Source organism: Pteronotus mesoamericanus, unplaced genomic scaffold (assembly GCF_021234165.1).
Source record: "Pteronotus mesoamericanus isolate MK-2021 breed Mesoamerican mustached bat unplaced genomic scaffold, CSHL_Meso_final contig_130, whole genome shotgun sequence".
In the NCBI taxonomy this organism is placed as follows: Eukaryota; Metazoa; Chordata; class Mammalia; order Chiroptera; family Mormoopidae; genus Pteronotus; species Pteronotus mesoamericanus.
The window spans coordinates 27,828,588-27,972,766 of record NW_026555060.1 but is presented as its reverse complement, the minus strand read 5'-3'; the positions used below and the strand labels follow the sequence as shown (position 1 = coordinate 27,972,766).

Here is a 144,179-nt window from a genome sequence, read left to right as displayed (position 1 = left end):
AGCAATAGACGGAAAGTTCCTCAGCCTGATATGTGGTATGGAAGACAATTCCACAGCTGTCACACTCAATACTTTTTATCTAAGATAAGAAACAAGACAAGGATGTTTTCTTCACTTCTATTCAACATTTTTCTGGACTTCTAGCCAGGTAAAGTAGACAAGAATATAATATAAAGGCATCCACATTGGAAAAAGATAAGTAAAACTCTCTCTACTTATAAATGGTGTGATATTATATTTAGAAAATCCTAAGAAACCCACTACCAAAATGAGTTCAAAAGTCTCTAAGGTGAAGTTCAATATAAAATATATTTTCATTTCCATGCACTAGCATTGCACAACCCCCAAATGAATTTAAGACAATTCCATTTATAATGGCATAACTAAAGTACAAGACATATATCAAAAATTACAAAACCTTGCATAACCTTGTATAAAGCAATTAGGCTTAAGAAAAAACATTTCATGTTCATGGATAGGTAGATACTATTGAGGTTTTTTTAAAATATTTTTTATTGACAAATGACTCACACTTATCAAGTTCAAAATATAATAAAGAAATCTTAGTACTGACATAATAAAAAGCAGATAAGTAGCATAGATATCATATTCCAAAAATAAACTTTAAATTTATGGCCAATTAATTTTTGACAAGTATGTCAAGATAATTAAGTGGGAACAAAGCAGTCTTTTATTATTATTACTATTTTTTTATCCTCACCCAAAGATATATATATATATATATATTTTTTTTTTTAAGAGGGAAAAGAAGGTGGGGGTGGGAGGAGAGAGAGAAAGATATTGATGTGAGAGAGAAACATCACTCAGTTGTCTTCTCATATACACATCAACTGGGATCAAACCCTCATCTTGGGTATATGACCTGACTGGGAATCGAACACTTTAGGTCCATGGAATGATGCTCCAATCAACCAAGCCGCACCCTGACAGGGTGACAAAGCAGTCTTTTGAACAAATGGCATTGTAATAACTAGCTATCATACACAAAGAATGAGATTGGACTCCTCTCTCATACCATATATAAAAATTAACTCAAAAGAAGACATAGAAATAATTAGAAGAGTTAAAACTCTAAAACCCTTAAAAGAAAATATGACAGTAAATATTTTTTTTGTTGATAAATGGTATTTTCTTAGCTATGACACCAAACGCTCAATTTTTTAAATAAAGGATACATTGGACTTCATAAAAATTAGAGAATTCTATATTTCAAAAGACACGATTAAGGAAGTGAAAATACAATCCACTGAATAGGATAAAAATATTTGCTAATTACATATCAGCTAAGAGACTCATATACAGATGATTTATATAAAGATGACTTATAACAATAATAAAAAGACAACTCATTATAAAATGACCAATGGATCTAAATACACTTTTCTTTAAAGAAGATAACAGATTGTGAATAAGCACATGAAACGACATTCAATATTATTGATCATCTGAGAAATCAAAACTGCAATGAGAGACTACTTCATATCCACTAGGGTGGCTAAAATAAAGAAGACAGGCAATGCTAAAAGTTGACAGTGTGGCAGTTCCTCAAAATGCTAAGCATAGAGTTACCATTTTTGCCATGTATAATGTACTCCTGTGTATAATTTTCACCTACATGTTTGGCCAATACTTTCAGGGGGAAAAAATTTCATTTTAATTTTTTCATTCAATTATTTATTTATTTATATTTAAAAACAAAATCGATTATCATATTCCAAGGTATTATTTTGCATACAGCTATTGGTATTACTTTCTAGAGTTACAGTTTTAATGCATGAGCATAAATAAAAAAAACATTTATATGGATATGGAATTAGTACTATTCATGTCTAATGTACATCCTTATTTTTTGCTCAAAAATCTGGGCAAAATAGTGTGCATTATACATGGCAAAATACAGTGCCTTATAAACAAGGAATTCCATTCCCAAGAGAAATCAATGAAAATATATGTCCACATAATCAGTTATATATGAATGCTCACAACAGAATTATTTATAATAACCAAAAAGTAGAAGCAATAGCATGTCCATCAACTGATGAATGCTAAACAAAATGTGGTATTATTCAGCAATACAAATCAATGAAGTATTGATACATATTTCTACATGGGCCTACCATGAAAACACATTATGTTAAGTGAAAGAAGCCAATCACAAAAGAACACATGTAAGATTCCATTTATAAGTAATGTCCAGAATGGACAAATTCATAGATAGGAACTAGATCAATGGCTTCCAGGGTCTAAGGGGAAGGGAAAATAGGGAGTGGCAGCTAATATATGTAGGATTTCTTTGGGGATAATAAAATATGTTAATATTAGATGGGGGGAGGATTTAACAACTCTGTGAATATACAAAATATACTCAGTTGTACAATTTTAAATAGTGAGTTTTAGGGTATGAAAATATGCTTCAATGCATGTGTTATAAAAATTATCAAGAGAGATTAACTTATATAAAAATGTCACAAGTAGTAATTATTGCTAATAATTTGGGTATTTATTATTTTATACCAAGTTCTTTATTAAATATCATTTCATTTAATTATTGAAATGTCTTACAAACACAAGACTAGGAGGTATGCTCATTGTTATGTGCTGAATTGTGTCTTTTGCCAAACCCTTCTGTAGAAGACTTAATACCTTAAATGTTACTGTATTTGGAGATAGGATCTTTATAAAAAGTAATTATGTTAAAATGATTAGGGTGAACCTTAATCCAATATGAAGGATGTTATAAGAAAAATAAATTTGCACACAGACATGTACAAATGGAAGGCTGTGTGAAGACATAAGGAGGAGCTAGCCATCCACAAACCAGGGAGGGAGGCCTCAGAAAGAACGAAGACTACCAACACCTTGATCTCAGATTTCTGCGTTCCAGAAGGTGAGACAATCATTTCTGTTGTTTAAGCTGCCTAGTTTGTGGGACTTTGTTATAGCAGTCCTAACAAACTAATACACTTAGTTAACATAACTAAGAAGTGAGTTATGAAAGGCCATCCATTTTTTACAGGATATCCTTTTACAATGGCACAATTTAGAGCTAGTGTTGACTGGGAAAATTATACAAAGCTTCCATACATTATGGAGACAAGAGATCTTGGGTGATTTACTGTCTGAAGCTATGGGGTGCCTCAATTCAGAATTTCTTTCCCTCTTATTTATTTTGCTCTAAGGTGTAATTGTGACATGAGCTAACAATAGCCTTAGGAGTTTACAAGTATGGCATTAAGATTCATAGCAAGATAGTAAATACCTGTTTACGAGCAAAGAAGCTCAAACTTAAAGACAGGAAATATCAATAAACAACTTCTATGGCTATAAATGCTCAAGGGAAAAATTATTAATTTTATATAGTTTTAAAATCTTCAAACATAATGAATTTTACCACATACTGAGAATCTCCAAAATTGTCAAGTGGCAAGTTAGGAAACATTGAACCTGTTATGACTGAGAGACTAAGTGTATTATTTGTCTGAGAAATAGGTGAAGGCAAGATGTTCAAGCAAATGTCAGATTTAATTATATGTGCAGAAAGAAAAATTTTTGTAACTTATGGGTGATGCTTGTGACCTGTATGTATAGAAATTCTGTAGTAGAAAATTCTCAAGTGTTATCCTGCCAAAGCCAACCTTATAACCTGCTCAAAATATTTGCTCTGATCTTCTGTAATAAAAACATGAATCTTGAGGTTGGGTTAGCAACAAAAAGTGACCTTTTCTTATATATCTGCAAATTATTGAATTTTAGAAAATGTATTTGAAAATACATAAGAAATATACAGGGTCTGGAATATATAACACCCCTTTTATTACAAAATCATAAGCATGTAATTCTGTAACAATATCACACTCAAGCACACCATATGACATTTTAGGTTAAATGTTCAAATTAAAACTATTACACCCATATTATCACCCTACCAATTACACTCAAGCAGGCCTTACTTCTGCTGGACACTGTATATAATATATTAATATTTAATATATAATGTATGCTATAGATAATTATATATGCAAATATAATTACATATATTAGCATATATGCGTTGTTTTAATAATTCTTATATTTAATATAACTTATTTAATTCCCATCAATAGTCTCAAAAATAGTCTGAGACAAATAGTATTATTAACCTCTTTTATAAATGGGAGAAATTGAGACATAAATAGTAAGTGAATTGCCTACTAAGTGGCATAGACTAAATTCAAACTTGGTCATTCTGATTCCAATGCATGTATTTTTTAAAACTCCAACTATGTCATTTTCCACTTAAAAATGTACAACCTAAGAAGATTCCAACAATGAAAGTATACTTGTATCTACAATCACTGGTATAAGGGCACATCATTGTGAAAAGGACTAGATTAGTCCTCACTACATGATTTTGGTTATTCTACTCTGCATCTCATGTTCTTCCCTGATGTGAATATTGGTGCGCAGCCCACGTGGTGTTTGAAGGAAAATATTGTAGCTCGGTCTGTGCCATAAGGCATAGACTCATCACAAGTGAGTTTCTTTCTCCTCCCCTCCCTCTAAACTCTAACTTTGTCAGTAGGAGTTTGCATGTAGGAGAGTTTTCTTCAGGATGAATTTTAGGAAAATCTTTTAAAATCAAAGATTTCCACTTGATTCTGTTTAAAAATAAGATTCTGGTTAGGTGGTGGATGAGATCTATTAAAGAACTATACTGTGCAGTATAGTAGACATCCATTAAGATGAATTGTTTTAATTGTGAAAGTTATGATGTTATGGGACACATGCTAATTACACATTGTACTCTGAAGACAGTAAGTAAACGATTTCATTTACAGCAATAAACAATTATCATTTTGTCATTATTATAAAAGTTAAATAAAAACAGAAACATATGATATTAAATATGGAAATATGTAGAAATCATGTGTAATGTAAACAAATTGTTTACAGAAAATTGGAATTAAAGAATGCACCATTATAGAAAAAGAAGATCTGCAACCAGTGTAAGCAAGGTCAGTTCTGACGAATTCATAAGTCCACTCTGAAGACCAGCCCTCTTGTAGAAAAAATGCATCTCTGTTCATACCAACAATAGTCATGATCATATAATGGATTTGTCCCTATGGAAGTGTCATTGTATTGAAATCTCTCTGAAAGAGTAAGGAATAAATCTACATCAACCTTGTTTTTTAAAGCTGCATTCCTAGAAAACAAAGATCACCTTTCAAAAATAGTGTTCTTTTTGTTTATTTGTATAAGCACATGACCACATAGGTAAAAGTATTACTGGTCTTATGATGTAAGTTAAGATACCCCAATACTCAGCTCAGCTGTTATGTTTGTAAGAATAATGTATCATGTTGCTATGTTTTTCTGGAATACCTCCATTCTCCTACCCCATCCAATACCTCTTTGCCTGATTCATTTAATATCTTATTTTGGCATTAGGTTTTATGTATATTTTAAATGAGAACTTTCATCAGCCAACTCCAGATTAAAAAAAGACATAAGAATATAATACATTGGATATTTTTCCTTAAAATCACAGAAATAAAATCCTTTGGTAGATTTAAAAAAACTGCTTTTTGTTTGACACTGGACAAATCATTTCATATATTACAGCGCAGTTTTTTAAACAACCTTCAGGAAAGACTTTAAAAGGTACCTAAAGGTTTTTATTTTTTATGAACCATACCATACTGGGGTTAATAAAGTTATATTTGATGGGAACAGAAAGAAATGAGCTCTGCTGCAAAACACTGTAACAACCGCCCAGATTCCCATAACACTAACGGTATCAGAAATAAGTGGAAGGTGGCTGCTTTTCTTTGCTTTTAGTGTTAAGGAAAATGGGGCTTATGTTGCAGTAGGAAAGAGAGCTTCGTAATATTTTGCAAGATGTGGGTGATAAGTAAGGAGGAGCTTCAGATGGGCCAATGGTCCACTAGGGCTTCAGCTGGAAAGAACCTTAGGCGACCAGTTATTATTATTATTTTAGTTATTTTTTCTAACGCCCAGGTCACATTTCAGGATTCAGAGTACTTTTTTAAATCTGGTTAGAGAATTGCTAGCATAGACATGCATTTATAGAAAAATAACATTTTTGAGGAGCTTACTGTTTCTTTAGTTTAAAAATTGCAGAAACTAGTACAAGGGTGAAATAACAGAATTATGCTCATAAAGTGATCAAATGGTCTTATTTCTAAAGCAAGTATAATCAAGGCATAGAGATAGCCAGTTTTGTTGACATCTCGGCTTTTTTTGGCTTTTAGTTTCAACGACTTTGATCATTCTAATATACATTAGAATGTGGCTGTGAAATAACAGTGATCTTGTTTTTGTTTTTTTTTCTTCCCTTCTGAGTCACCATTTGGTAAAAGTCCTAATGAACCTTGATTTATGAGGGAAAACTAGAAAAAATTAGATTCCTGGCTAATTTCTTCACTGGGTACTTCATAAAGACTACTTCTTTCTAAATCAGTGACTGGTAAAACCCGGCTGCTTTAAAAACAAAACAAAACAAAACAAAACAAAACAACCTTATAATATGCATGGTGTCCAGAGGAGTGAACCAATTCAAAAGTGTACTTTCCAGATTCAAAATTCCTTCATGGGAAAGGAACGTCTAAAGAAGAAAACAAAGAAATTGAGGTCTTAAATCACTGTCCAAAGAACCAAGAACAGGTAATCCTATGCTATTAACATGTTTTCTTTCTCCTCCACAAGGCTATAAAATCTTTAAAAACAAAGACATAACTTACTGTGTTTTCTGCATCAAATTTATTGTGGAGCTTAAGACCCAGTAAACTCTGAGATAATTTCGAATCAATATATCAGTAATCTATGAGACTTGTGAATTCAGTAAAATGGACCGAAAGCCCAATGTTAATCCAATCTGACGTCTCTTTCTCGCTTTGTCTGTCTGGATTTCATTCATTTACTTCCAAGAATAACAAAACAGCCACACTGGTCTCCAGTTCATGATCTGGCAATCCAAAAGAGTTCACATTAAATCAGGCCAAGCAATTGGCCTGAGCATGACATATATAATGATATTCAAAGCACAGTACTGCTGCATTCTACTGAAAGAATCAATAAAGCCTGATAATAATATAGATATTATTAACATATTCTATTCAGAATATGTTTATGTATAATCATTGAAGGGGTTTTAAAATATTTTTAATATATTAACTCTCAGAATGCTAAAGGCCAAGGGGTTTCAGTGTTTTGTCATATAGTTCATTCTTATTCAATCACCAACAAAGGAAAATCTAATGGCAGATAGAGTCTTCTCTTTCCTCTGGGCATAATGTTGAATGCAGCCTTGCCTGTTTTTTTAAAATGTTTTTTTAAATAGTTGTTATTAACTAGAAACTAGTTTGAATAAACCCAAAAGTTTTAGCCAAATAAACAACACTGACTAGGAGGTAATGCAAAATGTGTTTAAGAATCTTGAGAAACACCTTGCTGAGTTACCTCATATTTGTCTTCATAAATGATCATTGGACACACACACATATGGGAACAGATTGCCATAAAATCTTGTCAAAGTCAAGGCAAAGTAACATTTACCATGCCGAATAGACTCCTTTGATCAGTTCCAACTGCCCTGCAGTATCTGGAAAATTGTTACTTAATATAGGGAACCTGCCAAACAAATAATTTTAACCAAAATTTAGAGTAACAGAAAATGTTACCTGTTAGAAAAATGATTTTAAGGTTATTGAAATACTCTAAATTTGAATAAGTATGTGATCTTTATGCATATATAATCCATGAATTTAAAAATGATTGTAGTATCATATTGACAAGTAATTCAGAGGAAACACTTTCAGCTTGTGCTACCACTAGTTAGTCCCAGAAACAAAGCCTTAAAGTGAATTAACACAATGCAGATAATATTTACACATAGGAATAAGCGTATCATGGTTTGGTGGGGTGGTGTTTTCCTTATCAAGGAACCAGATTTATGAACTAGTGAGTCATCAAAGAAAAAAAATACAAGTGTAAACTCCATAATATTCATGGTTGCAATATTATTTCCCAAAGCTATAAAAATGTGTATGCATACAGACATCTTTGCATTCATATTATATTTTAGCAATGAGCAAATTAATGTGCTAAAGATAGTCAATTGTTAAATAGTTTGTTTCCAAAGAATTTGGAAATAATAAAATTATTCTCTTAAAAAATATATACAGGTTTGCTTAATCTGGTGCCTTCATTTTCTTTCTAATAATTTCCCTTGTGGTCTTTCAGAATCCTTCCATTAACATGGAGCAGCACTTTGAAAGCACTGCCTGGAGTTCTTCACTTTTGCTTTCAGATGGCAGGATTATGTATCAATAAGCTGCTGAGCAATTGAATAAAGTCTCCAAGAGCTAAAATGGAAGACTAAATGTAGCAATATGGATCAACCATAAAGGTAAAATTCAATGTTGCAAAAGATAGAAACTGCCTGTAAGAGACAAGGGCTGTATGGATTTGAGGGGAGGCCCATTTAGGAATATTGCTTAACCTGTGAGTTCTCTCAGCTCTGTATTTTCGCTCTATGGTGACTATGTTGCATTCTTGCCTATGGGAAAAATCTAAGCAATTTATGAAACATTTTAAAGTAAGAGGCAACCTAGAGGTTATTTAGTTTAACCTTTCTTTGATGCAGTCATGTCCCCAGTAGTGGGAATGCTTAAATGTTTATTTTAATAGCAGGACATTTCCTTCAAAAAGCATTCTACTTATAAACTCTATGCTAAATAGAAAAAGTTGAACTGCTCTGTCTGGAGCAGGGGAAGCAACCAAAATGTTCCTCTTTCCCACAAGCTCCTCTGCAGAGGTGCAGCCCTCCCTGGTCCGGCAGAGCACAATTTGAATGCCACCGCTGCCTGACACCCTGGAATGGTGCCATGAAACTTTGTTCAACACCTGCAGTGACAGTAAACTCACTATGTACTGAGGCCGCCCACACTGATTAGGGGAAATCCATAGCCTTTGTGTTGCTTATCATATGTCAAAATATGTCTTTAATTTTCCACTTGCGTTGCCCTCCATGGCTACTTATACCACTTGTATAGACCTTTCCTGGGACAAGCTTTTAAAACATCTGAGAGATGTATTATAACTAATGTAAAGATTTTGCAACAACTTTCAAGAAATACTGATGTCCCTAAATATATATCTATTTCCTTAACACATGCCCGGTGTGTGGGCCTTGTATGCGTTGTCCCACAACTACAAATGACTGGTACTGTTATTATTAAGGGTTTAGAGGGCCAAGTATGTTTCCCAAGCTTATCTGCCCAGTGGGTGGGAAAGCTGTAATTTAAATCATATGTTATGCTTTATAAATCAACTTTATTAAAATTTTGCATTTTTGCCCTATAGTAAATTTTGTCAAAGTTTTCATATGCACCTGAAAGAATGTGTATTCTGTTATTGTTTTTTGTATACCATTCTATGATAACTCATTATTTTCAAAGGACCTATTTTCTACATTACTGGTCTGCTTCTTCTATCCCTGTTTTAGAGAAATGTATTAAAGTCTCTCATTATGGTTACAGGTTTGCTCATCATTTTTCCTTTTAACTTGGTCAGTTTTTCATTGTGTTTAAAGGTATGTTTAATTGTACTGGGGGGCAGGGGTTGGAGGTTGTGTTTGTTAAAATTTTGTACTTAAGAAAGTATCCCTTAAAATATTATAGGATATTATGTTGAATGTTCAAGTGCTTCTCCTGAATCTATGCAGATGAATACATACTTTATTTTAAAATAATAAATAACGTTTAAAGAAGAGGAGACTTCAACTTGTATCTCACAATAACAAGAAACAAATCAGTAATGTATAAAACAGATCCATTGAAAATAATGAGAATAATGAGTCAGCTTGATAGATCAATCTTTTTTTAACATTTTAAAAATTTTATTTATTTTTAGGGAGGGTAAGGAAGGGAGAAAGAGAGGGAGAGAAACTTCTGCATGTGAGAGATACATTGATCTGTTGCGTCTTGCACACCCCCAACTGGGGAACTGCCCAGCAACTCAGGTACATGCCCTGACTGGAAATCGAACCAGCGACCTTTCAGTTCACAAGACAGCATTCAATCCACTGAACCACACCAGCCAGGGTAGATCAATGTATCTTTGAGTGTACTAATGTTCAATCACATTTGACTTTAGAATTGATACATTCAGAATTGGTAGCTACTGTTTTATTTTGGATATACTTTTCCAATATCTGATAATGCTTGGTTACCAGAGTCTAAAAATAGTGTTTCCATTGCAGAAACATAAATTTCCCAACAATCTTAAAGAGAGAAAACAAATATGCCTATCAGAAAGCCTGTTCTTGATATTATCAAATGTTTCCTGATTGATGAGGATGTATGAATTTAGGTAAAAAGTAGCATAAAAGTAAAATATAATTAAGAGGATGCATATGGTTGCTCTAATCTCATTGCTGGGTAAATGTGGCTGACATAATCTTAATACTGACCTTTCAATACATAAAGAACTGTAAGAGGAAAAGGGGATAAAAGGGCCAACAGATGATAATGGCATATTCCTCAGACTTGTGGATTCTTTCTCTAGTAAGAAGAGGGAAGAGGACAATATTCTTGTCTAGAGTATTTTGAGACCACAAAACCTTGGGTTATGAGTTTCTTAGGTTTTAGAGCAATAGAAATGCTATTAAGTTGACATCTTCATGCTCCAGTGACTAAGAATATACCAGCATTTCCATTACAAACTCATCTCTTATGAGGGAAATGCTCTGATTCATGGGATAAATGACATATATTTGCCTCAAACCTGAACAACAAATCCCAGAATGCTTAAAAATAAGATAAACTTTCTCTTTTGTTCTTACATCACTTTGGAGGTCTTTGAAACAACCACAAAGGGCATTTTAGTTTCTCTTCTGCTTTCTTGTGAATTTCTTTAATGTAATTTAAATGGAGATCACTGGCATTATAATTAAATTCTTTTATCACACTTTCTGAAGTCCTGAATACAATAGATTATTAAATAGTATGAGATTTTATATTCATCAGGAAGAAGAAAACCTACATAACTTTTGTTTTCTATGAGGAGTTAGGTGGATGCTCTATAATATAGGGGGCTTTTGTTTACAAAACTAAGAAAATCTTTGTTTAAACAAAAATAATTAGCTCATATAATTAGAAGTCCAAAAGTGCAGGAGTAGAAGATCTTAGGGACTGGTGAAATTGATAGGGGAACTCAAGAGTTAAAGATTTTAACTTCAGTTCTAGGTGATAGACTTAAGTGATTAATGCCGTAGAAAGCTATCATTCCAGGAACTGGAATACATGACCTATAAGTGACTCTAGACAAGCAAGTCAACCTTTTTGCCTCATGGGGTCTGAAAACAAGGGAGATGGTATCATAACCAATGTGTTCCAGGAAGGGAACACCATGTAATGCAGATAAAGAATTGTTGATCAACAGATAAAAAAAAAAATACAGGAAAATCACTACAGACTGTGACTCTAATCAGATTAACCTTTTTTCCAAATCCCTTACCTACCCTTTCTTCTCCTAATAAAAAGGTCAGTTTCAGATGAGATGTTACGATGGTTTTTGAGGGTACATAACCCACCATCTTCTCAGCTCGTCGGCATCTGAATAAAGCACTTATAAAGATTCAATCCTTATCTCTTCTTCTTGGTTCTGGTAGTGACAGGCAGCACAAACTCCTATTTTTCCAGTTTCATTTTCTGGAGGCTCTGGCGGGACACCTTTGGGGACTCTACAGTAAGTCTGGGTATTTGGTGGTATGTCCCTTTGACTGCCTGGATCGGCGGGTACAGGAGTGTAGATTTGGAGACTCCTTAGCAGCTGCCAAGTGATTTCATTTGGGGACTCTCCTTCTCCAATTCTCAACACTCTCCGTCACCTTCACTTTCAATTGAGTCACTGTGCTTTCTGGATTGAGACTGCAGTCCTAGGTTAATTAAGGTGCTTTTTCACAGAGCTCAGTCTGGGAGAATTGCAAACCTGGATTAAAGTTAGAATGATTGTCATGAATTAAAGCTCTTTCTGGTTTGTATGACATTACAGACCTCTGTCTGGTAGGATAGGGGAAGCCTCTATTCCAGGAAAAATTCCTTTTTGAAGCAAGTTCCTTCCTGTTTATGTGATATTGCAGAGTTCTGTCTGGTAAAATGAAGGGGGCAGGGTGCTCCATTCCAGGAAGCAGCTCTTTGGGCTGAATTCCTTCTGTTTGGTGTGATATTACAGACTTCGGCCTGGTAGAATGAGAGGTGGGGGCTTTGGTCATGGAAATAGCCCTTTGGCGAGAATTCTGTTTGATTGAGTGACCTATGCTTATGAACCAAAGAAAATGTTTTGTTTTGTTTTTTATTGTAATACTTCTTGGCTTGTGTATAATTTGGACTCAGGAGAATGCTGGCCACTGAACAGGTGTTTAAAGTACCGTACTATACTGCAGTTGGAGTTGTTTTGTCAAAGATCAGTGAAATGGGACAAAAGACAATACCTATGCGTGGGATTTTTTGACTTTACGTAATAAAGATGCAGAATTAAAAGGAAATAGATTAATGATCCTAATAACAGGGAAGTTAGCTGTTACAGATGGCAGGAGCTCAGAGAGAGGACAAGGAATGTCAGGATGGTTGCTGTGAGCGCGGTCAGGGCTCCATGGCCCGTCCAGCCCTGGGGAATCTTCCCCCTTACTCATCTGGGGGAGCTAAATGAGGTGAGCCTGAACTGTTCTCTCCGTCCTGAACACATCGGGAAACCAAACTGGGTGGAGGACAAGCCCCTACCAGGGCAGGGCAATCATATTGCAAGGGAAAATGAGTGCCCCAAGGGAGGGAAAAGGAGGTCAGTCTGAGAACTCACACTAACAGTGGGAGGTCAAATTGTAGGCCTTTTTCATGCTACCAGAGCAACATATCGCATGGTCAATTAACCTCCAACTGAACTGTAAATGGATTTTCTAGAAGCCCTGAAAGCCATTTTTCTTAAAGCCATTAGAATGTGTTTGGGAGACAGAGTTTTTCTCTAATGAGAAGGAATTTGTTGTCAAAACTCCATACCCAAATCACTTTCTTTCCAAAATAACGACAGCTCCACCTACAAGTCCTTTCAGAGCATGCCCAGAAGTTCCTTATAAAACCATGGGGAAAAGGAGGAAAGTAACCCTTGCCAGGAGAAATTGAGAATCAGGTAAATCCTATTGTGTGGGCTGCTGGACAGTTAGAGGGGGTAAGTGAGCCTCCCCTGTTAAAGTTAACCTCAAACCAGGGTGGAGGCAGACCCCAAATAAGAGGCATTCCCTTGTGAAGGGAGATCCTAGAAGAAATATGCCCAATAATTCAGAAATTTCAGGAATACGGACTTATTCAGCCCTGCTGTCCCCCATACAATACCAGATTTAAGAGCCATAAATGACATTGTGCGGAACAGTATACCCAGGGGCCGCCTCCAGTATTCAGTGTCAGACTTAAAAGATGCTCTATTTTACATTCTGGTTGACCAAGACTCTCAACTGTTGTTTTCTTTTGAATAGAAGAGCTAGGAATCTTGGGTCAAAACTCACTACTGCTGGACAGTCTTACCACAAGGGTTCAAGGAACAGCCCCCCACCATGATTTTTAGGGAGACCCTGATCCAGGACTTAAAAGACCTAAAAGCAGAAGAAGGAGCTCTGTTACAATATGTAAATGCACCATTTAACTGTTACTATAGCTACCTTGAACCATTTAGAATCTCATAGCTATAAAGTAGCACAGAAGGCCAGATTTGCCAAAAACAGTAAAGTTTCTTGGGTTCCTGCTTGAACCTGGCAAAAAGAGTCTTATTGTGCTCATCAAAGAAATTAGATCACACTGTCCAGGGGTGGCCAGCCTGACTGAGACTTGTAGCAGCCATCTGTGAGCTCTTACAGTAAGCTGAAAAGTTTTCCTTGGGATAGCCTATCCCCATTTATACACCCCACCAAGTGTTGAGCTTGCTAAAACAAAAAGGAAATTTGTGGATCACTGCTGGAAGAATGGGCAGATACCAAGCAATTATAAACTGTAATTAAGTTAAATCCTGCTTCCTTTTTGCCAGAGCCTGACTTGGCCATGCTATTGCATGACTATGTTAAAATAATTGATGAAGTTTATTCTAGCAGAATAGATTTAAAAGAGAGTAAATGTGTATCTAGAAGGAAAGAGGAATTCAACCTCCAATAAAAAGGAAATTAAGCATGCAACAGAAATTTTAAATTATTAGAGGCTGTTCAGGTAACTTTACAAGTGGTAGTTTTACACAACCCTGGGCATCAGAAAGAAGACACACTGAAGTGGCTAAAAAAACATGTGGCTCATCAGGCAGCTAAAGGAATGTTTATAATGCTTTTGGTACCTGTTCTAGACTCGTCACAATTCAATCCTAAATATTCAACTGCAGACTTAGAGAAAGATAAGAGCTGGTGTTTTGAACTACCCCTATTAAACTATGGGTCATAGGTCCTGGAATTTCTAAAGCCATGTGTGCCAGAACAATCCCAAGGCAGATCTCCATCAGAAAAAAGAAGGGAAACAATTCCAAGGGCAGGGCCTGTTTGAGGACTGGAAAATAGAATTTACACAGATGCCAAGGGTCCAAGAATGAAAATATTTGTTAGTCTTCATTGATATCTTTTCAGGATGGGTAGAGGCCTATTCCACTAGAATGCAGAAATCCTCAGAGGAAATGAAAGCCATACTGAAGGAAATAATCCTCTTTTGCCAACCCAGCAGCATCCCGAACCATATTTGACGCGCTTCTCTTTCAGAAATTGCACAGAAAGTTAGTAAAATTTTAGGAATCAAGTGGAGGTCGCACATGGCATGGAGACCTCAGGCTTCTGGGAAAGTAGAAAAGAAGAATCACAGACTGAAAACAGGTGTAGCCAAACTGTGTCAAGAAACTCACCTCTATTGGGATCAAGTTTTACCTATGGCCCTGCTCAGGATAATGGTGTGTCCTTGAAATGGGATTCAATTGAGTCCTTATAAAATTGTGAACAGGTGACCATTTCAGGCTATGATTAGATTAGGAGATATGTATGCAGATGAAGTGAAGGTAAAGAACTATGTACAACATTTAAGTCACACCTTAGCTCTAATCAATAACCTCAGCTGTTTTAGACACGTGTCCCCTACATTCCTTTGAGCCTGAAGGTAAGGGGTTACTCAAGACTTGGAAGACAGGGTCCCCAGAAAGCTAACTGGAAGAAACATGGACTGGAACTAGGTTGAACAAACTTTCATGTCATGTCTTGAAGGTGTTTATCTTCCCCTGGGAGGATAATCAGGGTTCTCTGGTAATTCTAAAGGACAAGGAAATGTTTTCTTTGAAAATCAACAATGTAGCCTCAGCTGGAAAATATGCAACTTTTGTCAACTGTACAGTTTTAGATGAATTGCAACACCACCTTTAGTCACATCAAATTGCCCGCCGGATGGTTTATAATATGTGGAAGGAGTCTTTATTCCACAACACAGTGATTTTAAATAATCTTACCTTCTTTTATGTTGTTTTAGTTTGTATTTCTTGAATTAAACTCATCTTATAGATATAAGATAATTAAAAACTAACAAGTGGGAATGATGGGGAACTTAAAGAGTTAAAGATTTTAGCTTCAGTCCTAATTGATAAGCTTAAGTGATTAGTGCATGTAGAAAGCTATTATTCCAACATGACACCAGGAATTTAACATTTGTGCCCCAGGGGGTCTGCAAGCACTGAATATGGTATCTGAGCCACTGTATTCCAGGGAGGGAACACCCTGTGATGAAGATAAAAAATTGTTGATCAACAAGTAAACAAGTACTGGGAAAATCACTGCTGGACTGCAACTCTTATCTGATTAATCTTTTTACCAACCTCTTACCTACCCATTTGTCTCCTTATAAAAAGGTTGGCTTGAGATGAGATGTTAAGGTGGTTTTTGAGGATATATAACCCACTGTCTTCTCAGTTTGCCAGTATCTGCCTAGTGCCCATGAAGAGTCAATCCTTGTCTCTACTTACTGATTCTGGTAGTGACAGGGAGCACGAACATTGACTTTTCTGGTTTCAGAATCAGCAGCTCATGCCATTGAAACTCATACCTTCTTTGTCTTTCCTTTTTTCTTTCTCAGAATGTATTCAATATGAGGCATTTGCCCAAGCCAGGTATATTCATAAGGCTGGAGCCTCATAAAATATGTTTAATCTAATATCAAAACTGTCCTTTCCTTATATAAGAAAAGAAACTCTTTAACTTCCAGTTAGAAAATTACTCAGGATATATTTTTATATGCCTGACTTGAGTTTCATGCCTATAGTTGGACCAATAACTATTTCCTGGATAAATAAATCTCATTGTCGGCAGCCTCAACAGGACCTATTTGACTAAAGTGGGAAGTTCACAGTGTTCAATGGGTAGGTGTGTTGTCACCCAAAGAATGGGTTAGGGTTGCCAGGAAGACCAACACCTTGCATGTGCTATATTCTATATATAATCTCATACACCTATTTAAACCTTTCAGTGGTGTAACTATGGAATCATGACAGGTGTGAGCCTTTCAATGAATTTTTCTTTTAGGAAGTACATAGGATAGGAAAGGAGAATAAGTATAAGCAAATGAATATGTTAACCATGTAAAATATTTCTAAAATATGTTGTGTATTTACAAAATGTGAATTTTCAAAAGCTTATTTTTAGTATTATAATAAGTTGACTTAACTTCCAAAAATAACATATTATGACTTTGTGCCTTCCCTATCATATTGTCTTAACTCTCCCTATTGATCATGACCGTCATATTGAATTCCATAGCCATTATTTCTTTGTTTTCTGTTTTAAATAGTTTCATATATTTATAAACATTCTTTAAAAATGTTTTCTTAATTAGCAATTTTAACATTATATAAGTTGCATTTGTTTATATAAAATATTTTAGGTTCTTCAGTTTTCTTTTAATATTACATTGGTAAGATCTACCTGTTTTTGTTTTCATTATAGTATATGTTAGTATCCTCCAGTGAATAAATCTAATCTCTATTTTATAGATCTTGATCGTTTACTTTCTTTTCTTGCAAATGACCCATGGAAAATATTTGCTCATTTTTTTCTTGAGTATATGAAGCAGGCAAAATTAAGTGGTCATAATATATATGAATGCTCAACTAAATTTTTAGAAAAAGAAAAGAAAGCTGTCAATGGATCAAAGAATGTCATGATCCAAATATTAAGATTATTACTATTATATTCACCCAAGTTCCAGAATTTTCTGATTAAACAAATACTTTCACATCCCTTTCTAAAATAAAGCTCCTGTTTACTTTGTTTATTTGTTTACTTTTTCAGTCCTCCCCAAGGATTTTTTTAAGTTGATAGTAGAGAGAGAGGAAGGGAGAAAGAGAAAGAGAAAAACATCAATGTGAGAGAGAAACATAGATTGGTTGTCTCCTGGATGTGCCCCAATCAAGGATTAAACTTGAAACCTAGGTATGGGCCCTGGCTGAGAGTTGAACCTGTAATTTTTGCTGTACCGGACAATGCTTCTACGAACTGAGCCACTCAGCCAGGGCTAAGTTCATTTTTAATGCCAAAAAATAGTTACTTGCTTAGTGAAAAAATTAGTGTGATGAAAAGATCAAAATTTTTTGTCAACTGAAGCTGATTTTTTTATTGTCTCCATTTCCGCCCCCCCACTTTCCCACGCCCCACCCACCCTCACCTCCCACCCTCAATCCTGCCCCACTTCGGCTTTGTCCGTCGGTCCTTTATACATAGAACTGATGTCTTTAAATCTCACCTTCACCCTCTCTAAAGAGCTTCTTTACTGCTGTTCACACAGTAGCTTTATCTGTAAAATGGAGATAAAAAATTGGGTTGAGTAAGAAAAAACCAGAGCCACTACAATGTTTATGGAAATAAAACAGTTTAATGGAGGGATTAGGGAATATAAAAACAAGAAAATTTGGAGGAGTGAAGGTTTAGATAAGAAGGTTGTAGCCACAGAACCAGAGAAATAGCCCTGAAGGAGTGCATTAGTCTGATGTACTGACCAGAGGAAAAAGTCAAAACTCCCAAATAAATCTGAGATTCCACAGTATCTGGCCCCAACAACTGTGAAGAGGAAGCTCACAGAAATCTGAGGAAAGGCAAAACCTTTCTGTCACAATTGCAAAACAGGAGTTCCTGAAGAGATTTGATAAGCCAGAGCTTATGGAGATGTCTGCAGAAAGGCTACCTTTGCCCACCACTGCTTCCTGAGAATAAAGGACTATCCTCCTCTCTGCTTTCCAAGTCTCTCATTTTCTTCTCTTTAGAACACTCAAAGCCAGAATGCTCCAGAGAAAAGGGTTTTGGGAAAAACATAGTTTTTGGCTTCTCTTCTATAATGCTAATGGTACCTTATGTGTAGAAGGCAGTGCTGATAAATAACATTCCATGGTTTATATATGTATCACATGAAGCTAAAGAAATTAATAAAATAGTGTACAGGAAGTACTTAGAATAATGATTGGCTCAAAGAACACATGCAACCGTTACTTTACAAACAATGTGATCCAGTTCAGTTATTTTACATCTTCGTATGACTTTTCCCTCTTTCTTTGTCTCAATGTAGAAATACAGGTAATGGGAAATTTTTTTGACAGTTAACTCATGGGCATGTTCATCATTTTAGTTTTAATTGGTACCCAGTACTGTGCCTGGGTATAGCAGGAATTTGACAATCTAGTTGCTTCCCCTCATTTGCCCAGTAACTATTTTCTTTAATTATGTATAGGCCTGAGCCCCTGCACTGGGCAGGTTGGGTATGAAAACTACATAAAAAACATTTATTACCATCAAAGAAATTACAATGCAGAAAGATTTTTTTTTTCTAAAGGAGTTGTGCCTGCTTTGTGCTCAGCACCCTTGTGACCAAAGCCAGCACAGGTGGCCCACAAAACCTAAGTTAGACTACTTTACTATTATGAAGAGTAACATGTACCCAGAAACCTCAGTCTTACAATGAATCCTTATTTTACAAAGGAACAAAAAAAAAAAAAAAATGCCTGAGGAAGCATGTACCATGGACTTTCAAAGTTCCAATTCTGATGCCAAAATGCTGAGTAACAATTCCAGGTTTGACACTTATTAGGCATGCAACCAAGGGTAATATATTTAGTCTTACTCCACCTCTGCAACCTGGCGAGGTTAACAGCAACCACTTCATAGTATTACGGCACACATTAAATTAGTATATTTTAAATATACTTAAAAGGGTCCCTGGCACATAAAATTGACTAATAATTTTCTACTGTGGTAATTATTTTCAGAATGCACGGATGTTACAGAATAACACCCTTGCCATAGTATGCGTAGTCGATGCCATATAACAATTATGTTCAAAAGGGGCGATACATTTTAGATGGTGTTAATAGTCATTTATTCTGTCCAAGAGTCCTGAATATAAAGCAAAGAGAAGGAGTTGGACACAGACAGTTCAGTAGGATAATAAATAAAAGTAGAAGAAAATGGTAATGGAGACAAATAGATGAATAGCTGAGTGGATAGAGTAAAAGTATGCACTATTCAGGGGTGAGAGAATTGGCAAGATGAACAGGTTTTCAGAGCTTCTCTTGTATAACTAATCTTGCCACTGATTGTTGAATGATAATGACTTCCGTTATCAATGAGGTCTGACTGCATTATTCATGAGATAATTTCCAGTTTTTCTTTGTTTTCTTATCTATATGGGAATTTCCAATTACTTATGATTAATTCAGTGTTTTTGTTTTTGTGTCTACATAAATATATACAATGATATTTAAAAGAAACCCACATTATTCAGTGTACAATGGGATAATGTAAGAACAGAGCAGGTACATAGGTATAGTTATAAATGCAGGTATATTTCATTCTTCTTTTTCTGCCAGTCTCTCCACATCACCACTACTCCCCACCCCAACAAGTTCAACCGACATGGATTCAGGACTATTCCAAGTATATTATCTGTGTACATTCAATGTGTTTGGAAATGAATGCTATTTCTAAATCGACCAATATTTTGATGGGACAAGAAAAGGGAAGGAGAGATTTAGAGAAAATGAAGATATTTAACTTAACATTCCCAGGATTACTGTGACATTAATTCAGTTAAGAATAATGACTGTTGAGCCATTATTATTCATTTTATTCTCATTTTCTTGGGCTCACCACCCTTCAAATCTTAATTATTATTATAAAATATTACAATTATAATATACAGTTATAAGCTTTAATTATATAAACTTAAAATTAACCAGTTCTTCAATATTTGCATCTATTTTGGAAAATGGTGATGGAAGTGAGAAACTTGAATATCAGACTGAAACTAGCTCTGAAAAGGACCAAAAAAGTCTGTCATCTTAAACAAAGTTCTTGAAAAATCAATCAAAGATTTCACTAAGAAGTAAACAAATAAGACACCCACCAGCACACAATGTACAATTAATTAAGGTAATATTATTTACAGTTTAAAGTGTTTAGTAGCCTTTAGACAATAATTTACTCCCACAATTCCTATATTAGTTTTAATATGCAACCTAACCATTCAAGATATATGATGATTTGCGTAATTGCAGAGCTATGTTCAAATTATATGTAAGAATTTTCTTAGGTTCTCAGAATTGTAAATTCCTTTCTAATTGGCCAGTTAACGTATTTTTCTTCCTTTTTGTGATTTTAAACAACAAATGTAATGGAGACTTATTTGCTTATATTCTAGTAGGTCAATTCTTCTTACATATCTAAGAAAAATCTTTTTTTAAAGCAATATAAGTAAAATAAAATGTCAATATTACTCTGTGATACAGAAGAATTACTGGTACTTATATAGAAGAAAATTATAGTTTGTATTACTACCTTTGGTATCATGGGTTATGTTTCTTGTTTAGTGGTTAATTGTTTTTGTTTGCCATTCTGATGATAATTTATTAGTAACAACAAATAGATTTTGTTTATAATTACACCTAAGAGAAGTGCTTTTTTTTACTGAGGTAGCATACAAAGCACAAATTTGCCATTTTAATTTTTAATATATACAGTTCAGTCGCATTAAGTGCATTCACTTCATTGTGCTGTGATCACCACCACTACCATCCACCACCATCCGTCTCCAAAACTTTCTTATCCCCTCAAACTGAAACTCTGTATTCATTAAACAAAAGTTACACATTCTATCCTTCTCCGTTCCTTGGGAACCACCGATCTACTTTCTATCTTTAAGAATTTGACTACACTAGCCATCTCATGTAAGTGGAATAATATGATAATGAATACTTTTGTTTCTAGATTGTTTCCCTTAGCATAATGTCATCAGTATGCATCCATATTGTAGCATGCAACAGGATTTCATTTCTTTTTAAGACTAAATAATATTCCATTGGATTTATATACCACATGTTGTTTGTCTGTTCATTCATCACTGAACAGTTAGGTTGTTTCTGCCTTTTGGCTATTGTGAATAATGCTGCTATGAACATTGGTTAGGAAATACCTGAGTCCCTGCTTTTACTTTTTTGTATTTTCCTAATACTTCCATAAAGATTTGGAAGGCTGAGCATCTTTTTATGTGTTTACTGGCCATGTGTCTACTTACTTTGGAGAAATGTCTATTCAAGCCTAAAGTGGTATTTTTTTAATAAATTGTATTTATAACCATTGATTTTGAACCAATTGAACATATTTTTAATAGACATTGAAATGGTGATCATTTTTTTTTAAGTTTAAATTAATGAAACTATCCAAAAAGTTAAATATTTATAGGTTCATAGAAATTATACTTGTTATTTTTATTTAAAATGGCATCTGGAATAAAATATTATGAGACTAAAATGATTTTCAGAAACATTTAATGGTATATGGTATAATCACGTTATACCAATAGGTGAGAGAGCTCCAAATTTGCTTGGAGTTTAAATGGCATTATCCAACTTTTGTGGGGGAAAAAAGACATTCACAAAACAATTATACTCCTAAGTACCCATAAATTTAAACCAAATAACAAATATATTATGAATTATTTATAAATAATGAATAATGACAATATTAGGTATTAAAATTGTGTGATACAAATAAAATTTAGGTAGAGGATAACGTGTAGCTTTAAACACATTACTTTCTTAAAATGAAAATGTATGTGTTTTAGTTGTATGTTTCCTTTATCAACTGCTAAATTACAAAGTACCTAAAATTTCATGTTTTAGAAGTGTTATAGCTTTATCTTAGTTTGGCTGAAGAGAATATTGCACCTACCTTTCAACAGAAAGTGGCAGGTTACCTGAATAATCAATGCTATTTCTAAATCAATGATTTTTTCTGAATCAATGTTTTTTTTAATCACTGAGCTGAAGTCCTAAGGCAACAAAATAACATATATTATGTATCATTTTCATATACATAAACATGGCACCTTCAACAAAACACCAATGCAAGCACTTGCTTACTTGGGGTAGATACTAGACCTGATATAAACATGTAAGAAGAAATCAGCTAAAATTTGAAAATTAACAATGAATTGCTAAAGGCTGAGAATAGGCCAGCTTGAGTGAAGCCCCACATAGTTGGGGAATTTGAACACACAGATTTTTCTCCACAAACCTCAACAGACATTCAGGACTAGTAGAGAGCCGACATGCCGATGGGAGGCAAACAGCAGCAACTGCAAGAAAAGTGCAAAGACCTACTCATATCCGTATCCTCAATCTCCCTTACAGAACAAAAGGTTTAAGTCATTTGGAAAAGAGCAGCAATCTCTTGCAGCTAGGGAAAGCGAATTAAAGCCAATCAATCAGTCCAATAAACAACAACCCTAACACTGGAAACAGGGAAAGAAAACATCATAAGCTCAGACCACTAAAGATACTTCCTACTGACAGGGAGAGAATCAGAGAGAAGACTATACTCCCAAAACCGAGGGACAAATCACTAACTGAAGACTGAGGTAGAACCATTAAAAAAGAGAGAGAGACTACATTTATCCCACCAACGTACTATCAAGCATTGAGTAAAAATTAAGAATCTGCTGCAGACAGACAGGTAAGAAGATGGATAGAGATCTTCTCTGAAGTACAGGCACAAGGACAAGACCTAAGGTGAACATAGAACATATACTGAGTAAAACTGTCTAGCACAGGAGTACCCCTAATCACAAGACAATGCCAGAGGAAATGAAGCCTATGGTGTACTAAGGGCCACCATAACAACAAAACCCAAATTTAGCTCAATACTTGACCAAATTGATTAAACAGCCCAACTAAAGTTCTAACAAAAACTGAAGTATGCTCAATCCCAGAAATATTTTATGTAATTTAGTGTCTATTAAAGACAATATGTACAGTTTCAGCAAAAAAATAAAAAAACATAATAAACCACAATAAAGCAAGGGAAAAAAATGTGCTCAAGAGAAAGGCAGTCAGGGGAACCTGGCTTAGAGGTGACTTGAGTGTTGAAACTATCACAGAAGAATCTTAAAAATAGCTATGGCTCATAGATACGTAGAACAAATTCATGGTCACCAGATGTGAGAGAGGTTGGGGGAATGCGTAGAAAAGTTAAAAGAGATTAAGAAGTACAAATTACCAGTTATAAAAATAGTCACAAGGCTGTAAGTTACAGCTTAAGGAATATAGTTAATAATATTATAATAACCATGTTTGTTGTCAGATGGGTGCTAGGCTTACTGGGGAGATCACTTTGTAAGGTGTATAAATGTCTAAACACTATGTTGTACACCTAAAACTAATATAATATTGTATATCAGCTATAATTAAAATAAAATTTAAATTGTTAAAAATTAATAAAAATTGCTATGATTAAAATGAGAGATGTTCTTATTTAAAAGGATATACAGGTGCACAGATGGGGAAATTTCAGCAGAGAGATAGAAACATATGAAAGAATCAAATGAAAATGCTAAAATGAAAAATATAGTAATCAAAGTAAAATATGTGATTGGTAGGCTCATTAGTAGATTTAGAACAACTGAGAATAATTAGTAATTTAAAATTAGGTCAATAGAAATTATCTACGTCAAAAAACTAAGAATAAAAAAGGTAATTTTTTTAAATTAAAGAATAGAGTAAGAAGAAAAGATGTGAATGATATCAAAATGTCTATCATGTTTATATTTGAAATCCCAGAGGAGAGATAAAAGAGCACAAGAAATATCTGAAAACATAGTATCTAATAATTTCCCCAAATTAATGAAAGATGATATACTACATGTCCACAACTCAGAAAATATTAGGTGGAATAAATAAAACACAAACACATCAAAACATCCTATTTAAATTGCTTAACATTAAAGATAAACAATATATCCTAAAACCAGACCAAAAATATACACAGTACATGCATAGGAATAAAGAGAAGAGTTGGGCAAACGTATCACCCAAAACTATGCAAGACAATGGAGTAACATTTTTAAAGCATTGAAAGATAAAACTCTAGAAATGTATATGAACAGATTGATATTCAGTAAAATAATTTTTAAAAATCCTGTGAAGATTTTAGAAAATCTCTCTCTCAGTAACTTCCTTCAGTCAGTTTACTCTAGCCCCTTCAGTATCACTGACATCTGACAAATCTCTAACTCTACGAAATTGTTAGACTGGGTCCTCCTGGCACTGCAGCTCCAGAATTGCCCCCAGGCGAAAAGCCTTCTGCTACTGGGGTGTACCTCATTTGTTTTCTTTTTCTAAAGGATAACGATCCTTTATAGCCTCCAATGTCTGAAAACAGTTGTTTTCTATTTTTCTTTCTAGGTTTCTACTTACATACAGCAGGAGGGTAATTTTTTTCTTTTTCATTGAATTTGTTGGGGTGACACTGATTAACAAAATCATACAGGTTTTAGGTTCATGGTTCCACAACACATCATTTACACACTGCGTCATGTGTTCACCACCCAGTCAAGTCTCCTTCCGTCAGCATTTCACCCCGCTATATCCTCCTTTATTTACCTCTCCTCATTTTTCCCTCCATGGGTAAAGCAGCATCACCATGCTGCTGTCTGCACCCATGAGTTTTTTTCTCATTTTTTCTTATTTTTGCTCAGTCCCTCCCCCTCCCTCATTAGCCCACAACCCTATCTTTGAATCTGTATTCTTGTGATTTACTTATTCATGGCAGCAGGCACTGACTTCTTATTCTTTTCCATTTTAGCTACATTATCTAAATTGTCATAAGTCTTAATTCAATTTAAAGTTTTAAAAATCATTTTTTTTACTTATATCTCATTGTGTTCCTAATATCATATATGAGTAGTAGGGCTGAAAACAGGCAGCTTAATTGCAAGTGTGTATAAGGAACCCTTAGATCCAATTTCTCTTACTCCCCTCCAAGGAGTTAAGAAACCATGTTTTTTCCGCATAGGCTAGGAATGCTGGGTTATTAGTCTAAAGTATTCGGATGAGAAAGAATATGACAGCATCAATGTGTTTTCATTGATCTGTGAATGCTTTAATCTTTTCTCACATTCCTGTCCTGCCCACCTTATCCCATGAAGAATACATTAGCCTCAGTCATGCTATAATCAGAGTTGTCATCACAGAAAAATTAATGACAGTTAATTAGGATTTAGGAATTTATGGAACACAATTACACTGTCCGTCTTGATAGTCATCCACATGGTGAGTTTTTATCAATTTATGTTCCACAATATTTGAAGACTATAACAATGCAGTTAGATTTTTGATGATATAAAATCCTGCAATGGGAAATAATATGTTAGAGAGACTTTGGTTCTATACCAGTTTATATTCATTTATTTATTTCTTTGTCATTTGGTTTCTTCATAAGTTACTAGTCTGTGCAAGTGACATTATACTTGTATACTCATCTGAAATATTATGATAACAATTCTGTCAGTTCAATATATTTATTTATTATAGATATTTATTAGGAAAACACCTACTATAACATTTGGCCTATAATAAGCCCATAAATCATTGGCTTTATTAACACAAGCTCTATCATACTGTGAGTGGAAAGTTTTTATAATCTTCATACAATTCATTCTTGGCATTATAGGTATTCTTTTTAAAGAAGAATGGTGATCAGACTCACATACCTTCAAAATGAACAGAATCCAAGAACTACTAGGTTAGCTAGCGTATGTAGTTGAAGTGCAAGACTGTATTTGTGGCATGTAGTTTGGCATGCTCTGCCCAATTTCGATTTAAACAACTCAGGTGAAGAGGCTCCCCATAGAGACTTGTCCACTTTTTTCATATCTTGTTACTACATAATTGTTCCTAAGATTCTACCTAGATTTCCCTTTGCTGAGTTTTGTCTCATCACTCCTCATTAAAACAACACAACACAAGGCATAATAAGAAACAGAAGGCTGCTTGATAGTTACTCATTTTAATTTTAGACATTCCACATTGTCACAGATTTCATTTTTATTTAGAACAACTACTTAAAACACAATGTCAGCTATTTCACTGAGTGAAAATATAAGGTTCCCAGTGGTTAGCTGACCCTAATTTAATTTTTCTATCCTTTAATAAAACGAAGAGATTGGCTGAATTATAACTCAGGATGTCTGCAAATCTTTTAAATGCTTAACTCGGATGCAGAAGCATTGATTTTCTTAGATCTGATAATTTACTAAAATGTGCTTCTTTGCGATTTGGCAGAGAATATAGTTTAATTTTATAACCATTTTGTGTGATCTACATCAGTCATGCTATTCAGATTTATTTTATTGTGCCAAGCATTTAGAAGGTGAAGGTCATTGTTGTCTCTGTAGAATACAAAGCTCTTGATTCATGGCTTAGAAACATTGCGATTTTATTTGTTGCAATCTATTGTTTGTTGCCTTTAGCCTATTCACAATAGTACCATTAGTTCACATTGAGGTTGGCATCTTGAATGATGTTTCTTATCAATGGACCAAACTACTGTTTGACTGTCACATGAATTCATTGGTAATTACCTAAGTGCTTTAAAAATATTTGCAACAAACGGTGTTGGGAAAAATGGACAGATATACCCCCAAAATAAATAAACTGGACTATCAGGGTACACCATATACAAGAATAAACTAAAAATGAATTAAAGACTTAAATGTTAGTTTGGAAACCTTAAAAATTCTAGAAGAAAACCTAAGCAGTAAAATCTCAGACATTTCTCAAAGCAATTTTTTTTCTAATATATTGCTTCATGGTTTATATCACCTCAGGAAAGGGAAACAAAATAAAAAATAAAAAAAATGGAACTATATCAAACTAAAAAGTTTTCGCACAGCAAAAGAGACCATCAATAAAATGAAGAGACAAATGATTGAATGGGAGAACATATTCTTCAATGATACATTGATAAAGGGTTAATATCTAAAATTTATAAGGAACTTACAAAACTCAACACCAAAAATAATCCAATTTAAAAAATGGGCAAAGGACCTGAATAACCACTTCTCCCAAGAGGACATACAGATGGCCAATGAACATATGAAAAGGTGCTCAACATCAGTAATCATTGGAGAAATTCCAGATAAAAATTAAAATTACAATGAGACATCATCTCACACCTGTGAGATGTCAGAATGGCTATCATCAATAAATCAAGAGTTGTTGATGAGGATGTGGAGGAAAGGGAATCCTTGTGCACTGTTGGTGGGAATGCATGTTGGTGCAGCCAATGTGAAAAGCAGTGTGAAGTTATCTCAAAAAATCAAAAATGGAACTGCCTTATCACCCAGTGATTCCACTTCTGGGAATATATCTTGAAATCTGAAATACTACTTTGAAAGAATATATGCACCCTTATGTTTATTGAAACATTTCTTGTAACAGCAAAGATTTGGAAGCTGCCCAAGTGCCCTTCAGTGCATGCATGGATAAAAAAGCAGTGGTACATTTACACAGTGGAATAGTTCTCTCTCTCTCTCTCTCACACATACACACACACACACACACACATACACGTACACATACACGCACACATGTGCACACACAGACATCTTACCTTACATTTTGCAACAGCATGGGTGGGCTTGGAGAGTGTTATGCTAAGGGAAATAAGCTAGTGAAAGAAAGACAAGTACTTTTACACTTAGATGTGGAATTTAATGAACAAAATAAGTTAATAAACAAAATAAAAAAAGATTCATAGGTACAGAGAGCAGACTGATAGCTGTCAGAGGGTGAGGAGAATTGAGGGATTGGGTGGAAAAGGTGAAAGGATCAAGCAAAGAAAAAAAACTCATAAACACAGACAGTGTAGTGATTACCACAGGAAAAGGGGGGTGGAAGGAAGAGAAGTTAAAAGGGGGATAAATCACCATCATGGAAGGAGGCTTGGCTTGAGGTGGTGAACACACAATACAATATACAGATGATGTGTTACAGAGTTGTACATCCAAAACATATACTTTCATTAGCAAATGTCACCTCAATAAATTCAATAAAAATTAAACAGAAAACAAATTGAAAATATCTGCATATACATAATTTGATTTTTGTCTCTCCTTACAAGGGGAATGGGGCTTATAGTAAGAGAAGAAGAAAGAAAAGGGAAGGGAAAAAAAAGAAAGGGAAGGGAAGAAAAGGTTTGTACTGCCTGTGCCTTTCATTAACAATTCAATCTTTTCTTTATATAATGACTCCCATTAGAGCAATAAAACAATTTACACCTTTAAGGTTTTTGTAACACTTCTCTTCCACAGCAGAACTCCTACAGTTAATTGTCATGTGCTTTAAGAACAACAAACTTTCTCTGTTACATAGGAGGCCATATAATGCAAATTAGTTAATTAATTCATGGTAATAAGCTTATAATGACATTACAGTGACTTCTATGTGCCATAGTTTCCAGTTAAAAGGATGGGTGGGAACTCAGTTACCAGTTGTTTTTAGCAAATCATTAGCATTAGTCTCAGATGCCCTTACTCCAATTTTCTTCAAGGAAAAAAACAACCTAATCTCTCCTCAAAGCCCCATTTTGAGACTACTTCCTTTAGAAAGTCTTTCCCCAATGTTCCACAGTTAGCTTCCACTAATACTAAATCATTTCCTCTTCTGCAAAGGGTATAGTTTTGCTCCTGTTATTGCAAGCTTTTACAATAACTTGAGAGCAGGAACTCTAATTTTGTCTTTCATTCATCTTCATATATGCAGCCTAAATACAGCATCTACTGCATGGCAGATTCTCTAGTGAATGAATGAATTTAAACTCCATCTTGATAGCAATAGGAAAATCCATATATCACAAGTATCTCTAGGGAATTCAAATAATTTGGTTCCAATGAGATATTATTGAAATAAATATATTCCCTAATAAGACAAGATTTTATATTATCCCAACCTTCTTGTTTTTGGGACACTTCATGAAAACTAAAATAAAGCATTTCCCTGACCCTACCCCACAATTCAGGTTGCTCAATATTTCCAGTGATTCTGGGGTCTATTTTATGATATACTTATTAAATAACTTATTATTTTGGATGAGTTTTAGCCTAATGGCTTTTTGAGTAAATATTTATTCTACATTGATTTTAACTGTATTTTTAAAAACATTAATATTCTAATACCAGTGAGAATGGTGAAGTGTAATTATGGGCACTATCGGAGAGCATGACAAAAAGCAGAGCGCAGAATTAAACCACAGCAAAAGTGCTGAGCTGAAATTAAATCCTTGAGCAGGTTGCAGAGAATCCATAAATCCCTGGAATTGTGTTTAAAATTGTGTGATATGGGTTTCAGCTGTTTATCCAAAAATTTCAAGAACTATCCCTAAACCAGGTACTCCTTGATATTTTCCTTATAACCCACCACTACAGACACATGAGAACAAGTTGCTTATTTTCAATTTCCATAAATAGATCATGATTAGATCTATTAAACAGACAAGATCAGGGAAAATATTTTTTGTGGAAGTGTACAATGTGTTGAATTTACTATAATCAAGTTAACAGAACCATTTTCTCTCAGAAATATTCTGAAATGCAGAAAGAACTCTTACATAATTTTTTTTATACTTTGTATACAGCCTGATAAAGTGATGTAGATATAAATACAGATAAACTATTGTTTTCCATACTATTTGTTAAAAAGATTACATTATTCCTGCTGAAAAATTTGGCATGATTTCCTAAAGTCAACTAACACTATTTTATTTTATTTATATGTGTTTGTTTCTGTATCAACATAACAGACTGCCTTGAACAGTGCAGTTTTATAGCAAGCCTCGAAATCCAACTTCTTTTCACTTTTGCAAAATTGTTTTGGCAACTATATGTACTCGGCATTTCTGTAAATACTTTAGATCCAGCGTGAACATTTCCACTGGGATATTTATTGGAATTGCATTGGTCTGTATACCTGTTTGGAAGATATCTTAAAATCAGCATCTCTTCATGTATCTAGACCTTTTATAATTTCTTGCAACAATTCTCTGCAATTTTATTTGTATAGAAATATAATTTATTTTTGTAAAGGTTGGGGCAAAAGTAAGTTTACAGTTGTTTGTATGGAAAATGATACAATAATTAAAAAGTAAAAATACAGGAGTAAACTCGATGTTTCACATGCTCATAAATGTAAACCTACTTTTGCCCCACCCTGTATATTAATCTTATAAGCTTGTCAAATATTAGGAGTACCATCTTTGTGTGTGTGTGTAGAAAACAGAATGTTCTATCTACATAATTAATTTGTCTGTAAATAATTTTTCCTTCTTTTATCCAATGTGCTTAATTTTATTTTCATTTTTCCACCTTATCATTCTGGCTAATACTTACTAAATAAAATAAAAACATGAAATTACTTATTAAATAAAAAACATGACAGTAAACATCCTAGCCTTATGTCTGACTTAAAATATATATTTTGTTTTATTGTAGATGCCTCCAATCAGAGTTAGAGAGGTCCCATCTATTTAATTTTATGTAGATTGATATCAAAAATGAATGTCAAATTTTGTCAAATAATTTTTGCAATGTTGAGATAACTTTTTCCATTATTTTGTTAGTATGAAGATTATAGTAATTTATTTTAAAATGATAAACCAAGCTATGCATTTCGAAGATAATCTCCACTTAGTCATGATGTATCATTCTTTTATGTATATGACTGAATTTTATTTCCTCATATTTACTCAAGGAAATATGCATCTTTGTTCACGAAGAACATGGGACCGCAGTGTTATTATCTTTAGTGATACCTGGCCTGGTGTGATGAGGCCACTGCTCTCATCAATTAAGTGTAGCCTCTCCCTCTATTTTTTGGAAAAGTTTAAATATGATTGGTAATTTTTTCTCTTAAATATTTGATAGAACTTGACAGCAAAAACATCTGGTGTAATTTCCTTTGTAAGGAGGCTTTCAATTATAATTTTTTTCATACACATATGACTATTCCTATTATCTATTTGTTCATGATGTGTTTGCGTTATTTCAAAGAATGTGGCTATTGCATTTGTTGTAAATTAATAGGCTCATATTTCTTCATAATATTTCCTCAGTACTATACAAATGTCTCTAGGTTTTGTAATGATATTCTCACTTTGATTTCTTATATTCGTAATTTGTGTCTTTGCTCTTGATCAGCCTAACTAGAGATTCATTAATTCTATTGATATTTTTAAAAATAAGCATAAAAATAAGCATTTCCTTAATTTCAAATATATGGAGATTTCTTTTATGATTGCATATATAGTCTAACTTAATGAATGGTTCATAGTCCCTCTACTTTCCCAACACTTACTGAGAGAATAATATTAACATTTCCAGTTTTAAATAAGAATTTATATTTTTAGTTCTGTTAGTCTTAGCTATATCTGGGAAAAAATGCAGTTGATAGGGTACATTAGAATGTATATATATATATTCTAATACAGTCTGTCCAGAAAGTATCCAGTCATATAATTTGAAAAATAGAGACATTTATTGAAGAAGTTACAAGATACAAGAAACATTGTACATAGGACAATGATGCTTCAGTCCTCTTCAAAGTAGGCACCTTGGGACCTCACACAGTTCTCCCAGTCACCTTTAGCTGTCTCGTCGTATTTTCCTGAATCTCATCAACAGTCTGAAATCTCTTTCCTTTCAAAGGCAATTTTAGTTTTGGGAAGAGCCAGAGGTTGCAGGGCGCCAAATCTGGACTGTAGGAGGCTGAGTCACCCCAGGAGATGTGATGTTTCACCAAAAACTTTACACAAGATGTGATGCATGAGTGAGTGCATTGTTGCGATGAAGCTGCCAATCACCAGTTGCTCATAGCTGTGGCCTTTCTAAATCATATGAATAGTTTCTGTAGAGGAATGTATAAGCTTAATGCAAAATTTGATGCAGATTCATTGGCCTAGTCTCTCAGTCATTTTGAATGTGATGGCCACACAGTACACATTCTCACTCAATGGCATCTACTGTCCCCACTGACTAATACAGTGAAGGCGTCATTGTTCACACATGCTCATTCCACTCCCTTCTCCTTGGCTTCCAGATTACATAAATGTCATGCAAACCATTCTCATCATATGACAATGGTTAGATTTCTGGACAGACCTCGTGTGTGTGTGTGTTTGTGTGTGTGTGTGTGTGTGTGTGTACACATAATACACAAAATATTGTACATACGTATTTATACTGTATATAGAGAAATAATGTATTTCATTCATCAATAAAATATTAAAAAATTAGTACTTATTATTATGAGAATTAAACATAGCATTCAAAATAATTCAGTTATCACCTGGTAACCCACCAATAAATGTAATAATGAAAATACCACAAATTATTATTATATTTATTTTTAAATCCATCTTATTTCTCAAGCTACTTTTTCTCTACTGAACTAAAATTTAAGACCACTTATAATATTGATTTTATGAGATATATATGAAATCAAATCTACAAAAAGCTTTTATTATTGCATGGAGAGTTTTCAAGGAACTGAGTAAGTAAAAAAAATGTAAAATGCAATATATTTCGAACTTAGAGCAAGTATAACCTAATGTAAGGTGAAATTTGTGGCTAGAAACAACTAATAAAAGGAAATCAAGGTAGTTTAAGTAAATGTAATGGCAGAAAAAAATATATTAGTTTGTCCCAGCTGAGCCTAAATAAATGAATACTTAAATGTGTATATAATTTTGTAATTGTTCAAGGACAGAGATCAAGCATCTAGAAATTATTAAAGCCATAATCCAAGAGATGAGCAAAATTTATGAAGTTGTCTCTATGTAAGTGCCTTTAAAAGTTTCCTATACAAGGAGCTTTCTGGATTTCTCTCATTCTTAATTCACGATGGTGCAGATGTTTCTACCGGAGGCCTTAAAATTATTGAGTACAGCTTTAGAGAATACAGCTATCATAAAAGATCATTCAAAGTCTGAGAGTAACATTTTGCATACTGTTTAATCTCCTAAATGCTTCATAGCAGTCTAATTGCCTGAATATTCTAAGCAAGAATATTTAAGCATTTACCATAGTCACTTCACTACTATCTATAACATTTTTAATTTTCTGGAGATGTTTTCACTATGTTCTTCTTTTATCTAAACAAAGAATAATTAAGAAAAATCATGGACTATAATTATACAGTATATTACATAAGCTTATATACATAATTCAGAATTATCTTCTGCTTTCTATATATAATTAATAAATAGCTATTTGAAGAAAAGCATTTTTTCAAACCATTGAGCATATATTTTATTCCTTTTCACTTACAAATTCTTGATACTAAAGCAAGAATTGTAATACAATTTGGCTATTTAGTATATCACTGTTATCTCATCTGAATAGCAATATATTTTCAGTTATATCACCAAGCTTTTTTTGATTATTTGATTAAACTCTCTGATGGCCTGTTTGAACTGTCAATAATTTGTGCTATTGATAAAGTGTGTGCTCCTGCTGAGATGACTAATTTTCAGCTGCAAAATAGTCTATATGGTAGTCTGTATGGGAAGTACTTCTTAACTAAACATGTGTACGAAGCACTAACGAAGGTCTGAAAATCATTTGTGAGTGTCTCTAGCAGAAAAAAAAAAACAAACAAAAAACCCAACTTGACCAAGGGACATTCAAAAAATTCAGAAAACTTAGTTTTTATTTCAGGAAATGGTTCATATATGTATATGCTGGGAATATGATTTTTCTATAAGAAGAAATATCTTTTTAAAGAAACAAAAACTATTATTTCAAAATTTGTCATTAGTCATTCCTGAATTAAAAATAGATAGACTTGCTTTTAAATTAGAGAAATAATAGATTGGCCTAATATTTGATATTCTTAATGCAAAAATCTAATTGCATATTAAAATGAAAGATTGCAGAAATCAAATTTATTGCAACAATATAAAAACAAAACCAAACCAAACAGAATAATACTTACCTATTGGAGAAAAAGTAAAAGTAAAGTAAAAAGTGTAACAGTCTCTTAAAGTACCACCAGTATAATTCTAGACAGGTGAGGATCCAAACATGACACTAAGGGAAAACATATCCAAATAACTGATAAATAAGTAAAATTCTTTTGGGTTGTGATTTTGGAAGAAGAAAGAGTAACAGTGACCAAAGTCTTCAGTTTTTAAGGATTATCTAATACAACTGTGTGAAAGGTAAACATTGAATTATCTGTGTTGTGTTGTTTCAGTGCTTGTGTTCATGTATATGTTTTAATATTTCATTTTCATAATATGGGCTTCAGGGGCATAAGTGGAGAATAACTAAAATAGCCATTTGCCTACTTTTCAGAGCCTGGGTGTGTTTCCTAGAGATCAGCTGGCCATCACTTTTGAGCAATCTCATGAAGAATGACGCTATTGCACACACACACAGAGCGCCATATGTGCCATTTTTCAGCAGCAGTTACTCAGGGTTAGTGGCAGGAGAGTAAGAAATTCCAGAGAAGTCCCATTTGAAATTTTTGAATGAGATTACACAAATTTGTGCTCAGATTATGTCTTGGTTAGCAGCTGGGAAAGGGCAGTTGCTTTGAGTAAAGTAGACAGAAAAAAAGAGCCTGAGACCTGGAACTATGAAGCATCCTCCTTGTTAGTGGGACAGAGGTCAGAGGGGTCTGCTTCCACTGCCATCGTAGATCGGATGGACAATGTATAGCTTTAGGCTTTGAGATGGTTGAGAACTATGTATGTTATGGGAGTGAAATCTTTGGTGTGAGGACCAAGGATGATTTCAAGCTCTTAGAACTAGATGAAAGATCTGGTGCCCAAATGGAAGCCCAGTGTACCAGCCTGGGTGCTGTTTTTATGTCAGGAAAACATCGAAGGTGATGTTGCTGATTATGCTGCTTCTTATTACTTTGTTATCTACCTGTTCCATCTAGTTGTAATTAGTTCTGAGAAGGTACTGGGGAAGAGAAAGGACAGAGACAGGAAAACCAGACTATTATTATTATTTATTTACTTATTTATTTTTTGCTGCGGGGTGTGGCAGATTAAGTGTTAGCAAGAGGAGAGAGTGCAGGTCATAGATTAGACACCTCAGCGTTTACCTCTCTCCCTTCCCTTTGCAGTTAGCCTCTATGCTATACAGAGACATCAGTTGAGAAGGCTTTCTTCTACAAAATATCTTTTATACTGTGATGTTCCATCTTGAGCCAATGGTGATAAATACCAATATATACTGCTACTCCATCCCTTTATACACCGCCAACACCACTACTACTGACAGTGCTTCCTAGTCAGTCTCAGAGCAACGATGGCCCCTGGCTGGCCTTCAGCACACATTGTTGAAACCCAATTTCCATTAAACTGCTAACCAGTGTCTCTTCTACTTGCTTTCTTTTAACAGTGATTACATGCTTTAACTGAACATTAGCATCATCTAGGGAGTTTTTGAAAATGCCAGTGCCTAGGCCTGACCTTAGAAATTCTGATTGTATAGATCTGGGGGAAGGTGTAAGCATTAGCTATTTGTAAGATCTTCCCAGGAAATTCTGTCTTGTGGCCAGATGCAGCTCTCCTAGGGAGGGAGTGTATATGCAGACCTTAAAAATTCACAGCGAGAAGGAGCCTATCAGAGTCTTTCATCGCTTCATGAGAAAAGTTGAGGTTGAAAGAACAAAAAAAGAAAAAGAGGATGTGGTGAATTAGAGGGTGTTAATTAAGGGTTGCTCACGATCTGCTATTCTTGAGCTATTCCAGATCACAAGAATCATTAGGAGTCAGTTTTCTTATTTTAAAGTCAAATTGGTTTCTTTGCCAACTGTCCCTTGCCTTTGGATCTGGGTCAGGTAACATAAAAGTCATTTTTAGCCTCTTTTATGGGTTGAATTCTTTCTAACCTCATATATACAGAAACTTTAATAGCTGAAGTCTAAGGCAGCAAATCAGTCCTCAAGAGTTATTGACTGTTGGTATTTTTCATCATTTAGCATATTTAAGCTGCCAAATAAAGTAAAATGAACAAAAAGCTTCTGAGTTCCTTCAAGTATATATTAGTACTTAATGTGACATTTTGTAAAGCAGCCATGATAGGTTTCAGAATGATTATTCCTACTCCATAATTAAATGACAGTACTTTATTTTGAGGTGTAAAAGTAAAAAAAAAAAAATCTTTAAAATGTAGACGGTTTAGGCCTGGGATGTGTGGCTTAACTGGTTGGAGTCTTGGCCTGTGGTGGAAATGTTGCGGTTTAATCCCTGGTCAGGACACATACCTGGGTCACAGGTTTGATCACCCATCTGGGCATCGGTACATGTGACCCCTGGTCTGGGCATAAGCCCCCTGTCTGGACATGTAAGGCAGGGGGAGGGGGGAACTTTTCAATGCTTCTCTCTCACATTGATGTTTCTCCCTTTCCTTTTCTCTCTAAGAACAATGAAAAAAAAATGTCCTTGGGTGAAGATAAAAATAATTTTTAAAAAGCAGCAGTTTCTCTCTTTAAGCTTACTTATCTTGAAATATTATTTATATTTCCTTATCAACATGCACATTTCTATATGCACTAAAAAAAGTGTTCTATTATGAGTAAGTGTGAACAAAGGAATTGACAATTTTATCCTAACTTTTGGTACTCAAAACTTTGTTCACAACAAGCAATGTTGGAATAACCTAGAAGTAGTGCAGAATCTCAAAGCCCACCAGGTGCTTTATATACAATGAAAATGTGAAAATCATTCTTCAAGATTCACAATGTGCTTTCTGGTCAGGTGTATCTCCTCATCGGTGAAAAGGAATATTCCTTAATAAAACGTAAGGAAGGTTATTGAACAAACTGAATCTGAAACCAGGAGTTTACATTTCATTCTCAGTTCAGTCAGTCACCTAATGTGTGATCTTTTCACAAATGCGCTTTACTTCTCATGACTTAATTCTTCATTAGTACATGAAAGAGTTGAACTATACCTTATGGGTTCACCATTCTATAGATCTCTGGTAACTGCCTTCTAAGGAGGAGCGAATACCAATTTGTAAGGCTGTGGGAGAACAGTGGAGAGGATTCCTACTGAAGTGTTTATAATTCTGAACCTGTGGCATTTTGTCCTACCCAGTACCAAATCAGCCTGCCTAGCAATTAACAAATAGAAGTTTTGTGACCATAAAAGAGATATGTCCTGTCACATACTCACAGTCCCCTAAAATTCATGCACAGATGCTCAAACACTTTTTCCCAATGACAAAAGCAAATGAAGGCCAAGTAGCAACCCATTTGTTCCTCCTGCACTATTAGAGAGCTAGCATTTTTATAAAGCGTTATAGATTTAACATATGTACATGCATTTATTCATGTGCATTAAACGGTTGGCAGCTCATCAAGTGTTCTCTTCTAAATCTAACGGACTGATTTAAAGAATTTTTTTAAGTTCAAAAAGAATGATTATAAAAATAACACAGTGGTCCTTATGTTTAGCTTCTGGTTGCTTCTTTCCTTGGGAATCCTTGGGATACAGTCTAATTAACTTTTTTATAAAAAAAGCTCTTTGGGTCATTTGGGGGTTCTCACACTTTATCACTTTATCTCAGGTGGGCATGCTTATCCTAAAGAGAAATATGGGGTGAGGCTGTAGCATACTTAGTAAACTGCTGGATTGGATCAATAACTCATTTCTTCTACTTGTAGCCTTGCGCGTGCCCCTTATTATACTATGTAAAACATTTTTAAGACTTCACACTCATGATGACCTCTTCCTTTTAACTGCTTTCTCTTTACTGAGTACTTCTCATCAAAATTTCAGTATGATCAATTCTTCGTGAAAACGAGTATTTCCACATGGCTGCTGTCCCATCTCTATCTTCTCAGTTAATTTTTCCAAAAAAATCTTATTCAAATGTATGAAGTTATATAAATGTAGATTTTTAATGTATGTATCATTCATATGTTTCTGAAAGATGTTCCATTGGAGGTAAAAAGAGAAAGCTAAATTTACACCTATAATCTATTTTGATTTTGTTTTAAATATATTATGATTATTCTATTATGTAATATCTGTAAATAAATAAATATATATTTGAGACATACTCAGAAAAATTTACTGACAAGTCATACAAAACAAAGAATTGAACACTGCTTTAAATGATTCCTAAGTTTATGATGAGCAAATAGTGTTTGAACATGTAATTATCAAAATATCTCCAGAGACTTTTGCCATCATTTTCTTAGTCTAATATATACATTTATAGACATACATTATTGATTCAAATGTGAATTGAGTGCATGGTGTCCATTATCGTTCATACTACCTTAAGGACCTTTTCAGTTTGTTTCTGTGGTTATTATCACTACATATATATCTCTTATTTGCAAGTTTTTCTGTGCCTTGATTTTTATAAGCATGTCAATTACTAGGACCTCCACTGATAATAAGATTCTGTGCAAGATTGAGGAGGGAGATAAGTAAAATTCAAATACTATATGGGTTCATTTGAATACAAAGACATTATCTTATTCTTATCGAAGTTTTTTCTATATCCCAAAGGTATCCCTGGTCCTATCAGTGAAAATTTCTTTAAATTATTCTTTAGGTTGCATAAATTAAAATAAAATTAAACAGCTATAGAAGAACTGGCATCTCTATTTATGACATAATTGATGTGTTTGTGGTAGACCAAATGGTATTGATTACCTTATTTATTTGATTCCATGATATATCAAATGAATATTGTCAAAATAGCTGTTCTTGCATCAGAATACCATTTTTTAAACTAATAAGGACCTGAAAATAATCTTACTAAACTTCTTTATTTTCATGTAATAAAACAAGCTCCAGAGGTTAAGGTAATGGCAATATTTAATTTCTAGGTAGAAGTAGATCTGATGATTAATCTATGTGTCAACTTGACTAGGTCATGGTGCCTGCAGATATTCGGTCAAAATTATTTTGGGTATTTTTGTAAGGGCATTTAGAGTAAGATTAACATTTGAATTCTTAGACTAACTAAAGCAGATTGCCTTTTCAAACGTGGGTGGGCCCCATCCAATCAGTTAAGGTCTGAATAGAACAAAAAGCCTGACCTCCCTAACAAGGAGAGGCTTCTTCCTGCCTGATGGCCTTCAGACTGGAACAACAGCATTGGCTCCTCAGGGTCTCCAGGTTGCCAATTCACTATGAAGATCTTGAGACTTGAGAACTGCCATTATCCCATGAGCCAATGCCTTATGATATTTGTCAATCTCAATCTCTCTCTCTCTCTCTCTCTCTCTCTTTCCCTCTCCCCTCCTCTGCTCTCCTCTCCTCTCCTCTCTTCTTCTCTCCTCTCATTAGTTCTGTTTATGTAGAGGATCCAAACTAAGACAATAGATTTTGCATTATGTTCTAGAAAGGGCTCTTCTGTTCTAAGCTGTTCTTTGAAATTTAATGTTGTTTGAGGGAAAAGTACTATCCTGTATACCTTAGAGTCAATGAAGCCTTCACAGCCTTGGAAGGCTGTGTGTCTCAGGGGGCCTTTAGCAAAAGTGGCAAGAGGTGGTGTAAGTTTCATTGCACCTCGATGACTGATCTGAAAGAACATGCAGAGCCTCTCTTTGTGCAAGAAACACTCAATTGCATCAGACCTTTAGGCTGCTTGCTAGTCTAGTATTTGTGTTAGTTTGTAGTCTCTGGTAAGTTTTAGAAATAGAAGAATGCCATGAAAAATTTTCTCAATAAAATATACATAGTTTTATCCTTGAAAACATTAATCACAATTACCATTATTCCAAATTTATGTCCCCAGATTTTGGGTATATTGTATAAAGTGCATAGTATATTTATATGCATATATATATATATATCATAAAGGTTTGGGTAGATCATATAATACTGATTTTCAATATATATTAGAATACATGGAGATAAAATTATTTTTAAGATCTATATGAACATATATTAAGGATGTTTTATGTAATATAATTAAACTGTAACAATATTATATTTGAGACTATAATATCAATGTCAAATATAGTATAACCCATTATAAAAATAATACATAACCCTTATTATTAATTTAATTTCAGATTTATGTTATGCAGTTTATGTTTTGAAGGAAAAAAGGGTATTCAAATCCAAGCTCATATATTAATGAGCTATGTTCCATTTAGATTCCATTGTCTTCCTTTGATACAAGTTTTCAAATACAATCTATCATAACACTGACAAATCTATGCATCTTAATTAAATAAATCAAAGTTTATTTTTTAAAGACTATGATTTTAAGATACAATATAATTAAATACTTCGTGATTTATTTTACAAGCAGCTATAAAAAGAATGATAGACAAGAGTTGACATATTTCTCTATTATTATCTTATGATTTTGGCCAAGGGATACTTTATGTTTCTCCATATTTAGAGGTTTGATGGTCTCAGTTTCATTTTAATAACAAAGAAATTAAAATGAACCAAAGCCAATTTTGACCCTCAAATAGGCATTACAGAAATTGAAGTAGAGGAGTGCTCAACTATTTTGAAACAGAGTTCTGGGGAGAAAGTGGAGTTGGAGCTGATACATTAAGTCAAGAGAGTTAATAGGTTTATGAGAAATAAAATCTTCCCCGGAAGAGGAAAGGTCGTCAAGAAACCTGTATAAAGGACCCATGGACAAAGACAATGGGGCGGGGTAGGACTGAGGGTGGAAAGTCGGGATGGATGGGGCAGGGGAGAGTGGTAGGGGGGAAATGGGAACAACTGCAGTTGAACGACAATTTAAAAAAAAAATCCAGATGAATCAAAGACTTGAATACAAAGGACGAATGTTGGTGAGCAGTAAGATCAACGGACAGAGTCTCAGCCTCGATGATCCTGCCGCTGCTGCTGCTGCCGCTGCCGCTGCTGCCCAAAGACTATTGAGCCCCCGCCGTTCCACCGCCGCCCACTCTGGACACAGAACATCCAATCGTGGATAAAAATGAGCTGGGGCAGAAGGCCAAGCAGGCTGAGGAATATGATGACATGGCAGCCTGCATGAAGTCTGTAACTGAGCAAGGAGCTGAATTATCCAATGAAAAGAGGAATCTCCTCTCAGTTGCTTATAAAAATGTTACAGGAGCCCATGGGTCATCTTGGAAGGTCGTCTGAGTATTGAGCAAAAGACGGAAGGTGCTGAGAAAAAAACAGCAGATGGCTGGAGAATACAGAGAGATGATTGAGACCAAGCTAAGAGATATCTGCAATGATGTACTGTTTCTCTTGGAAAAGTTCTCAATCCCCAATGCTTCACAAGCAGAGAGCAAAGTCTCCTATTTGAATATGAAATGAGACTACCGTTACTTGGCTGAGGTTGCTGCTGGGGATGACAAGAAAGGGATTGTGGATCAGTCACAACAAGCATACCTAGGAGCTTTCGAAATCAGCAAAAAGGAAATGCAACCAACACAGCCTATCAGGTCGTGTCTGGCCCTTAACTTTTCTGTGTTTTATTATGGGATTCTGAACTCCCCAGAGAAAGCCTGCTCTCTTGCAAAGACAGCTTTTGATGAAACCATTGCTGAACTTGATACATTAAGTGAAGAGTCATACAAAGACAGCACGCTAATAATGCAATGACTGAGAGACAACTTGACATTGTCGACATCGGATACCCAAGGAGATGAAGATGAAGCTGAAGCAAGAGAAGGAAGAGAAAATAAACCAACCTTCAAACTTTTGTCTGCCTCATTTTAAACTTTATGCAGTAGACCATTTGTCATCCATGCTCCCACAAATAGTTTTTTGTTTATGATTTATTACAGGTTTATGTTACTTCTATTATAATTTCTTATTTCCCATGTGGTTTTTATGTTTAATATTAGGGGAGTAGATCCAGTTAATATTTAGGGAGTTATGTTTTCATTTTGAGGTGGCCAATATGGGGATGTGGAATTTTTATGCAAGTTATAAATGTTTGGCATAGTACTTTTGGTACATTGTGGCTTCACAAGGCCCAGTGCTAAAATTGCTTCTATGTCTAAGCAAAGAAAACTGCCTACATATTGGTTTGTCCTGGTGGGGAATAAAAGAGACAATTGGTTCCAGTCATAAGTATAGTTGTTGTAGGTAGTTAAAGTTTTGGAGCACTTAGGGGGCTGTAGTAGAAATGGATGTCCCACGGATAACATGTTGAACCATGTGTATCTGTGGAATACTCAGTCTCGATGTGCACACCTTTAACTACAGCTGCAGAAGTGTTCCTTTAGTTATAACCCAACTTACTCTGGACAAGAGCAGAAATGGTTCACATTCCATTCTTTGTAAAGTTACCTGCTGTTTGCTTTCATTATTTTTTGCTACACTCATTCGTATTTAAATGTTTTAGGCAACCGAAGAACAAATGTACAAGTAAAGATGCAGTAAATGAATTGCTTGATATTCATTACTTTATGTATATCAAGCACAGCAGTAAAACAAACAAACAAAAACCCATGTATTTAACTTTTTTAGGGGTTTTTTTCCTGCTTGTGTGTGTGTGTGTGTGTGTGTGTGTGTGTGTGTGTTTGATACTTGCCTAACATGCATGTGCTGTAAAAATAGTTAACAGGGAAATAACTTTAGATGATGGCTTGCTTTGTTAATGTCTTATGAAATTTTCATGAACAATCTAAGCATAATTGTTAAGAACACATGTATTAAGTTCATGTTAAGTAGAATAAAAGTTTTATGAATGGACTTTTCAACTACTTCTCTACAGCTTTTCATGTAAATTAGTCTTTTGGTTCTGAAACTTCAATAAAGGAAATTTTATTCCTTTTGCAAATTCAACTTTTGGAAATTTATTTCCTTATTCCCTCTTGGCAGCTAAGGGCTTTACCAAGTTTAAATACAAAGTTTATTATAACAACAAACTACTACTAATAGAACTACTGTCCCCAACCACATCCCATGCTCTTCCCTTCGCCCCCAAACCCCTGGGAAAAAAAGGTAATTTTTTTTTTTAGAGGTGGGATTGATTAGAAAAAAGGTAATGTATTCCATTTAAAATTTTAGTATATGGCATTTTCTAACTTTGGAAGTCAAATGTTCTTGGCCCATCATGACATTGGGTAGCATTAACTGTAAGTTCTGTGCTTCCAAATCACTTGTTTTTAAGAATTTCTTGACAGTCTTACAGCCTGCCTTCCTGTTTGCCAGGGACTCAGGATTACCTTTTTTAGCATTCTGTCCTTTCACCATCCATTCCTACCTGGTGGCCATGTACTTGGGAAAAAAGGCTGCATGACCTTTCTGGCTCCACTCAATGCCTAAGGATACTCTGCTTCCTTTGCTTGCATCCCACAAACTGTTTCCCTCACCCTATTTACTGCAGTAAGTCTCCTTAGTTGATGAGGTTGTGTTACCTCCCTCTAAAACTCTACCTATCCTGAAAGGTCTGTCATTGGCTGCTTTAAAATCCTCCTTCTTCCTCTTTTCTTTAAATAATGGGGCTAAGTTATACCCAAAACTCACCCTACAGACTATATTTCCTCAGTACCTTGCAAAAACACCCAACAAAAATACCATTTTAAAAGAGGTGTATTTTTCTTTTTTGTTTAGAATGTATGCTCCTCAAGAGCAGGGACAATGTTTTCTTGTATGTTCTGTTGTGCCTCGTATACTGTACATGCTCAATAAGTATAAATGATGGGGGAAAAAAAAGATGAATCTTAAATATACCAAAAGAAAGAAAGAAAGAAAGAAACTCTCCCTATTTGTTCTACCACTAGAGGTAAACTGGAAAACTTACCCATTTCTTCATATTTAACTGGTAATCCCTTATTACCATACTTCTTATTGTACTGCTAGCCAAGAGAATTGGGTATTTGTGAATAGATTTCAATTAAGCACATGGAGGTGGGGGCATAAAGAAGGGTGAGTGTGGGCTTAAGAGATAAACTCTGGTCAGGCAGCAATTTCCTCTTCAGTAGGTCAGACTGTTGCTCATGTTTAAGAGCCAGTTCAAACTGTTATTTAAGAAAAGTATCGTTACCATAGAAACTGACACACCACAAAACATTGATATTGTTTCTACCAAGAAGGAAAAAGCCAATTTTTAAAACAACTGTCATGGGGGGAAAAAAAAGAACATGTTTTTAACAGCTCCATACATTTGAAATTATAAAGAGTCAAACAAAAACTTCCAAGATTTATTTTTGTAAAATAATTTTAGCTCTTCTAGGTATCAAGAGCTCTTATTCTGTGGCCTCTCCTAAAATAGAGCAATTTCTTAAGTATATTTATGCTTATGTCAGGAAGAGTGGATGGATAAATGCTTCTTAATAAAGTAATCAAAGTCTGGCCCATATCCTTCAACAAATGACTACCTGTTTTACTTGAAAATTTTCAAATTCTATGACATTTAATTCTGCCCTGAGCTTTATTTTATTTATTTCTTAAATGCTTTCATTATAACTGTGTGTTTCATTATAACCCAAATGTCTTCTTTATCAAAATCCTATCCAAAAAAATACAGTCAACTTTCAATTATTTGACTTAATGGAAAAAAAATAGCAGTCATTCAAAATTTTGGATAACCCCTAAATCTCACATTGAGTTTAATTGTTCTGAGAATATTCTGTAAAATATTATGGCAATGATGCAAAAGGCCATGGTATTGGAAGTGATTGTTAGTGCAGAGAAGAGGACCACAGATTTGAGCCATTCGCTAATCGGAAGGTAAAAGATAAACAGAAGAACCCACAAAAGAGAGAGACCAGAAACAATTAGTGAAACAAGAAGTCGATGAAAACAACAATGATGTTTTGGAATACAAATGAAGAATGTCTATCAAAAAAGAAAGAGTGGTCAACTGTATCCAATGCTGCTGATAAAAAACTGAATATTGCTTACAGACATTAAGAACAAGGGGAATCAATAGCTTTATAACAGTGGTGAAGGTAAAATCCAGACAATTAAGAGAGAATAGGAAGAAAATATGATAAAATCATAGGGTAATTCTATTTTTATTTTTTTTTGAGAAACTTCCATACTGTTTTCCATAGTGTCTACACCAATTTACATTTCTACCAATAGTGAACAGGTGTTCTTTTTTTCCCCAAATCCTCATCAATACTTCTTATTTCTTGTCTTTTTGAAAATAGCCATTCATTGGTTATTATGGAAAAGAAATTCTATTATATGGCTTCAAACAGCCATCTTAATTTGGATGTCTCCATTTACATGCATTTGAAATACAGCTTTTAAAGACAGTCTTAGGTTAAATAAACCCAAGTGAAGTTTCTCAGCTCACCCTACAGGCAAACCAATCTTGTCTGTGAAATGTTTCTTCCTGAATTATAGTAAGGTATGTATTTTGGTGTATATAGTGTACATTATACTATACGGTATATAGTATACTATACAGTATATACAGTATATAGTATATATGCAGCAATGAAGTTTTGTTTTATTTAAAGGAAAAAATATGTAATTCAGTCATCTCTTAATGGGAATGTTTTCCAGGATTTTTTACAGTATGTATTTTGTTCAATAGTTTTTCTTTCAAATAAGAGAAATGGAAATTTAAATAAATGTACAGTTAAGAGAACTTCTAGATTTCTTTTCTACATACCAGTCAGATGCAATGAAAAATACTATTCCTTATTTTTCAAGAGAATTTTAGAAAGGCACCAGGGGACATCATTTTCCCTTTGTTTTGCTGCTTGACTAATTAAAACTGTCTTGAATAGAGCCCTTAACATTTTAATATGAGACACATTCCTACATTAATTTTAGGGAAATCTAGAAGAAGCTCTAACTGCTTCTCCTTTACTCACCCCAGTTATCAGCTCAGTATGGAAGGTTTCTTGTCACTTTTCTTTTTATAGTTGCAAATACTAGAAAAATTGAGTGACAATTTTAGAAAAGCAAACAGCATCTAGAGGTGTCAGTGTTCTCAGTAGCAATTTGAATTGGAAAAGAATACATTATATATTATATGTATATATATTTGAACCTATTCAGACATCAGAGGATGCAAGGTTAGAATTCAACACAGTTCTCTTCAGTGGGAACATCTGGGAAATGAAAGAATGGGAATTTACTTTCCCAATTCAATGTCTTCAAAAAACTTTAAAAACAGGGCCAGGTAAGCTTCATAACCTCAAAGAGTTAATCCAAAATAACTCTTTAACTCTTCAGTTTAGCTATATTGGAAAAACTGGGCCAGGTTGTTAAATATAAAACTAAAGACCATGAGATATCAAGAAAAATTGTATTGGTCCTGAGTGGAAGGGCTTCCTGTATAAGACATACTTAGAGCTTTACAGAATTAATCGTTTTAAAATAAATACTTGAAGTAATTTGAATAGTATGTATTAAATTTATTTCTGATTCCATGAAAAGTTTCTGAAAGAAATATCGGAGGTCCACTAACTGAAAGTGCCCTGCCACAGGAAGCAGCCCCCCACAGTGTATGTATCAGTCGACCCCTCACAAACTGGCCACATGCTTCTGAATTTCTGGATAGCAGAGGAATGATGTTTTGTTGTCCTAGTGCATTATTAAGTGCATGTGTATGTTCTCTTAAAATTTGTATTTTAAAACTCTACTGGCCAAAGTGATGGTATCAGGGGTGGGGAAATAAGTTTAACTGAGGTCATGAGGGGAGAAATCTTGTTATGGTGTTTGTGCCCACAAGGAGAGACCAGAGCGCTTGCTATTTCTTTCTCTCCACCACATGAAGACACAGCAAGAAGGCAGCCATCTACAAACCACGAAGAGAGCTCTCACCACAAACCAAATCGGTCAGTACCTTGATCTTGAACTTCCTAGCTTCCAAAACTGTGAGAAATAGACATACATTGTTTAAGTCATCTAGTTTATGATATTGTTATGGTTGCCTGAATTGACTTATACATAGCTACATACTTTTCTAGGTTAAATGCCAAGCAACTATGCACTTTATGAATTGAGTCATTCTTGGGGTAAGATAAGCAACACCTAAAAACATAAGGTAGTTATTTCAGTATTCATAACTGGAAAATAATGAGTGCTCTGAAGGGAGAGTTTAGATGAAGTAGTGGTACTGATTTTGAATAACACATCCAAATAATGTACATGACATGATATTGTGCAAAGGATATTTCATAGGCCAAATGAGGAGAAAAATGATAAAAGTGAAAATGAGAAATGGGTGTGCTGATCCAAAAATTGCATTTGAAGTCTATGGGATGCAAATAGCAAGGCTGCTGTCTTACATGATCTGCAATAGAGAGCTGTACTATTTAATTCAGTGTTCCATGTGTCTTCAGTTCACCCTACAACAGTATCGGTAATTACAAAGAGAAAGCATTTCTCACATTATGAAAATCCAGGCTCTGGCAAAAAGGCCTCTGTCATGATCCAGCCTGGTTCATCCTGATGACAGATTCATGCCAGAGTAGGAATGGTTTTTGTATTTTGAATCAGTGCTTTCTTCTCTTGACTGCTAGGTATGGAGAGTGTTTTGCCTAATGGCACATTTACCAGTGTAGCTGAAGAATTAACAAGAATATCGGATTTCTTTTGGCTAATCTCATCCCATGCCCACAGAAAAATTACTTTAAATCACTGCTCATATAAATTCTTGTTGCAACTAATATATTCATTAGTTTCAGATACTATGGGTCAAAAATCTCCCAAAGCAAGCTGCTATTGAAATGTAGCAAATGTGCCATTCTTAAATAAGTCTGTTTTTTAGGACTCTATTGATTGCTAAAAATAATTCATAGTCCGTGTAAGTCAACAAACTGCAGACCCTAGTGGGTTTCCAATTACCCTTTAATTTTCCTGTATGACACAAACCTCAGGGATCAACTGTAGGTTATATCAGTGAGTTTCAGAATTGTGCAAATGTTACTGCTAGCCATGTTTTCTAAACTGATTTCTGCTGTCTTTTGTCTTCTCCAGCCATCCCTCCAACATCACATACATACCATAGCTCACAGTTTCTTCTCTCTGCACAAAGGGCTATTGTTAGGTGTTCTCCAGTGAGATACCCCTAAGACAAGGACACTATGTTATTTACTTCTGTATCATTAGGTTCCAGATTAGTATTTGTACTGTAGGATATATGCCAAGAACTAAATAAGTAAAATAGTATAAAATAAGTAAAATGAAATAACTCAAAAAAAATTTTGAGCACAAAATAATGAATGAATTAATGGAAACATAGAAGAGAAAGGAATGGGACCAAGTCAGAAAGTCAGAAAAGCTTCCTTGCAAAAGTAAAGCTGTTATACAAATATAATAATTTGATTATTTTAAAGGAATTAATCGTGACTATAACTTGTATTCATCAAAATATGTAACCTCAGTATGACCAAATCCCAAAAGAAATCAAAAAATTGTTTATGATATGTGGAAATTTATAACTCTAAGAGTTAATGATAACAATCTATAAAAATAATTATCTGGAAACAAGTTACTTGAAGAACCCAAATAAAAAGAATAATCCTTTAAATCAACAATTAAAGTTAATAATTTCTTTCTCATTACATATAAAATATTTGATTAAATGAATCGTATAATAAGAAGTAAATCAATTATCAAAAATATTCAACAAATTATTAGTAGTGGTCAAGACCTTTTCTGAATACAACAAAATTAATAATAATGTATTATAAATAATAAAACATTTTAAAAACTGATAAGCTTAAAAATAAAATTAATTTTACTACCTTATAGTTTAATAAATAAATAGAAAAGTAAAGAGAAAATAATAAAATGCTCCATATCAATTGTTCTAAATTTATATTTTCACTTTTCAGCTATAACAAACCTCCCACTAAAATAAAATGTTTGAGCTATGAAAGCATATATGTGTGTGTTGTGTCTGTGTATACACACATTTGAACATTTTACAAATTTACCATAACAGCATATTTCAGTGTACAAGAGTCTGAAGAGATAGGAGACCAATGGAGTGGGCCCAACATTCTAAGTTGCTTTTTCCCTCAGGGAGTTTGCTGATTTTTAAGTAGTATATTAGGGGAGGCTAAGCAGCTATTATGAGGTAACATTTCTTACTTCCTCCACATCAACCTCAGTTCCAAGCTGCAGAAGCTCTATTTCAGGCAAGAATGGGTGAGAGAACAAAGGCGCTTTTCCTCCATCCAGCCTCTCCACTAATAACATGGAAATTTTATCCCAAACATAGAAAATGGAGAACAATAATCCCCAATTACCCTTATCCAAGTTTACTCCAAGGGCAGAGGCCCCATGCCATAATATTGGGTTCACCAAAAAGCTGGTTTATTTTTTTCTATACAATGGCTCTAGTAGTGCTTAGTTGTCTTTAACTTCATTAGAAACAATTGGTTGTTGGATTGTATTGTGACAGCTGTCATATCAGTGTGCATTTTTTAAAAATTATCAAAATTGGTGAACTTTTGTGCAGCCATTTTAGTATTGAAGATGGAAGAAGATACATAGTATTTTCAGTATATTATGCTTTATTAATTCAAGAAAGGCAAAAATGCAATTGAAACACACACACAAAAAGATTTGTACAGTGTATGGACAAAGTGCTGTGACTGATTAAATGTGTCAAAAAAATGGTTTGCAAAGTTTCTTAGTACTATTGACATTTCGGCCAAATAATTCTTTGCTGTGGGGCTGTCTTATGCATTGGATGTCTAACAGCACCCATGGCCTCTATCCACTAGAAGCCAATAGCAGGAAATAACTGATATACTCAAAATATCCAAATCAATAAAGTTATTGGTGAACATGAAAAAATGTGTATTTTATTTTATGGAAAACCTAAATGGACTAATTGGCCAATCCAGTATATGAGACATGAAGACCAGAGGTTACCACCATGCCCAACACCCTATTTGTAAAGCAAGAATGTCATTTTGAGAGAATTAAAGCACTGTTTCCATCCCAGCTCTGGAGAAATGGTGCAAATACTTAACCCAGTGGAAAAGACAGGCCATAAGAACAAAGATATCTAAAGTTCTCTACAAAGGAGCTAACATTTTATTTGGAACATCCCATACATGAAGAACTTCAAGTATAGGGACATTGTTGAAAACAGTGGAGATATTGATAGTGAGCAATGAAAAGAAGGCTGGTAGCTCCATGAAACAAACAGGCTCAACCACAGATCAGAAATAAGTTTAACAGAAGTATCAGGGAAAGAGTGAAGAAGAGATCCCCTGGGGTTGAAACAAACCTCAAAAACTGGTGTCAAAGACTATCCCTGAAAAGGGGTCTGAATTTAATTGGATCATATTGTGCAATGGTTTATATTCATAACATGTTGGAAGCAATAAAACAGTAAGCTGGCATTTCTTATAGGTGAACAATTGGATGTAATACCAGCAACAGCAGACTGCTTAACAGAGAGATTAGGGGAAAAGACAGTCAAAAACAATCTTGCTAAAACCTTTGTCATTCCAGGGTGACTGTTAGAGAATGTGCTAGATTGTACCCACTAAGGAATGACATCAGGGGCTATAAATTGCAGGAGAAACAGATTTCACTGAACTATGCCTATTATACTAATGAACAAACAAACAGCATAACACCCAAAAACTACACAAAAGACAAGTCCTAGGGGATTACTATCCAAATGCATTACAATGTATTATCTTAAATATAATTTTAGCAAAAATTATGAAACATGCAAAAAGGCTAAAAAGTGTGACCCATACAGGAAACTGAAAAAACAAGGCCCATACATAAGGAACAACGAAAACAAATAGGCAATAGAAACTGCCTTTGATAGGGCTGACATGTTGCATTCAGCACACAAAAACTTCAAAGCAGCCATTATATGTTTGTTAAAAGAACAAAAGTAACCTTGCTTTTAAAAAATGAAAAAGATAAAATGACAATATCTCATCAAGTATAGACTATCAATAAAGAGATAATGAAAACTAGATATTGGGGGTTGAAAAGCAGATCAACATTGATTTGACATAACAAAAAAAGAATCATAAAATTTGAAGATAGATATAGAAATTATATAATCTAAAAACAGAGAGCTAAAACAAATAAAGATAAGCAAAGCCACAGAGAAATGTAGGACATAGTGTACCAACATCATGTAATGAGAGTGCCAGAAGCAGAAGAGTGAAAGAAAAAACATTTGAAAATATAATGGCTGAGAAACATTAATATAAAAATACAAGAAACCCAGTGAACCATAAGAAGAATAATAAATGCAAAGGGATTACACAGAGACACACCCTGGTAAAAATATTGAAAGACAGTGACAAAGTCTTGAAAGAAGTAAGACAAAAATGGTCCATCCTGAGAAAGGGAACCCCAACAATATTAACAGCTGATTTTTCAACAGAAACAATGAAAGCCAGAAAGTAGTGGGAGATAATAGAAAAAGGTCGGGAGTGACAGAATTGCCAACCAAGAATCTTATATCCAACAAAATTACCTTTTTAAAGGTTCTTTATATTCTTATTTTTAATAGTTAATTTTTTATTTTAGTTTTTATTATCACTTATTCTCCCTATACGCTCTTTAGCCTCCATCCCTATCCTCTCTGCAATCACCACACTGTTGTTTGTGTCCATGAGTTCTTTTTATTTTTTGCTCTCTCCTTTCCCACCCACCCAGAGTTGTCAGCCTCCTCTTTGTCTGTCTCTATTTTGCATGCTAGTTCAGTTTTTTCATTAGATTCCACATATGAGGGAAATCATATGGTAGTTGTATTTTCCTGACTGGCTTATTTCACTTAGCATAGTATTCTCCAGGTCCTTCCATGCTGTTGCAATGGATAAAATTTTCTTTTTACAGCTGAGTAGTATCCCATTATGTAAATGTACCATAGCTGTTTTCTCCACCAATAATATTGGCAAAATAAAGACATTCCCTGGTTAATAAGCAAAAACAAATCCAACAGAACGTATTGCTAAAAGACTCAACTTACAATAAATACTATTACATACATTATGTACATACATACATATTACATATGTAATACATATTGCATATGTATTAAATATTTATTTTTCTCTTTTTATCTGATTTAAAAAACAACTATAGAATATGATATGTATGTAATTGTATTTTTGGAATCTAATATGTAAATATCTAATATATTCACCAATAACAGCACAGAGGAAGTTGATAGAGGTAATTTTGTATTTAAGTAAGAAAATGATATAACATCAATACAGGAACACTGAGGAACAAGCAAAGAGAAAAAGAAATGGTAAATGAGAAGGTAACAACAAAATTTATAAATGTGTACTCTCTTCTTTCAATCTCTTTAAAAGGCTAATGATTATGTAAAGCAAAATTATAGCAAAGCACTTTTGTTTTTGTAACATACCAGTATGAACAACAAAACAGCACAGAGAAGAAATAGAGCTATTTAGGAATAATACTTATTTACCTCACTGAAATGGAGCATAAATCTGAAATAGAATTTAATAAGGATGTAGAATAAACATTAAGAGAAAGAGCCCTAGAGCAAAAATGTTAAAAATAAGTCAAATGTAATAAAAATATCATTAAAAGCATTATTTCTAATATATAAATATTAACTATTAAACCATAAATTATATAAACTATGAAATTATTAATTTAATTAACTAAAAATATTCATCTAATGCAGAAGAAAATGGTAAAGGAGCAAAACAAAAAAGGCATGAGACATATAAAAACAAATAAAATGACAAATATATATTGAACTTTATCAGTAAAACAGTAAATATTATTTTAAATAATTCAATCAATAGGCAGAAATTTAAAGAACTATATCAAGAGACAAGACCCAACAATGTGCTATCTATACAAGATACATTTTGGATTAAAAAGTACAAAAAGGGGAAATAAAAGGATGAGGAAAGATATACAAACATCAAACACAAAAAGAAGCTAGAGTGGCTATATTATTGTGTAACAGAATAAACTTAAAAAATCAATATTACTAGAGATAAAGAGAAAAATTTTGTAATAATAAAAGTCTCAAAAGATCAGAAAAGTATAAGAATTTTTAACATATACGCAAGTAATAACAGATTCTCAAAATGCATGAAGCAAAAAGCTACAGAATTAAAAGAAAAAGTAACAACTCAACAGTAATAGTTGAGGGCTTAATAGTCCACTTTAATTATTGCATAGAATAAAGAGACAGAAGATCAACAATTGATGACTTGAACAACACTATAAATCAATTAGATCAAACAGATCTATAGAATACCCTACTAAATAAAGCAGAATTCACATACTTCCCATGTGTATACAGAAATTCTCCAGTACAGACTACATGTTAGTCCATTAAACAAAGTGAAATGCATTTTAAGTGAAATTATACAAAATATATCATCTGACCACAACTAAATGGAATTAGAAATGACAAACAAAAAGAAAATTGAGAATTTCACCACTTTGTAAAAATTAAACAAGACATTACTAAGCAACCAATGGGTAAATGAAGACATCAAAACAATTGGGAAAATACTTTGATATAGATTAAAATGAAAATACAATATACCAAAATTTATGGAATGTAGCTAAAGTAGTGCTTAGAGGAAATTTTATATCTATTGATATGTATCAGAAAAGAAAGTTCTCAAATCAATAAATGTCTTCCACTTTGAGATGCTGTGTGAAAAAGGAGCACATTAACCTTAAAGCAAACAGAATGAAGAGAATAATAGAGATTACAGAGGATAGTTTAAAAATGGACAATAAATAAGCTTTTTCTCTAAAAAGCAAGAAAACCAAAACTGATTCTTTATAAATAAAAGCAAAATTCACAAGCCTTTGTTAAATTGACAAATAAAAAAAGATAGAACAAATTACTAGAATCAGAAATGAGAGGAATATAAATATTAACTACAAAAAACAAAAATGATCATAAGATAGTGCAAGGAACAAGATATGAAAGACTGAATAAACAGAAACATGAAAAATACTAAAGCTGGCTCAAGAAGATATAGGAAATCTGAATAGACTATAACACATAAAGTGATTTAAAAAATTTCCTACAATGTAAAGCCAAGGCCCAGATGATTTGTTCATTCCATGAAACATTTAATGAATTATTGTGATTTTTCACAAACTCTCCCAAAAACTAGAAAAGGGAACATTTTTCAGTTTATTCTGTGATGCCATTACCTTCTGATAGGAAACAAGACACTGAAATCATAAGAAAAAGAAAAGTACAGAACAATTTCTTATTTGAATATAGATTGAAGTAACCTCAAAAATAAATAACAAATTGAATCTAGAAGACAGCTAATGGATTATATACCATAACAAACTAAACTTATCTTATAATCACAAGAATGATTTAACAACCAGAATAAATTAATGTACTATACCATATCAATAAAGGAGAAAAATCATATGGTCATCTTAGTAGACACAGAAGAATAATTTTCAAAATCCATCATCTTTTATGCTTAAAAAGGGTCAATAAATTAAATATAGAAGAAAACTTTTCCACACTGATAAACTTTATCTACCCAAAACCCACATGTAGTATCACACTTGGTGGTAAAAAACTGAAACTGAATGCTTTTCATCTAACATCAGGAAAAAGATAAGGATATCTGTTCTTACTTATTTTCAACATTTCTTAAAGATTTTAGCTAGGACTATTAGACAAGAAAAGTAAATAAAAGCAATCCAAATTCAAAAGTAAGAAGTAAAAGTACAATATCTCTATTTATTTATTTATTTTAATCATTTGTTTACTTTTTAAATACATTTGTCTCTGCCTTCCCCCCACCTCTTTCCCTTGCCCCCTCCCACCTTCCCTCCCTCAGCTCTTCCCCTTTGGTTTTGTCCGTGAGTCCTTGCTATATGTTCCTTGACTTTCCCCTTCCCTTCCCTTTCCCTGCCCCCCCTTCCCTCTTGTCTCTGTTGATTTCTTTTCCTTTCAGTGTTGCTGGTCATATTTTCCTTGCTTCTTTGCATTGTTGGTTAGGTTCCGCTTATAGGTGAGATCATATGGTATTTGTCTTTCGCCCCCTGGCTTATTTCGCTTAGCATGATGCTCTCCACTTCCATCCATGCTGTCGCAAAGTTTAGTACTTCTTTTTTTCTTTCTGCTGCGTAGTATTCCATTGTGTATATGTACCATCATTTTTTGATCCAGTCATCTACTGATAGGCATTTAGGTTGCTTCCAACACTTGGCTATTGTAAATTGTGCTGCTATGAACATTGGGGTGCATAGGTTCTTTTGTATTGGCGTTTTGGTGTCCTCAGGGTATAGTCCCAGCAGGGGAATCGCTGGATCAAAAGGCAGTTCCATTTTCAGCTTTCTGAGGAAATTCCACACTGCTTTCCATAGTGGCTGCACCAGTCTGCATTCCCACCAACAGTGTACTAGGGTTCCCTTTTCTCCACAGCCTCGCCAGCACCTGTTGTTTGTTGATCTGTTTATGATGGCCATTCTGACCGGTGTGAGGTGGTACCTCATGGTGGTTTGGATCTGCATTTCTCTGATGGCTAGTGATCCCGAGCATCCTTTCAAATGCCTCTGGGCCCTCTGTATCTCCTCCTTGGAAAAGCATCTGCCCAGGTCCTTTGCCCATTTTTTGATTGGATCGTTTGTCTTCTTGGAGTCAAGTCGAGTGAGTTCTTTGTATATCTTGGAGATCAAACCTCTATCTGATGTATCATTAGCAAATATATTTTCCCAAATGGTTGGCTCCCTTTTCATTTTGCTGATGTTTTCTTTAGCCGTGCAGAAGCTTCTTATTTTGATGAGGTCCCACTTGTTTCATCTTTCCTTTAGGTCCCTTGCTTTAGGAGACATATCAGTGAAAAAATTGCTGTGTGGGATATCTGAGAGTTTCCTGCCAATGTTCTCCTCGAGGACTTTGATGGTGTTGCGACTTATATTTAAGTCTTTTATCCATCTTGAGTTCATTTTTGTGTATGGTGTCAGCTGATGATCCAATTTCAATTTTTTGCATGTAGCCATCCAGCTCTCCCAACACCATTTGTTGAAGAGGCTGTTATTGCTCCATTTTATGCTTCTGCCCCCTTTGTCGAATATTAGATGTCCATAGAGACCTGGGCTTATTCCTGGGCTTTCTCTTCTGTTCCACTGGTCTATGGGTCTGTTCTTGTGCCAGTACCAGATTGTTTTGAGTATAGTGGCTTTGTAGTAGAGTTTGATGTCCGGTATTGTGATCCCTCCTACTTTGTGTTTCTTTCTCAAAATTGCTGCGGCTATTCGGGGTCGTTTATGGTTCCATATAAATTTTTGAAATGTCTGTTCTATTTCTGTGAAATACGTCATTGGTATCTTAATAGGGATTGCGTTGAATCTATAAATTGCTTTTGGTAGTATGGACATTTTGATGATATTAATTCTTCCAATCCATGAGCACGGTATATGCTTCCATTTACTTGTGTCTTCCTTAATTTCTTTTTTCAATGTTGTATAGTTTTCTGCATACAGGTCTTTTGTGTCTTTGGTTAAATTTATCCCTAGGTACTTTATCTTTTTTCGTGCTATATCGAATGGTATATTTTTCCTGATTTCTTCTTCTTCTATTGCATTGCTGGTGTACAAAAACGCCTTTGATTTCTGAATGTTGACTTTCTATCCTGCTGTTTTGCCAAATTCACTTATTAGGTTGAGGAGTTTTTTGGTAGAGTCTACAGGGTTCTCTATGTACACTATCATGTCATCTGCAAACAATGATAGTTTTACTTCCTCCTTTCCTATTTGGATGCCTTTTATCTCTTTCTCTTGTCTGACCGCTGTGGCTAGGACTTCCAATACGATGTTGAAAAGAAGCGGTGAGAGCGGACATCCTTATCGTGTTCCCGATATTAGTGGGAAAGCTTTCAGTTTTTGCCCGTTGAGTATGATATTGGCTGTAGGTTTTTCATATATGGCCTTTATTACGTTGAGGAATGCCCCATTGATTCCCGTTTTGCTGAGTGTTTTGATCATAAATGGGTGCTGTACCTTGTCAAATGCTTTTTCTGCATCTATCGAGATGATCATGTGGTTTTTGTCTTTTCTTTGATTTATGTGGTGTATCACGTTTACTGATTTGCGTATATTGAACCATCCCTGCATCCCTGGGACGAATCCCACTTGATCGTGATGGATAATCTTTTTAATGTATTGCTGGATGCAGTTTGCCAATATTTTCTTGAGGGTTTTAGCATCTATGTTCATCAGCAAAATTGGACTGTAGTTTTCTTTCTTGGTAGGGTCTGTATCTGGTGTTGGGATGAGGGTGATGCTGGCCTCATAAAAAGAGTCTGGGAGTCTTCCCTCCTCTTGGATTTTTTGGAATAGTCTGAGAAGGACAGGGGTTAGCTCTTCCTTAAATGTTTTGTAAAATTCTCCTGGGAAACCGTCCAGCCCTGGGCTTTTGTGTGCTGGGAGTTTCTTGATTACTGCTGCAATTTCCCCAGCTGTTATCGGTCTGTTCAAGCTTTCTGTTTCTTCCTCTTTCAGTGTTGGAAGATTATACTTTTCTAAAAATTTGTCCATTTCATCAAGATTTTCAAATTCCTGGCATATAATTGTTCATAATAGTTTCTGATAATCATTTGTATTTCTGTGGTATCAGTTGTTATTTCTCCTCTTTCATTTCTGATATTATTAATTTGGGTCCTCTCCCTTTTTTCCTGATGAGTCTGCTTAAAGGCTTGTCAACTTTAGGAATCTTTTCAAAGAACCAGCTTCTGGATTGGTTGATCCTCTGAATTGTTCTTTTTGTCTCTATGTCATTCAGTTCTGCTCTAATCTTGACTACTTCCTTCCTTCTACTTGCTCTGGGATTTATTTGTTGTTGTTTCTCCAGTTCTTCAAGTTGTAGTGTTAGGTCTTTTATTTGAAATGTTTCTATCTTTTTAAGGAAAGCCTGTATTGCTATGAACTTCCCTCTCAGGACCGCCTTTGCTGTGTCCCATAGGTTTTGGACTGTTGTCTGTTCATTTTCATTTGTTTCCAGAAATTTTTTGATTTCTTCTCTTATCTCATTATTGACCCATTCATTGTTTAATAGTGTACTGTTCAGTCTCCATGAGTTTGCAAGTTTTTGAAGTTTCTCTTTGAGGTTGATTTCCAGTTTCAAGCCCTTGTGGTCTGAGAAAAAGTTTGGTATTATTTCAATTTTCCTGAATTTACTGAGGCTTGCTTTGTGTCCTATCATGTGGTCTATCTTTGAAAAACTGCCATGAGCATTTGAAAAGAATGTGTATTTTTCTTCTTTGGGATGTAAGGTTCTATATATGTCAGTTAAGTCTCTTTGATTCAGTGTGTCATTCAGCGCCACGATATGTTTATTAATGTTTTGTTTGGAAGATCTGTCCATTTTTGACAGTGGGGTGTTGAAATCCCCTACTATCAGTGTGTTGCTGTCTATATCTTTTTTGAAGTCATCCAACAATTTCCTTATAAACTTGGGGGCTCCTATATTGGGAGCATATAAGTTTACAATGTTGATGTCTTCTTGATAGATTCTTCCTTTAAGTATGATAAAGTACCCCTCTGGGTCTCTCTTTATGGCCTTTGCTTTGAAATCTACTTTGTCTGATACAAGTATGACAACCCCGGCCTTTTTCTCATGTCCATTTGCTTGGAATATTTTTTTCCATCCCTTTACTTTCAATCTGGGAAGGTCTTTTGCTCTGAGGTGGGTCTCTTGTAGGCAGCATATGTGTGGGTCATGTTTTCTTATCCATTCAGCTACCCTGTGTCTTTTGATTGGGACATTGAGTCCATTCACATTGAGAGATATTACTGATAGAAACTTACTCATCTTTTCTCTTTGTACTTGTGTTCCTCTCTGTCTCATTCTTTTCTTTCATCTGCTTAAACCAGTCCCCTTAGCATATCTTGGAGTGCTGGTTTGGTAGAGATGTATTCTTTTAGCTTTCTTTTGTCTGGGAAACTCCGTATTTCTCCTTCTATTTTAATGGAGAGCCTAGCTGGGTAGAGCAGCCTTGGCTGTAGGCCCTTGCTTTTCATGGCTTGGAATATTTGTTGCCATTCCCTTCTGGCTTGTAGTGTTTCTGTTGAGAAGTCAGCTCCTAGGCGTATCGGGGCCCCCTTGTATGTTACTTTCTCCTTCTCCCTTGCTGCCTTGAGGATTCTCTCTTTGTCTTTGACATTTGCCATTTTAATGATGATGTGTCTTGGAGTGGACCTCCTTGGGTCCCTCTTGAGTGGGGTCCTCTGTGCCTCCTGGATCCATGAGAGCCTTTCTCTCCTCAAATTAGGGAAATTTTCCATCATTACTTTTTCGAGGAGGTTCTCTATTCCTTGCTCCTCTTCTTCTCCTTCTGGTATCCCTATTATACGGATATTATTGCGTTTCAGGTTGTCCTGCATTTCCCTAAATGCTTCTTCATTCTTTTTGAGCCGTTTTTCCATTTCTTGTTCTTTCTGGGAGCTTTTTTCTACCTTGTCTTCCATCTCACTGATTCGATCCTCAGCTTCATCCAGCCTGCTTTGGATTCCTTCTACTGTGTTCTTCAATTCAGAAATGGTATTCTTCATATCCTCTTGTGTCTTCTTGATAGTTTCTATGTCCTTTTCCAGGCTGATATAGTTTGCTGTAAGATCCTGATAGTTTCTCTGCAGTTTCTCATAGTTCTCTTTGATGTGGCTGAGCTCATTGAGCTTCCTTAGAACCATTGTTTTAAATTCCATATCTGATAGTTCCCTTGCCTCTATTTCATTGAGCTCTGTCTGTGGGGAGTCCCCTTTTCCACTCATTTGGGGGGAACTTCTTTTTCTTCCCATTTTTGTGAGAGTCTGTTAAGTATTTTTGTCCTTTACTTTTCTTTCTGGGCTTGCCTCTGATGATGTCAGTTGTTGACACTATAGGGCCTTGGGTTGTTTGTTTGAGCCTTTCAGGAGTCTAATGCCTGTGTCTGACTCCTGCTTGGAGCAGCTCTGTGACCCCTTCGGTCAGGGCTGGGCTATTTTTTGGGATCTGTCTGCGCTCTCACGAGAGCTCCTTGAGCACGTTCCCAGCGCGGCAGGGTCCCCCACCTGCCTGGGCTCGCATGTGTTTGCCCCAGACCAGGGGGCTTATTCGCGACCTCCAGTACTCATCTGGCCTCCCTGGCACGCGAGCTTCGCGGCACTGGTCAGTTTAGGGTCTTCTATTGTGTGTTTTCCCCGCTTTTGGCTCTTTGGGTGCGTTGCTTGCCCTCGCCAAATGGGGACTACGGAAATGGGAGGAAATCAGCTCTAGGACTCTCTGGTTAATCCTGTTTCTGGTCTCTCCTCCAGGGACTCTGGGCAGCTCTACTTATTTTGTGGGCCGCTCCGCAATCGCGGCGGGTAGGTCAATTTATGCCTGCCCTTGCCCCTCTGTGCAATCCCTCGCAGGCCGTATGGGTGCCAGTCTGTGTGAGGCCTTGCCGGCAGGTGCAAGCGTTCGCCAGCCCGCGTGGGTCACACACACGCTCGCCAACCCTCGCCGGTCACTCGGCGCAAGTGTGCGCGCCTGCTCTGGGTGTTTTGGGGGTGTCTATGTTTGCTTTTCTGCTTTTGGCTCTTTGGGGGTGTGGCCTCTTCCCGCGCAATGGAGACTTCGGCAAGGAGAAGGAGTCGGGACTCCCCGGTTCCTCCTCCCGTTCTTTCCCCAATGCCTCCGTCTCCAGTCTCTCCTCAAGGCTCTCCCAGCCAGTCTGCACTCAGCCCCGTAGCTCACATGGGCACAGTCTGTGTGCGGAGCGCACAAAAGGCAGGTTAATTGATTCCCTTATGCCTGAGCGAGATGGTAGCTGCAGAGTGGGAAGTGCGTTATCACCCGGGCTCCACCGGCCGCCGAGTCAGTTCTCTTCACAAAGTTTTCCTCACCAGTCTTTTCCCAGGCACCAGCCCACCCTGCTGCCGCCTGTACCCAGCGATCAAGGAGGGTGGCTGCCGCTGCAACTTTTGCGTTGGCCCTTTAAATGTCTTTTTGCATCCCCAGCCACCTGTCTCTGGCAGAGAGCGCCCCTAAACTTTTTGGGGTTGTGTTTTGTCTGTATTTTCTCGGCTTTAGCTGCTGTAGTTTAGGGGTTCCTGTTTATGATTCAGACCCCGTTCTTCTCGGGGGGACGCTAACTGGCCGTTTCAATGTCCCTCTGGTGCTGGTGCCCGTGGGCACCCAGCCCACCCTCTCGAGCCTCCACCGCAATTCTCACCCGTTGGGATGTGTGAGAGTCGAATCCACTGTCCTCGGCACCAAGGCTCCTCTCCCACTATCGCTCCACTGCTTTCCAGGTGATTACTCCATTATTTAGTTGCAATTCCAGTTTGGTTTTGGGAGGAGGTCAGCGTGACTCCCTTTCACTCCTCCGCCATCTTTCTCCTTACAACAATATCTCTATTTAAAGAGGACATGATCACCCTGACTGGTATGGCTCAGTGGGTTGGGCATTGTCCTGCAAACTGAAAGTCCATCTGTTCAATTCAGGGCAGGGCACATGCCTGGGTTGTAGGCCAAGTTCCTGGCTGGGAGCATGTGAGAGACAACTGATGACTGTTTCTGTCCCTGTCTTTCTCCCTCCCTTTCCCCCTCTCTAAAAAATAAATAAATAAAATCATTAAAAAAATAAAATTACTTAAAAAGTAAAGACGACATGGTCTTGTATATAAACAAACCAAAGGGATCCACTATAATATATTAATATTATATTACTATACTAATTTACTATACCAATACTAGATGCTATTATGAATAATAAACAAGTTCACAAGATGCAGGGTATGAGATCAATATACAAAAAAGCCAATTTATTGCTATACACTAATAATGAACAATATGAAAATAAAATTAAGAAAAATATTTTACTTAAAAACACCAAAAAGAATAAAACAAGGAAGGAAAAGTATAACCAATGAGATGCAAACTACTTTTCTAGAAATTATAAAATATTATTGAAAGAAATTAATGACATCTAGATACATCTGAACAGAAATTTAAAAGGATTACTTTAAATGTAATGTACTGAATTGATTAAATAAAATAGATCTACAATTGTTAAAGTATTTAAATCCATAATTGTACATATTCTAATGAAATATGGCCTAGATATTTTTAAAAGTGAAACTGGTTAAACAACAAACATTAAAGGAAAAGATAAGGCCAATGTCAGAAAAAATAAAACCAAGGTCTCTGTGAAATTCATATTGGGATATTAAGACAGACTTGATATCATAAACAAATAACTATGTATAAGAACAGAAAATCTTGTGTGAATTTCAATTATGAAGATATAAATATCAATATTTTAATAGTAACAAAAAATGCCAACCTGAATTAATCAATCAATATATAGAAAAAGTTATAATTCAATATGGTCTATCCAAATGACTCATGAATTGTTTTATGTTAGCACATATATATTTATTCCACCACAATATAAACATATAAAACAATGCTCAACCTTAGAAGAATAGGGAGGTGTAAGCCAAAGGTGATACTATTTCATAATCAAGAAACAGGTAGATTTAAATATAAATTTTTATTGAAAAATTAGGTTATGGGATAATGAGGACTCACATTGCAGGTAGAAATATAAATTAGTACAATACTATTGTGCTTTTGACAAAATTGGGTAAAATTATATTTTGGGACTAAAGCAATTTCATTCCCATTTATATGTCACCAGAAAAACTCCTGCATATGCACACTACACATATGTTTATGAAGGTCATTAGTTTCTTTATATATAATAACAAAAAGTAAAGCAAACTGTTTATCAACAGAATAAGTTACTAAACTGTGATATATTCAAATAATTTTATAATATGTAGTAATTGAATGAACTAGAAATAAATGAACTAGAAATATATATATATAGTTCCACTTAGAATGGTTTCACAATATAACACTCCAATACTTAGTAATATAAAACATTTATTATGTCCTTGGTTTTCACAGGTCAGCATTTAGACAAAGCATAGAGAAACTGGTTTAGCCCTTCTCTCTCGTAATCTGAGGTCTCAGTTGGAGGACTTGAATCCTGGTGTTCATATTATCTAAAGCCACGTCCATTCCAAGTACACCCAGGCCAGCTGTTATCTGATCATCTCTGTTACTCCACAAGAGGCCTCTCCATGAGCCTCTCTCTATGTGGACTAATTTGGGTTTCCTCGTAACATAATTGCAGATTTCCCTTGAGCAAGAATCTTAAAATCGAGAGTAGAATGAAAGCTGAATCCTCCTTATGACCTACTTCAGAAGGTACAGAGCATCACTTCTGCTATATTGTACTGATAAGAGTAGTAAAAAAGCTCCCATCTTGGAGAAAACCCCCAGGCACTTCGCAGAAGGATGTCGGTTCATATGTGGAATCTAACGGTCAAAATGAACTAACAAACAAAAGAAACACTGACTCATAGATAGCAGACTGACAGCTGAGAGAAGTGGGAGGTGGGGGCTGGGCTGGGATGGTGGAGGGACTGAGCCAAAGAGAGAGAGAGAGAGAGAGAGAGAGAGAGAGAGAACTCATGAGCACTGCAGAACAGTGTGATTGCTGAGGAGGGAGGGCTGGGGGGGGAGGAGGAGGACGCAGGAGGATTAATGGTGATGGAGAGGAGACTTGACTTGGGGTGGTGAACATACAATACAGTGCAGAGGTGATGTGTTGTGGAATTGTGCCCCTAAAACCTGTATAATTTTGTTAACCAGTGTCAACCCAATAAATTCAATGGAAAAGAAAAAGAAAAAGGAAGAACATATTAGATGGAAAGATTGTCACAGCCATCTAGGAAAATAAAGCCTTCTGAACATCCCAATCAGCAAAAATAACATCTTCAGTGGAAAAAGCAAGCTGCAACAGACTAGAATTTTATTTATGGAGAGTGTGTAAATGTAATATATATTGTATATATACATTTGCATGCATATGTGTAAAAATGCATGCATACATTTAAAGGAAAAAGAAATGCAGTGGAACTAATAATGAACAAGAAATTCAAGAAAAACATGGTCTTTGGGAGTGTTAGAGGCAGAAGTATGCAAGTGTGAGGGAATATACAAGAAGCACCCTTAGTAATATGTTTCATTTCTTAAGATGGGTTACATGGGTATTCATTAGGGCATTTTACCACAGGTGAAAGATAAATTTCAAAGAAGTTTGAATTTAGCTAGATATGGGATATTATGGAAAGGGAAGTGCCAATGGTGCATTCTAGATACAGAACTTCTATGCGATGTACGGTAATACCTTTTCTCTAAAAGGTGTATTTGTATGTATGTATGTATGTGTGTGTGTATGTGCGTCTATACACACACACACCCTTTTGTATATACACACTCACATACAATGGAGAAATATAAAAACATCAATAACAGATATAAACTTAGACATAAAACTCTTGGGTCAGTCTTCTTTATATCAATATAATTCTACAGAGAAATCAGAAAAATCCTAGAATTAACTCTGGAATTTAAAAAGTTTGCGTTTCACTAGTACATGTGAATAATAAAGTGACTCACCAAGATTTCTGCTCTACTGAACATTCAAAGAAACATAAAAGGTGGGGCATTTCTTTAAAAGTATTTTACTTAAAACATGGTCAACATTTATGTACATATGTCTGAATTTCAAAGGTCCCTGAATAGCTTTCCCTTTCACAAAATATATTTCCCAGCACTAAGCATGATGCTGAAAATTGAGCCTCTGTAGACAATTTCCGTTTGGTGGAGTTCTTAAATTATTCTTTTAAAAGATTTTCTTTTAAAATGCAGACCCAGGGGTGGAAACAAACCTAAATGTGGTAACAGTTTATCCACACAAAGGTCACCATGGAAGACACCCAAGAGTAAGATCACAGATGAATGGTTCTCAGTGGGTAAGGACTAAGAATGCAGAGGGCAGAAGAAAAAGAAAGAGCACAGATTTAGAACAGAGGAGCAGGTAAATAACAGTTTTGGTTTTAAAAAATTTTTACAAATTTTCTGAAGGGAGATATGTTTGGCAATTTTACTGTAGGATCAACATATGTGGCTACAAACATTTAACATTGCCAGTTCAAATATATAAATTGACTCTAGCAGTATGAGAGGCACTATTTCCTAAAAGTATTTATTAGTGTAAAACATTGGTTAAAGAGCATTTTTGAAATGTTTTGCTGGCATTTTTCCACACAGTACCATGAGAAAATTACTCAAGGAATCAATACAAAGATGTAAAAACAATAGTGTTGCTTTAAAAACAAAAAGAAGAAAAATAATAAGGCTTTCCAGATCCATTATGTAGGTCAGATACCAACTATTAATTGGTTTCAAAGGGGTTTATGCTTAAAAATAGAATCCATCCGACATAGAGAAGACAGATATTCGTTCTGTTTACATGTAAACTGGGACAGATTCTTTTCTCCTAGTCTAGAAACTGGGAAGAGAAAGTAAGGGCACACAAAAGAAGGGATGCGCAAAGCTTTTTTTAATTTATTTTTCATTTATTTTAAACTGACCAAAAAAAAAAAAAGGACAGAGAAGAATTTCATAGCCACAGGTGAGCAATAAAACAACCATAAAGGAAAACATTTGGGTAGAGATAGTTGTCCCTCAGTAATAATATTTGTCTTTTGAAATGTATCTCAGAGTGAAAATCTGTGGTCACTGAAGTGTGACTCTGGAGAAATAAATTGAGAAGGCTTAGGTTCTCTCACTCCCACATAAAGACAACTTTATGTTGGTTGGTCAAATAAACATTAACTAGGCATACATAACTTAAACACTTTCATCCTAAGACTGGATATTTCTGTCAAAAGTTGTGGAGTGTTGCTGACTACGATTTAATTAGACTTTAGTATCATAGTTTTTCCACATTCCAAAAAGGTTATATGTAAAAAAAGTTTATATACATATTATACTTTTGTGTCATTCTTCTCTTCAGTTAGCATATTCTAAGGAATGTATTGCTGAATCCTTTCTACAATGATTTTTTGCAGCAGATTAAATTCTCTTTTTACATCCCAATAATAATATGAGAAAAATTGTGTGACATTTGGAAACTACCTCAGCCTTGCAGACTGAGGCAGCTAGACAGAACTTCTCAGTTTTGCTTTCTGCTTTTTGTTTTTGTTTTTGTTTTTTTTGAGAAATGTAAAAACTTTGTGGCATGCTTTTGATAACTATCAACTTCAGCGTTTTTGGTTGATAACTTGGTGGATGGATTCCCTTCCCATTAGCACATTTTCTCTAACCTTCAGAGGCAACCTCCTTGAGTTCTGCTCCTCCAACTCTTCCAAAATCTTCAAAGCCCCTAATTCTACATTAAACCCTTAAAACTCAAAATGTGGTTTGCCCACTCTCTTCCTGACAGAACAATGATTTTTCCAGGCCCTCACAAGGATGTATAAAATCTGTCAAGAGCTCTATTTAATTCATGTTAAGAAATAACCAATTCTCATATTTACTCAACCCAGCTATCAGCAAGACCTTGCATCAGAGAATTGAATGCCTCTCAGCCCTAAACATGCCCATCTCTGTGCCCCAGGTACCACTAGGAGCACACCTTGCAAACTATTGATACTTTTCTCAGACTTTTGCGGGGGGTGGTGCAATAATGTGAAAAATGGAGACAGAAAAGGAGGGGAAATTCCCTCTGATGGTAGTTTCCAGAAGATAAACTTGATCAGCAACTGAGAGTGCCTCCCAGCGACTGAGTGCCCCAGCAGCACTGGTGGAGTTGCAGCAGCACCAGAGTACAGCTTCCCATTTCTCCATCAAGGTGATCTGTGTGGTTCCAGAGAGGGGTGATAGCTCGTGTAGTGGTAGTGCAGCACCAGGCGCGTGGACCTCAAGGACACTAGTAGCTTCATGGTTTGAAGGTAACAAAATATTTAGGAAAATCGTGTATCAAACAAAAATAATGAATAACTGGTGAACATTTAGAAAATAGGAGATGATCTAGAGGTAAATGCTGTTAGTATCTACTTAAAAACTGCACACCAGGCAGGGAGTCAACCCAAAAACTTCAAGTGTTATACTTTGCATATTATATCTGTTCATGGTATCCAGGTGGAGAATTTATTAAGTTATATAAATATCTCATTGCTCTGGTTCATTTTCAATTAACTTTATGTTTTTTCCTGACTTTTCCATGTGTATTGAAAGGGAATACTCATAACTGGCCCTGCAAATAAGTGTCATTGCTCATGTTTCCTAATATAAACGGATAAAATGTCACCTTAACATTATTCACTAACACAGGGATTCTGGCTAATATGAACCAGTTCTGTGAAATGGATCTCCTTTCCATGGGCTGTTAAACGTCAGAATTCTGATGCTGAAGTATGGAGGGACAGGCTCTGGACCCAGATAAAGCCATCCATGCTCTGGGGGACCTCTACAGGGTGAGCCAAAAATTTCTCTCCTGGAAAAACTCTGACCTTGCCATAAGTGATTTTTTCAGAACTAAATAGGAAATAATTGAAATAACAGATTAAACTTCCCCTTAATATGAATCCACTGTTTAAAAAAAATGTTAGTAGAGGAGGAAATGCAGAATAAAAAATATAGCTCTTTGCTAGAGAGCTGCTACTGATCCATGCTGGCATTTTTCCACACAGTACTAATTATACTTGCTATGCCAATTAGTCTTCTGTCCAGCCATTGCTATTGCTGGAAGAATATAAAATATTCTTCCCATTATTTTTAATGGTTGGTGACAAAGTAATGAATGCATTATGGAAATTTATTTTAACACAAATCATAGAAGGATACTTCTAAATACTGTCTTTTCATCTCTGGGGCATAGTATATCAAGAGAATATGTCAAATGTGGATTTACCTGTACCGTGAAGTTTGAAGTTGAAATCAGTGCACCTTTAAAACATTTTTCCTACCTATATAGTTTAAAATATGTCAGTGATTTAGCAAGCATCTTTGGCTCCATACCCACACCTACGCTAGAGCAAAACTAGTTTCTCAGGGAGGTCAGATTGACATGGTTACCTGTCAAATGATGGGCATTTAGAAAAGGAGAACAAGAAAGTCACAGACAATGACCCAGGCACAGGCCCTTTGCCTGTCAAACAGGAGAAACAAGGATTAAAAATAAAACACACATCATGTAAGTTCAAGAACTCCTGTTGTGATAAGAGATTTTGAAGTCTGGAAATAGCAGAGGCTTAAGTATCTAGGATGAAAATAAAAGTTCTGACCCAAGATCATTAGCGTGACACTCCACCCATGACCAGAGCTCCCACAGGTTATTGCATTCAGTTTAACCAGGGCTAGAAGGGCAACACAAGGCCAGAGGAAATGACACTCATTCAGTTTAAACATAATTTAATTCTCTGAAGACTTTTTTAATAGGTTCTTGGATTCAACATCTTAGAGCACTCTGACTGAATGTTGTTATTCTGGGAAAATAAAATTGCTGTTATTACTGTTTCCTGTAAAAATTCAAAAATCTAAGAAACCAAGTAAGGTGCCTTTGACCCTTCCATCACGTAGCCTAAAATCAAAGTACGGATGAAGTTGGTGAACAGTTCTAAAATATTCTTTGTTCACGTGTTTTCAGAAATGCTACAAACATCCACTTTGTATTAAAATAATCTAGTATATTATATATATTTCTACTCTAATAAATGGACCTAGTGTTAGTTAGACTACCTCTTAAAACCATTTCCATTATCACTACCTCAGGCTCTTCATCTTGCCCGGAGCATATTGGAAAGGTACAAAAAGAACTTGAGCACCTAAAAATCATAGTAAGTGCAAAGTGTATCAGGAATGAGCAACACATGTGGGTGAATTCAAATGTGTCCGTAATTCTTTATAAAATATCACCATCATCATCTGTCTTTGTAAATTCTGTATAAAGCAGTATGATCTGAGATAAACTATTCAGAGGCATAAAGTGATGTTCGTTAGCCAGCTGTCACCTAGAACAGAGAAGTGTTGAGAATCTTGCACTTTGTGAAGAAATATTTTACTTGTAATCAGGAGTAGAGACTCTATTATTGAAAAGTTTGATTCACCATAATTTAATAAATGTAGAAAAATCCCAATAATTCCACAGGTCAAAAGATAAATGAAAACAAGAACCATCCCAAGAGTGGAGCATAGTGCTGATAAAATATGGGGTACGCTCTCTAATTTAATTTTAAGATACATCCTGGACATTTTCATACTTACATTGAGATAAAAATCAATAAGTCTTAAGTCTACAATTCATTGAGTTCTAGAAAATGTGTATATTAACTAACACCATAATCAAGATATAAAATATTTGCATCTCTATACAAAATTCCCTTATGTAGTTTTCTAATCAAAGCCCACAGCTACTACACTAGACCACAAAAATTCTGATTTCTATCACTATAATTTTACTAGTTGTACAATTCATACAAATATATTTTACTGTCTGTATACTTCTATGCCTGGCTTCTTTATAGTTGTTTGAGAGCCGTCCCTGTTGTTGAATGTATGACTATTTGTTTCTCTTTTATTGCTAAGTAATATTTCATTCTATAAATATTCCCTGATTTACCTACCAATTTTATTGGTGTCAAGAAATGGAATGATAAGAGATTTTACTCCAGTTGCAAGCTAACAAATTAGCCTGCCATGGTTTCATAAAAACTGATAAGACTTGAGACTTTTGGGTCAGAGATAAGGGAAATTATTACTCATGGAAAAACAGGAAGCAGCATGAACTTTATGTTTGCATCAATTTCCCTTGAGCCACCTCCAGATTTCATCGAAATGACCCTGAGGTGAGTCCAGGTGGATTCTGTACACACAATAGGTTTGTGTCACAATTGGGGATCTTCTACTTAGGAATCCCTGATCTTTAAGATTGTTTGCAAATTTTCCCTATCTTTGCCTTAGAGAGATATTATCTTTATTTTTCTAAACAGTTAAAAAAATCTATTTCCCGCCTCATCCAGAACAAAAGCTGTAAGACAGGCAGAAAAACCAAAGCAAATAGTCTCTTGACATCTAGTGATTTACACTTTTCTTGTTTCCAGTTTTGGACAATTACGTAAATACTTTAGGATGGTACACATAATCAATCATGTCATGTGTAAATAAAAACAGTTTTATTTTTCCTTTAAAATTTTTATTTCTTCTTTATTTTTTCCTTGCAATTAATATATTACAATGGCAAAGAACAATATTAAATAGATAGGTGTAGAACTGACTTTTCATAATTTTGTTTTCAAACTTAGTGTGAACATTTAATAATTCACCACATATGATCTTGGCTATAGATTGTTCATACATGTACTTTATCACTAGAGAAAATTTCTTCTATCCTTAGGTTGTTCATGTTTTTATGATGAATAGATGTTGAATAGATGTTAACTTTTGTCAAATGCAATTTAGGGATCCATTAGAATGATTATATACCTAAATCTTTTATTCTATTAATGTGAATTACAGTGATTAACTTCTGAATATTAAACCTCTTAATTTAAAAAAAATACACTTGAACATGATATAGTATCAATTGTTTATATTGCAAGATTTAAATGCTATTATTTTTAAGGATTTTTATAGCTCTTTTCTTGATGGTTGGTGTTTAATTTTATTTTCTTGTAATGTCTATGACAACTTTATCATCAAAATGACTTCAAAAAAGGGCTGAGAACTGTTCCCCCTCCTTTAATTTCTGAAAAGGTTTAAAAGTGTAGTAATATTGTTTATATTTTTTTTATTAAATATTGGATATAATTTATAAATAAAACTACCTGGATCTGAAGTTTTCTTTGCAAGGAAGACATTTTATCAAAAAATTAATTTCTTCAATAGATATAGGGTTTAACATTTTTTATATCTCGTTTTGTCAATTTTAGTAAAATGTTTAAAATAATTGACCATTTCATCAACATGTTCAAATTCACTGGATTAGATTGCTCATAATATTAATTTATTATATTTTTATAATCTGTTTGACAGTCCTCTGTCATTCCTGATTTTGATGATTTATGTTTTCCCACTCATTGTCTTTTTCAGCTTGTTAGGTATTTATCAATTTTATTAACATTTTATAGAAACAGTAGTTTAGTTAATTTCTCTTTTGTTAGCTTGTTTTTCTTCATTATGTTCCTAGATAAACATGGTCAACTGACCTTTGAAATGGAGCAAAGACATTGCAAAGCAAGAATAGCCTTTTTGTTTAATTAATATATATTTGACATATAACATTGTGTAAATTTAAACTACAGACTTGGAGAAAATATTTTCAAAAGATGTATCTGATAAAGGATTGTTATCATAAATAGGCAAAGAACTCTTAAAGCAGAACAATAAGAAAATAACACCCTGATTTTAAAATGGACCAAAAGTTTTAACAGATACCTTACTAAAGGTGATATACAGATAGCAAATAAGCACAAGATAAGCTGCTTCGCATTATGAGGCATTATGTAAATGCAGATTTAAACATCAGTGGGATACCACTATATACGTAGATTAAAATGACCCAAACCTAAAACACTGACAACAAATGTGGCCAAAAATATGAAGCAGTGGGAGCTCTCATTTACTGCTGGTGAGAATACAAAATGTTACACCCACTTTAGAAAACAGTTTGGTGGTTCCTTACAAAAACTAAGCATACTCTTATTATATGACGTAGAAATTGTGTTACTTGGTATTTATCCAAAATTATTCAAAACCTATATCCACACAAAAACTTGATCAGGAATATTCATGGAAGCTTGATTCATAATCACCAGAAGTTGGGAAAAAATCAAGATGTCTTTCAGTTGGTGAATGAATAAATAAACAGTGGTACCTCTTGACAATGCAATATTTTTCAGTGCTAAAATAAAATGAACTATCAAACCATGAAAAGACATGAGGAAACTCAAATGCAGGACACTAAGGAAATGAAGTCAATCTGAAAAAAGTGCATACTATGTGATTATACTATATGGCATTGTGGAAAGGTAAAACTATGAAAACAGTAATAAAGATCAGTAGTTGCCAGTGGCTGGGGGAAGGCGTTGAAGGACAGCAAAAATTGGCAGAGCACAGAGGGTTTTTAGAGCAGGGAAAATACTTTGCTTGATACTATTGATATATGTTGTTATATATTTGTCCAAAGCCATAGAATGTACAACACCAAGAGTAATCCCTGATATAAGTGATGGACTTGGGGTGATTATGACGTGTCAAAGTAGGTTCATGAATTATGATAAATGTTCCACTCTGGAGAGGATGTTGAAAATGGGAAAGGCTATGCAAGTGTGGAGGAAGACGGCAGATGGGATATCTTTTTACCTACTTCCTTATTTTGCTAAGAACCTAAAACTGCTCTAAAAATAAATTTTCTTAAAAAAAGATAAAATTTTTTCATTTATATGAAGTTCTTTAAGTGGTCACATTAACTTATATTATATGAGGATATATACAAGAATTTAAACTCTCCAAAAAAATTAAGGAATGAATGACAAAATCAAGATATTATTTATCTGTAGTACAGAAACAAGAAATGTAAAAGAAAAGGCTCTCTGGAGAAGCTATTGGGTGTTTGCAGTGTTTATTTTTTTCTTGTTCTGACTGTTGGTTACACGGTTGTTTGCTTTAAAAAATCTTATTCAAATTGTACATATTTGTCTGAATATATGATATACATTACAATAAAAAAAGAAAACCAGCAAAAGGTAGCTGATAGCATGCTGATACATCATTATATTTTATAACTGAGATGTCTTTATATTATGCTTTACAAAGTATCATTCTGAAAACACACTATCAAATTTAAATGCAGAAGCGATAAGGATAAAATTGAGCAATAGCTGACCTAGCTCTCATTTTGTCACTTTTGCCATAGATTAGATGAAGCCTGTGATGAAATATAACAGTAAAATGGGGTGGGTGACACTTAAAAGGAAGAAACATCTCTATGGGCCCTATTTCCTCTCCCTTTTTTAAAAAAGCAAAATTGTTATTTCTTTTGAATAAACAAATACCTGTGTGTGATAAAACATGAAATTCTAGACATAACAAACTCAAATCTGCTCATTCTCAGATGGCTTTATCAGATACGTGTTTAATTTTCCTACCTGAACAAAAAGAATTGCAGGAAGGCTGTGTAATAGCCCCAGAATTCTATTAACATTATGGAGAGATAAATGGGACCCACTAGTCCAATTTATGGGTACGATAGCATTATGGACCCACTAGAAGGATGGAAGACAGTCAACTATAACTAAAGTTATCACAATACTTCTCACAAAAATCCTTAAGGTTTCATATTCTGCTCTTTTGAACACTCATAATTTAGGGATGCTATTCTTAACTGACTAAAGGTATACCTCTTATTTTATGTCATTTCCTATTTCATCCCTAGCCACTGAATTTGCTAATAAATTTATCCTTATGCTTTCTAGTTATATTTTTAATTTCTAGAACCCACAAAACTGTGCATTATATTTTATAATTATGACTTCTGTTCTTCTGATAGTGCTGTATTTTATGCATTATGTATTTAATATTTATACATAGTATAATACTATTTATGCATAAATAGTATATTACATACCCACCTATTATGCATACAATGGTTTAGATACTGAAGATACACAATCCACAGGATATATGTCTTTGTCTTTCCACAGATGAGACCAAAAGTAGGCAGTGAAATCAAAAGATTATAATACATAATAATTCAATCAAGAACATAAACATAAAAATATGATGATGAGGCCTGCAGAGTTACCTTGGTTTTGAGGGTTTAATATTTGAACAAATGCCTGAAGTTAATATTTAAAGACACAGGTCATGAACAAATCTAAGGGGACAGCTAGTGTTAAAGCTCTAAAAGTAGGAGTGATTTTGCCATATTCTAGCTACCAGAAGACCAGGGTGGCTGGAGTAAGTTAGTAAGGAAGAGAACAATAAGAAATGAGAACATAGGAATAGGCAAGACTTACAGTTGTCACCACACTGGGAGTCCTTAAACTTGGAAATAATTGATCTTTGAGTTGAATAAAAACTTAGAGAAACAACAAATGGTGCAGTTTACTCCTGCTGGTTTCTTTTTTTCCCCTAATCTGTGAAGATGATCTGTGCTGTATCCCTTTTCTGGGCTCAGATAACCTGACCTACTTTGGTTTATTTATTTACAGTGGAATGACATGTTATTTCTGCACTAGGTTTGACAGCAAATTTGAGACTCATGTAAACTAATAATTACCTTTGAAAATCTCTTAAATCTTTCATACAGTACAGTTTTTCTATTCATAAATTTGTACATCGATCCTTATGTATTGAAAGATTGAAAACCACTCCAAAAGCTAATGTAAAGGAAGGACCAATGGAAATACTGTATGCAGATGTTTGGGCACTCAAAGTTTTCAGTCTTTTATACAACTGCCAGATCCCTGAATTGAAGTGTAGACATTTCTTATCTTGCTGGCACTGTTTATAACATTCAGATCTATTTGTTCTATGAAATAAAGAACATAGAACAGCCCCATCTCATGCTAGGTATATATTCTATAGTCAGAATGGAATGCAAATACGTAAATGAGACTTGGCTGTTTTTTCTCCTAGTTCTACAATTCCCAAACCCAGTGTGGGAAACTGACACCAATACCTGACATTCCTGATAGTTTTATTTCCAACACACCAGTCGCATTGATTTAACCAGATCTTTTGTTACTTAATCACTGACTTTCTCACTTGTATCTTTATTCTTTATCTTTTCATCATTATTTCCCCTTGGCTTTCAAGAAACTCTTTAGATTTTGTCTCTCAGAATGTTACTTGCTGCAACTTATCTTGTCTTCTCTTTAACTTTGAAATCAGTGGAGGAATCATCTCTACTCTCAGCTCTCACTTTTTCACCTTCACCTAATACAAACTGACTTTTGCTATGCTACTATACTGAACCTTGGATTTCAGCATATGAGTCATTTCCTAAACTTGTATTACAAAGATCTAGTCTCAAGCCCTCTCCTATATGACCTCTCAGAAAACTTCTGTGCTGTTTCTATGTGCTTCCTTCTTACAAATTTTAGGGTTCATTTTCAATGTGATTATTCTCCACAGCTCAGCATTCAGCCCACGTATTCATAACTGTCCATACTCTTACTTTATGTTCTCATCCACTGACATCTCCAACAAAATCTCTGTTGAAATGACACCCAAATCTGCATCTTCAAAGTATAGAACTTCTAGAACCAAATGAATGCACATTGGGTGGCTCTTTCTAAATATTACATATTACATAATGCTATAAATGACTTCAAGGAACAAGTCTAAAGTTAAATTTGCTATTTCTTTCTTCTATATTCTCAATATAGTGCCAGGCCACCCAAGCAAAAATCAGAGCATAAGCTTTTACCATTCCACTTCTTTCACCCCTCCATTCAACAGGATAGCAGTCTAACGTGTTTGTCTTCATAATGGCTTTCGTATGCAAACAGTCTATTTCTTTTTCCTACTCCTACCTATGACAGCTTATATTTAGCTCTAGAAAAAGCCCAACCATTGTTAGTATAGTGGGAATGGTTTGCACAACATCGATGTAGCCTGACAACCAAAGAGATGGGACTGGAATGTGCACATGTGAACAATGGCAACTTCACTTGAGCTAGTTGGTGGAAGTGATAGATGCCACTGAGTGAGCATGTGTACTGCGTGGCCATCACATTCAAAGGAACTGAGCAAGTAGAGCAATGAATCTGCATCAGATTTTTTTAATTTTCTTTCACTTAACTTGACAATTGTTGTTTTTTTAATCATTTTTATTGTTATTCTGTTACAGTTGTCTCAATTTCCCCCCCATCCCACCTCCAACTCCCACAGTCAATTCCTACACTGTTGTCCATGTCCATGAGTCATTTATGTATGTTTCATTTATGTTCTTTGAGCTTGACTATTCCTCCGTGGAAACTGTTCAGATGATTCAGAAGGCTCTTGGGGACAATGCAATGAGTAAAGCACAAATAAAAATGCAGCACAAGCACTTCAAAGATGGTTGAGAAACTGTTGACAATGATCCACATTCTGGAAAGCCTGCAACAGGCTGAATACCTGATACTGCTGAATGTGTAATGGGCTGCAATTAACAGAGATTGGAGAACTCTGTGAGGTCCCAAGGTGCCTACTTTGAAGGTGAGTGAAGTATCATTGTCCTATGTACAATGTTTTTTGTATCTTGTATCTTCAATAATGTCTCTATTTTTCACATAGCATGACTGGATACTTTCTGGACAGACCTCATATTCCTGAATATTTTTTAAAAGTTTCCTTTTCTTTTTATACTCAATTTCTGATCAAAACTATCTTCCTGAAAATAAATACATTTTGAAATTCTACTACCTACTTAAAAATAATGATGACTCTCCACTATTTGTAGAATAATGTGCCTGATATTTTAGTCATTTTTATAGTTAGACCCCGGTTATTATTCCAATCTGTTTCCCTAAATCTGTAATTCCTATGTCAAATCATTGTTTCCAGCCACATAGGCATGTGTACAATTCCCCCAGCATGCCAAAAAGATTTAAGTATGAAATGGGGGGAGATTTTCTCTTACTATTGAAATTCTCAAGGTTCCTGTCTTGGAATATATTATTCAATTGTTTTGAAGTATTCTCTTGGGTTTCAGACTGTACTTCATGATTTGCACTTTGATGTTGATCCAATAGTTGTTCTTGGAAATAATGAAAGGGTTAGAAAAAATTTACCTTGTATTTTATAATAGAAAGAAAAGGGGATGGGAGATAACATTTTTAAAAGAACAAGTGGGGCATTTGCTATGAAGTCAACCTATTTAAAAGTATTTTTAGATCTACATAGTAGGTAACGAAAGAGTATAGCCGGATGCCCTCAGCTGTGCTCTGGATTTTCAGGTCTGTAGCAGACAAAGCGGAAAGGAGAAAAAAAGCACATTTCATACACCTGGAGGCCCATCCAAGGGAATAATGAAACACTGTTGTGGGAACAAGTTATGGGTCGGAAGAGCAAACAAAGGAGGATCCACTTAACTCCCTGTCACTCACCCATCTATGAAAACAACAGTATTAACGTAAGTAATAATAGAGAGAGGAAGATGGCGGAGGAGTGAATGGGAGTCATGCTGACCTCCTCCCAAGACCAAACTGGAATTGTGATTAAATAGTGGAGAAATCACCTGGAAAACAATGGAATGCTAGCGGGAGAGGAGCCTTGGAGCGACAGACAGACAGTGGATTCAACTCTCACACATCCCAACGGGTGAGAAGTGCAGTGGAGGCTCGAGAGGGTGGGCTGGGTGCCCACGGGCACCAGCACCAGAGGGACATTGAAATGGCCAGTTACCTCCCCTTGAGAAGAACGCGGTCTGAATCATAAATAGGGACCCCTAAACTACAGCAGCTAAAACCAGGAAAACACACAGATAAAATGCAACCCTGAAAAGCTTAGGGACGCTCTCTGCCAGAGACAGGCGGCTGGGGATGCAGAGAGACATTTAAAGGGCCAACACAAAAATTGCAATGGCAGCCACCCTCCTTGATCTCTGGGCAGAGGCGGCGGCAGAGTGGGCTGGTGCCTGGGAAAAGATTGATGAGGAAAATTTTGTGAAGAGAACTGAGATGGCGGCCGGTGGAGCCCCTGTGATAACGCACCTCCCACTCTGCAGCTACCATCCCGCTCAGGCATAAAGGAATCAATTAAGCTGCCTTTTGTGCGCTCCACACGCAGCTTGTGTGCATGTGAGCTGGGGGACTGAGTGCAGACAAGCTGGAAGAAATAGAGGATCCCTGGCCAAAGGGGTCACACAGCTGCGTTGAGAGCCTTGAGGAGAGACTGGAGACGGAGGAGCTGGGGAAAGCACGGGAGGAGGAACCGGGGAGTCCCGACTCCCTCCCCATTCCGTAGTCTCCAGCTTGGGCAGGCAGGGCACGCCCCAAAGAGGCAGAAGCCAGGCGCGCATGAACCAGACTGCCCCGATTGCAACACGGGCCTCACAAATAGTGGATCCTTGGCCAAAGGGGTCACAGAACTGCCCAGGGAACCCTGAGGAGAGACTGGAGACAGAGGTGTTGGGGAAAGAATGGGAGGAGGAACCAAGGAGTCCCGAGTCCTTCTCCTTTCCATAGCCTCCATTGTGCGGGAACAAGCCACACCACCAAAGAGCCAAAAGCTGAAAAGCACACAATAGAGAGCCCCAAACCACCCAGTGCAGGTGCGCACACTATGCCGAGTGGCCAGCGAGGGTTGGCGAGTGTGTGTGTGGACCTGCGCGGGCTGGCGAGGGTTCGTGCGGGCTGGCAAGGCCTCCCGCAGGGTGGGCACCAATGGGGCCTATGAGGGAGTGCGCAGATCGGTGCGGGGCAGGCGTAAATGGACCCCTGCGGGCGGTGAGTGCAGAGCAGTACGCAGAAATAGTGGATTCCGGGCGGAAAGGGTCACAGAGCTTCCCAGAGTTCCTGGAGGAGAGACTGGAGACAGGATTAACCGGAGAGTCCTGGAGCTGACTTCCTCCCATATCTGTAGTCTCCACTTGGCAAGGGCAAGCGACACCCCCAAAGAGCCGAAAGCAGGGAAAGCACACAATAGAAGACCCTAAACTGACCAGTCCAAGGGAATCCACCAGGCGCGGGCACTATACGAGTGCGAGAAGTTGGGCAAATAAGCGCCCAGGTGGTCTGGAGATCCTGACTGGCTGGGGATCCTGTCAGGCCAGGGAGCGTGCTCAAGGAGCCAGTGGGAGAGTGCAAAGCAATCCACAGGAATAGTGGATCCCTGGCTGAAGGGGTCACAGAGCTGCCCAAAGCAGGAGTCAGACACAGACAATAGAATCCTGGAAGGCTCAAACAAATGACCCAAGGTCATATAGGGTCAACAACTGACATCATCAGAGGCAGGCCCAGAAAGAAAACTAAAGAAAAAATAAACAAACAAACAAACAAACAAATAAATAAAAAGACCTGCCTACTACCATAGAAGATTAATTCACAAGGTTAGTAAATCTAGATGGCCCAATTGAAGCAGAAGCAAAAATAAATAAATAAATTAATTAATTGCTTGACAGACTCTCACAAAAATGGGAAGAGAAGTTTCCCCCAAATAAGTGGAAAAGGGGACTCCCCACAGAGAGAGCTAAATGAAATAGGGTCAAGAGAACTATCAGATATTGAATTCAAAACAATGGTTCTAAGGAAGCTCAATGAGCTCAGCCACATCAAAGATAACTATGAGAAACTGGAGAGAAACTATCAGGATCTTACAGCAAACTATATCAACCTGGAAAAGGACATAGAAACTATCAAGAAGACACAAGAGGATATGAAGAATACCATTTCTGAGTTGAAGAACACAGTAGATGGAATCCAAAGCAGGCTGGATGAAGCCGAGGATCGAATCAGTGAGATGGAGGAGAAGGTAGAAAAAAGCTCCCAGAAAGAACAAGAAATGGAAAAAAGACTCAAAAAGAAAGAAGAGGCATTTAGGGAAATGCAGGACAACCTGAAACGCAATAATATCCACATAATAGGGATACCAGAAGGAGAAGAAGAGGAGCAAGGGATAGAGAACCTCCTTGAAAGTATTGATGGAAAATTTCCCCAATTTGATGAGAGAAAGGATCTCATGGATCCAGGAGGCACAGAGGTCCCCACTCAAGATGGACCCAAGGAGGTCCACTCCAAGACACATCATCATTAAAATGGCAAATGTCAAAGACAAAGAGAGAATCCTCAAGGCAGCAAGGGAGAAGGAGAAAGTAACATACAAGGGGGCCCCTATACAGCTAGGAGCTGACTTCTCAACAGAAACACTACAAGCCAGAAGGGAATGGCAACAAATATTCCAAGTCATGAAAAGCAAGGTCCTACAGCCAAGGCTGCTCTACCCAACAAGGCTCTCAATTAAAATAGATGGGGAAACACAGAGTTTCCCAGACAAAAGGCTAAAAGAATACATCTCTACCAAACCAGCACTCCAAGATATGCTAAAGGGACTAGTTTAAGAAGATGAAGGAAAAGAGTGAGAAAGAGAAAAACACAGGTACAAAGAGAAAAAATGAAAAAGTTTCTATCTAATAACTCTCAATATAAATGGACTAAATGCCCCAATCAAAAGACACAAGACAGCTGAATGGATGAGAAAACATGACCCACACATATGCTGCCTACAAGAGACCCACCTCAGAGCAAAAGACCTTCCCAGATTGAAAATAAAGGGATGGAAAAAAATATTCCAAACAAATGGGCAAGAGTAAAAAGCAGGGGTTGCTATACTTGTATTAGAAAAAGTAGATTTCAAAACAAAGGCCATAAAAAGAGACCCAGAGGGGCACTTTATAATACTTAAAGGAAGACTCTATCAAGAAGACATCAACATTGTAAACTTATATGCTCCCAATATAGGAGCCCCCAAGTATATAAGGAAATCGTTGGACGACTTCAGAAAAGATATAGACAGCAATGCACTGATAGTAGGGGATTTCAACACCTCACTGTCCAAAATGGACAGATCTTACAAACAAAACATCAGTAAGGATATTGTGGAGCTGAATGATGCACTGAATCAAATAGACTTAACTGACATATATAGAACCTTACATCCCAAAGAAGCAAAATACACAGTCTTTTCAAATGCTCATGGCAGTTTTTCAAAGATAGACCACGTGATAGGACACAAAGCAAGCCTCAGCAAATTCAGGAAAATTGAAATAATACCAAACTTTTTCTCAGACCACAAGGCCTTGAAACTCGAAATCAACCTCAAAGAGAAACTTCAAAAACTTGCAAACTCATGGAGACTCAACAGTAGACTATTAAACAATAAATGGGTCAGTAATGAGATAAGAGAAAAAATCAAAAGATTTGTTTGGAAACAAATGAAAATGAACAGACAACAGTCCAAAACCTATGGGACACAGCAAAGGCGGTCCTGAGAGGGAAGTTCATAGCAATACAGGCTTACCTAAAAAAGATAGAAACATTTCAAATAAAAGACCTAACACTACAACTTGAAGAACTGGAGAAACAACAACAAATAAATCCCAGAGCAAGGAGAAGGAAGGAGATAGTCAAGATTAGAGCAGACTTGAATGACATAGAGATGAAAAGAAAAATTCAAAAGGATCAACCAATCCAGAAGTTGGTTCTTTGAAAAGATAAATAAAATTGACAAGCCTTTAAGCAGACTCATCAAGGAAAAAAGGGAGAGGACCCAAATTAATAATATCAGAAACGAAAGAGGAGAAATAACAACTGATACCACAGAAATACAAAGTATTGTCAGAAACTACTATGAGCAATTATATGCCAAGAAATTTGAAAACCTTGATGAAATGGACAAATTTCTAGAAAAGTATAATCTTCCAACACTAAAGGAGGAAGAATAGAAAGCCTGAAGAGACAGATAACAGCTGGGGAAATTGAAGCAGTAATCAAGAAACTCCCAGCACACAAAAGCCCAGGGCTGGACGGTTTCCCAGGAGAATTTTACAAAACATTTAAGGAAGAGCTAACCCGTGTCCTTCTCAGACTATTCCAAAAAATCCAAGAGGAGGGAAGACTCCCAGACTCTTTTTATGAGGCCAGCATCACCCTCATCCCAACACTAGATACAGACCCTACCAAGAAAGAAAACTACAGTCCAATTTTGCTGATGAACATAGATGCTAAAATCCTCAAGAAAATATTGGCAAACTGCATCCAGCAATACATTAAAAAGATTGTCCACCACGATCAAGGGGGATTCATCCCAGGGATGCCGGGATGGTTCAATATACGCAAGTCAATAAACCTAATACATCACATAAATAAAAGACAAAAACCACCTCATCATCCTGATAGATGCAGAAAAAGCATTTGATAAGGTCCAGCACCCATTTCTGATCAAAACACTCAGAAAAATGGGAATAAATGGGGCATTCCTCAACGTAATAAAGGCCATATATGAAAAACCTACAGTCAACATCATACTCAAGAGGCAAAAACTGAAAGCTTTCCCACTAAGATCGGGAACATGACAAAGATGTCTGCTTTCACCGTTTCTTTTCATCATTGTATTGGAAGTCCTAGCCAATAGTCAGACAAGAAAAAGAAATAAAAGGCATCCAAATAGGAAAGGAGGAAGTAAAGCTATCATTGTTTGCAGATGACGTGATAGTGTACATAGAGAACCCTGTAGACTCTACCAAAAAACTACTCAACCTAATAAGTGAATTTGGCAAAACAGCAGGATACAAAGGCAATATTCAGAAATCAAAGGCATTTTTGTACACCAGCAATGAAATAGAAGAAGAAATCAGAAAAAAAAAATACTCTTTGATATAGCAAGAAGGAAAATAAAGTACCTAGGAATAAATTTAACCAAAGAGGTAAAAGACCTGTACTCAGAAAACTATACAACATTGAAGAAAGAAATTAAGGAGGACACAAATAAATGGAAGTATATACTGTGCTCATGGATTGTAAGAATTAATATCATCAAAATGTCCATACTACCCAAAGCAATTTATAGATTCAATGCAATCCCTGTTAACATACCAAAGACATATTTCACAGAAATAGAACAAATGTTTCAAAAATTTATATGGAATCATAAATCACCCCAAATAGCCACAGCAATTTTGAGAAAGAAAAATAAAGTGGGAGGGATCACAGTACTGGACATCAAACTCTACTACAAAGGTACTATACTCGAAACAATCTGGTACTGGCACAAGAACAGACTCATAGACCAGTGGAACAGAAGAGAAAGCCCAGAAATAAGCCCAGATCTATATGGGCATCTAATATTTGACAAAGGGGGCAGAAGCATAAAATGGAGCAATAACAGCCTCTTCAACAAATGGTGTTGGGAGAGCCGGACGGCTACATGCAAAAAATTGAAATTGGATCATCAGCTGACACCATACACAAAAATAAACTCAAGATGGATAAAAGACTTAAATATAAGTCACAACACCATAAAAGTCCTAGAGGAGAATATTGGCAGGAATCTCTCAGATATCCCACGCAGCAATTTTTTTCACTGATCTGTCTCCTAAAGCAAGGGACATAAAGGAAAGAATAAACAAGTGGGACCTCATCAAAATAAGAAGCTTCTGCATGGCTAAAGAAAACATCAGCAAAATGAAAAGGGAGCCAAACGTATGGGAAAATATATTTGCTAATGATACATCAGATAGAGGTTTGATCTCCAAGATATGTAAAGAACTCACTTGACTACACTCCAAGAAGACAATTGATCCAATCAAAAAATGGGCAAAGGACCTGGGCAGACGCTTTTCCAAGGAGGAGATACAGAGGGCCCAGAGGCATTTGAAAGGATGCTCGGGATCACTAGCCATCAGAGAAATGCAGATCCAAACCACCATGAGGTACCACCTCACACCGGTCAGAATGGCCATCATAAACAGATCAACAAACAACAGGTGCTGGCAAGGCTGTGCAGAAAAGGGAACACTAATACACTGCTGGTAGGAATGAAGACTGGTGCAGCCACTGTGGAAAGCAGTGTGGAATTTCCTCAAAAAGCTGAAAATGGAACTGCCTTTTGATCCAGTGATTCCCCTGCTGGGACTATACCCTAAGAATCCCAAAATGCCGATTCAAAAGAACCTATGCACCGCAATGTTCATAGCAGCACAATTTACAATAGCCAAGTGTTGGAAGCAACCTAAATGCCCATCAGTAGATGATTGGATCAAAAAACTATGGTACATTTACACAATGGAATACTACGCAGCAGAAAGAAAAAAAGAAGTACTAAACTTCGAGACAGCATGGATGGAAGTGAGAGCATCATGCTAAGCGAAATAAGCCAGGGGGCGAAAGACAAATACCATATGATCTCATCTGTAAGTGGAACCTAACCAACAATACAAAGATGCAAGGAAAATAAGACCAGCAACACTGAAAGGAAAAGAAACCAACAGAGACAGGCGGGAAGGGCAGAGCAGGGGAAAAGTAAGGGAAGGGGGAATGTCAAGGATCATATAGCAAGGACTCATGGACAAAGCCAAAGGGGTAGAGTTGTGGGAGGGGGCAATGGAAAGTGGTGGGGGGAAGGCAGAGACAAATGTACTTGAAAAAATAAATTAATTAATTAAAAAAAGTATTTTTAATCAAACGAGAAGGCTCTTTATGAAAAACATTATTATATTTATTTCTAACACTGTGATTCTACCCATCAACATTTCTTTAATATTCACATTTTCTCAGACATTGTTACTATATATTCTCCTGAAATTTTCAAATATTCTCATGCATGGTTATAAGATCTTCCAAAGAAAGCAATATAGTTATACTGGTGAGTTCTCAATTTAATCCTCAGTAATGTTGATGGCTCTACTTTTATAAAACTCTGAGGTATTGTGCTCTGCTTCTGATATTGCTGCTCTTAAATTTTATTGAGCCAGTTACTTCTAGTGTCTAAGGAGAGAGCTAGGCACTTTTAGATGCTGCATTAACACTATGAGGCTACCTTACTTGATAGCACTATAATACATTATAAGCGTTTATTGAACTTGTAGACTACTTAGCCTATTCCCTCAGTATAGTTTTTTCCTGTAAAAGCCTGCTGCATCTGGTTTTGTAGCCAACAATGCCATCTTACTCATTCCAATTCATATAAGTAAACTGAAAAATAGACTACAATATACATAATGCATTTCCCTTATCACCAATAAACATTTAAAATAAACAACTCACAACTCTTGTTCATTTGAATGCATACTACCTACTACTTTATTCTATTACAGATCATTTTTATTATTTTTAGAACTTCTCTTTTTGAAATAAATTGGAAACAGCTCCTGTCATTGTTAGAGGAGGTGAAGAGATGTTGGTGCTGTTGTCTTTTATTTCACCACCTAGATTACTTCATAATTAAATATAGCTTTATGAATTTGAATAATAGTTCTGTTTAATGTTCAACATTAGAAGTGACCATCTAAACTATGTCTCAGGTCAATCCCACTCTGTTGTTGAATCTATAACATGCATCCTGAGGCTATTTTGTTCTCCATTTACCATGACCTGATGCATTCTTCCCCACTTCTCTCCCTCAGCTTTCCTCGGAGTGAATAGCAGACACTGTACTTAGAAATTTGAGATACTAATTGAAAACCAATCTGCTTTTATCTGTATGCCTAGGTAAAATAAGAGCAAGTGAAATCTTTTTTTTTCCTATTCTAATATATTGATAAATTACCCCCAAAATGACTAGCATAACTCAAGATGAGCAGTTACCAGTCAAATGGCTGTATAAACTATTTTCCTCCAGCCCTGACCAGGTAGCCCAGTTAGTTAGAGTGTCGATCTCCAAAGTGTTAATCTCTCAAGGTTGTGGGGATGATCTCCAATCAAGGCACATGCAGGGATTAACCAACAAATACATAAATAAGTGGGACAACAAGTGGATGTTTCTCTCTCTCTTTTCCTCTTTCTCTCTCTCTAAAATCAAGAAATAAGAAAATAAACTATCTTCTTCCAGTTTCTTTATGTCATATTATATTCAATTACCTCACACTTCTGGAACTAGTAATAACATTATGTGTGTTTGTATACTAGAAGAATGATTCATAATGACTGAATTTTTAAACAGTCATAATGACTGTTGTAAGATAATAAATAGATCATTTGCCACTCTAGAATATTCTGTCCAAACTTTTTTTAAAAATCAATTTATTTTAATGATATTAGTTAATAAAATTAAATAGGTTTCAGGTGTACAGTTCTATAATACATAATCGGTATATTGTATTGTGTGTTCACCACTCTAATTCAAATCTCCTTCCATCTCCCTTTATCCCCCTTTTACCCTCTCTTACCATCCTCACCTCCTTTTCCTCTAGTTGCCTGTGTCTAGGAGGTGTTTTCCTGCTTAATCCCTTCACCTTTTTTACCCAGCTCCAAACCCCTCTCCTCTGACAGCTGTCAGTCTGTTCTATCTACAAGTACATTTCTATTTTGTATATTAGTTTATTTTGTTTCTTTAGATTACACATATAAATGAAATTATATGTTATGTGTCTTTCTCTGACTGGCTTATTTCACTTAGCATAGTACTCTAAAATTTTAATGAAATACCACAGAAGAGAATAAGTACATATTTAGTCCTCCTTAGTTTTTATTCTATGAGTTTTTTGTTTAACTTAATGTTAACAACTCATTTTGTTTAGCCTAATCAGATATTTATTATGAGATCACCAATCTTTCAAAATTTCAAAATTAATATTTTTCATTATATTTATATAAGACAAAAAAACTACAAAAAGAAATAAAAATCACAACCTAGCAATGACATTGCAATATCATCATCTGTCTAGATGTAACTTAAACAGCATATATATGCCTTTCTGACTTCATAATGTATTACAAAATACATTTCATTTAACAATATTTACACAACACTATTGCTTTAATTTGAGATTAATTTAACAATGTAAGAAAATAAATATATATAAAGTGTGATGAGTTGTGATTTTAATATTGACCACAGAACTACAGAATAAGTAAGTATAACAGGATTGCTGTTATCCATTTTCCTTCTTTTTTCCTTTTTGCTAAACATACAGTTCAATAAAATTTTTTGTATAGTTTTTATTTTTATTATAACTATATTTAATGTAGTTAAATATAGTTATAATATGTAAATAGCATATTTACATATTATAAGGGCGCATCAATTATATAATAACTATAATTATTATAGTTATTGTTGACACTATTACAGATGCCCCTTTTCCCCGCACTTTGCTTGCCTCTTCTCAGTCCCTGTCCCCACTTCCTTCTGGCCATCACCACATTGTTTTCTGTATCTGTGGGTTATACATATATGTTTTCTGGCTAATTCCTTCACCTTCTTTCACCTATGTATATGTTTGTGTAACCACATCCCTACTTAAGATATGGAAATTATCCATCAACACAAAAAAATTCTTCATGGCCCTCTGTAGTTAACTTCTTTCATCCAAGGCAACCACTGATCTGATATTTAGAACATAGCTTAGATTTATAGAACACCATGTAAATGAAATCAAATGGCAAATACTTTTCTGTATCTGGCTCCTTTTGCTCAACATGATGTTTTAGAAATTTATCCGTGCAGTTATTCATTTCTTTTCCTTTGATAAAATGGTATTCCATTATATGAATATATCCAATTTGAATATCCATTCTTATATGGAAACCCCATTATTTAGCAGTTTTTAGATTTTATTTATTTATTTAAATGTATTGTTCAGTAATAGTTGTCCCACTTTTTTCATCATTCCTCACCTCTACCCTGTCCCCCATACTCCCAGAGCCCATCTCTCTCCATTGTCTGTTCCCATGAGTCCTCTATTCATGTTCCTTTCTTACTCCTTCCCTCTCTTCCCCCCATTATCCCCTCCCTCTGGTCACTATCAATTTGTTCTTTATTTCCATGTCTCTGGTTATATTTGCTCATTTGTTTGTTTTGTCGATTAAGTTCCACTTATAGATTCATATGGTATTTGTCTTTCACCACCTGCTTATTTCACTTAGCATAATGCTCTTCAGTTCCAGCCATGCTGTCACAGAGGGTAGGAGTCCCTTCTTTCCTTCTGCTACATAGTATTCCATTGTGTAAATGTACCAGTTTTTTGATTTGCTCATTTACTGCTGGGCACTTAGGCCGTTTCCGGCACTTGGCTTTTGTAAATAACACTGCTAAGAACATTGGGGTGCATAGGTTCTTTTGAATTGGTGATTCAGGATTCTTATATTTTATTTATTTATTTTTAATTTTTGTTTCTTTTAAAGGATTTATTTCATTCTTCTTTTTTTTTAATCCTCACCTAAGGATATGTTCATTGATTTTAGAGAGAGAGTAAGGGAAAGAGAAAGAGAAAGAGAGAAACATCAGTGTGAGAAAGAAACATTGATTTGTTGCCTCCCATACATGCCCCAACTGGGGATTGAACCCAAAACCAAAGTATGTGTCCTGACCAAGAATCAAACCTACAACCCTCTGGTTTACAGACAGATGCTCCAACCAACAGAACCATTCAGCCAGGACTGCATGGTAATTTTTCATAAAGTTAAATATATGTGTACCCAATGATCATGGGATTATATTAAATTACTCAAGAGGAATTAAAACATATGTTCATAAAATAATTACACAGATATATTCATAGCAAATTTACTCATAACCATATAATCATAAATTACTAAGTCTTGAGTGAGATCAGCTCTTCAGAAAATATAATGAAAGCTTCAATAAATGGTGTTGGGAAAATTGGACAGATACTTACAAAACAATGAAACTAAACCACCTTCTGACACCACACACAAGAATAAATTCAAAATGGATCAAAAACTTAAACGTTATGAACTATAGAAATGATCCCTGAAAGGTAAGGGAAAGGTCAAATCAAGGAACATGTATAAAGGACCCATGGACAAAGCCAAAGTAGGGAAGGACTGAGGGTGGGAGGTGGGGGTAGGGGGGTGGGGCAGGGGAAAGTGGTGGTGGGAAAATGGAGACAAATGTATTTGAATAATAAAAACAAACAAACAAACAAAAAACTTCAACGTTAGACCTGAAACTGTAAAAATCCTGGAAGAAAACAGGCAGGAAACTCTTGGACATTGCTTGTAGCAATTTTTTATTGGCTATATCTCCACAGGCAAGGGAAACAGAAGAAAACATAAACAAGTGGGATTTCATCAAATTAAAAAGTTTTTGCATGGCAAAGGAAATCATCAATAAAGTAAAAAGACAATCACAGAATGGGAGAACATATTCACTGATACATCTGATAAGGGGTTAATAGCCAAAGTTTATAAAGAACTCACAGAACTCAACACCAAGAAAACAAACAACCCAATTAAAAAATGGGCAAAGGACCTGAATAGACACTTCTCCAAAGAGGACATGTAGATGGCCAATAGACATATGAAAAGATGCTCAATGTCACTAATCATCAGAAAAATGCAACTTGAAATCACAATGAGATACCATCTCACACCTGTCAGAATGTCTATCATCAATAAGCTAACAAGCAAGTGCTGGTGAGGATGTGGAGAGAAGGGAACCCTTTGAACCCTGTTGGTGGGAATGCAGATTAGTGCTGCTACTAGGGAAAGCAGTATGGAGATACTTCAAAAAATTAAAAATGGATCTGTCTTTTGACCCAGCAATCCCACTTCTGGGAACATGTGTGAAAAAACCCAAAACACTAATTTGAAAGAACATAAGCACCCCTATGATCATTGCAGCATTATTTACAATCACCAAGATATAGAAGCAGCCCAAGTATCCATCAATAGATGAGTTGATAAAACTGTAGGACATTTACACAGTGGAATTCCACTCAGCTGTAAAACAAGAAAATTTTACCCTTTGTGACAGTAAGACAATAAGGATGGACCTGGAGAACACTACACTAAATGAAATGAATCAGTCAGAGAAAGACAAATACCACATTACTCCACTTATATGTGGAATCTAATGTACAAACTGAACTAACAATCAAAAGAGAGACAGACTCATAGATGGAGACCAGATGACAGCTAGAGATGGGACTAAAAGGGCGGAGGAATTGAGCAAAAAAGGAAAAAGGACTCATGGGTATGGGCATCAGTGTGGTGATTCCTGGGGAGAAGGGGATATAAGGGGACTAAATGGTAATGGAAAAAATATAATAAAGATTGAATTTAAAAGAGAAAGCGAAAGAAATGTACTATAAAATATAGGTTTGAACGAAGTTTAAACCTTCTGAATTTTAAGATTCTCTGAAGTAGTATCAACCAACATTTTGTTTAGCCATGCCTTGTTATTTGCACATTTTATTAGATGTTTAATTCTTATGTAAACATTAAATATCTGCCCATTCATGCTCTATGAATGCCTTTAGTATAGCTTTGCTTGGTTTTAACATTTTCTTTTTTTTAATTGTTGTTCAAGTACAGTTGTCCGTATTCTCTCACCACCACTTTCCCCCACCCCACCCACCCCCCACCTCCCACCCTCAATCCTACTCCCCTTTGGCTTTGTCCATGGGTCCTTCATACATGTCCCTTGACCCTTCCCCTTCTTTCCCCCATTACTGCTCTCTTCTCCCCTGCCCCCTCCCCTCTGGTCACTGTCAGTTTGTTCTTTATTTCCATGTCTCTGGTTCTATTTTGCCTGTTTGTTTTGTTGATTAGGTTCCACTTATAGGTGAGATCATATGGTGTTTGTCTTTCACCCCCTGGCTTATTTCATTTAGCATAATGTTCTCCAGTTCAATCCATGCTGTCATGGAAGGTAACTCCAGTTCCCTCTTTATTTCTGCTCTGTAGTATTCCATTGTGCAAATGTACCATAGTTTTTTGATCCACTCATTTACTGATGGGTACTTAGGCTGTTTCCAGCACTTGGCTATTATAAATTGTGCTACTATGAACATTGGGGTGTATAGGTTCTTTTGAATTGGTGTTTCAGGATTCTCAGGATATAATCACAGCTGTAGAATTACTGGGTCAAAAGGCAGTTCCATGTTTAGTGTTTTCATAAAATTCCATGCTGTTTTCCACAGTGGTTGACCAGTCTGCACTCCCACCAACAGTGTACTAGGGTTTGTTTTTCTCCACATCCTTGCCAGCACTTGTTGTTTGTTGATATGTTTATGATGGCCAATCTGACCAATATGAAGTGGTGTCTCACTGTGGCTTTAATTTGAATCTCTCTGATGGCTAATGATGCTAAGCATCCTTTCATATGTCTCTGGGCCCTCTGTATGTTCTCCTAGGAGAAGTGTCTGTTCAGGCCCTTTGCCCATTTTTTAATTTCATTGTTTGTCTTCCTGAAGTGGAGTTGTGTGAGCTTTTTATATATTTTGGAGATCAAACCCTTGTCCGAGGTATCATTGGCAAATATATTTTCCTATATGGTTGGTTTCTTTTTTAACTGAAGTAACAATGATATAAGATATAGTATTTCTATGAATTCCTAGTTTTTTATAGCACTATATTTTGAGTTTCATCCATGTTGATTTAGTTGGCTATGGTTCATTTTTAAATGTTGAGTTTTATTCCTTGTATGCATATGCCAACATTGATTTTTATTCTGTTAATAACGGTATTAAATGGATGCCAAATTCTGTTTGTTTTTGCTTTAAATAATTTTTTATTTTTCAATAATAATTAACATACATTATTATATTAATTTTAGGTGTACAACTCAGTGGTGAGACCAAAAGACACACACGGAAAAATAAGGGGATGTAAATTCTATCTTTTAAAAAATGCTGCTACAAATTATAAATGACATACCTCCAAGTGTTCATGTGCATGATTCTCATTAGATGAGTTTATTTTATTGCTCTATTTATAGCATCTTTTAATAAAATGAGTTTCACTTTAATCTAGTTGAATTTTTATCAGACTTTTATTTGTAGTTTGCATTTCAGTGGCTTGTACAAGAAATCTTTGTCTGAAATTCCACTTCTGTTTAAGGTACATAGATCATAACAATAAAGATGAACTAAACATCACGTTTGTAAGGATATAAGAGAGTTGTGGATATGAAAAAATGTAAATAAACTAACTTTAAAAAGCATAAGAATTTTCTAAATGAATCCTATTTAATTTGAGATGTACTGTAAAACTTCAGTAAACAATATAGTGATATTATTATAATGCTATACATATAAACTCAGTACAGAAATAGGTTGCTCATAAATAGATTTATAGATATGAAATAACATGTTCCTCAAAATTACCCACCCAATTTAATAGATTCTTCCCATAAATAATGTTAAAAAAATGGATGTCTATGAAAAAAGTGGAATTTGACAAAACAGCAGGATACAAAGTCAACATTCAGATTTCAAAGGCGTTTTTGTACACCAGCAATGCAATAGAAGAAGAAGAAATCAGGAAAAATATACCATTCGATATAGCACGAAAAAAGATAAAGTACCTAGGGATAAATTTAACCAAAGACACAAAAGACCTGTATGCAGAAAACTATACAACATTGAAAAAAGAAATTAAGGAAGACACAAATAAATGGAAGCATATACCGTGCTCATGGATTGGAAGAATTAATATCCTCAAAATGTCCATACTACCAAAAGCAATTTATAGATTCAACGCAATCCCTATTAAGATACCAATGACGTATTTCACAGAAATAGAACAGGCATTTCAAAAATTTATATGGAACCATAAACGACCTCGAGTAGCCGCAGCAATTTTGAGAAAGAAACACAAAGTAGGAGGGATCACAATACTGGACATCAAACTCTACTACAAAGCCACCATACTCAAAACAATCTGGTACTGGCACAAGAACAGACCCATAGACCACTGGAACAGAATAGAAAGCCCAGAAATAAGCCCAGGTCTCTATGGACATCTAATATTCGACAAAGGGGGCAGAAGCATAAAATGGAGCAATAACAGCCTCTTCAACAAATGGTGTTGGGAGAGCTGGATGGCTACATGCAAAAAATGGAAATTGGATCATCAGCTGACACCATACACAAAAATGAACTCAAGATGGATAAAAGACTTAAATATAAGTCGCAACACCATCAAAGTCCTCGAGGAGAACATTGGCAGGAAACTCTCAGATAACCCACGCAGCAATTTTTTCACTGATATGTCTCCTAAAGCAAGGGACATAAAGGAAAGATGAAACAAGTGGGACCTCATCAAAATAAGAAGCTTCTGCACGGCTAAAGAAAACATCAGCAAAATGAAAAGGGAGCCAACCATTTGGGAAAATATATTTGCTAATGATACATCAGATAGAGGTTTGATCTCCAAGATATACAAAGAACTCACTCGACTTTACTCCAAGAAGACAAACGATCCAATCAAAAAATGGGCAAAGGACCTGGGCAGACGCTTTTCGAAGGAGGAGATACAGAGGGCCCAGAGGCATTTGAAAGGATGCTCAGCATCACTAGCCATCAGAGAAATGCAGATCCAAACCACCATGAGGTACCACCTCACACCGGTCAGAATGGCCATCATAAACAGATCAACAAACAACAGGTGCTGGCAAGGCTGTGCAGAAAAGGGAACACTAATACACTGCTGGTAGGAATGCAGACTGGTGCGGCCACTGTGGAAAGCAGTGTGGAATTTCCTCAGAAAGCTGAAAATGGAACTGCCTTTTGATCCAGTGATTCCCCTGCTGGGACTATACCCTGAGAACACCAAAATGCCAATACAAAAGAACCTATGCACCCCAATGTTCATAGCAGCACAATTTACAATAGCCAAGTGTTGGAAGCAACCTAAATGCCCATCAGTAGATGACTGGATCAAAAAATGATGGTACATATACACAATGGAATACTACGCAGCAGAAAGAAAAAAAGAAGTACTAAACTTCCTGACAGCATGGATGGAAGTGGAGAGCATCATGCTAAGCGAAATAAGCCAGGGGGCGAAAGATAAATACCATATGATCTCACCTATAAGCGGAACCTAACCAACAATGCAAAGAAGCAAGGAAAATATGACCAGCAACACTGAAAGGAAAAGAAATCAACAGAGACAAGAGGGAAGGCGGGGGGGCAGGGAAAGAGAAGGGAAGGGGAAAGTCAAGGAACATATAGCAAGGACTCATGGACAAAACCAAAGGGGAAGAGCTGAGGGAGGGAAGGTGGGAGGGGGCAAGGGAAAGAGGTGGGGGGAAGGCAGAGACAAATGTATTTAAAAAGTAAATAAAGTAATAAAAAAAATAAAAATAAAAAAATAAAATCTTATAATAATAATAAAGAATAGTAAATGAATATAATACTTACATAATAATGTTTAAATAATAAATGAACAATAAAAATACTACCCAATTTTAAAAAAAAGAAAAAAGTGTATATTTTACTATTAAAAACTATTACTTTTTTACTAAAAAATTAATAGGGATGAATTATAAATGTAAATGTGAAAGCTAAAATTACAAAGATTCATGAGGAAAACATGGGATATTTACTTCATAATCTTGAGAACAAAGATTCAAAATACAATAAACACAAAGATTAAAATATATTTCATCACAAATTTAAATTTCTGTTTATGTATAGCCAATATAAATAAAATGAAAAGCTGACTTGCAGCCACGAGGAGTAGTAGGTAGACATGCTTTGCTTCATTGTACAACCAAAGAAGGACAACAACAATATTTTCTTTTGGTATGAGGGTTTTTTATTTTTATTTTTTTTTAAACCACATTTATCTTATTACAATTGTCTCAGTTTTTCCCCCTTTGTCCTTCACCACCCATCCCATGCTCCACCCCCGCTCCCACAGTCAATTCCCACTCTGTTGTCCATGTCCATGGGTCAGTCATACATGCTCTTTGTCTTGTCCCTTCCCCTTCTTTCAACTGTTGTCCTCCTTCCCCAACCCCTCTGGTCACTTTCAGTCTGCTCCATGTTTCATGCCTGTGGTTTATTTAGTTCATTAGTTGATTTTGTTAAATAGATTCCACTTGTAGGTGAGATCATATGGTATTTGTTTTTCACCAAGTAGATTATTTCACTTAGCATAATATTCTCCAGTTCCATCCATGTTGCAAAAGGTAAGAATTCCTTCTTTCTTTCTTTTTTTAATTAAGATTGGCTTTATTTATTTATTTATTTATTTAAATGTCAAAATTCATTATAAAATATTAAAAAATTTAAATCTCAGCAATTAAAACATGACACCAGCACAGAAATAATCAAATAGAGCAATGAAATATAATGAGCATTCTAGAAATCAAAGTATATATCTGTCTAACAATGTAATATATGATTAAATTGATACTTCAAATCAATGGAGAAAATAAGGCTTATTTAACAAATAAGATGCATGAACCACTACTTGAAATAAGACAAATATAGAGCCCTATTTCATACATTATACAAAAAATATTAAGGTGAGTTAAAAATCAATATGTAAAATCTAAGGAGTTTTAGGAGAAAATAGAAGTAATATTTTTCTTACCCTTCAGTAAAATATTCAAACCCAGAAGCTATAAAATAAAATATTGACAATATGACTATATTAAACATTTAAGACTATACAGTAATATACATATAAAAAAGTTAAAAGATATGTAATAAAATAAGAAAGTATTTGTCCTTTCTAAAAATGCCAATCTACATTTAAAAAAAAAAAAAAGAAAGAAGGAACTCCATTTTAATTGAGAGCCTTGATTGGTAGAGCAGTCTTAATTGCAGCCCTTTGCTTTTCATGACTTGGGATATTTCTTGCCATTCCCTTCTGGCTTGCAGTGTTTCTGTTGAGAAGTCAGCTGCTAGCCATATTGGGGCTCCCTTATATGTTACTACCTCTTTCTCCCTTGCCTCCATTAGGATTCTTTGTTTGTCTTTGATATTTACCATTTTAATGATGATGTGTCTTGAAGTGGGTCTCATGGAGTTCCTCTTAACGGAACCCTGTGTATTCCTGGACTGGTGTGACTTTTTCTCTCATCAAATATGGGAAGTTTTCCATCATTACTTTTTCAAACAGGTTCTCTATCCCTTGCTTCTCTTCTTCTCCTTCTGGTATCTCTATTATACATATATTATTACATTTCACGTTGTCCTGCATTTCCCTAGATGCCTCTTCATTCTTTTTGAGTCTTTTTTCATTTTCTTGCTCTTTCTGGGAGCTTTTTTCTACCTTGTCCTCTAGCTCATTGATTCAATCCTCTGCTTCACCTAGCCTGCTTTTGATTCCTTCTTCTGTGTTCTTCAATTCAGAAATTGTATTCATTTCCTCTTGTCTCTTATTGATAGTTTCTTTTCATGCTGATATAGTTTGCACTAAGTTCCTCGTAGTTCCCCTGTAGTTTTTTATAATTCTCTCTCTGCTCGCTGAGCTCATTGAGCTTACCTGGAACCATTGTTTTGAACCCAATATCTGATAGTTTACTTGCCTCTATTTCATTTAACTCTTTCTTGGAATCCTCCTTTCCCTTCTATTGGGGGATGTGTCTTTGTCTTCCCTCTACTTGTGGGACTTTTTTTTGCTTCTGCTTCTTCAATTGATCTGTCTTGATTTCCTGACTTTGTGGTGTGAACTTCTATGGTAGGAGACCACTGTTTTCTTTCTGGATCTGTCTCTGATTATGTCAGATGTTGACCCTGTCTCACTTTTGACAGTCTGTTTGAGACTTTCAGGAACCTACTGTCTATGTTATCTCCTTCAGCTGTTAATGTAGTCACTCTGTACTTAGGAGGCTGGCTTAGGGACACCACAGGGTGGGGCAGAGTCCCTCCTGTGGGCAGGGCTATTGGGTCCTCTCAAGCTTCTGCATTCAGGGGAGTGGTCTCCCTGAGCCAAATGGCTGCTGCTGTATGGGGGATGAGTCAGCACCAAGATTCTGCTGGCTCCTCTCTCAGTTCTTTCCCCAAAGCCTCCTTCCCCAGTCTCTCCTCAGGTGTCTCTAGCCCACTCTCCCCAACCTTTGCTGGAAACCAGGGTAAGTGGCTGCAAATAAAAATTTTGCGTTGGCTCTTTGAAAGGCTCTTTGTGTCTCCAGCCGCCTGTCTCTGGCAGAGAGCAACCCTGCCGCTTTTCGCAGCTGGCTGTTTTCTGTGTACTTTTTGGGCTCCGGTGCTGTATGCTGAAAGTCTCCACTTATGGTTTAGACCTCAGTCTTCTCAGAGGGATCCAACTGGCCATTTCAATGTCATTCTGGCGCTGCCACCTGTGGGCGCCCCTCCTGCCTCTTTGAGTCTCTACTGCACTCCTTATCAGTCAGATTGTACTAAAGCTGATTGTTCTGTCTCTGAGGCTACAAGGGTCCTCTCTCGCTATTGTTCAGTTGTTCGTTCCTGGTGATTTCTCCACAATTTAGTTGTAACTCCAGGTTGGTCCTGGGAAGAGGTCAGTGTGACTTCTACTCTCTCCTCTGCCATCTTGATTCTCAACAATTCATCTTTTTTCCACTAATTTCTCATGCCTCCATTACTATACACTACATTTTCATATGCACTTGGGCTTATTGAAGCAATTTTTATTGTGCTATATTGGACTATCTAGCTATGCACCAGTACCACAGTGTTTTAAGTGTATGTTTGTAATGTACTTTTGTAAGTGCTGATGTCATGTACATACTACTCTTATTTTTCAGAATTTTTCTCAATATTCTTGATTTTTATCATCTATGTGAACTTTGAGTTGATATTTTAAAAAACGTTTTGATTTTAGTAAAAGTTTCTTGCTGAGCACTTGTTTGCATTTATGTCTATGTTCATGTAAATTGATCTTATCATTCTCTTCTTAAAGACCTTAGAAATATTATATTATCTTAGAAATATGCATGAAAAATGAGAGAAAATTTTTCATATCCTTTATGAAATTATCACTATACTGTAGGTCTTTCTGAATCAAACTGCTTAACAACAAATTCTTGTCTTTGAAATTTGGGAACAGGTTTTTTTACATTTCTATGGCTTACCTGTCTTCAATAATTCACACCATTTTGCCATTAAAATGAACCAGTGTTTAACTAAATAATTGAGTATACAGAGTTGTGTAAACTCTGGTTAAGAATTCTCTCCCTATTTATATTTTCAGTAAGGATTATCCGCACATTATTCGTACATGAGATATATCTGAGATATTTCTGAAATATTTCTGGTTTGGGATTATTTCACAGAGAATTCATGAATCAGTTTTTATTTTCATTGTTGCCTTTCAACCCCACATTATTCTGGAGACTATCAAATGATTCTTTTATTCACTGGCCAAGTATCTTGATTGGAAAGGCATTTTGAGTCATTAACCCTACTGTAAGTTTATGATATCTAAGTAAGTATTCTTTCTGTGAGTGGAATTTCTGTGTCCCTCTTTCACGTCATGAGAACAAATTACTTTGTTCTAAGTGATCACATTTTTGAATTTTAATTGATAACTTTAGAACACTGAATATGCGAAAGTGTGCTTTCCTGTTTTGTTCTATTTCTCAAACATTATAATAGGTATTATCAAAGCTTAGATAGACAATTTCAGGGTTTTATTTCTCTTATTGATAACAACAGGGTTAAAGCAAATATCCTGTACAATGACCAGATTTTAATGAGTAATTGTCTGTTAAAAGTTCCCACCCATTTTTCAAATATAGACAAAAATGTTTCATAAGCATGAGCTGATATTTTTAAAAATGGAGTAGAAGCTTAGTTAAATCAAATTCTGTCACAGTAAATTTATATTAATTACATCCTGTCACTACAGCATTTAATAATTCCCTTATGGCTAAAGACTTTAAAAGAGAGATGCATGTGGTTCTATTTTATTAAATTAATAAACTTTCATTTTTAGAGCAGTTTTGTATTCACAGCAACATTGAGAAGACAATACAGAAAATTCCCATAGATCTCCTGTCTCTGCACATGCATAGCATCCCCCATTTTTAACAACACCCACTAGAGTGGTGCATTTGTTACACTCAGTGAATCTACATTGACATCATTATCATCTGAAGTTCATAGTTTACATTAGGGTTCACTCTTGGGGTACATTCTATGGGTTTGCACAAATGTGTAATGACATGTATCCACCACTGCAGTAACATATAGGGTGGTTTTACTGCCTCCCCCAATCCTCTATGCTCCCCTTTTTCACTGCTCCCTTCATCTTCTAATCCCTGGCAATCATTGATCTTTTTGCTGTTTCACAGTTTTATCTTCTCCATGATGTCATATAGTTGGAATCTTATAATATGTAGCTTTTTTCTGATTGGCATCTTTCCCTTAGTAATATGTATGTGAGTTTCCCTCATGCCTTTCTATAACTTGATAACTCTTCTTTTTAGCACTGAATGATATTGCATAGTGTGAATGGGACACACTTTATTCATTCTCCTACTAAAGAACACTGTGGCTGCTCCAAGTTCTATAATTATGAATAAAGCTTCTGTAAACCTTCATGAGCAGGTTTTGTGTGGATATAACTTTTCAACTCTTGGGGGTAAATACCAAAAAACATAACCACTGGAGTGTATGGTAAGAGTATGTTTAGTTTTGTAAAAAACTGTCAAACTGTTTTCTAAAATACATCATTTTACTTTCCCACCAACAATGAATGAGAATTCCTATTGTTCAACATCCTCTGCCACATTTGTTGTTAGCATTTTGTATTTGGCCATTCTACTTGGTGTGTAATGGTATTTCATTGTAACTTTACTTTCATTTCTATGATGATCAATGATGTAGATTTTCTTTTCATATGCTTATTTGCCATGCTTTGGCTAGGTGTCTCTTCAGATCTTTGGCCCATTTTAAAAAATTTAATCTTTGTTGTATTTTTTCCATTATCATTTAGTCCCCTTATACCTCCGCCCCGCTTTGCTCCAGTAATGACTACACTGTCATCCATGTCGATGAGTCTTTTTTCCTGTTTTGCTCAATTCCTCTACCCCTACTGTCCTCCCACCCCACACTAGCTGTCATCTGCTCTCCATCTATGAGTCTGTCTCTGTTTTGATTGTTAGTTCAGTTTGTTCATTAGATTCCACATATAAGTGGAATCACAGGGTATTTCTTTTTCTCTGACTTGCTTAGTTCACTCAGCATAATGATTTCCAGGTCCATCCATACTGTCATACTGTCACAAAGGGTAAAATTTTCTCCTTTTTTGCAGCTGAGTAGAATTCTATTGTGTAACTATACCATAGTTGGTTTATCCACTCATCTGTTGATGGATACATGGGCTGCTTCTATATCTTGGTGATTGCAAATAATGTTACAATTAACATGGGGTGCTCGTGTTCTTTTGAATTACTGTTTTGGGTTCCTTTGGATACATTCCCAGAGGTGGGATTACTGGTTTAAAATGCAGATCCATTTTTAACTTTTTGAGTCATCTTCATACTGCCTTCCACAGTGGCTGCACCAATCTGCATTCCCTTCAACAGTGCCAAAGTGTTCCCGTTTCTCCACATCCTCACCAGCACTTATTGTTTGTTGATTTATCAATAATAGACATTCTGACAGGTGTGAGATTTAAATGTGATGCTTATTTCCTTATTGTTCATTTTAAAAGTTCTTTGCATATTTTGGATAATAAATTTTTATCTCATGAGTCTTTTGCAAACATTTCTCCCAGTTTTCAAATTATCTTATTCTATGGACATTGTCCTTTACAGAGAGGAAGTTTTTAATTTTAATGAAGCTTAGTTTATCAGTGAATCATTTCAAAACTTATGTCTTACCATTGTAGCTAAAAGTCATCACTATACCTAAGGTTATTTATGTTTTTTTTCTATGTTATATTTTAGGAAGTTTATAGTTTTATATTTTACATTTAGTTATGTGATCCATTTTGACTTAATTTTTGTGAAGAGTGTAAGATTCATCTTTTGCAGATATATGTCATGTTATTCTAACACCATTTGTTGAAAAAAATTATATTTGCTCCATTGTTTAACTTTTTTTGTTTAACTTTTAGAAATAAAAGACTTTTGTAGATGTTTTAAATATTACTACTAATTTTCTATTTTCTTAGTCTTATGTTTCCAAATTAACTTTATGGAAGCTTTTACTAGCTTAAGTAGTTACTGAGTATTTATTATATGTTTAACCACTATGCCAAATAGATTCTGGATAGATTACCAAAACTAGACTTCTCCATACAGGTCCTCATTTTCCATTGGTAAATAAAAGTATTATAAGCAATGAGAAAATAAGAACAATGTTTCCTGTATAATTCAATCTAAATGCAATAGGCATTCTTACAAGGGAAGGTTGATGTGGTTTGGATGATTAAGGTATCAAGGTATTGAAGCTACAAGGGCTGAAATGTGGAAGACAGAATAGGAAAGCAGTACCTGGTGGAAGAGGAATTCTTACATGAGAGCCTGGTAAGAAAAGGAGAGTTAGTGAGTGACTAGGATAGAGAGAGCCTTTAAATTTTGGTTGGAAGTGTGGACTTTATGTAGCAGGCGGAAGATACAGTAGTGTTATTTTCCACACCAAAAGTGGAATGCAGTTCTTGACAATAGGTTTTATCTTACCTCTCTTTTTATTTTCAAATATTTATAGAATTGAAAAAAGTTGTGGAAAAAATTACACAGAGGTTTTCTGTACCTTTTCCCCACCTAAATGCTAACACATGAACTATAGTACATCAAAGTCAAAAGATTGACATCCATACAATCCACAGATTTTATTCAGATTTCACCCAGATTGCACAGATTTGTGATTTTGTGTGTCTGTGTGTGTTTATAGTTCTATGTAATTTTGATATTTAGCCTATTCCAAAATTAATATTATTATAATAAACTCAAAAATTGTTATTCAAGTGTTTTACTTTCTAGGGCAAATTTTAAGATGTGAACATTTTTAATCCAAAGTTACATAAATTATGACACTTTTCACACATTATTAAACTTTTTTCTGAAACATTTGAACAAATTTACTCATTCACTGGTATATTTCTAAGCTATCATTTCTCATACCACCTTCAATACACCATAGGAGTAAAATAGTATCCTGTTGTTTAATTTTCTTTTATCTTATTAATAGTAAGACATGATTAGGACTATTTCTTTATTGTTAGTTTGCATACTGGCAACACTACTTTGAATGTCTAGAGTTTTTTTTTCAAGTATAATTTATTGCTTATTCTGTTACAGTTGTTCCATATTTTTTCTCCTGTTTATCCTCCTCTGCCCTGGACCCCCTCCATCCAGCATTACCGCCCCCCCCCCTTATTTCATGTCCATAGGTCATATGTGTAAGTTCTTTGGCTTCTCCATTCCCTATACTATTCTTAACGTCTCCCTGTTTATTTTGTACCTACAATTTATGCTTCTTATTCCCTGTACCTTTTCCTCATTCTTCCCCCAACCCCTCCCTACTGATAACTCTCCATGTGATCTCCATTTCTGTGATTCTCTTCCTGTTCTAGTTGTTTGCTTAGTTTGTTTATGTTTTTGTTTTTTAGGTTCAAATGTTGATAGTTATTTTACTGTTCTGAGTTTTGATCTTCTTTTTCTTAGATAAGTCCCTTTAACATTTCATATAATAGGGCTTGGTAATGATGAACTCCTTTAACTTGACCTTATCTGGGAAGCACTTTATCCACCCTTCCACACTAAATGATAGCTTTGCTGGAGAGAGTAATCTTGGATGTAGGTCCCTGCCTTTCATGACTTCGAATACTTCTTCTTTCCAGCCCTTTCTTGCTTGTAAAATTTCTTTTGAGAAATCAGCTGATAGTCTGATAGGAACTCCTTTGTAAGTAACCCTCTCCTTTTCTCTTGCTGCTTTTGAGATTCTCTCCTTATCTTTAATCTTTGGGTAACTTAATTATGATGTGTCTTGGTGTGTTTCTCCTTGGATTCAATTTCTTTGGGATGAAGTGGGTTGCCCTGCCCCAGGGAATACCCAAAGCTTTCACCCCTTACAACATAATTGGTATATCCAGACAAAGAAATATGGCCTAAATGAAAGAACAGATCAAAACTCCAGAAAAAGAACTAAGCAACACAGAGGTAGCCAAACTATCAGACACAGAGTTCAAACCACTGATCATTAGGATGCTCACAGAAATAATTGGGTTCGGTTGCAAAACAGAGGAAAAAGTGAAGGCTATACAAGATGAAATAAAGCAAAATATATGGGGAACCAACAGTGAAGGGAAGGAAACTGGGACTCGAATCAATGATTTGAAACAAAAGGAAGAAATAAACATTCAGCTGGAATAGAATGAAGAAACCAGAACTCAAAAAAAATGAGGAGAGGTTTAGAAAACTCTGGGACAATTTTATACATTCCAACATCTGAACCATAAAGGTGCCAGAAAGAGAAGAGGAAAAGCAAAGAATTGAACACTTATTTGATAAAGTAATGAAGGAAAACTTTCCCAACCTGGTGAAGGAAATAGACACACAAGGCCACAAGCTCCCAATGTCTGGAGTTCTTTTCGCATAATTCTGACATAATACAAAGTAACCCTGATAGTTAATATACTTTGTCCTGATAAAACAAGGGCGAAGATGCAGGGTTTCCAAAATATTTAGAATTTTATATTGTTTGTTGATTGTTATAGTCTTCAGCAATCAAAAACATACGTAATTTTTTTCATGTATTCTTAGGTAAGCCAGTTAAACAGGTGTTTTAAAAAAGAATAGATGTGTGTTCTCATAATTTTTATTGAATGCTAGATTGCTAACTTTATAATTAATTTACTAATATTTAGGTAACATCCATTGACTGTCTAGTACATGTCATAAACTGAGCTAATTGCTTTATGCACACCATTGCACTTAATCCTACAAGAACACTCTGAGGCATACATTATTGTTAGAAACCATTTACTAATGAGAAAGCTGAAGTTAGAATAGGTAGGTACTTGCTAATATCACATAGCTGGAATTCAAAACAAGTCTGTCTGACTCTATGAAGTAATGCTTGAAAATCAAAGATTGTCATGGACATTCATAATTACATTAAACATCTTGTCCCATTTCCTGCTGATGAGCTTGCCCTCCCATGCTCTAATTTTTTTTTACCACGTTGTAATGGCTTTGATACAAGAAGCTGCCTGTAGTCTTAAAAAGAGGCAGATGGTTACTCTGCCATTGTTCTAATCTAAAGGGGAAGTGGGCCATAAACTATGAAAATATTCCTCATCATTTATATTCAACATCCTTCCTTCTCTCCTCCACATATATATGCTGGTTCTCTGACTACTCCCTTGGCATCAAGTAACAAAATGTTACATTTTAAAGGAGTTACAGAATTGCAAGTAATTTAACAGCCTAACCTTTCCTGACTCATCACACAAAATTCTCTTTAGTGACTCACTCTTTTTAATGACAGAAGAGTTGGGATTTCAAGGAGCAGTCAGCAATACTTTATTCTACTCATACTCCACTCTGCATAACTATCGGTCCACCTTCTATTGGCACAAAAGCAAAGGCAGACAGCAGAATAGTTCAGGTTTTCACATTAGTCTTGCCCAGTCACTGTACAACCTGGTGGTAATTTTTGAAACCGGGAAAGTTAGTTTTCCACTGTTATGTTTGCAGTTTCTCAGCTCATCTTTTATCAGAGGAAGATTATCAAGGGAGGCTTCTTCCTGAGTCCTGTTTACTCCACATAGGAACTTCTCAAACCCAAGAATGCTGCAAAGGGGGTGCATCAGTGTAGGTGACCCAGCTTGCTATTCACTGCCCCATGGCTACATGGCCTAGAAAACTCAGAAACTGTGCTAGATAAGGAAGGTACTTTTATGGTGAAACACAAATAAAGGCCAAGGACAGGAGCAATGCCCTCTTCTTCTGACCTTTGTACTCTCTTAGGATCTGACAGCTGGGTGAGGATGCCACTCTCAGAGGCATAAAATATGTAAGCCTTGAGTTCCTTTCTTCCCCCTCCATGAGGAAAGTTTCTGTTCCTCTCTCTTTCCAAGTACTAGTGATGATGTGAAGTCCTAGGACAGTAATTCAAAACACCCAGCTTGTACATTAAGCTACACAATACCTCAAATAAAAATAATGCTGGGTAGGATACCATTTTTCTGTTTTTATCTTAGTAATGAAACAATGGTAAATCTTAGCATACTCTCACCCTTCTTAGGATATACCTAGGGACACAGTTTCTTACAGGAATCCTGACCTACTTAAGGTCAGTCATTCATAAGAAAAAATTCATGTGAAAAATAACTAAATGCTCAAGTCATCCATCCTTGCTGTGGCATCTGTTAATTTTGCTCTAAGCATTTGAAGTAACCTGATTTTATAAAGAAGGTTGCCTTATGTTTCTTTCTCTCAACTTGATATAATATTCCATTCCATTTACTGTAATTGTTTTCTTCTAGGCTCGGGCACATACTAACATACTCATTCCACAAGAGCAAACAAGAAAGATAAAATGAGTGAGATTTGAAAAAATAACAATTTGTTTAAAAGATTTTATTTATTTATCTTGAGACAGAGGGGAAAGGAGGGAGAAAGAGAGGGGAGAAATATCAATGTGTGGTTGCCTCATGTGCCATGTGCCCCTTACTGGGGACCTGGTCCACAACCTGAGTGCAGGCATGTGTCCTGACTGGGAATCAACTCAACAACCCCTGAGTTTGAAGGCCAGCACTCAATCCACTGAGCCACACCAGCCAGGGCTGGAAAAATAGTTATTGAAGGAAGCAAAGATAAAATTGAGATTTCTTGATGTTTGCCAAGACTGCAATAATACATTTTTAATAAAATGAATGCTTTAGGTCTAATAATAGTTGATGTCCTCATATACATTAAAAATAAAGTATGTAATTGGGCAATAACATTTTAAAGAAGGTACTAGCATTTAACTAGGCAATAATAAGAAGGTACTCCCATATAATTGCTTTTTCACAATCTTAAATATCTCTTTACTCTTCTTATTAACCATAAGCTATCATCACACAAGATTTTCCACTGCCCCATGTTGTGAGTGTTATAGGTTAAATTTTTTTAAAAGGTGTTGGTAATTTCATTGTAATCATTTCTGTTGATTCAGAGAAGCTGGTGACTTTTAGTAACAAGAGTCTGGCTTTAAAAAATGAGAGTCTTCATTGACATTGGCTGAGAGCATATCTAGTTATCACAGAATTTCTTTTGTGTCAAATGAATCATTTTGATTTGTATTTTCTAATCTCTCCCCACTCCCTGCACTTCTCTTAAGTGTGATTAATTTCCATAACAGGCCATATTTGACCTTTGTGAGAAAAAAATCTGGAGAGCGTCACAAATCCCAAATTCATGTAAAGCCCTCTAGATTATATGTTATCCTAAACAATCCTACAATGTATTTTTTTAAGGACCACTTTATATTCATTGATGAGTGAACAAATAGCTAAGTAATTCTGAAATGTCAATGTAGGATCATTTGACCCCAAGTAACATGCTCCTCAACTCAGTAGAGTACCCTGTTCACATTGGTATTTCCTCCAAATTACCAATTATTATATTATGTACATGGGTCACTGATTAACATTTAAAACCTATAATTTAAATTTATTAACATCAAAGGCCTTCTGTGTAACAAATGAGGGTACCATGGGTGACCACTTCCTAAGAGAAACTTATTTAATGCTATTGCAATAAAGAATGTAGTTCTAGTAGTAACAGGATATTTGCCAGAAAGAATATTACATTAAATTCATTTATATTAATGCCCTATGTTGTTAAATAATAAAGCAACCAGCATATTATATAGTACTTATTAGTTTGAGATCAAATAGGTTGTTTTTCTAATAATATTATAGTTTATCATGGCTAGAAATAATAGCTCCATTAGAGAAAACCCATATGTTCTGTTATATATAACAAAATATAGTATTTTGGTTTTTTAGAACAGTTTAGTAGTTTCTTTTTATTTATTGATTTTTTTAGAGACCAACAGGAAGGGAGGGAGGGGAAAAGAAGAGAGAGAGAGAAGAAAGAGGAAGAAAGAGAGGAAGGAAGGGTGGAAGGAAGGAAGGAAGGAAGGAAGGGGAAAGAAAGAGAAACATCGATTTGGTTGATTCTTGTCTGCGCCCTGACCAGGACTGAACCCACAACCTTGGTGTATCAAGATGATGCTTCAACCAACAGCCATTCAGTCAGGACCAGCATATAGTTTTTTAAAATCAAGAATTTAATTTGTCTTCTGATTATGCATCAAACAGTAATAAATGCCAATTTGAGAAACAAAGTATAGTCTCTGCTCTTAAGCAGTACACAATCTTAAATACTGGTCTCATTTAAAACTATTTTTTCTCTTGATCAGCACAGGTAATAAACATATTTATTTTATTTTATTTTTAATTTTTTTATTTTTCAATTTCAGTTGATATTCAATATTATATTAGTTTCAGGTGTACAACCCAGTGATTAGGTATTTATATAAGTTACAAAGTGATCACCCCAGTAAATCTCATACCCATTTGACACCATACATGATTATTACAATCTTATTGACTATATTCCCTATGCTATACTTTACATCCTCATGACTATTTCATAACTACCAATGTGTGCTTCTTAATTCTCTCACCTTTTTCTCCCAGTCCCCCAAACCCCTTCCTTTTGGCAACAGTCAAAATTTCTCTGTATATATGAGCCGGTTTCTATTTTGTTTGTTTATTTATTTTGTTCTTTATATTGCACATACAGGTAAAATCATATGATATTTGTCTTTGTCTGACTTATTATATTCAGCACAAAACCCTCTAGGGTTTTCATAATCTATCTTTCCATAACCTATGTTTTCATAAATGTCAAGGTTTCATTCTTTTTTATGGCTAAGTAATATTCCATTGTATATATGTACCACTCTTCTTTATTATTCTGTGTGTTGATAGGTATTAGGTTGCTTCCACATCTTGGATATTGTAAACAATGCTGCAATGAACATACAGATGCATATACCTTTTCAAATTAGTGTTTTGTGCATCTTCAGATAAATATCCAGAAGTGGAATTGCTGGGTCCTTTATATCTTCTTATAGCCTTTGTTTAAAAGTCTATTTTGTCTAGCAGAAGTGTTGCCATCCCAAAATGTTTTGTTGTTCTCATTTTTATGAAATATTTTTTCTATCCTTTTACTTTCAGTCTATCTTTCAATCTGAAGTGAGTCATGTGTGGATAGTATATGTGTGGATTTTGTCTTCTTATTTATTCAACCACCCTGCATCTTTTAATTGGAGCACTTAATTCATTATCTTTTAAAATAATTGTTGACAAATACATATTTAATGTCATTTTATTATTCATATTTTTATCTTTATCTTTTTTTTTAAAGAAGATCCTTTAACATTTCTTATAACACTGATTTGGTGGCGATGAACTCCTATAGCTTTTTCTTGTCTGGGAAGCTCTTTACTTGTCCTTATGTTCAAACGATAGCTTTTCTGGTAATCTTGGTTGCAGGTCCTTGCTTCTCATTACTTTGAATATTTCTTGACAATCCCCTCTGGCATACAAAGTTTCTGTTGAGAAACCAGCTGACAGTCTTATGGAAACTCCCTTATGGGTAACTAACTACATTTCTCTTGATGCTTTTAAGATTCTCTCTTTGTCTTTAACCTTTGGAATTTTAATTTTTATGATGCATCTTGGTGTGAACCTCTTTGAGTTCATATTGTTTGGGACTCTGCACTTCTGGACTTGTGTGTCTCTTTCCTTTGTCAAGTTAAGAAAATTTTTCTGGCGCCCCTGTGATACAAATTTTAGTGTGCTTATGTTGTCACAGAGGTCCCTTAAACTATCCTTTTATTTTTTTTAAATTATTTTTGCATTTCACTGTTCGAATTGGATGTTTCCTGCTACCTTATATTTCACATTGCTTATTCAATCCTCTGCTTCTTCTAATCTACTGTTGATTCTCTCTAATCTATTTTTCATTTCAGTTATTGTATTTTTTAATTGTGACTGGTGCTTTTCTGTTTTCTATTTTTATTATTATGTGTTCTATAGTTTGGTTGAATGTTTCACTGAGATCACTGAGCATCCTTATAGTAAGTATTTTGAACTCTGCACCTGTAGATTGCTTGTCTCCAGTTTGTTTAGTTCTTTGTTTGAAGTTTTGTTTTGTTCTTTCAGTTGGAACATGTTTCTTTGTCTTCTCACTTGGACTGTCCTTGTTTCTATGTATTAGGTGGAGCTGTGATGTCTCCCTGCTTGGTAGAGTGGCCTTATATAGTAGGTGTCCTATGGGGCCCAGTGGTGTAATCCCCCTTTTCACCTGAGTTGGGTGCCACTCTTGCCAGCATTTGGGCTGCTTGGCAAGATGTACAAAACACCCCAAGGCCAGATGCTGCTTGTCTGGGGTTTGTGGACCTTTGAGAGATTTTAGGAGAGCCAATAGAATGAGCCAAGACTCATTCTATTTTATATGGAAACATCACTGGCAGCAGTTTGTTTGGGCCCACAACTTGGGTTGGCCATGATCGAAGGGAATCGCCAAGGCAGGGCAGGATGGTGGAGATTGAACTATGGGCTTGCCTGTGTCTGCAGGGGGAGGGCTCAGTGAAGGACCCATGGCTTCTGCCAGCACTTCTCCCTGAAAGAAAGCTGCCCTACAACGTTCACTGCAAAGCCAGGCAATTCAGTTCCTCCTTGCACAGCCCTGGCATCTTTTGAGTGGCTGTCCTAGCACAGAAGTGCAGAGTAAGAGAGTCAGAAGAAGTCCATGTGCAGGCCCTTTAAGAGGAATGCCTGGGACTTCTGAAGCTGTCTGTCTCATTCAGCCACAATATTCCTTGGATTGCATAGCCAGAAGTTATAGGACTTCTCTTCCCACCACTGAAACCCTGGCCTGAGGATTCTGGTGTGGATCTGGGAGTCCCTCCTCCTTATGTGGGGCCTCTGCAGCTGAGCTATTGCTCCTGATTTTTAATCACCTCATGTGGGTGTGGGACCGGCCCATTCCTCATCACGGCTCCCTCCTACCAATCTCAGACTTGACATGGCTTCTTTTGTATATAGTTAGTTATAGGACTTTTATTCAGCTACAGTTCAGGGAGTTTTCATGATTGATGTAGTTCAGTTGTAATTTTGATGTGGTCCCAGGAGGATGTAAGTACTGCGTTTATCTACACGGCTATATTGACCGGAAGCCAAACATTCTAAATTTTACCCTAATTTAAACACAATTGTTTCTAAGTGTTCATTTACCCCAGAGATTAAACTATGCTATTTGATAGATAGGTTTATGTTTAATATTTGGTAAGTTATATGAAATGCTTATGTAAAATAATATTATATTATAATATTATAATAACAAAATAAAAATATCAAGGATTATTTAGTCCTTTGCAGTCTTATACTCAGAACAAAAAATTGTGGATGACATTGCCAAAAATCTTAGTTGATCTTTCACAGTTCTTAATGCTAGACATTCTTCAACAATATTAATCATTGTTACACTATATACAAAGTGCTTGCTTACTTATTGTTCTTGTTCTTGCTTAGTCAACTGAGGACAAGAATAAATAATCTAAATTACTAGAATTTAGATTATAAACTCTAGTTATATCTTGCTTATAGCTAGCTTGCAATGTTATATCATCTGAACGCTCTTGAATTTTGAAAGTTGACCACTTTTTATGTCTCAAATAAACCTTTTATTTTCTTGGCTTTATGACACCATACTTTCTTTCCTCCTCAATTTTGTTGGTTGGCACTTCCTTCTTACCTAACTTTTAAATATAGCTTTTTAAGGTTCTGCCTGGCACTGTTTTTCTTCTTATTCTATGTATTACCAGTGGAAAATCTTATCCATTCTCACAGCTTCAATTTCTGTCTATTTTATTTAATAACCCCAAACTCAAAACTCTGTATATCTAAACATTTAATTTTTTTAAAATCTTCACCTGAAGATATATTAATTGATTTTAAAGAGAAATGAAGGGAGAGCGAGAGAAAGACAGGGAGACAGAGAGAGAGAAACATTGATTTGAGAGGGAAACATCGATCGGTTGCCTCCCTGTGCACCCTGACCAGGGATTGAACCCACAACCTATATTATGTATCCTGACCAGGAATCAAACCCACAGACTTTTGGTGTATGGGATAACATGCCAATCAACTGAGTCACCTGGCCAGGGCTATATATCTAAGTATTTTAATAAATGACTTCATTGTATATAATACAAGCATTTCCAAAAACATATACCTTGTGCACCAAAACAACTATTTTTTCCAGTGTTCTCTAACTTAGTACAACTAACCAGCTGTATAAGCCATAATCTGATATTATCCTAAAAATAAGCTGATATTATCCTAAAATATACCTATATTTTACATCTGCTTGATATTAAACCTGTTATCAAGTTCTATTGATTCTCTTCTAAGTAGTGCTGAAATCTCTCCTTTTATGCATCTACAACAAACATCTTAACCCAAACTTCACAATCTCTCTTGTGGACCACTGCGATTAGCTTTTAATTGACTACTGAAATATGGCATTCATCAATGTCAAGAACATGGGTGATATCTGAAATATTTAATAAACAGTATGGCATAGATATAAACCAAACAGAAATAAAGCCCTCTTTCAACTCTACTAGAATATACCAACATTGATTATAATCATAGCACTAAGATATATATGTAGTCTTGCATTTATGGAATAAGTCTATAATTACAAAAATTTTGAGTGAAAGTATTTCCTCAGAATTATTATTTTGATAAGTAAAATGAATGGGACCAGAAAAAGAGTTATAATTGAAATATATCATAGTTATTTGTTTACTAGTATAGAGTCTGTCTCCCCTCACTAAATTCTCATTTCTCTGATGGCAGAGATTCAGTTTTGTTAACCACTCTCATCAAATTTCCTAAAGCAGGACCTGATAGTAAGTCCATAGTAAACATTGATTTACTAAATCAAAAATTGACTGAATAAATAAACTATACGGAGGAAGGTTACAGTTTAATATAATTAAAATTGGAAGTAGCAACAAATATATGACCTAGCTCTTCTTTATCTTTTTATTCTCATCTCTTACTACTTTTTCCATATTTCAACTTCTTAAACTGGTTAAGCTTCTACCAAATTCAATAGCCTTGTACACGCTGTTTTTTTCTTTCTTTCTGTATGAATTATAACCTTCCCTCTGAATGACTAATCAAGCTTTCCATCTCAGCTTAAATGTCACTTTCCTCCCTTGACACATTTTAGTTCTTTTATTTCCCTGTACCTTACCTTTGTTAGATTTATCACAATTATATTCAAATTGTTCTTTGTGCAATTATTTTTAAAAGCTATTATCTATCAGACAGTAAGTCTTATGAAGTGTTTATCTTATCCCTTCCATATCCTTCGTCTCTAGAGAGTGCCTTGCAATAAGAAGTTACCAATAAGTGTTTGTTGAAAAATACATTAATTTGATAATTAATTTATTATGTTATTTTCATAATAAATATCTCATCTTCTCTGACTTTAAAATCATAAAAAATTTCCTGGCTCGTGTGGCTCAGTTGATAGAGTGCCAGCCAGAGAACCAAAGAGTTGCCGGCTGCATTCCCAGTCAGGGCACGTGCCTGGGTTGCGGGTCAGGTCCCAAGTAGGAGACATGGGAGAGGCAACCAACCACATATTGATGTTTCTCTCTCTCTCTTTCTCCCTCCCTTCCCTTATCTAAAAATAAATAAATAAAATCTTTTTAAAAATCATAAAAATTAAGGCAAATTTTATAGATATATAGTTTTAGAACTTTCATATTTAGCAAAACTGAGGTTATTACATAAATTTTTATACACAGGCATCCGTGTGTGTTCTCACATACATACATAACTGATTAGAAATTGAAGGAGATGTTCAAATTTGGAAATCATGAAAATGTATATATTCATGGAGGAACAAAAGTGCTGAAGCTGGCTTTTTTCAAAGAGGTCACTTATAATATATACATGCACATGAGAAATGAGAAAAATCCTGGAACTCCATGCAAAGTGAGAAACAAATCAAGAGATTTACACATAGAACCAAAAAAACTGAAAAATAACAATTTTAATGAGTGAACTAGGTCAAAAACCTCTCTGAATACAAATATGTCAGGAATATTTAACAGGTTTTGATTTTTATTTGGATGGAGGGTAATAAATCTACATGAAAGTATTTTATTTTATTCTGTCTAGATTGGTAGTGATCCCATGGTCTTGACAAGGAAATGGTCCATGGGCTTGGATAAAATAAATAATTTCAGGGGATGAATAATTTGAACGTAGAACACATAATTTCAAACAATGTATTTTCAATATTAACAACATATGTAAAGAGCAAATAAAGAGACAAGTTATTATGAATCAGGTTGAGCTGAAACATTAACATAGAATCTGATGTTTTACAACCAGTAATTAGAATTAATGCCCCCTAATAAATAAAATAAACATATGTAATATACTTGAAGAAATAATAAAAGTATGGATGTATTACAAAAGACAAAGAGAATATAAAATTAAGAATTATATTTGTAAATATAGAATTAAAACTTTTAGAAATTAAAACATCATTATTAAAACAAAAACTTCAATAGACTGATTAACCAGCTGAACCTATGATGAAAAAGGTCGTAAGAGAACTAGAAGACAGGGTTGAGGATATTACTCGGAAGGCAACAAGAGGAGAGAGAAACAGAAAGAGATAGAACAAATGAGTCTACAAAGTTTGGAGGACAGGTTATGGTTTCAGAAAGGACATAAATCTTTTTTTTTTCAATAGGACATAAATCTTGTATCAAACTAAACATCCTACAGATGATTTAAAAATATTGTGGAAATACAAATAAACAAAAAAGTAATAAACTTCAAACTGACCAAAAGCATACAGAAAGGGAAGAATTGACCTTCAACAGGGTATGACATTGTTCTATAACTTTTCCACTGAGGTTACTCTCTGACCTGTACTTATAAGGTGGTATCTCCAACAAAGAGCTGGAATCTTTTTATGATCAAGGTATTAATGAAGAAGTCAGGACTACTCTACTGTAACATTTGGGAATTGAAGGAGAAAATATTCAAAAGAAAGAAGCCTCATAGAGAGAGTTCTAAAATTGGCAAATAAACTTCCTTTGCTATTTCCTAAACTTTACATGGCTGAGATCATTTGAGGAGTACCATGACAGCAATAGCCAGAAGACTGATATAACTGAGTGGACATTAAAACTGTTGCCCCCCAGAGCAGACAGGCATTTGAGTTATTTAGAGGGGCTCAGTAAACACCTTGGACTTACAATTAAAATTCCAAAACGGCCATAACTTAGGAGTGAAAACAACATCCTTGGATAAAGCAAAAACGAATTCTGACACAATCAGTATTTCAACCAGAAATAATTTAAGAAAAATGAAAGAAAAGGAAAATGTGATTCAAGATTAATGGAAAAAGAAACCTGTAGAAACAGAGCTCAAGATGACAACAATGTTAGATATAAAAGTTAAAAGACAAAGAAGCTATGATAAATATTTAAAAAAGTCAAATGAATAAAAGTATTTTCAACAAAGAGATGCAAATATTTTTAAAAATGGGAAAATGATGATGGTAGATGTAAAAATATCTAATATACATATTCCATATTTTGTGCATATGCATAGATCAGATATACAATACATATGAGGTCTGCCCAGAAAGTGTCCAACCATGTACTATGAAAAATAGATATATTTTTTTGAAGAAGATACAAGAAACATTGTACATAGGACAATGACAACTCAGTCCTCTTCAGAGTAGGCAACATAGGACCTTGCACAGTTCTCCCTGCATCTCTTCCACTGTTCAAAACACTGCAAAATCCTTTGTTGGAATCACCATTAGCTGCCTCATTATATTTTCCTGAATCACCTTTGACAGTATGAAATCTCTTCCCTTTCAAAGGTGATTTTAGTTTTGAGAAAAGGTGGAAGTCACAGGGTGCCAAATCTGTGCTGCAGGGGGTTGAGTCACCTGGGTGATTTGATGTTTCACCAAAAACTCTACACCAGGCATTATGCATGAGTGGGTGCATTGTCCTGATGAAGCTGCCAATCACCAGTTGCTCACAACTGTGGCTATTTTCATCATATTGCATCTCTTATCTGATGAAGAACATTGAAGTAGCACTCCTATTTTTTTTTTTTTTATTGTTGTTCAGCTACAGTTGTCCGGCCTTTTTCCCCATTGCTCTCCTCTGCCTTGTCCCTCCCCGACTCCCACAGTCAGTCCTCCAACATTGTGTGTGCCCGTAAGTCCTCTATTCATGTTCCTTTGCTTGCCCCTTCCCCTTCTTTCCCCCATTATCCTCCTCCCTTGCCCCAGTGGCCACTGCCAGTTTGTCCTTTATTTCCATGTCTCTGATTCTATTTTGCACATTTGTTTGTTTTGTTGATCAGGTTCCACTTATAGGTGAGATCATATGGTCTTTTTCTTTCACTGCCTACCTTATTTCACTTAGCATAATACCCTCCATTTCCTTCCATACTGTCACAGAGGGTAGGAGTTCCTTCTTTCTTTCTGTTGCATAGTATTCCATTGTGTAAATGTACCACAGTGTTTTGATCCACTCATTTACTGCTGGGCACTTAGGCTGTTTCCAGCACTTGGCTATTGTAAATTGTGCTGCTATGAACATTGAGGTGTATAGGTTCTTTTTGATTGGTAATTCAGAATTCAAAGAGTACCCTAGTACACTGGAGGTAGCACTCATTATTAATTGCTTGGCCTGGAGGAGCATACTCATGATGGACAACACCTCCCCAATCAAAAAATACAGTCTTGAACTTGCTGTGACTTTGCCATGGCTTCTTTTGGTTTGGAGAACCAGGTGATGTCCATTGGGACTACTGGGCCTTCATTTCCAGATCATAGCAATAGAGCCACGATTCAGTCCAGCTATAACCTTCTTGATGAAATCTGCTTCATTGCTAGCGGTTTGAATCAAGTCATTAGCAACTGCAGCACGATCTTCCTTCTGTTTTGGTAGTAGAAGCCATGGAACAAATTAATTATGACATGCTTGGTGCCAAGATCCTGCATCAATGTCTCAGACACAGTAGATGCTGGAATCCCAAGACCAGTTTTTAATTCTCGCACTGTCAGTCACTGATCTTTGTTGATTGCAGCCCAGACAAGTTCATCATTCTCAGGTGTTCTGCTTGTTGCAGGCCTTCCAGAATGTGGATCACTTTCAACAGATTCTATACCATCTTTGAAGTGTTTGTGCAACATTTTTTATATATGCTGCACTCATTACATCGTTTTCAAAAGCCTTCTGAATCATCTGAACAGTTTCTGTGGAGGAATGTTCAAGCTTAACCCAAAATTTAAGGCAGACAGTTGCTCTACTTGCTCAGTCATTTTGAATGCCAGGGAAAATAAACTTTGATAACAATGTTAGAAATAAAAGTTAAAAGGCAAGGAAGCTACTATAAATATTAAAAAGTTAGTCAAATGAATAAAAGTATTTTCAACAGAGATGCAAATATTTTAAAAAATGGTACACACAGTACACATGTTCACTCAATGGAGTTGACCACCCCCCTAACTAGTAGAGTGAAGTCTCCATTATTCACACATGCACGTTACAGTCCACTCTCCTTGGCTGCCAGGTTACATTGATATTGTGCAAACCCTTCTTGTTACATTAACAATTGCTGGACTTTTTCTGGATAGACATGATATATATATCAGATATATGTATGACAGTATTAATAGCAGGAAATTGAAGAACAAAGTAGTAGTAAACTTTACAATAAATCAATATTTCACAATCTGAATAACAAAGAAGTAAAACTGAGACTTAATGATCTGTAATACAATAATACAATATCCAAGAGTCTAACAAATTTAATTTGAGTTCTATAAGAAGAGCAGAGAGATAATGGGTTATAACATTATTTGAAGTAATAATGGCTGAACATATCCCTGAAGCATCAAGTTGTAGATCATAGAAATTCAGCAAACCCCCCAGAAATACACCACTAAAACCACAGTTAATGATATTATACTCAAATAACTGAAATCAAAGATAAAGAAAGACCTTTAAAGCAGGTAGGGATTTGAGGGGGGCAGAAGATATGCTCTACATATGAAAGATATGATATGACTGACTTCTCAGAAACATTAGATAGTAGCAGAAAATAGCTGATATTTTCAAGCCCAGTAAAAGAAAATGCTCTCACCCAAAAAATCTATATGAAAAAATAATGTAAATGAAAGTAAAATCTTTTAGAAAATAAACTTTATTTTTAAGTAGTTTTTGATTTACAGAATAATATGATAGTAGAGTGAGTTTCCATATACCCTTTCACCCATTTGCCTCTATTATTAACATCCGACAGCAGATTACATTTAATACATTACTGAGGCAATATTGACATATTATTATTAATTAAAGTCCATACATTATTCAGATTTCCTTTACCTAATGCCTTTTTCTGATCTAGATGCTCACTGAGAATACCAGTACATTTAGTTGCCATTTTCTCTTAGGTACCATTGTTTTGACTGTGACAGTTTCTCAGAATGTCCTTGTTTTTCGAGACCTTGACAGTTTTGAGAAGTACAGGTTAGCTATTTTGTAGGATGTTCTTCTATTGGGATTTGCTTGATTTTTCTAATCTCCTGAACTGACCATGTTTCTGAGTTTTGTGGAGGAAGAAGATAAAAGGACATTTTTACCATGTCATATGAGAAATGCTTTCTATAGATAATTTATTACTGTTGAAATTACCCGTGATCTCCTGGGTAAGATAGTGTTTCTATTTTCTCCTTTCCACACTATCCTCTTTGGAAGGAAGTCACTATACGCAGTTTACACTAAAGAAGGTGGCGGGGGGGGGGCGGCGTCGTGCTCCCCTCCTTAAGGGCAGTGTGTACTTCAATTACTTGGAATTCTCATACTCTCACCCAAGCAATCTATCCAAGAAAAGCTACAGTCCAGATGGCTTAAATAACAGAAGTTTTCTCCTTTCAGTTCTGTAAGCTTGAATTCCAAGACCATGGTGTCAACAGGCTTGGTTTCTCCTGAAGCCTCTTTCCTTGGCTTACAGACAGCTACCTTCCTGTTGGGTCCTCACATGGCCTTTTCTCTGTGATCACCCCTGGTGTCTCTTCTTCCTATAAGCACACCAGTCCTATTGAATTAGGCCTTACCTTTATGATCTGGCTTAACCATAATTATGTCTTTGAATATCCATCTCAAAATACAGTCACATTGGGGGTTTGAACTTGGACGTATGATTTTTTTTTGTGGGAACACATTTCTGTCCATAATATGGGGACAGGTCTGGAAAGGCACCTGGGACTTTGTAAGGAAAGACCTCTTTTTCAGTAAACCATAGGGGAAAGTCTAGCTCCTGCTAAGGAAAGATGGGAAACATCTACTCAGTAAAAGTGGTTAAGAACATCCACCCAGATGACCTTATTTTGTTTTCAGTGTTTCATGTTTTATCAACCATAGCCATTATCTTAGCATAACAAAAGTGCCTTGTTGAAAGTCTTTGGAAAGTTTTCCCTCGTTTTTTCTAATTCCCTGTCTCTCATCCATGTCTGCCCTTCCACTGTAGGATATCAGGATCGGTTTCCAAACTAGTAAAAGGGACCTCTAACTTTCATATCAGCCTCTATTTGTTCATGGCTTTTAGTTTCCCCTTTTTTCCTCTTCAAGACCAATGCCATTTGGCAATAATCTGCCAATTTTGTTATTCTTATGGGCATTGTTTCCCCAGTGTCTTTTAATTGCCTGCCTTACCTAGCCTGAACCATTCCACCTACAAAGACATTTCCCCAATTTTTCTAGGTTATTGCTTATGGAATCACAAGCAATCAGGCCTTAATCTTATTTCAAGGACTATCTGTGCTCACTATAATATTTGGGATGGTGTTCTGCTTGATACTTGGACAGTGAGTAAATTAATTCTCAAGTACTATCTTGCTCAACCTCTCGGTATTACCTGGATTAATTTAGGTCCTCTGAAAAGCGGATACCAAGAAGAGCATTAAAATGTGCAGGGAATGTATTGAAAGAAACTCATGTGTAAACAAAGAGGACCTTGAGGGAGTGAGAACCTTCACAGTGTTGTGTGGTGAAAGGAAAGGAGGATGGAGCAGGGAAAGTCTCACCTCCAAACAAGTGTAGGTCAGGCTGACTGGGGGCTCTGAGCCTAAATTGCCCTCCAGAGGCATATTGCAGCTAGGAATGGGCCAGCATTATTACCTGCACCATGCTTAGTCTCTGAGAAGCTTGTCAGGGAAGAAAGCAGGGTTTCCACGTGAATGTTGGCAGATGCATATGATGTCAATCAACTAGGAACCCCCTGCTGAACCTCTTGTAGGTCAGAACCATGCATTCCATAGCCATCACAAAATTGCTTGCAAAAAAAAAAAACCTCATATGGGACAAAGAAATGAAAAGAAGATTAATTTTAGAGTGAGAAAAATAAGATAAAGCTGGAGATAAGATTCGCAGGTAAAAATATGCCATAAAGTATTGTGGATCACAAACTTTGCTGTGAGATTTTAATATTTGAAACAAAGGAGGAAATATCATCAGTTATATAATTTAGTTTGGCCAACAAATAGATATATTTAAGTTGTTCAGAGCAATTAAAACAATTTCTAAAGTTGAAATATGAGACATAATCCAAAAAATGAATATTATGAGCTAAAGAAACACTTCAGAAGACATGTGGAGTGAGTGACAAATACAACTGGCCTGATATCATAAAGCCAAACTTCTGTTGACTAAAGTATACAGGTAGCACATTTATAGTTGTCTGATCTCTCCAAATAATAAGATTTATAGTACCTAAAGAAATAAATTACCCAACAAATGGTCTTCCATTCACATTACTGAAAAAATATTGTATAGTAGCTGAAATATAAAAGCCTGTGCTGCCAATAAACAGAATATATGCCTGACTTTACCGACAGCCAAGTAAAGGTCAAAAACATGCCTGAACAACTCATCTATGCTTGGAGGAGCTGTTGAGGCAGTGTGAGAGAGCAGGGCACACCAACAAATTGACTAATGGACAATTAAGGCCTTGTGATTGTTTTCTTTCTTTTTTCCTTAGAGCAAGGTTGCAATAACATTAACTTGAAAAATGTTAAAGTGCTACTAACCTCATACTTTGAATGCCACACTTAGTGAACATGTAACTTCCAATAATGTGCTGTCCAGGTTTAATCCTTTAAAATAAACAGGTTACAAAAGTACTCCCAGGTAATTTAAAGGATTGATGTACTCTATGGAGCTGTTAACTCTAGGCTGAAGAACACTTACCAAAAATTATTTTGACCTTGGGATAATTCATTTTAAATAATTATTTCTAACAGCAATTATGCAGAAGTGCCATTTGTCTCTTAAAACTATCCCTAATTTTCAATAATATAATGATGTCATCTCAGTTCAAGTGAATGCCTATACTGTTTGTGTTTTTTAAGGGGACAGAGAAGGACATTTAGGTCATTCAAACTAATATGAAATTATTATGATCCATACAAATAAAGGAGGGCAGGAACACTCCTGTCTTAATTCCACATGAAAATTATTATCTAGTACATTAAAAAATGATTCTTACTGACCCTGATTCTCATGATATTATCAAAGAAATGTTTAATTTCAATATTAAAAGCTGGACTGATATGAATTAACAATGGATTTTTTCAACTCCTGCATTTTTGAATCATCATTATAGTAAAATTAATAATAAAAATTTACCATTTATTGTGTAGTTCTATGCAATAGGTACTATGTTATCTACATAAAGAAATATCTCTTTCTCAACAAATACATAAGTTTCTTGAAGCCATTTTACAAAAGAGGACCCAGAAGCATGAGGTAGGTTCTGAAGGTAGCACAGCTAAAAAGTGACAGGTCTAGAAGCAAGTTCCATGCAGATCAAAATCTTTCAATTTTTCTCTATTCCTATGTCTGCCAATTCAAGATTTCATAGATAGGAAAACATTTGTGGACAAGTATATTATTTTACTTACTATAATTTTTACATGTTTCTAACTATATATTCTAGTTTGGGTTCACTTAAAAATATTTCATGGAATTATTTAATTTCCCAGAGATAGCCCCATTTTGTGATAACTTTTGGGATTGTGGCCACATTAATTCTTGACATCCTTCATAAAGTTACTACCATTTTATTTCAGGCCAGAGGAACACCAAGACCATAAAGTAAAATATTTTTGACTTGAGAAATATATAGATCATCTTGATATGTATATCCATCTCAATCAATATCAGTTGTAGACTGCTGCTCTCCAAAATAGCCGACTTCTGTGAAATTTATCTTACTAGTCACTCTCTATAGAACTGCCAGTGACTGAAATTTTCATCCCTCTAAGTAAAATAAAATTGTGTTTCCTCTGGCAAATGACTTTAAATGAGTCTGATATCAATGCCAAATCTTTGCTCATTTGTCATACCATAGTATTTAACCAGAGTTTCAGATCCTTTTCCTTGACAAACTCTCTCTCTCTCTCTCTTTTTTTGAGTAGACATGATTAAAATGAGCACAGTGAGAGGCGTACTGGCCCTTACAAGTTAGAATTGTTTGTGTGATATCTGTAACTTTTGCTCATTCACTTTAGCGCTGAGAAGATCTAGATGGGTTATTATGTCTCCTTTGTCTTAACATTCACCCAAAGGTATTTGTTGTATCAATGACCTTATAAATGAATGATTTAATTGATAGTGTCTTTTATGTTTGAAACTGAATCCATGAAAGCTAAACTCATGAGACAGGTGCTAATGAGAAGGAAAGTGGTTTATTCAAATGTTGGTGACTTGAGAAGACAGGGGACTCATGTCCTTAAAAACCCACATTAACGTATTAGAGCAGGCAGAGTTTTGTATAAAGGGGGTGAGCGCAACGAGGAGATGGGGGAGAGGCTGTGGAAGTGCAGGCAGTGTCCTTGCTCGTCCCAATATGGATCTTTAATGTCAGCATCCTGGAATCGGTAAGCAGCAGCCAACTTCCAGCAGCTGGAGATCTGCATCAACCAGAGTCATGGTCAAGGTGGTTTCTTGTACAAGCAAAGAATCAGAACTGCTGATGCTTGCAATATGCTTACAAAGAAACTGTCAATATGTGACTTCTCTTTATCATTTTGTTGGCACATTTCACTCTACTTCTAATTCATGGTAAGTCAGAGTAATATCAAGTTTTGTTCCCCTGTTATATGGTGACATGTTTTTCTTGATTGATATTTCTTTCATCATTTATCTGTATTCAGAGTATTTTGCTCTATCATGTACATGTACATACTTGCTAATCTGTTTTAATTTGCTGTTTTGTATTTGATAATATCTAAGACTGTGGAATTTGCTCTTCTTTACAAAAAGTGGTTACAATTCTTCAGCATTTTATACTTTATTTTGAGTTATTCCCTACCTGTTAATAGTCCATGCAACTTGGCATTACTTTGAAAGTGATTGGCTTCCAATAAGTTTAGTGAAAATGTTTCAGATTGTGCCCCACAGGTCTCTATAAATTATATGAGTACCTCACTTGTAGGCATTTCATATGTTATCTCACACATAAACAATGAATTATTTCCTATAGCAATAATAAATTACATATATAAAATTTAAGATATTAACACTACTCTGCTTTTATAGATAAAAAACTCAGAGAAATTAAGAAACTTGCTTCAAGTGACAAAGCTAGTAAGTTTTAAATTCAGGAAACAGCCATAACCATTTAGTCCATAACCAATAGTCCGTAACCATTTTACTCTAAATGCTCAAGATAAATAATGTAAATGATCAGTGTCTTAAAAATAATGCCTATACACAGGTATGTAGCAAGAATCAAAACAGATAAAACATAAAAATTTTATTTAAAACAAAATAATAATAATATTAACCTTACATAAATATTTTTGTGTCACTGTAAGCTACTTAATGATTTTGCAATTGGAGAAATAAGGTGACTAGAAAAATAAATACTTTATACCATTAAACATATTAGCTTTATAAAGCTCAAAGTGTCCCCTGGGTTAAAAGAAGGAAAAAAAACATATTTAGATGAGATAAATTTATGCAGAAAACCACGCTGGAGTTGGGCCTTGAAGAACAGATAAGATTCCAAAGGGAGTGGATATAGATGGCATAGAATTTTCCAGAAGGCAAATGAACAATATTTTTCATAGACCAGTTTCAATAATTTATAGGATATTTCAATTCCTTCAATTCACCAGCATGGTTTATCTAATAAATTGTGTTCTTTAACACTGTTACTTATTTAAAATTATAATAAAGAATCCTGATTAATTACGTGTATAGAAAAGATAGAAATGCAACAGTCCCTAAGGCCACATAGCAATTCTAGAGAAAAATATAAAGAAAACATGATTTCTCTTAAGGATGGAGGTGATCTAACAATTAAAGCACTTTTATCTTAGGAATCCTGAAACACAAATTCAAAAGAACCTATGCCCCCACAATGTTCATAGCAGTGTTATTTACAATAGCCAAGTGCTGGAAACAGCCTAAGTTCTCAGCAGTAGATAAGTGGATCAGAGATAAGTGGATCAAGAGTACATCTACACAATGGAATACTATGCAGCAGAAAGAAAGAAGGAGCTCCTAACCCTTTGTGACAGCACGGATGAAACTGGAGAGCATTATGCTAAGTGAAATATGCTAAGCAGTGAAAGACAAATACCATATGATCTCACCTATAAGTGGAACCAAATCAACAAAAAAACGAATGAGCAAAATAGAAGAAGAAACATGAAAGTAAAGAACAAACTGACAGAGACCAGAGGGGAGGCGGGAGGGGTTAATGGGGAAAGAAGGGGAAGGGTCAAATCAAGGAACAAGTATGAAGGACCCATGAACAAAGACAACAGAGCGGGAGGAGGATTGAATGTGGGAGGTAGAGGTTGGACAAGGCGGGGAGCATAATGGGGGAAAAATGAGGACAACTGTAATGAATAATAATAAAAAAATCCAATATTTTACCAGGGATATTGCTCTTTTTAGGGGAAATCCACTTACCTCAAGTATTTATCACTTGTGCCGAGCTTCTCTTAAATGAAAATCCCAAACTTTTCTGAATGCAGAAAGTAAAATGTATCTCTTTCAAACTTAAAAAAAATAAAGCACAGCTTAACAAGTTTGTGGATTATACAAAGCTAGATATGGCTCCTGTGTTCTCACTGGAGCATTTGTAGGGGAGGGGCTGAAAAATTAAATTAGATCTCAAGTATTCATTATGGGAATATAGATTTAGTATAAAAACTTTATAAACTTTTTAATAAAGCCTGTATAAAGCAAAAATTACACATGTATATATACATACATACACACAAATATGTAATTTGTATGTGTGTGTGTGTGTGTGTGTGTGTATAGGGGAGAGAGAGAGACAGACAGAGAGAGAGAGAGAGAGAGAGAGAGAATAAATAAAAAGAGTAGCCAGCAAGGGAGAAATGGAGGTACCCTGTTGTAAGATATTTATATGTGAAGTAGTAGAAAATTGTCTAACAGTAAAATGCGATAAATTTAGGCCATATACTAAAAGTCCAAAACCACCCAGAGAAAAGTAACTAAAAAAAGTATCACTAATTAGCCACAAACAAGAGATAAATGGAATAATAAAAAGTACTCAATTAACCCAAAAGATAGAAGAAAAGAAGAGCAAATAATAGATAGAAAAAATAGAAAACAAATAGTAAGACAACAAAACCAGATTTAAAGCCAACTACACCAGAAATCATATTAATAATGGTATAAACACTTCAGTTAAATGGCCATCATTGTCAGATTGGATACAAAAAAAAAAAAAGCAAGACCTAATAAAACTCTGGCTGGCTATAAAAAAATAAGTTTAAACACAAAGAAAGAATATCATGAAAATAAAGAGATCTAAAAACACATAAGGCTGATATTGATATTTTAAATAGCTGGAGTTATTTCATTAATATCAGACAAAGTAGATTTCAGAGAGAACAATATTACTGGGAATGAGGAAGCCTGCATCAAAATGATAAAGGAATCAACTCATCGAGATAATGTAAGCCTAAATGTTTGTTTATTTTGTTTGTTTTATTCTTTAGATTTTACATATAAGTGAAATCATATAGTATTTTTCTTTCTCTAACTGACTTATTTCACTTAGCATAATAACCTCTAGGTTCATCCATGTTATTGCAAATGGTAAGATCTTATTCTACTTTATGGCCAAATAATGTTCCACTGTATATTTGTACACAGCATCTTTTTAATCCACTCTTCTATTGATGGGCACTTGGATTGCTTCCATATCTTGGCTTTGAAAATAATGCTGCGATGAACATGAGGGTGCATATATTCTTTCAAATTAGTTATAGACACAGAGAACAGACTGGTTGCCAGAGGAGAGGGTGATGACAGATTAAGCCAAAAGGTAAAGGGTTTAAGAGGTACAAATTACTAGTTACAAAATAGTCATGGGGTTGTAAAATACAGCATAGAGAATATAGTCAATAATATTATAATTATGTATGGTCCAGGTGGGTACTAGAAATATCAGGTAGAGCACTTTGTAATGTATATGGTTGTTTAATCACTATGCTGTCCACCTGAAACAACACAAAATAATACTGAATATGTAATTGAAAAATAAGTTTTAAAAATAATTAAAAATTCCTGTAGCCTTTTAGGACAATAAGTAAAGAGATAGATATATTCACAATTATGTAGGACATTTCAACAAAACCACCTTAATATTGATAGAATGAGAGCACAGAAAATCAAAAAGGATTTAGAATACTGGATTCACATTATCAATCAACATGACTTAACTAATGTTTACAAAACACCTCAACCAATTGCAGTGGAATTAAAATTTTATGTAAGTGCGCACAAAACATTTACCAGAGAGACCATATTCTAAGTAATAAACCAAGTTTCAAAAAATATAAGGTTAGTTTTAAGAAGATAGAAAGCATAGTCTCTTACCACCGTGCATTTAAACTAAACATAAGGTGAATATATATCTGGAAAATCCTTTAATATTGGAATATAAGTAACAATACTTCTAAATAACCCATGAGCCAAAGGAGACATTAAAAAAAGGAACTTATTATTCTCAGGATGAAACAGTATTTTGAGAAAATTGATAACACTAAATTCCTGCATATTAGACAAGGAGTATTTTAATCAATTACCTAAACTATTCTCATAAGAAACAAACAAAAAAGTAAAGTTCTAAATACAATAAAGCAGAAGAGAGAAAATAATAATTAGAGCAAAAAATAATGAAATGAAAAAGAAATAAATAGAGAACATCAATGAAAGTAGAAACTGGCTCATTGGAAAGATAAATTGAAGTTGATAAATCCCTAAGTCAACTGATCATGAAAATAAAGAGAAGACACAACAACATGAGTGTGATAGGAACCATCACTACAGTTCTACAGACTTAAAAGCATAAAAAAGGAATATGCTGAACAATTTTATGCCATTAAGATTCCCCAACTTAGATGGTATGGAAAAAGTTAAAGAAAGGAAGAAAACCAAACTATCAATGCTCCTTAAAGGAACAAAAATGAAAACCAAAACCTGAACAACTTCAAATCTATTAAAGAAATTTTATTTGTATTTGTATTTCTTTTGACAAAAGTACTCTAGGACCAGGAGTATTGAAGGTGAATTTAACCAAACTACAAGCAATAATATCAGTTATACTCAGGCTATCCCATAAAGTTGAAGAAGAGGGCATATTACCTAATATATTCAATATCAAAATTCTTACATTGAAATCAGTCAAAATATTAAAAATTAAAAAAATACAAACCCATAACCCTCATAAACACACAAACACACACAAATTCTTAATAAAATTTTAGGAAATTGAATACAAAAGTATATAAATAGGTCAATATATAATAATTACAATTTATCTCAGAACTACAAGGTTAGTTTATCATTCTAAAATCAACTAATTTATCATATAAGTAAACTAATAAAGAACATAATGTCATCATCTCAATAGATACAGTAAAGGTATTTGATGAGATATAACATTTATTCTGATATTAAAAAGTAAACTTTTTTCTGAAAGAAAATTTTCTCATCTTGATAGAGTATCACAATACAAAAGCTTTCAGCTGACATCATACTTAATTGTAAAAAACTCCTAAAATGAGGAATGTGGTCAGGATACCTGTTCTTACCATTTCCATTAAACAATGTCTTTGAAGTTTTAGCTAGGAGAAGAAGGCATTATAAATAAATATCCATGAAGGAACTATTTTCATACACAAAGAAGATATTGTTTCTGTATAATATCCTGTGTAAGACACAAAAATCTACTAGAACTAATGTGTGAATATCAGAAATTTGAAGAATATAAAAATCAATATAAAGAAATTAATTCCATTTCTATATAGTGATAAACAATTATAACTAAGACCTAAAAATATTTCTAATAGCATCAAAATCTGATATACCTATGGATAAATCTGATTCACAAGACCTGCATACTGAAAACTAAACCTTATTTCTGAGAAAAATTATAGAATGCATAAATAAATTAAGATATACGATACCCATGGGTTGAATATCACAATAATGTTAAGATGTCTTTTCTCCATAAATGCTACTCAATCCCAGTCTATCTACTCAATCTCAATACAAATCTTATAAAGTGCTTTGTGAGAATTGAAAAGGTGAGGTCAACATTTATATTGAAATACAAAGAAACTAAAATAGTTAAAATAACTAAAAAAAATCAGTTTGGTATATATACAGGTACAGTAGCCCAGAGACATTTGAAAGGATGCTCAGCATCACTAGCCATCAAAGAAATGCAGATCAAAACCACAGTGAGGTACCATCTCACACCGGTCAGAATGGCCATCATAAACAGATCAACAAACAGGTGCTGGCAAGGCTGTGGAGAAAAGGGAACACTAATACACTGCTGGTGGGAATGCAGACTGGTGCGGCCACTGTGGAAAGCAGTGTGGAATTTCCTCAAAAAGCTGAAAATGGAACTGCCTTTTGATCCAGTGATTCCCCTGCTGGGACTATACCCTAAGAATTCCAAAACGCCAATACAAAAGAACCGATGCACCCCAATGTTCATAGCAGCACAATTTACAATAGCCAAGTGCTGGAAGCAACCTAAATGCCCATCAGTAGATGACTGGATCAGAAAACTATGGTACATTTACACAATGGAATACTACACAGCAGAAAGAAAAAAAGAACTACTAAACTTCGTGACAGCATGGATGGAACTAGAGAGCATTATGCTAAGTGAAATAAGCCAGGGGGCGAAAGACAAATACCATATGATCTCACCTATAAGTGGAACCTAGCCAACAATACAAAGATGCAAGGAAAATAAGACCAGCAACACTGAAAAGAAAAAAAACGAAGAGAGACAAGAGGGATGGAGGGGGGGATGGGGGAAAAGGAAGGGAATGGGAGGGTTGGGGAACGTGTAGCATGAGAACGTGGTCTCATGGCCCTGCGTAACAGCAAGTGAGATGGTGACAGGGCGAATATGAGGAAGAGAAGAAATAGTTAGTAAATCTCTGCATATATTACACTTTGCTGTTTCCAGAGACAATTGTCTTTCTTTTAACTGAGTCTACAAATATTGGGGTGGGGGACAAATTGTAAAATATATGACTGTCTAACCATTATGCTATTAACCTGAAGCTAACACAAAATAATATTAAATATAAACTGTAATTTTAAAAATAAAAATAAAATTTTTATAAATTTATTTTTAAATTAAATGTACCATGGTTAACAAGATTATATAGGTTTCTTATTAACCAGTGTCACACCAATCAATTTAATTAAAAAAAAATAAATCATTTTTATTGTATTTTTCAATTACAGTATATGGTCAATATTGTTTTGTATTAGCTTTAGGTTTACATCATTGTTGTTAGGCCATATACATTACAAAGTAGTTCTGCTTATATTTTCATATCCACTTGAAATCATACATAATTACTACAATACTATTTACTATATTTCCTATGCTGTACTTTACATTTGACTTTTTTGTGACTTCCAATTTGTCCTTCTTACTCCCTTTACCTTTTTCACCCAGTCTCCTAAGTGCCCTACCCCTCTATCAACCATCAGTTTGTCCTCTGCATTTGTCTGTTTCTATTTTGTTTGTTAGTTTCCTTTGTTCTTTAGATTCCACAGACAAGTGTAATCAATCATATGGCAGTTTTCTTTCTCTGTCTGATTTATTTCACTTAGCATAATACATGGACAATATCTTTTTCTTGGTTAAACCCTTAGCATTTAGTCAAATGCCTGGCACTGCTAGTCAGTGATCTGCATATTTTTTCATTAACAAATACATGCAATACTAATAAAAATAATTTATCATTTCAGTTCAATGGAAAAGACTTCCAAAAATGTGATGTTATATAACTATGTAATTTCTAAAATGATGTGGAAAAAGAGGATTAATTTTAAAGAAAATATGAAGAATCTTAGTTTTAAATCAGGCATTGTAAGGCTATTTGTGTAGAACTACTACATCATATGTTGGGAAAAAGATCAGAAATTGAGATTAAGACACTAGAAGAGGTGATAATTGCACCTGGGGTAGGTGTATGCAACTGCCAAAGTTACAGAACTTACAAAAGCTGCTGGTTCAAATATATTATCCAGTTAAGCAGTTACTTGTGCTTGCTATGAGTACAGAAATGCATTAACTATTCACAAATGAAATATAATTTTGTTTTATTAAAAATGATGAAGCACCCTTGAGGATGGATTCATCATATACACAATATTTATGAAAAAAGTGATTTATCTTTAGCATTCCCTGATTAATGCCACTTGACTGGAATCACTCCTTCATTCAGCATTTCAAGTACTTATCCTTTATATCAAAGCTAATTTGTTCTTGTTTGTATATTTCTGGGTGAAGTGTTTTAAAACCATGACCACATATGTGATATCTACCCAAAACTAATTTTCTGTTTCTAAGAAACTCTTTTCTATTTTTTCACTTTCATTCAATTTTCAATCTATTACCATGCTTCCTTTGTGTCAGACACTAAGTAATTAAAAATTTTATCTCACTTAATTATTATGTAGAGGCTAAATATTTACTTTTAACAATATACCATGAAAGTACTGTCACCTTCTCAGTGCATCATATTAAGATGTACATAATGTTGATATGTCTTATTAATAGTGAAGTTAACATTCATCATCTCACTGAGGTGGCTTTGGCTGAGTGTCTCCACTGAAAATATGCTACTTTTATCCATGATAAAGAATAAATGATTTGAATTTTGCTCACTAATTTTGCTTGCATTGGCTCTGATCTAAAATAATTATTATTCTAGTATTCTAATGTTGATTATCTATTTTTCTATTCTTTTTGCATTTATTAGCTGGAACTCTATAAGGAATAACTTTGTTTTATCCCTCATTTATTTATTCACTCAATTATTTATTTAATTCAGTATGGAATTATAGATATTCACTTTATTTATGGGTTATAATTCAGTGCTAATACTATTTTTTTGTGGCCAGGAAGTTCTAGGTTGGGGCATTAGAAACTCAGGTTGGTTCCCTTATCCCCTTGACATGTACTATATATATATTTTTTAAGTATGTGTTCTTGCTTTTTAGCACCACAAGATGCTCCACACTCATTTGCCAATATTTCCTGTCCCAAATCTGGACTGTAATTCTTCTTCAAGCCTCCTTTTATTGCAAATGGGACTTTAAAAGATCTGACAGCATGATATGCTCATTGCTATTAAGTGTCATTGCTTCTAGGCTTTCTTCATTGACAGAGCTTAGGAAATATGTCTGTGTATACTAACCCATATTTACATACACGTTCATATTTATTTTACATTTATGTATGTATGTATCTACCAATATATCTACCTGTTTTTTTTTAAAGTGTTTTCATTCTCTCTCTTTGCTCCTCCTATTTGACGGATAGATGTGTCTTCCTGTGCAGTGCCAGCCTCAACCCTGAGATACAACAGTGGAGGTCAGACTAAATGGATTTGGCCAAACTGGGTGCCTGGTCACCAGAGCTGCTGTTACTCTGGCAAAGTGGGTATTGTCACCATCAGTGATCCTTTCATTGACTTCAGCTACATGGTCTACATGTTCCAGTATGATTCTACTCAAGGCAAGTTCAAAGGCATAGTCAAGGCTGCAAATGGAAGCTCGTCATCAATAGAAAGTCCATCTCCATCTTCCAGGAGCAAGATCTCACCAACATCCAATGAGGTGATACTGGTGCTGAATATGCTGTGGAGTCCACTGGTGTCTTCACTACCACGGAAAAGCTGGAGTTTACTCAAAGGGTAGAGCCAAGAGGGTCATCATCTCTGCCCCTTCTGCAGATGCCCCCATGTTTGTGACGGGTGTGAACCATGATAAGTATGACAACTTCATGAAGATTATCAGCAATGCTTCCTGCACTACCAACTTCAAGCAGCCAACCCCCAGCCAAGGCATTCCATGACAACTTTGGCATTGTGGAGGGACTCATTACCACAACCCATGTCATCACTGCCACCCAGAAGGCCATGGATGGCTGCCCTGGGAAGCTGTGGTGTGATGTCTGATAGGCTGCCCATAACATTATCTCTGCTTCTACTGGTGCTTCCACGGCTGTGGACAAGGTCATCCCTGAGCTGAATGGGAAGCTCACTGGCATGGCCTTCCATGTCCCCACCTCCAATGTGTCAGTTGTGGATCTGACATGCCACCTGGAGAAAGCTGCTAAATATGATGGTATCAAGAAGGTAGTGAAGCAGGCATCAGAGGGCTCCCTCAAGGGCATCCTGGGCTATATCGAGGACCAGGATGTCTCCTGTGACTTTAACAGTGACACCTACTCCTCCACCTTTGATGTTGGGGCTAGTATTGCCTTCAGTGACCACTTTGTCAAGCTCATTCCCTGGTATGACAATGAATCTGGCTGCAGAAACAAGATGGTGGACCTTATGGTCCACATGGCCTTCAAGCAGTAAGAGTTCCCTGGACCACCAGCCCCAACGACAGGAAGAGAGGCCCTCAGCTGCTGAGGATTCCTTGCCCCGAATTGATCCCCGACAACAATGAGAATGTCCTGACCTCCAGTTTCCATCATAGACCCCCCTGAAGAGGGGAGAGCCTTAGGGAGCTCTACCTTGTCATGTACCATCAATAAAGTTCACTGTATCCCCCACAAAAGTGTGTTAATTCTGATGCTTCCCTTTCAACTCTTAAGAATTCATTCTAGCCCTTTTACTTTTCTCTCCAACAGCAAGAATTCTGGCTCTAATTTCTATAATGTATGTACTTATTTGTTCAAACTTATGTCCCCTAAAAAGCTTTAGAATCACTAGCTCATACTCTGGTGAGAATCTATTTTCTCACTTGAATAGATAATTTGTTTATAGTACTTTTTAGTTTTCTATTACCCAATCAAAATGTTTTACAAAGTTACATAGGTTCTTTTCCTCCCACTGCATTCTCCTTCAGTGTATTATTGTTATTCATTTGTAACACAGTTCACTTGGTATAGTTCATATTCTCTTTGGGGTTTTCCTCATTCCTATTTGATTTTTATAAGTTTACATAGGGTAAATTCACTCTTTGTGGTATATGGTTCTATTGGTTTGAACAAATGTACAAAACTCTGTATCCACTATCACCGTTGTGATACAGAACAGTTCAACGAATTCAGTGTATACTCTTGTGCTGACCCTTTGCAGAGAGCTCCTCTCTCCCCTCCAATCCTTAGAAACCACTGATCCAGCTTCTTGTTGTCCACCTCATATTTTTTCCCTTTCTAAAATGTCATATACATGGAATTATAAAGTATTTAAAGCTTTGTGCTTGACTTCTTTCACTTAGCAACATGCATTTAAGATTCATCATGTTTCTACTTGAATCAACAGTTTGTTTTTATTATTCAGTAGGATCCCATTGTATCATGTACCATGCCTTGTTCTTCCATTCACTAGTTGAAGACTATGCTAGTTGTTTCCTGCTTTTGGTGGTTATGAATGAATATTCAGTGCAGGCATTTTGCATGACCATAAGTTTTAATTTCTCTTGGGAAAATGTCTATGAGAGTGAGGGCTTAGTATTATGATAATTGTATAGTTAACATTTTTTTTCTTTTTTTCTTTTATTGATTCTAAGGGGAGGGGAAGGGAGAAAGAAAGGGAAGGAGAAAAACATCGATGTGGGAGAGAAACATCTATTAGTTGCCTCTTGCACACACCCTGACTGGGGACTGAACCTGCAACCAGACATGTTCCCTAACTGTGAATTGAATCCACATCCTTTCGGTTTGCAGGAAAACACCTAGTCAACTGAACCACACTGGCCAAGGCTTACATTTAATTTTTAAAAAACTGACAAAACTGTTTTTCACAGATACTGTACCATTCTGCTATTTCCCCAGAAATATATGAGATCATCAGTTGCACTGGACTAGTTTATTTTGTAGAATTTACTGGTATTTAGAATGTTTAATAATATTTATTATAATTAATTTAATTTTTGAATCTTTACTTACATTCTAAAAAATGAAGTAGAAGAACCTTCCAAACTTGACATCTATTTAGTCTTTAATATGACAAAATCATTTGGTGAGTTTGCTTCTAGAAAAACTTTTTATGCCTTTAGTAGTTTACTGATCACATTTGATACATATTCTGAGCAATGATACCTGTATAGAGACAAAAATTGTGGATAATCAAGTAGATAAGAAGTATTCTCCAAATGTACAGCTAAAACAGTCCCTGGAAAGTGAATAATTTTGTTGAGACAATTTGCTGACCCACATATTCAATATTTGCATAGGAAACAGAGTATCAAAGAGGTTAATTAATACCCAAAGCTTCACAGTTAAAAAGAGATAGAACTGAAATTGGTATTAACAGCTCTTTTAGACACTGGGCATGCCTAGCTATCCAGGATGACCTGGGTTCAAACTGTTAAGGGATAGGAACTATTGCTTTTGGTGACATATTTTCCAGTATTTTTTATTCAGTTCCAGGAGCTTCCTAGCTGCATTCTGACTGCTAAGTGAATCACTTTTAGTGAGTATCTGAGGTTTAATGCTGTAATATGGATCATAATGTTTGTTTTGAGAGTCATTCCTGAAATAATGACCAATGTGTGTTGGCAAAATCAAGTTCTATGAACATCTGAAAATCTGACATATGCTTAGTTAATGTGTTTCCTTGGGGTATAAGAACTAAGAAAATTTTATTGTATCTGAGTCAATCAGTGCTTTGAACAATATCAATTGTTGGAATAAGAACATTAAAAATTATACATTATTGGATTCAAAGATAGATGAGCCCATCAGAGTTCTGGCTTCCCTTTTAATAAATGAAATTGAAAAAGCTCATACTGTTTATGTATATGTCTCAAATAATTTGCAAATCAATTATTTTAGAAATATTTCACTATTTTTTTCTCAAAACCCCATGTTATAGTCTTGTGCTGTTTTCTTAGAACAAGACTTTCAACTTTACTCCAGGGTATTAAAAAAAGTATAGATTCCTCCACTTTGTTTAAGATGGAATAGGAGAAACTATCAAGTTCTGACGTGTAGAGATGTTCCTTATTCTGGTATAAATAACTATTAGGGTTAATGTATTTTTATAATTGATAAAATTGATGAGATTTAGGGACCATGGTGGTGAAGAAATAATTGCAGGGCATTCAAATTAAGCACGGAAGCAGGGTACTCAAATAATTTAATCTGAAATGAAGGCTCTTACAATAATTTTCTCTTCTTGTCCTTACTAAATAGATAAACAATTGCCTGTATTTTTCTTTCTCCTCACCTGCCTCTCAAAATATAGCAGGTTTTCTCATCACAATTGTATTTCACAGGAAGGGTGTGAAAATACATAAGTTATCATTTGTAAAACACTTTGAAGTCAGAGGTGCTATACTCGATGATAGTGAGAAAATAGAAAGAAAATAGGTGACAACTTGCTGAAAAATCTGTCATTGTCCATTTATAGATAACTTCAGAGTGGCTCATGATAAAGTCTTTACCCAAAGGTATTATGAATCTATTTGCACAAAGTCACATGCTGAGTATTGCATAAAGCCTGCCAGACACTTTTATAGCAGTCTTTCAAAAGGGCAACAGTTGCACAAAGAAACATAAATGAGGCTACATTGCTATGCTGACATACCTAAAAGAAAAAAAAAACCTGAGAAAAAATTATGCAAGGTCAAAATAAACTTCCTGCAATTAAAAAAAAATGAATACACAAATTAACAAATTATAGTTTCCTATAAGTACTTCAAATTAGATGGGTCCCAATGTGGCTTTTGCTCCTCTAAGGTTCAGGTATTGAATGCTGTCTTCACTATGCACTCAGCCTTCCAAGTTATAACAGAGAACTCAGCCGCTGCCACATCACCAGTCTCTATTGGAGACAACAGCCAGGGTATTTTACAGCATTGTACCAGCAGCTCTATAACCACTTCCTAACTGGCATCTTTGTCTTCAACCTTATCTAACTCTCCAGCTTTACAACTCAGCCTAATGACTGTCATCGAATTTTATTCTTCCACATATTCATGCACATGCACACACATATGTCATTCCTGATACCATCATTCGTACAAAAAAAGACTTGATATTTTTGGCCACTAGGATCAAACTCAGGAATCCAAGCACTGCAGCCCAATCTACTTAATCTTGCTAATTATCCTGTAGAATTTGATCTCATACTCCTCTCCAACTGTGGGCTAAGTTCTGCGGTAAAGAGAAATCTGCCACCCCAAATATGCTATGGTTTGCTGATACTATCATCTCTGCAGTGGCTCTTTATTTATGCCTGGACTGTTATTTTCTTATTTCCCCAAATAGAAAATACAACAACAACAAAACACACACACACACACATATATATATATATATATACACATATATTTTCTCTCATTCTAGTTAAGTTGGAGCACTATCGTTTTGTGTAGTTTTGCAGGACTGAATTTTTCTCTCTTTTTATGTATCTTCCTTTGTCATTTTGAGTGTTGAATTGTGTTGCAGTTACTTTTTTATTCATTCATTTATTCATTTACTTACTTATTTACTTATGTACCTATTTATTTATTTGTCCAGCCTTCCACTGTGAGCTTTGTACTCCCAGAGCCTATTACAGGGCCTGACACATAAATCAGCAGAGGTGGTAGTTGAGAGTGAAGAGAAATGAAAATAGTAAAGTGAAGAAGAAACTATCTGGTTTTAAGCTCCAAGTGGTAAAGGTTATAGTTTACCTGAATAAACTTCCTCTTTTTTTTAAGCTACAGTCCTGGAGTAGCTGTTCTCAGATGGAGAGAATATCCAAAGGAAACTGAATCAAAAGGAATAGAGGTGAACTGTAGCAGATGTTGTAGTGAGCCTACAAGGGCCCACCCATCTTCAGAATGGAGGCACTCCTTTCAGCAGCTGCCTAGACTGCTGCCTATTGACACCTCTCAACTTTGTTCTTCCCTCAGAATTCTCCTCAGCTGAAGGAAAAAGCTTTACACAGGCTCCATGCCTTCTCTGAAAGCAACCCACATCTAAGTAGGTCGACAGTCCCAAGGGCCTCACCTCAATCAGAGACTTCTCTGAACTGAAGCTCCAGCTCAGGTGTTACAAGTGGAATTGACTGAGGGCTCTGCTGTGACTCCATGGTTGTTCTGCTTTTGTTCTTGCCCATAGTGACTTCCTCATTCTCTAATAACCGACCTTCAAACAAGTGTTCAACTAAGAGTCCATTTCATGTGGAATCTGACCTACAAAGGGAAATGGAGGTTGTTACTGACTGGCATATGTGCAGTGACAGAGAAAACATTAGAGTAATGTTTATCATCCTCAACAAGTTTGTGAACTTAACTGAAATGATATATAATGAAACCAACTTTACCATAGGTTAATTGACCTATAAAAGAGTTAAGCTGATGACATCTACTTGTGTGCAGGTGGCTTATTGGGGAATGATCTAACAAAATGATGAATAAAATGACATTATTTGAAGACCTGCTTTACATACTCTTCCCATTGATCAAAATAGGGAAGCACTATTAATGAGAGCACGTTTGATGATTAACTTATGCCTTTTACAATAAGGTCCAACCTTTTCTCATCTTGCAGAAGAGAAAACTGAGGCTGAGAAATAAAAAGTAATTTTTTAACTTTACCATATAAATTAGAGAAAAATTAGAACAAAGAACCAGTTTTTTTGACATTTGAAAAATTCTCTCCATATTGTTTTCCTTGAGTGAAAGGTCTCAAATCCAACTCTATGTCAGAATCACAGACCTTGGTTCTTTTAGCCTGGCTGTTCTTTTGTTTTAGTAAATATTTCCATACCTACCCCAAATATACTGAATCAAAATCGATTGTGGAAGTTTCCAACAGAATCTCTAGTTTTCAAAGTTGCGCAAATAATTCTGATGGTCGGGTAAGGTTAGAAAATGTGATCTAGATAGTACCTATCTAGGGAGTTGTGTTGATTCTCGCAGGCTTCCTCAGTGAAGTACTATATTATAAACTGAGTGACTTCAAAAAATATAGTTATTGTCTCACTGTCCTGGAATCTAGAAATGTGAACTCAAGATGTTGGCAGCATTGGTTCCACCTGAAGGCCATGGAGGACAAGCTCTTCTGTGCCTGCCCTCTAGCTTCTGGGGGCTTGTAGAGGCCTCTCTGCATGTGTGTTTTCATTCAAACTTTCATTTTTTATAAAGACTTCAATCATATTTTTGGCCCACCCAACTCTAGTATGACCTCATCTTAACAAACTACACCTGCAGCAACTTTATTTCCAAACAAGGTCAATCCTGACGGTTATATAAGTTTTGGGGAGAGACAATTTAACCTATTACAGGAGTCTACAATTTACAACTATCCATGTATTACTTGATCCAAAAATAAGGAAGAAAGAAAAGGCTAAATAGATAAACTAAGAAAGTAGAAAATGGTGGAGAAAAGAATTTCCTCTGCTGTAGTTGGTATCTGATTTCAAGCTGTAGGTATATCAATATAAGGTTGTGGGTGGGAGGGTTATGCTCCATCTCAGACTGAGATGGATTTAATTTTACTCTTTTACTTCTTAGTAGAGACACTTCACTCCTTTTTTGCATCCATTGCTATTACCACCAAAGAAGATCTCACCACAATTCACTTATATTAGACTCCTAATGGCAAAGATTTGGTCACTTTGATTATTTATATCAGGCTTATTCCTTTAATATTTTTTAATTTCCTATTTTTATGATAATTTTTATTATTATTTTTCTTTCAGCATTCTACAACTAATATAAGCTAACATTTGCTGATTATCCAGTGTTTTTAAAATTGAGTTGTATGAATTAGGACAGGAATATAATGTCTTAATATAATTTCAGTGATTTTACTAACTGAAGCAAAAGGTTAGAACCAATAAATATTTGTGCAGTTGCAGAATTGATATAAGTGATTATTAAAGTCACATACACTTACTTTAAATAGCTCTTGATTTTTTTCTCTAGTTTTCTAGAGTTTTTATGAATTTCATAGAAGATAAGATAAATTTTCATTGCCTCCTAGACATGGTCTAACAAAAAGGGATGCTATCACTTTAGGAAGATAATCAATACACTGACATTTTTCAAGAGGGATGTTTTATAGAGATTTAAGACCTAAATAAATAAGTAAATCCTACCATGTAAGAGCACTTCTATAATTTAAGGATACTTTTCCCAAAGAATCCCCAAAGAGTTTATTTTAATTAGTGGCTTACTCATATGCTAAACACTATTGAAGACCTTTCCAAGACTTCTGTGGAAGGAAATTGTTAGCGTATTTTCTCAATTCTTGGAGGCAAGTAGCCAAATTGTGTTTTAAAAAAGGTTAAACTAAAAGAGAACTTAAGAAACAAGTTTTGTTCGTTCTATTTATAGACAGATCTGTGCAGAAATTTTGCATTCTTGTGCAAATAAAAATCAGATTGACAAAGATCATTGTAGACTTCTTCAGAAATACATTTTTAACATTTTATTTCAGCATTGCAATAAGTTTTTCCCATTCTGTCAATGGAAGGAAAAATAATCCATTTTGGGACTTGCCTGACTGGTCCTTAACTTGAATAGTTCAGTTCATCTGTAGACTGTTAGTGCAGAGCTTGGTCTGTTATCAAATTCTGCAAAATTAGTGTATAGTGGTGAGAAGAAAGATAACGAACCTGGCTAATTCTTCTGAGAGCCAGAGATCCTTCATCTCCTGGGACCTCTTTTTAAGTGGAATTGGGAGGGTCGAGGGAAAAACAATTTTAAGGAGCTAATACTATAGCCATTAAAGTCCGGATTTTTTATCACCACCCCCACCCCTTCTTAACACACCCCTACTCTTTTTTTCCTCCTCCTTCATAAAAACTGATAGTACAAAGTCATAAGGAAAAAAGGTAATTAAAAACTAAAGAAAAGTTTCTCTTTCATTCTCTACTTGGTGATACCACTTGTTATGTGTATATTAGAGCACGTGAAGTGGACTTCCTTCACCTATCAATTGGCTTTTGGGGATAGTGACAGCTTTTGCCATTGCACTGAATGCTCTTTGGGCTTCTGCTTCAGATTTACAAACTTCTTCAGGGATGTGAATCTCCTGGGGTGTGAGAGGAACTGACATTTTACAGAATCTGTTGGCTTTTACATGTTTCATCAATGCCTTAAGAAATTCTTCCAAAAGACTTCTTTATCCATTTAGCAAGTTTTGGCATAGTTATCTGGTGTTGATGCAGCCAGGCTATGCAGCAATCTGAAGTAGAGATGATGAACTGTTTATTCCTCAAAAATGAAGATATAGGAAATAAGCTAAGAAGTGTTTAGGGAAAATTTCCAAAATCGAAGGACTATATAAGCCTTTAAGCCCTAATCTTTTAGCCAATAATATGCAGATGGAAGCTGACAGCGCAATTCTTCTTGCAGGAAATTACACCATGTCCTTCAAATTTACTCCAGTAGTTATTGGACCATGCTTCCCAAACCAAGGATTATTTGATCCAGAGAAACCTTGCTTTTTCACCATGTATGCCTCCTCAGAGTTCTAAGAACAGAGAATCACAGTCTCCACTTCTAAGATGACAACTCTACTGGCTGGGGTGCATTTCATTTGGCATCTTAATCATTAGCAGTAAAGGCTTTCTGGGTCTGACTAGGATCCCCCTGTGACCTAGAGAAGTATGCATTGATACAGAAAAATAAAGAGAATGGGAAATGAAATTTTTGAATGAAGCTACTACAGCTGTTGCTGAAATGGAAGTCAGAGCCATCCTAAAAGACACTGAATGTAGAAAATGGGTCACAGGGGAAGAGGGGAGGGAAATCAATAAACAAAAGAATGAATATACAGAAGTAGCTACTTCAACTTTCAGAACCTTTCCAAACTAAGAAAATAGAAGTATTCCATTCCTTTGTCAAATTTCAGATGAGTAAACTAATAAAATCAATCAATCAAATGACTGAGCCACAGTAAGATAAAAATGTTATATTTAAAAATAATACAAAATATTCTATGTAAGTATAACTAACATTTTATTATACACTTCAGAGATGTAAATTTATCTTTATTTATTTTATTGACTATTTTTCAGTTTATTCTATGGGTTCTAATGTACTTTCCATGCCCAGTAACTTTTGAATATCATACTGTCATTCCTTATTGACGGGTCGAGCTGAGGTCGATTGCCTGGAAACAAAAACAGAGCTTGTATCTTAAGCAAGATCTCTGATCCAGTTAGTAAACATGCTTTCTTCCAAATTAAGAAAATCTAGAGAAAGATTGGTTCATGGTGCTCTCTCCCTCTCAAGGTATTGTGTTTTTTTTCCTGTTTATTTCCAAGCTTCATTACAATGTAATTGATATATAACATTATATAAGTTTAAGGTGTACAATGTGTTGATTTGATACACATGTTGCAAAATTATTACCAATGTATCCTTAGCTAACAACTCCATCCAGTTATATGATTATTTATTTTCTGTCATGAGGACATGTAAGATCTGCTTTCTTAGAAACATTCAAGTATTTAGTAAAGTATTATTAACTACAATCACCCTGCTGTGTAATAGACCTTCAGTATTATTCATCTTAAAACTGGGAGTCTGTACCCTCTTACCAACATATCCCCATTTTCACCCCTAGCCCCTTTTAATTGCCATTATACTTTCTGTTTCTATGATTTTGACATTTTTAGATTCCAGATATAAATGCTATCATCACACAATATTTGTCTTTCTCTGTCTCACTTATTTTACTTACCCTAATGCCCTCGAGGTCCACTTATGTGGTCAAAAATGACAGAATTTCTTTCTTACTCATGGCTGAGTAATGTCATTACATATGTAAAGCACATCTTCTTTATCTTTTCATCTGTTGATAGACACTTAGGTTGTTTACATAGCATAACTATTATGAACAATGCTGCAATGAACAGGGGAATGCAAACATAAATCCAGAAGTAAGGCTTCTGGGTCATATGGTAGTTTTATTTTTAATTTTTGAAGGGTCATTTGTACTGTTTTACATAGTGGCAGCACCAATTTACATTTCCACCAATCATGCATGAGGGTTCTCTTTCCTCTGCATCCTCATAGACAATTATTTCTTGTCTTGTTCATAATAGCCATCCAACAAGTCAAAGATAATATCTCATTGCAGGTTTGATTTGCAAGTTCCCTTATAGTTTGTGATCTTGAGCCCCCTTTCATGTGCCCGGTGGCTATTTGCCTATCACCTTCAGAAAAATGTCTATATGTTTGTCTGTCCAGTTCAAAATCAGATTTTTTTTGGAAGTGAGCCATATACATGTTTTATGTATTTTGGAGATTAATCTTATCAAAGAGAATTTGAATATGTTTTTTTCCCCATTTCATACACTCCCTTTTTGTTAATTGTCTATGTTGCTATGTGAAATCTTATACATTTTATTTAGTACTACTTACTAATTTTTGCTTTTGTTGCTTGTGTTTTTAGTATCATATCTAAAAATTGTTGCCAAAACAATGTCAAGGAGCATTTTATTAGACTTTCTAAGAGTTTTACAAATTTAGGTCTCGTACTTAAGTCTTTAATCCATTTAACATTAATTTTTGCTAGTGATGTAAGATTGAATGCAAAAGCATTGAAAGAATCAATAAATACTGAAAAATTGTATGGATGGACATATCTTACTAGTTATAAAAATTGGTTATTAAAATTCAAAAATTGAAATAATGTTATATTTAAACATATATTAACAAATAGCACAAAGATGGAGAGTTCACAGATAGGCATAAATCATATAATAAAGATAATATTAAAAATTACTAAGCAATTATAAACAAGTCAATAAATTGTTTCATACAATTTTTTCCAAACTGTTTTTCCTGCAAAGAAAAAATATTAGAACACTTTATTTATATATATATATATATATAAAAGGATTATTTTAAAGGATTAAAAAACAAGAAGTATAGTAGAATAAATTGTAAACTAATATTTTATGATATTCATAAGCAAGTCACACAGTCCAGATATCATAAAGGGAAAGATTGCCTGGTACAATTATTTATCATTTAAAAACTCATTTACAATACAGTATTAAAAACAAAAAACTGAACAACATAATGTAAAAAACATTTGCAGTTGATGAAAGATTAATGTCCAAGTTAAAGTTTTCAATATGAATATGATTGACAAACTATAATATAAAATTTTGCAAAGATTGTAAGGTAGAAAAAAATCACATAATGTGTAAATATACAAAAAAATAATTATCCTCAGTAATCATCAGTGGAAGAAGATATTTTTCAGCACGAGATAGTCAATAACAAAGAAGTGTTATGCAGGAATATGGTTATGTATTCTTAATTGTTGGTGAGAGAAAACATTGTAGAATTATTATGGTAGAGACTTGGCAGTGTCTGTAATTTTGTAAAGTGCATTACCAACTCTGTTTAAAATATTCACTCACCAGCTCCATTTAAAAATATTCATTAAAACATTTTAAAAAGCAAAAAAAATGTTTTAACAAATGCTTATCAGCAATGGAGAGGTTATATACCTCATACAGCACCCACACCAGTCATTAGAGAGAATGAAGTAAACCCACCCACACTGGTATGCTGATATGGATAGAGATGCAGGATATATTAAGCGATTAGAAGGAAAACTAGAAAGCAGTTTGATGTACCTATTTTATATATGAGATCTGTCCAGAAAAAGTGCAGCCATTATTGATCTACAAAAACAGTTTGTACTCAACATCGATGTAACCTGGAAGTGAAGGAGAGTGGAGTGGAATACACATGTGTGAACAACAACTTCACAGTACTAGTCAGTGGGGATGGTAGACACTGTTGAGTGAGCATGTGTGCTGTGTGGCTGGCCATCACTTCCAAAATGAGAAAATACAGCAACAAATCTGCATTAAATTTTTCATTAAGCTTGCACATTCCTCCATGCAAACTGTTTGGATGATTCAGAAGCCCAAAGTTATGGATAACTGGTGATTGGCAGCTTCATCACAACAACATGCCTGTTCATGCATCACCTCTCATGGAGAGGTTTTTGGTGAAACAGCAAATCACCTAGGTGACTCCACCCCTCTACAGTCCAGATTTAGCACACTGTGACTTCTGGTTCTTCCCACAACTAAAATCACTTTTGAAAGGGAAGAGATTTCAGGCTGTTACTGAGATGCAATGAAATATAACAGGGCAGCAGATAGCAATTGAGAGAAATATGTGAGGTCCCAAAGTGCCTACTTTGAAGGGAACTGAGGCATCATTGTTCTATGTACAAGGTTTCTTGTGTCTTGTATCTTCTTCAATAAATGTCTATCTCTAGTGTAGTGCATGGCTGGATACTTTCTGGACAGAATTTGTGTATACATGTAAATTCATGGTCAGGGAAATAAGAAGATGAATACTAAATGAATGACAGCATTTACCTGTCAAGAGGAATGACAATATAAAGGAAGAATTATGTAATACTTGTGTAAGTTTTTTACACATTGGTATCTAAAAATATCAACTATATTTGGCAAAACAATCATTTGATTTTAGTTGGGGACACAGAAGCTCAATTGTTGACTGAAGAATGAGTAAGAAACAAGTAAGTAGAGTAAATAAATAAAAATATTTAATCTGTAAAGATAATGATGACAAAAACAAAATAGTAACTAGTAGGTTTTTATGTATTTCAAATGAAAAAATTATGTTTTTTTAAATTTTTTTTATTGTTCAAATACATTTGTCTCCACTTTCCTGCCACCACTTTCCCCTGCCCCACTCACCCCCACCTCCCACCCTCAGTGCTTCCCCACTTTGGCTTTGCTCACGGGTCCTTTATACATGTTCCTTGACTTGCCCCTTCCCCTTCTTTTCCCAGTTACCCCCTCCCTCTTTCCCTGTCATTGCTGTCGGTTTGTTTTTCCTTTCAATGTTGCTGCTTATATTTTTCTTGCTTATTTGTTTTGTTGATTTGGTTCCACTTATAAGTGAGATCGTATGGTATTTGTCTTTCACCCCCTGACTTATTTCGCTTAGCAAAATGCTCTTCAGTTCCATCCATGCTGTCAGGAAGGGTA

At 35.2% G+C, this 144,179-nt stretch overlaps 2 pseudogenes; both read left to right on the top strand.

The window, feature by feature from the left end:
- The first annotated feature begins 41,076 nt into the window (after window positions 1-41,076).
- Window positions 41,077-42,094, top strand: LOC129084822 (14-3-3 protein zeta/delta-like; annotated as a pseudogene).
- A 2,881-nt stretch (window positions 42,095-44,975) lies between these two features.
- On the top strand, window positions 44,976-131,591 carry LOC129084817 (glyceraldehyde-3-phosphate dehydrogenase-like; annotated as a pseudogene).
- The last annotated feature ends 12,588 nt before the right edge of the window (window positions 131,592-144,179 follow it).